This window comes from Bos indicus x Bos taurus, chromosome 4 (genome assembly GCF_003369695.1).
Source record: "Bos indicus x Bos taurus breed Angus x Brahman F1 hybrid chromosome 4, Bos_hybrid_MaternalHap_v2.0, whole genome shotgun sequence".
NCBI classification, from domain to species: Eukaryota; Metazoa; Chordata; class Mammalia; order Artiodactyla; family Bovidae; genus Bos; species Bos indicus x Bos taurus.
The window spans coordinates 94337244-94459139 of NC_040079.1; the positions used below are offsets into that span (position 1 = coordinate 94337244).

Here is a 121896-nt window from a genome sequence, read left to right on the forward strand (position 1 = left end):
GTTTTATATCTAATCTCAAGCCTCACTGACCTTTCATCGAGAACAATAGTGTGCACACAGTTCCGACATTCAGACCAGTTCCTCCCCGCTCGCCACCCCCCCCCCCACTCCTTTTCCTGGTGCTGAGCTCTAGCCAAACATTAAATTACGCTGGGAAGTAAAAGGTAGATGAAAAAAAAAGTACAAAGGTGGCATTTGGCCTCATTCTATCAGGACACTCAATCTCAATTTAGAGAAAGAAAGAAGACACTTTCTTTCTTAGTGTGAGAGCATGAGAACTGGAGAACTGCACAGATTTTTCAGACAAGCCCATTTTTGTAAGTTTGCAGGTGGACTGTGCTCTTGTTTCAAGGCAGGTGGGGCTCTAGATCAGGTGTGTGTGTGTCTATAAATCCACACCCATTTTTAACCAGAAACATCCAGAATACACTTCCAGCAAGAGCACTGACTATTTCAGGTAAGCAAGCAAAATTTCCAGATTATTTAATCAGTGGTCAAGCTCAGTTATATTTAAAGGATCACCTTTTCACTGCATAAAACTGAGGCCTTCAGTAAGTCAGAGGGAAGTTCAATGAAATTTTTCTTCTTTTAATAAATGACATTTTCTTTGTTGGCTTCATACTTTTGTCAGGCAAGTGTAGGCTCCTCGGTTTTTGTCTCGTCACAGCAAAAATTTGGAGTGACACTTTTATTCTCTACGTGTATTAATGTTACTATAATAAATTAACATTGATCAAAAGCGACCCTTTAAAAATTATACTGCAAGTAACAATTGTTCCTCTCTGTTTTCTTTTTTTAATTTTCTTATTGAAGTATAGTTGATATACAGTATGCAAATTTCTGCTGTACAGCAAAGTGATTCAGTCATAAAGGATATATATGTAAGGAATATAAAGAATATATACATATATATATCTATACATTTTTATTTTAAATATTCTCTAAGGGGTTCTCTTCCCCAGAAAAGAGAACAGAGGGATAGAGTGAAAGTTTGGGGTTAGCAGATGCCAACTTATATATAGGATGGAATAACAACAAGGTTCTACTGTTTAGCATAGGGAACTAGTTTTAATATCCTGTGAAAAGAATGTAAAATTTCACTCCCTCTTTTCTTTTACAGAGACTTTTTAAATATTTAAGTAAATGACATATGTTAAATTACTTTTGAAAAGTAAAGCACTGTCAGAAAATGCTTCCAGTGTTTATAACACCTAATTGTAGACATGTGGCTATTGGCCTCCAAGTGCAGAGCGAGCTGCTCCCGGCACATGACCACATCATGTTCATCTGTGTCCCCCAATTAGATTAACCCAGGCATCTGATACTGGAGGACTGTAAGTCATTCATGTTCTATTCACCAGGGAAATTACTACTCATCCAAAACAGTAATATATAAATTGATTGTCTTCATTATAGAATATATTTAATACCTCTTTTACAATTTATCAGTGTCAGACAGAAAACAAATATTTTTATTTTTTTAAGTAGAACAGTCTGACAATCATACCTAATAACTTGAAATCTGAAAATAAAAAGTCAGTTCCTATTTAAATTTGGCAGCTTTAAACCAAGCAAAAGGTGAAGTTATAACTTCTTTTGATAGAGATTCTACCTACTTATCTCTGTCTGTATCATAAAGAATTTTTTCTCATGCTTCCTCCAGATTAACTGCTTCTTAACTCCTTGCTTCTAAAGATACCTGGAAGAATCCTAAGGCACCTGGGGGCTTTCTTCCCCAGAAAAGAGAACAAAGGCTCACAAAATTTTACAGTCAAAATCAGAGATTTTGAGACTTCAGGAGCTCAATCACAGATCGTCTAGAAGCTCCCTGGACCCAAGTTAAGACCCCGCCTTAGATGGTTGCTTCCATTTCTCTACAGCCACTTCCACCCCCACAAAGCCTGCCCCCCCCCCCCACATTGGACCCTGTGTTCCAGATTCAACTGTCTTTATCCCCTACTGAAATCTACCCTTTCCTTGTTCCAGCCCTTACAGTACACGATGACATCCATAAGGTAAAAGATGGCATTCTGAAATGTTTTACAGTATTACCAAGTTATAAGAACTTAAACTGTGATACTTATCAGCATCATGATTATTGTTTAACAGGGTTTCTCAATAGAAAGAAATTTACAAGTGTGTCCTTTCCAGATTAGGAAAGAAAATACTTTAAATAGAACCAAAGCAACCATTTTCAATCCAGGAGAGAATCGAAGGGATGCACCACTGGCAAGAGAAAGATACTGAAATGAGAGGCCTGATTTTTAAATAGGGCAGGGTTGCACACAGAAGAGCAAAAGGCTGAGTAAATGATGGGAGGATAAAGATAAATGACTATCAAAGAACTGAAAAACAAGAATCTCCGTATTCCATTCCTCCTCTCATTTCCATTTTCAGCACTAATTGTTCATGCCTCATCTTACTGTCTTGGCATAAAGTTAAAATGGTGTTTTAATCAAAAGGCAAAGATTATTTATGCATGACACTTGTCACCTTCCCACTGCATTCCGCAGGGGCAAGCCCTTTAATCAACATGATTTTATCTGAGATTTAAAGCAACGCTGTAAGCACTCAAATGCTATCAGAAATAGGCTTTGGGTGCCTATTTGGGTGTCAACGTCATTGTACCGCCCCCAGGAAGCCCAAACACTGTGGCTTTTCATCAAGTGGACTTTTATTGAATTGACTGCATTTTTACAATAACTTACAAATAAAATGTGAAAGTTCTAGATGGTTGTACCATGTCAATTCACACAAGCAAAGCAATCTGTCAGCCTAAATTTGGTCTAACTCTTAACAAATGTCTTGATGACAGCCTGAGGTAACCTACTAGATTCTGACATTTTTTACCATCCAGTTCTGAAGGATTCTTGAGAAGACATGATGTCACACTCAGTTCTGGTCCTCTGCCTCTTATCCATCACCGTTTCTTCCAACCTTGCCATTGCTATCAAAAGGGAAAAGAGACCTCCTCAGACACTTTCAAGAGGTACTGAAATTTAATTTTATTTTCTAAACTCAGTCATTTTGATTGTTTTAAAGTTATTCATCTCTTGCCCACAGTCTAGTTATAAAACCAACTCAATTAACTGGAATTTTTTGTTGTGTGTCATTTGAAAACAGGGGAAAAAGAATCCCAGAAAGTATCAGTTAATTTTAAAGAGTGAGCCAAATCAAATGAAAAAAAAAAAAAAATTGCTGCATCTTCTATAGAAATAGTGGGAAACTAGTTTCATTGCCTATAACTTTGGTAACCAGAGTCCTAGAAAATTCTGGAAAATTCTATTGATTGATATGTCATATTGATATCCTAAATGCAATCAGGATTTCCATAGAATCTGTTCCAGTGCTCTGTCCAATACTTCTTCAGGCAAGAAAATAATTTGGAATGATTTTATACTGGGATCCCACAAAAATTATTTTATCTCCATCCTTCAAGAATTCTGGTTAACCAAGTGTTTGCTATGCTGACTCTGGGAAACCGCTATAGTATTTTTAGACAACATGATCTACATTTGCCACGGGCTACACTGTTTAGAAAACATCTATTTTGTACCAACTGCTTTACTTCAGCCTAAGAAACAATTATATCTTTACCTGTAAAGAAATATAAATAAGATTCACAAAATTGATTCCTACATTTCCAGTTACCAGAAGTGTAAAGAAAATCATTCATCTGCACATCAGATCAGATCAGATCAGTTGTTCAGTTGTGTCTGACTCTTTGCAACCCCATGAATCGCAGCACGCCAGGCCTCCCTGTCCATCACCAACTCCTGGAGTTCACTCAGACTCACGTCCATCGAGTCAGTGACACCATCCAGCCATCTCATCCTCTGTCATCCCCTTCTCCTCCTGCCCCCAATCCCTCCCAGCATCAGAGTCTTTTCCAATGAAACAACTCTTCCCATGAGGTGGCCAAAGTACTGGAGTTTCAGCTTTAGCATCATTCCTTCCAAAGAAATCCCACGACTGATCTCCTTCAGAATGGACTGGTTGGATCTCCTTGCAGTCCAAGGGACTCTCAAGAGTCTTTTCCAACACCACAGTTCAAAAGCATCAATTCTTCGGTGCTCAGCCTTCTTCACAGTCCAACTCTCACATCCATACATGACCACAGGAAAAACCATAACCTTGACTAGACAAGTCAAGTTGGCAAAATAATGTCTCTGCTTTTGAATATGCTATCTAGGTTGGTCATAACTTTCCTTCCAAGGAGTAAGCGTCTTTTAATTTCATGGTTGCAGTCACCATCTGCAGTGATTTTGGAGCCCCCAAAAATAAAGTCTGACACTGTTTCCACTGTTTCCCCATCGATTTCCCATGAAGTGATGGGACCAGATGCCATGATCTTCGTTTTCTGAATGTTGAGCTTTAAGCCAACTTTTTCACTCTCCACTTTCACTTTCATCAAGACGCTTTTGAGTTCCTCTTCACTTTCTGCCATAAGGGTGGTGTCATCTGCGTATCTGAGGTTATTGATATTTCTCCTGGCAATCTTGATTCCAGCTTGTGTTTCTTTAAGTCCAGCGTTTCTCATGATGTACTCTGCATATAAGTTAAATAAACAGGGTGACAATATACAGCCTTGACGTACTCCTTTTCCTATTCGGAACCAGTCTGTTGTTCCATGTCCAGTTCTAACTGTTGCTTCCTGACCTGCATACAAATTTCTCAAGAGGCAGGTCAGGTGGTCTGGTATTCCCATCTCTTGAAGAATTTTCCACAGTTTATTGTGATCCACACAGTCAAAGGCTTTGGCATAATCAATAAAGCAGAAATAGATGTTTTTCTGGAACTCTCTTGCTTTTTCCATGATCCAGCGGATGTTGGCAATTTGATCTCTGGCTCCTCTGCCTTTTCTAAAACCAGCTTGAACATCAGGAAGTTCACGGTTCACATATTGCTGAAGCCTGGCTTGGAGAATTTTGAGCATGACTTTACTAGTGTGTGAGATGAGTGCAATTGTGCGGTAGTTTGAGCATTCTTTGGCATTGCCTTTCTTTGGGATTGGAATGAAAACTGACCTTTTCCAGTCCTGTGGCCACTTCTGAGTTTTCCAAATTTGCTGGCATATTGAGTGCAGCACTTTCGTAGCATCATCTTTCAGGATTTGGAATAGTTCAACTGGAATTCCATCACCTCCACTAGCTTTGTTCGTAGTGATGCTTTCTAAGGCCCACTTGACTTCACATTCCAGGATGTCTGGCTCAGTGATCACACCATTGTGATTATCTGGGTCATGAAGATCCTTTTTGTACAGTTCTTCTGTGTATTCTTGCCATCTCTTCTTAATATCTTCTGCTTCTAATTCTAAATTAGTAGCACAACCCAAAAAAACACTTGACCACTAGTTGGAATGGCAATGTGAACTAAGTAAGAAACAAATAGAGATAACTATAGCATAATTTTAAATTTGAAAATATTGACTTTCTTTCCAAGTTAATTTATCCCTTAATAAATGTACAGGAGAAGGCAATGGCACCCCACTCCAGTACGCTTGCCTGGAAAATCCCATGGACGGAGGAACCTGGTAGGCTGCAGTCCATGGGGTCGCTAAGAGTCGGACATGACTGAGTGACTTCACTTTCACTTTTCACTTTCATGCATTGGAGAAGGAAATGGCAACCCACTCCAGTGTTCTTGCCTGGAGAATCCCAGGGATGGTGGAGCCTGATGGGCTGCCATCTATGGGGTCCACAGAGTCGGACACAACTGAAGTGACTTAGCAATAAATGTACTGGATGCCAGCCAACTGCTCACCAATATTCAGCCAAAATAATTAATTCTACATTAGTTTAAAATCACAGAAAGCCGAAAAAAATCCATAAGCTTTTGCAAAATAAAGAGGGAAATATTTTCATAAGTGTAATTTATCATGTTATCTCCATATATACACATAAATAGTCATAAAACAATGAACTCATTAGCCTTAAATTGCCAAAGACCAAACTAGTCACTGCCCTTAAAGACCCTCGAGGGCTGAATTAAACACCACGTGTAACATCAAGTAGTATATGGAGCTGCTTGGAGTGGGGAGCAGCACCAGTTAAACACAAACACTGTTAGGGAGAAGAGGGAATATTAATTGGAAAAAGTTAAGAAATGGTTCAATATAAAAGTGAACCCCAAAAGCTTAACTTTCTTTGGAATCAAAAGAACTGCTCTGCAACCAGCACCTGGCATACAGTAAGTACTCAATAAACACATATTGAAGATGAATGAAATCTCAGATGACAAGTAAACATAGCCAGTACTGAATTATGAATTATGGTAACTAAGATCAAAGTAATGCTCAAAATTCTCCAAGCCAGGCTTCAGCGATATGTGGACCATGAACTTCCTGACGTTCAAGCTGATTTTAGAAAAGGCAGAGGAACCAGAGATCAAATTGCCAACATCCTCTGGATCATCGAAAAAGCAAGATGTTCCGAAAAACATCTATTTCTGCTTTACTGACTATGCCAAAGCCTTTGACTGTGTGGATCACAATAAACTGTGGAAAATTCTGAAAGAGATGGGAATACCAGACCACCTGATCTGCCTCTTGAGAAACCTATATGCAGGTCAGGAAGCAACAGTTAGAACTGGACATGGAACAACAGACTGGTTCCAAATAGGAAAAAGAGTACATCAAGGCTATATATTGTCACCCTGCTTATTTAACTTATATGCAGAGTTCATTATGAGAAACACTGGGCTGGAAGAAGCACAAGCTGGAATCAAGATTGCCGGGAGAAATATCAATAACCTCAGATATGCAGATGATACCACCCTTTAGCAGAAAGTGAAGAACTAAACAGCCTCTTGATGAAAGTGAAAGAGGAGAGTGAAAAAGTTGGCTTAAAGATCAACATTCAGAAAATGAAGATCATGGCATCTGGTCCCATCACTTCATGGGAAATCGATGGGGAAACAGTGGAAACAGTGTCAGACTTTATTTTGGGGGGCTCCAAAATCACTGCAGATGGTGACTGCAGCCATGAAATTAAAAGACACTTACTCCTTGGACGAAAACTTATGACCAACCTAGATAGCATATTCAAAAGCAGAGACATTACTTTGCCATCAAAGGTCCGTCTAGTCATAGCTATGGTTTTTCCAGTGGTCATGTATGGATGTGAAACTTGGACTGTGAAGAATGCTGAGCACCGAAGAATTGATGCTTTTGAACTGTGGTGTTGGAAAAGACTCTTGAGAGTCCCTTGGACTGCAAAGAGATCCAACCAGTCCATTCTAAAGGAGATCAGCCCTGGGCGTCCTTTGGAAGGACTGATGCTAAAGCTGAAACTCCAGTACTTTGGCCACCTCAGGCGAAGTGTTGATTCATTGGAAAAGACTCTGATGCTGGGAGGGATTGGGGGCAGGAGGAAAAGGGGACGGCAGAGGATGAGATGGCTGGATGGCGTCACTGACTCGATGGACGTGAGTCTGAGTGAACTCCAGGAGTTGGTGATGGACAGGGAGGCCTGGCGTGCTGCGATTCATGGGGTCGCAAAGAGTTGGACACGACTGAGCGACTGAACGGAACTGAAGATCATGGCATCCAGTCCCATCACTTCATGGCAAATAGAAGGGGAAAAGTGGAAACAGTGACAGATTTTATTTCTTGGGCTCCAAAATCACCGTGGATGGCGACTGCACCATGAAATTAAGACACTTGCTCCTTGGAAGAAAAGCTATGACAAACCTAGACAGGATATTAAAAAGCAGAGATACCACTTTGCTGACAAAGGTCCATCTAGTTAAAGTTATGGTTTTTCCAGTAGTCATGTATGGATGTGAGAGTTGGACCATAAAGAAGGCTGAGTGCCAAACAATGCTTTCTAACTCTGGTGTTGGAGAAGACTCTCGAGAGTCCCTTGGACTGCAAGGAGATCAGACCAGTCAATCCTAAGGGAAATCAGACCTGAATATTCATGGGAAGGACTAATGCTGAAGCTCTAATACTTTGGCTCCCTGATGCGAAGAGCTGACTCATTGGTAAAGACCCTGATGTTGGGAAAGATTGAGCACAGGAGGAGAAGGGGGCAAAAGAGGATGAGATGGTTGGATGGCAACATCGACTCAATGGACATGCATTTGAGCAAACTCAAGGAGATGGTGAAGGACAGGGAAGCCTGGCATGCTGCTGTTCATGGGGCTGCAAAGAGTTGGACACGACTGAGTGACTAAACAACATCAATGAACAGAGACCCTGAAGACAGTTTAAATTCTGTACCACCTTTGGCCTATTGTGATTATGGGGTAAAGTGTATAAAAACAATTATAATACAATATGACTACCTTGCCAAGCTATGAACAAACTGAGAGCAGGGACTATACTCCCCCACCTTTGTACACCCAGTGCCAAGTGGAGCAAGGCATATAGCAGATGTTCCTTTAATGTTTGCAGAACTAAGTTCACCAAGGGCAGAGACCAGTAATTTTTCCCAATGCTGACATTCTGGCATTGAATGGTATTTGCAACCATTCAATAGGGAATAGGGAAATTAAGTAGGAGCCTAGTCTCACTGGCTGATTTCAAAGCAACTTTTATCAAATGCTAAACATAGCATAAAGTCACTACATATGCTCAAGCAAAGAAAATCCTTCAGGATTACTACAGACAGGAACGATTCTTGCTAAGGTGGGGGTACTAAGCTAACATAAGGTGTTCTTCCAACGCCCAGCTTCTATAATCAGGCAAAACAAACCAACAACATTCCTGGTAAGGGAGTAAAATAATGCAGTCACTTTGAAAAAAGTCTGGTAGTGCCCCCAGAATGGTAAAGGTACAGTTACCATTTGGTCCAGCAATTCCACCTCCAGGGATAAACCCAGGGAAGATGAAAACACATGTTCACACACAAGTCTTGTACCCATGCGTTCACAGCAGCAGTATTCATAAAATCCAAAATGTAGAAACAACCCAAATGGTCATCAAATGATGAATGGATAAACAAAATGTGGTATAGTGTTACAATGGAATGGCCCAAGAATGAAGTCCTAATACACGCAATGACATGGATGAACCTTGAACACTTTGTACCGAATGAAAGCATCCAGCCGTAAAACACGTCACATCTTATATGATTCCATAGACACAAACATCTGGAAGAAGCTAACCTACAGACTGAAAGTGGATTCGGTGTTTCTTAGGATTGAGGAAACGAAAGGATTAGGTGGTGATAACTGAATGGTAAAGGGTTTCTTTTTTCAGGTGATAAAGATGTTCTCTAATTATTGCAGTGATGGTTGCACACTATGTAAATAGACCCAAAAAAGTATCTACTTTCAATAGATGAATTACACTGTTATTAATTATATTTAATAGTCTCTATTAACAAACCAACTAAAACCTGACAAAAATCATACAATCATATTTATCTTGCTCCATAACTCTGCTTCATAAGTCCTGGCCATCTTCTAAGCCACGGTATCAAAACAAGAAACTCCAGTCTGACACCCAGTCTGACACACTTGAAGCATACAAAAAAATCTGAGTACAAACTAGACTGCACATATTTCTGTTTTCAAATTAATTCAATCTTTTCCATCTGTAGACTGAGACATTTCCAGAAAATACTTTGAAGTACTTTGTGCATTCTCCTCGACAGTCATTCTTCAGTCACTAGTATACATCCCCAACTCCTCCCATCGCCTTTTTAAGGACCAGTAGGTTCTCTCTCTGGAGAGGGCGATGGCACCCCACTCCAGTACTCTTGCCTGGAAAATCCCATGGACGGAGGAGCCTGGTAGGCTATAGTCCATGGGGTCGCTAAGAGTCAGACACGACTGAGCGACTTCCCTTTCACTTTTCACTTTCATGCATTGGAGAAGGAAATGGCAACCCACTCCAGTGTTCTTGCCTGGAGAATCCCAGGGACGGGGGAGCCTGGTGGGCTGCCGTCTATGGGGTCGCACAGAATCAGACATGACTGAAGCGACTTAGCAGCAGCAGCAGGTTCTCTCTCTACTCCTTGTGTTCGGTTTCCCTCTCCTCCACTTCTGGATGCTTCCAAAACAACTGTGTTTTATTAGTTTATCTCTCAACCATGAAATTTCCACAGCAGAATTTTTTACCTGTTAAAACTCAAAAGCAAAATGTGAAATTCTGTTTTTTCATGATGTATTCTGATTTTAAAGGCATCAACATCTCTCAGTACTCAAGCTTCAAGGACACTAGAGAGTACAGTCCAACACATTCCTAATAGATTTACAAAGTACGCATGGGATTCCCAGGTGGTGCTAGTGGTAAAGAACCCACCTGGCAATGCAGGAGATGCAAGAGACTTGGGTTCAATTCCTGGGTCGGAAGATTCCCCTGGAGGAGGAAAACGGCAAACCACTCCAGTATTCTTGCCTGGAGAATCCCATGGACAGAGGAGCATGGCAGGCTACGGTCCACAGGTCACAAAGAGTCAGACATGACTGAAGCAACTTAGCACCAGCACTTACAAGGCATGCAGATTAACTAGTCTTCTCCTGTACAATCTGAAAGCCAGAGTTTTTGCGTGGTCCAAAGATATCTTATCAGTCAACACTAAGCATAATAGCATCTACTGAACATTTACTAGGTTCAAGGCCATGGGTGTTGAGATGTGAAACAGAGTTACAAAACCTCAGCACTCCATCTAAAAAGATACAACCTCTTCCTATCTAGTTATAATCATGTATCCTCTATACCAAATTTCACATGCGCATTTCAGAACTCTTCAGGGGTCTTGAGTTGATACACTGATTTCCCTCTTCTGTTTTAGGGTGGGGAGATGACATCACTTGGGTGCAGACTTATGAGGAAGGTCTCTTTCATACTCAAAAAAGGTAAAATACCTCTCATTCAGCTTTGACAGATGATACACATACCTCATCATTGAGAGCCAAAAAACTAGCAAGTTAGCTTTTGAAAGGACACAGTAACAATTTTCTCTGATATTGAGTGCTGTTTAACCTAAGAGTTGCTATTAGAATTTTTTATAAACAAGAGTTCTAAATATCCTTGTATTAATTCTTTAATAACCCAACCAAGCTTTTATACTGAGGAATAACTGACTTAACATTATAGTAGGAGAAGGCAATGGCACCCCACTCCAGTACTCTTGCCTGGAAAATCCCATGAACGGAGGAGCCTGGTAGGCTGCAGTCCATGGAGTTGCTAAGAGTCAGACATGACTAAGTGACTTCCCTTTCACTTTTCACTTTCATGCATTGGAGAAGGAAATGGCAACCCACTCTGATATTCTTGCCTGGAGAATCCCAGGGACGGCAGAGCCGGTGGCTGCCGTCTATGGGGGTCGCATAGAGTTGGACACGACTGAAGCGACTTAGCAGCAGTGTCAGACATACAAAATAATGATTGGATATTTGTACATATTGCAAAATGGTACAGCAATAAGTCTAGTTTAGACTTATTAAAGACTTATTTAGACTTAAACAACATCCACCAAGTAAACTTTTGAATATAAGCTGCATATACAAAACAGCTTTACACACTGGGTATTATACAAGCTTAAAAAGAAATCTGGTTGACAGCAGTGCTTCTTAAGGCTGTCTGATTATCAGAACAATTCAGAGAGCCTTGTTTAAAATCCACATTCATGGTCAGTCAGTCCAGTACTTACTGAGTACCCACTGCCATGTGCCAGGCACTGTTCTATACTCAATGACCACGAGTGACATGCTTTTTATCCTTGACGATCTACTGACTTTGAGGGGATAGAGCTGAAGACACTTATGTTTTTAAAAGCACCCCAAATATTTATCAAATATCAAAAGAACATTCAATTCAACTCTTCAAAGAAAAAGGAAAGATGCCAAATAATTGAGCAACACACTCTCACACTGGACAAACATTACCAAAAAACACAGAAAAGTTTACAGAATAATCTTATTATCAAAGAGAAATGCAAAAAGTAAACAACATATTAGCAAAGAGCAGCCAGCAGAACACTTAAAAAATATACTCTGATAAAGTGAAATTCAGTTTGGGAATGCCAAAAGATTCAAGATTAAAAAACCTATTAAAATAATCTAATATTCATAAGGACACAAATCATACAAGTGTCTCCTATCAACATAAATGGTGAAGGGGCATTTACAATAATGCCAAATCCATACTGGAGCTTTTTAAACTTTTATTTAACAATATCAATTTATTTTTATTTATCCTAACAAAGAAATATCCATCCCAGTAAAAACAAAAAAAAACAAACCTAAAAACCCAGTATCATGCTTACTGGGAAAATCAATTAAAGTATCCCACTGATGGGATTCTTTAATCACCACAATGACTAACATTGTTCTCAAGACACCAATCAATGCAATTAGATGAGAAAAACTTAAGAAGAGTGTGAAAGTATCTTCATTTGCAGATGTTGACTGTGTACATGAGAAACTTGAGAATCAACTCTAAGTATTCAGAAGTATGAAAATTAAGTTAAATGTGAAGTCTCTCAGTCGTGTCCGACTCTTTGCGACCCCATGGACTGTAGCCTAATACCCAGAAACCAAAGGCATATATATAAATAAATAAAATTAAAGGACTTCCCAGGTGGTGCCAGTGATAAAGAACCTGCCTGCCAATTCAGGAGATGTAAGAGACATGGGTATGACCCCTGGGTCAGGAAGATCCCTTGGAGGAGGGCATGGCAACCCACTCCAGTATTCTTGCCTGGACAATCTCATGGACAGAGGAGCCTGGTGGGCTACAGTTCATCGGCTGACAAAGAGTCGGACACAACTAAAGTGACTTAGCACACATGCATATAACATTAAAATGGTTAAATAGGAAAAAAAGACAAAATATCTCAGGATAAATGACAGAAAATGCACAAAATCTATATGAACTAAATGTACTACTGAGAAAATTACAAACCTATGACACGAGTTCTGTGTTCTTATATAGGAAGACTCATTATAAAAATGTCAATTCTCTTTATACTTCAAATTTTTTAAAGACAATCACAATATATTAGTACAATTTTTGTTTAAAAAATAATTCTAAAATTGAAATGGGGACATAGACACAAATAGTTAGGAACATTCTGAAAAAGAAACCAGTGGGGACTAGCCTTTAATCAATATGTAACATTTTACCAAACTACAATAAAACAGTATGTTACTGGTAAATGAACTGAACATTCTGAAAGGAGAGAATAGAAATAAAACCAGATACAACAGAAACTGTATGTGATAAAGTAGCATTTTAAATCAGGAATAGGGGACACAGCCTATGTAAAACAATTATTAGAATTTTAGAATCATGTGGAAAATAAACTTGGATTCATACCTCATATTTTACACCAAAACAAATTACAAAGACTAATTATAAGGATGAAAGCATTAAGGTACTAGAAGATACTACTGCAAAATTTTATCTCTTTAAATTCTTGCAGTATGGAAGGGCTGATATCAACGGTGAGGCATGAGGGACGTCTAGGATGCAGAAACAAAGCACTTAATTTTTTGCCCTCGGTGCTACTGTTGCCTCACTTTTTTATTTCTTTAGGCTTGAATATCTCCCAAGTTAAAAAGGAAAAAAAAAAAAAAAGGAGATGTGAAGTTGGTAAATATTAGCTTTATATGTTATCAATTTTAAAAGTTGTAGGATTTATTTTACCTAAAATTAATGTAAATTCTAAGTTGGAGGATTAAATGAAATTATTAACAGCTCAAAGTTTGTTATTTTCTTTGAGGTGTATTTCATATAATTACCTCTGTTCTTTTAAAGATTTATGATTTATATTTTTACATTAGTCTCTTTTTGGACCCAACATTCTCTCAAAATTAAACATTAAAAAATATCTTACGTATCCAAATCATAATTCATTTATCTTTTACTATAGTCAACATTCTAACTTTTCTCTAATTCTAAACAGCAGTCAATTAACTACCATAAAAAAAATTTTTTCCAAGAGTGAAAATCAAAATGACACTGAAAAATATAAAGGAAGGGAACTCTCACTGAGATCGCTTATAGAATTATGACAAGAGTGAAAGTTGGTAAAAAATAACCAAATATTAATAGCCTTTTTGCAAACTAAAAACAGAAGAAAATAAGTAAAAACTTTATTCTCCTACAATTTTATACCACATGTTCACTGGAAATGAATGCCTTGTTCATATCCTTTCAACTTTGGAGACAGAATTGACTCTTTCTAACTGTACTACAGTATATGTAAGAATGACCTGGTCAACTTCTTAAGCTGTGATTCCTGGACCCCAGCCCCAGAGATTCTGATTGAGTGGACCTGGAGGGAGTCAGAAAATTAACATTTCTAATGAGCTACGTTTCTGGTGAGACTGATGCTTCAGTTCTGAGGTCATTTTATGAGTAACACTACTACAGATTACAATGCTGTGATGTGTCAACCTGTGAATTTTAATGTCTTACACAAAGTATGAAAACCTTAAATCTAATTTCCCTGTACAGTTTGACTCGAATGAATCACTTGACTCAATTTCACCCTCTCTCTGTTTAGTAACAAGCCACTGATGGTTATTCATCACTTGGAGGACTGTCAGTACTGCCAAGGTAATTTATGCTTTTGAGATCGTACTGTATTTTCAATATGAAGTAAGAAAGTGACCTAGTTAAAAATTAAGAAGGCACTCGAAATTAAAAAAAAAAAAAGACAACTGATGGAGTACCACCGTTTTACTAAGGAGCTTACTGACTACAACGATTGTTAGCAATCTACTGAATATATTTATATTATGTGTCCTTCAGGATTTTATATCCCTCTGCATCCTCTGCCCCCCAGAAAGGTGGGAAAACTGGCTGAAAAGATGATGCTTTAACCAATGAGTCAATGAATTAAGTAACATTATAAAACTGGTGATTTCAATGCGATTATCCCTTGATGTTCCCCCCGACCTTGGATAGACTGTGTCCCTCATTGCTTTCCAATGAGAGACAGAGTAGCAATGGGCCAATCAACTATTAACATCCAAGTTATAGAAGCAAACAAATGCAAAATGTTAGCTTTATTTTGCTACATTATTTTAAAGTAATCTTAATCCATGAAACTAACTGGCATTATATCTTTCCCCACAGCACTAAAAAAAGTGTTTGCCCAAAATAAAGAAATACAAGAAATGGCTCAGAATAATTTCATCATGCTGAATCTCATGGTACATGATCTCTACAATTTTTTTTTAATATTTCAATTCAATGGAAAAGTTTAATCTCTTTTAGTCTTTATTTCAAGGCAAAAAGAGCTATATAGTATTAGTGGACATAGAATGTTATATAGAATTGTAAGAGGCTAAAATATACAATTTACTGAAAACCTGTTTATGTAAAGTATTTTTAAATCAACTGTTAAAAACAATCCAATCCAATAACATTTTTTTTTCTTCTTTTGCTAGCATGAGACCACAGATAAGAATTTATCACCTGATGGACAGTATGTGCCTAGAATCATGTTTGTGGGTAATTGTGTAATCTCTTTCCATCAGATTTACAAAATCAGTAGCCTTCTTGCTTTTATTTACTTTCAAATGTTAGTTCATTTGAAACTATTCCTTTTAATACTATTTGAAGTACTATTCCTTTTAAAGGGGAGTCATTAGTAACCCAGCCAACAACAGCTCTTGTTCAACAATCAAACTCATTATATCTATATTTGCAACTTATAAATATTGAAGTTTTATTTTTAAATTAACTCATGCTATTAAATCAATCCCCAAAATACTTTCAGTACAGTTCTCTAAACTATGTTGATAGAGAGCTGTAGCACACTAAAATGGAAATTCTGATTAACTCACCATGAATTAACATGTATGAAAACTGATTTAGTTTGTAAATATGCTTAACGTTTGTTTCAGAGCTAGAGGCATGAATGATTTTCAGAACTCTTAAAAAAATATGTAAGTAACTTATTTTTTGTGGGCAGATCCTTCTTTAACAGTCAGAGCTGATATAACTGGAAGATACTCGAACAGATTATATACATATGAACCTCAGGATTTACCACTATGTAAGTATTTTCAAATTATCTTAAACAGTGATGCTAGCAACACTTGACAGTTAGAAGGGCGAGTGATGCCCTCCATCAGCACTTTCCCTCAAACAGTGATTCCCACCCATCACAGTTCCTGGGATTGGCAGTGGTGGTTGTGGTTAAAATGCAAACTCTTAGCTCCAATTGACATCAGAATTTCTGGGACAACTTGGAATCTATTTTTTTAATGGGGATCTCTAACAGTCCTTGTGATCACTAAATGTTAAGACCATCAAACAGGATAGAGTACACATTAAAATTACACTTTAAGAAAGCCAGTCCATTCTTCTCATATCAAAGATCATATGTGATTTCCTCAAAGTGATTAACAATTAAATCTCTTCCTCAGTCTGACTTGGGACTTTCATTCTTAACAACATTCACAATCAATCAGCTATGCTTAATAAGATAGCTATGCTTGCCATGGAGAAGGAAATGGCAACCCACTCCAGTAGTCTTGCCTGGAGAATCCCATGGACAAAGGAACCTGGCGGGCTACAGTCCATGGGGTTGCAAAGAGTGAGACACGACTGAGCGACTAACACACACAACACACACACATGCTTGTCATATCCAATGAAACGAACCCAAAATAATCAGTTAACAAAACAGATACCCCCTCAAATCCCTCTGATAAAATTCTTTAACGTAAAGTTAATTAATCAGCTCTTAAAGGTCTAATCCCTAAATTTATGTGTACACATTTATATAATAGTTTTTAATATTGCAGATAAATCCCCACATCTTTATAGTTGTTAAACAGGTTGATTTTTAAACAGTTGATTAATTCACAGTTAATTGTAAAATTTTATACTCTCATTTACTAATAATATATATTTACTTTATTACAGTGATAGAAAACATGAAGAAAGCATTAAAACTTATTCAATCTGAGTTATAATATATTACCTCTAAGCGGTTAAAAGTCATGAAGAAAAACTTCTGGTTAACTGACTAAAACTAAATGGGTGGGTACATGAATTCTGTAACATTATCATTTAGATTCTTAATGTGCTTGAATATTCTTATGAAGGTAAAATGATATTTCAATAAAAGTCAAAACCTGAGTCAATGTTGTGGTTTGCCTGCACTGGTAGCAAAGAAAGCCTTTCACGAGCTGATAGTCACAGTGGAGACCTAAGAAAAAGGCATCTACATTGGTTGTTTCTATTTTCTGATCTATCATTCCTTCCACCAAATAATCTAATCTTATTTCTGACCCTTCTATTACATAGAACATGCAAGCTTAGGTCATGCCTGATCTTCATGTCCCCAAAGCAAACAGATTCATCTCTATCCATTTATTGTTTAAACTTTTAGCAGCGCAACTCTTAGAATTAACCATTTACTTCTTTTTATCTCTAATTATAATAAATTTAAATAATATTTTAAAACTTTAAATATATTTTTTATTAGGTGGATATTTAACACAATAATTTTAAGAAGAACAAAACTGTCTCCAGAATATTAAAGAATTCCTCCAGCTAACTAGCTGAAGAGGAATCTATACACTCTGAGATTATCAAACGTTCAACCACCAACTTAATTCTTCACAGGAAGCTCCTGGAGGATCATATCCATGTCTTCTATTTTCCTTCAAATAACAGTCCCCTTAAATCCTAATTTTTTATGAACAAAATTTCCATCATCAGTTGGAGTACTTCTAATTACTGATGAAAATCTCTTAAGCAGCTGAGATTAATATTCAGAAAGGTGAGAATGTTTGAGATGGGCAAAAATTATCCTAATCCACAGGATTTTGCTGCATTTAAATAACTTGAATTATTTTATATACAAAGGTACACTATCTTATGAGATAGATATATATTTATGATATTGATATCTAACTAATTCCAATATTTCATGAGTCAGAGAAAGAAAAGTTTCTTTCAGATATTACTTGATCATTATTCAGTTCATTTTAAGCAGACTTTTAGCAACTTATCTATTTAGATATAAATAGGTTACTCTTCAGTCAGTTGCTCAGTCGTGTCCAACTCTTTGCCATGGACTGTAGCATACCAGGCTTCCCTGTCCATCACCAACTCCCAGAGCTTGCTCAAACTCATACCCATCGAGTCAGTGATGCCATCCAACCATCTCATCCTCTGTTGTCCCCTTCTCCTTCTGCCTTCAATCTTTCCCAGCATAAGGGTCTTTTCCAGTGAGTCAGTTCTTCGAATCAGGTGGCCAAAGTATTGGAGTTTCAGCTTCAGCATCAGACCTTCCAATGAATATAGAGGACTGATCTCCTTTAGGATGGATTGGTTGGATCTCCTTGCAATCCAAAAGACTCTCAAGAGTCTTCTCCAACACCACAGTTCAAAGGCATCAGTTCTGCAGTGCTCAGCTTTCTTTATAGTACAACTCTCACATCCATACATGACTACTGGAAAACCATAGCTTTGACTAGACAGACCTTAATTGGCAAAGTAATGTCTCTGCTTTTTACATAACCATCAATATTAGATATCCATGTATCCTCTTTGCAAAAGAATATTAAATATCCTATTTTTATTTTGGATCAAAGTCTGGAGTTGTTTTTTTAATGCATTCTAAGAAACCAAAGTATATGTGTATTCTCTATAATAATTTAATATATGAAGAATAATATAACGATTTCATTGTTGCATAAATAGTACAGAGGCAGAAAATGTCAGTGGTTATTTGCAGTGAACTAAGAAGGAATCAGTTGATAGTTGCAGTCTTAAGAACTAATAAAGTAGAATATTCACTTGTTTTTCTTCAAGTAGTGTAAAAATGTTACTAAATGATAAACTGATTATTCTTTACCATGAAAATATACGTGCCTTTATATGTTTTCATATATATTTAAATTATATAAGTATGCATATAATTACACATACAAGAACATTTACTATACATATAATGTAACTTGTTTTCAAATAATGTGTATAATCAATGTAATATTGCAACCAATTTAGTCTCCTTCTCTAACAATTAAAATTCTATATCCTAGCTGATATTTCTGATTTCTTCATTTTATAAACTCGGTGTTTTAGACTCCATCATTCGTGGTTGCCCCAGATTTGAAATGCAGGACTAAGCAGAGAACACATGTGTACATGTAACTTTACTTCCATAACTTTTAGCCTTGTAACCTCTAAAAAGGTATATATATATTCCATCTTTAATACACCCAATGTTAAGAATTATACTACTTATGCTAACTATCTGAAACAATATGCACAATTCCTTGTGTACAGGCATTTTCATAGAGGAGTCTGGCGAACTTTCATTTACATTTCAAAGAAATATAAGAGTTTTTAAAAGTTACATATTCAAAAAGAGATTAGGATTGTCAGTAAAGAACATCTAGTTGAATTTAAATGAGGGATTAGCAACCTTTTTTAAAAAATAAAAGTATATCCTACTCAACATGTAGGACAGTTATACTAAAAGCATATTTGTCGTTTATGTGAAATTCACATTTAACTGGGTGACCTGTACTTTCATTTCCTAACACTGGCAACCCCTGTCTAGAGTTACTGTACAAGCTGCCCCTTCTCATTTTTTGCTGAAAACAGCAACATTCCTCTTTTTTTGCAACATTTCTTTTATATTTCAAGTCAATCAATTTCTAAGTTCCAGAAAGTAACTTCAATTATTGTATAGCACTTAATCTGTCCCAATTAAGCTTCTACTCTGTGCCATACACTGTGTTTGATATTATGGATCCAAAGATAAAATAGATAAAAATAAGGCAATTCTGTTCCTGAGAGTTCCTAATCTAATGGTATGATCCATCATGAGGATGGCCCTGACTCCAAGTGGGGCTTCACACAAGATGCAGCATCCATGAATCTCTGAACAAGAATATATCCCACCATTACAGAAATCGACATGATTAAAAAATAAAGCACATTATAGGGGCTAAAGAAATTCTGGTCATTGGTTTAACTTTAAAATACAGAAGTGCCCAAGGTTTCCTTAGTAAAGTCCTTCAGAATTTTAGATTAGGTTAAGATTCTGTGCCAAGCTTCAGACAAACTTTAACATCAGATCAGATCAGATCAGATCAGTCGCTCAGTCGTGTCTGACTCTTTGCGACCCCATGAATCGCAGCACGCCAGGCCTCCCTGTCCATCACCAACTCCCGGAGCTCACTCAGACTCACGTCCATTGAGTCAGTGATGCCATCCAGCCATCTCATCCTCTATCGGCCCCTTTTCCTCTTGCCCCCAATCCCTTCCAGCATCAGAGTCTTTTCCAATGAGTCAACTCTTTGCATGAGGTGGCCAAAGTATTGGAGTTTCAGCTTTAGCATCATTCCTTCCAACGAAATCCCAGGGCTGATCTCCTTCAGAATGGACTGGTTGGATCTCCTTGCAGTCCAAGGGACTCTCAAGAGTCTTCTCCAACACCACAGTTCAAAAGCATCAATTCTTCGGCACTCAGCCTTCTTCACAGTCCATCTCTCACATCCATACATGACCACAGGAAAAACCATAGCCTTGACTAGACGAACCTTTGTTGGCAAAGTAATGTCTCTGCTTTCGAATATGCTATCTAGGTTAGTCATAACTTTCCTTCCAAGGAGTAAGCATCTTTTAATTTCACGGCTGCAATTACCATCTGCAGTGATTTTGGAGCCCAAAAAAATAAAGTCTGACACTGTTTCCACTGTTTCCCCATCTATTTGCCATGAAGTGATGGGACCAGATGCCATGATCTTCGTTTTCTGAATGTTGAGCTTTAAGCCAACTTTTTCACTCTCCACTTTCACTTTCATCAAGACGCTTTTTAGTTCCTCTTCACTTTCTGCCATAAGGGTGGTGTCATCTGCATATCTGAGGTTATTGATATTTCTCCTAGCAATCTTGATTCCAGTTTGTGTTTCTTCCAGTCCAGCGTTTCTCATGATGTACTCTGCATATAAGTTAAATAAACAGGGTGACAACATACAGCCTTGACGAACTCCTTTTCCTATTTGGAACCAGTCTGTTGTTCCATGTCCAGTTCTAACTGTTGCTTCCTGACCTGCATACAGATTTCTCAAGAGGCAGGTCAAGTGGTCTGGTATTCCCATCTCTTTCAGAATTTTCCAGTTTACTGTGATCCACACAAAGGCTTTGGCATAGTCAATAAAGCAGAAATAGATGTTTTTCTGGAACTTTCTTGCTTTTTCCATGATCCAGCGGATGTTGGCAAGTTGATCTCTGGTTCCTCTGCCTTTTCTAAAACCAACTTGAACATCAGGAAGTTCACAGTTCACATATTGCTGAAGCCTGGCTTGGAGAATTTTGAGCATGACTTTACTAGCGTGTGAGATGAGTGGAATTGTGCAGTAGTTTGAGCATTCTTTGGCATTGCCTTTCTTTGGGATTGAAATGAAAACTGACCTTTTCCAGTCCTGTGGCCACTGCTGAGTTTTCCAAATTTGCTGGCATATTGACTGCAGCATTTTCACAGCATCATCTTTCAGGATTTGGAATAGCTCAACTGGAATTCCATCACCTCCACTAGCTTTGTTCTTTGGTCATAGTGATGCTTTCTAAGGCCCACTTAACTTCACATTCCAGGATATCTGGCTCTAGGTCAGTGATCACACCATTGTGATTTTCTGGGTCGTGAAGATCTTTAACATAGAGGATCACATACTATAAAGACAGACAGATGTGCTTGAGAATCTACAGTAGCACTCCTTGAACACTACTGCACTGAAAGTCTCATAACAGGAAATCTGTGCATTCACAAACATCCTTACTGTGTAACAAAAGATAACCTCCCCTCTGCCCACCTAGGTTTTAAACATTGTTTCTAATGCAACGTTTATTTTTTCACAAAACTAAAAGCACTTGGCTGCTGAAAGGCAGCCTCTCTCACATCCATGCATGCACACACCCCCATAAAATACATCGTGACTGCTTCAGGGGGAGGCAAGACGGTGGCAGTCACCTAGAGTACGATGCCATTAAATGTGTAATTCCCCTGTGGTTACAGTGCTGAACTTTATGAACATCAGTTTATGAGCATTTGTTCTTAAAAGATGAAATGAATCCACTGCCCACAGCTTTGAAATCAGGCAATTGGATTTTTGCTGAGTAGTGACTGACTCCTGCAACTTCTTGAAGTACCTTATAGTGTTTTCAAGGACAAGATACTGTTACAGGTTGTACTGGGTTCCCCTAAAATTCAGGGGTTGCAGTCTTAAATCCCCCAGTGTTTCCAAATGTGACCTTATTTGAAAATAGAGTCACTGAAGGTATTATTGACCAAGATGAGGTAAGACTGGAGGAGCGTGGGCCCCTAAACCAGTATGGCTGACATTCTGACAAAAAAGGGGACTTTGAACACAGAGTCATGCACAGAGACAGAATATCATGTGAAGAGGAAGGCAGAGATCCTGGTGATGCTACCGAAGCCAAGGAATGCTGCAAGTTACATCAAACTGCTAGAAGCCAGATGAGAGTGAACAGATCATCCTTCACAGCAATCAGAAAGAACCAGTCTTGCCAATACCTTGATCTGGGACTCTAGTTTCATCTGTAAGAGGATAAGTTTCTGTTGTTTTAAGTTAGCCTGTGTGTGGTCAAGGTTGTCAGGACAACCCTAGCAAACCAATCCGCGTGCTGTCCCCTCCCCCACCCCCAGTCTGGGGGTAAGAAAACACCAAAGCTTCTACACCTGAAAAATCATTTCTCCCTGTAAATTTGCCTGTTACTCACCTAACCTCCCAGAGAAGGCAATGGCACCCCATTCCAGTACTCTTGCCTGGAATATCCCACGGACAGAGGAGCCTGGTGGGCTGCAGTCCATGGGGTCGAAAAGGGTCGGACATGACTTAGCGACTTCACTTTGACTTTTCACTGTCATGCATTGGAGAAGGAAATGGCAACCCACTCCAGTGTTCTTGCCTGGAGAATCCCAGGGACGGGGGAGCCTGGTGGGCTGCTGTCTATGGGGTCACACAGGGTCGGACACGACTGAAGCGACTTAGCAGCAGCAGCACCTAACCTCCAAACAAATTTCTGCCCAGCAAAATGTTACTTTAGTACACAAAGACCTTTACATAATTGGTCAAGTCAGGTTTATGAAATATGAAAACTAACGCTGCGGTTTTAATGCAGAAGCAAAAGTCACACCGAGATGGAGCTGATAAAGCAAACATACTAAACTCTCTAGTTCCGGGCACTGAGCTGAGATCTTACTCATTAATACCTCACCACAAATGTGCAATACCGTGCCCCTCACTTTACTTATGATTAGCTGGGGCCTGAAGATGTTCAATAACTTGATGGAAAAAAAAAAAAGAAAAGAAAGGTCACAAAGCTAATTAGCAGAGCCAGTGCTCAAACCCAGCAAGTTTGGCCCCAGGGTCAACACACTTAACCACCATATTATTCTGCTTTAGAGCTGTATGTTGTGAAAAACAGGATTTAATCAAAACTGACAGTGTGCAATAACGGAAAACATGTAGTGTGTATTCTTTATAAAAGAAGGGCAGTGCACATTGATTCCAATTAACATTTTATAGAAACAGTCCCGCTATTCTTGGCTTGGAGATTTCACCCCCAACAAACCAAAGAACTCGCTTCCACCAGCTCTCGGTGATTCTGCAATTCATTCCCAACGTGGTCATCTAAGGGAACCAAGAGAAATGGACAGGACGGTGTGATTTCCGGTCCCAAACACACCACCCCGTGAACAATGGCGGATATAAATGACAAGCTATTCCTCCTTTATCACACTACTGCACCGTACCCACAGGAAACTTTCCAAGAAAGCAGCTTCCTTTTGGCAGAATTCTTCATCCTTAAAGACATCCTTCCAGGCACGACTACCACCGAGAGCGCAGCTTGCGGGACCAGCTCTCCGTCAGTTCTGACGTCACCAGCGTTTTCTCCCCGCCCCGCCCCACCCCCCGCCCCCAAGACGTTTGTGGTTAGTACTCCCACCTGTCGTTTCCACCGTTAACCCTGGAACAGAGGCTGTTGAAGCATTAGTGCTTCCAGGTACTAACAATAAAGGGGTTTCAACGACTTAAGAACACCTGTCTACCTGAAACCTAGAAACTGTATTGAAGCTCTCTCTTCTGACTTCATTAGCCCTAAGAGGAACTTAAGAACTGCGTTCACATCCATCATATAACTTTCTCGTATCCTAAGAAAAAAATGCTGATTAAAGCAACACAGCCCAAAAGAGCCGATATATGTAGCTAGAGTTGATTTCATACCTAGATTTGGCAAATAACTTGTATATATCACAGAGGAGTCTTAGCCAATCATGTTTCTTAGGTCAGACCTGCTAATACCACTCTAAAACCTTCATAAAAATTACATGGCTGTTGGTTTGTTTCAAAACCTTCAACCTCTAAAATACAAAAATCAGTCATCTTTCTGTATCCATTTTGTATTAGAGTCTTTTCCAAAGGAGGACAACCTCAGAGGTAAGCCCTTCAGGGGAATACTATGCAGTGTGATCATCCTGAAACTTTTGTTTTCTGGGGCGTGGGCAGGTGGGTAGCTTTTCTTTAAGAAAGCAATGGCAATGTGCTGTACATCTGAAATTAACGTGATATTCTAAATCAATTCTATGTCAATTAAAAAGGGTATGCAAAAACGTTAAAATAAGAGTAAAAACAAAGCAATGACAGCTGCTTCAAGGAAAAACCACTCCACTACAAATTCATTTTCTAGATTCTGTAAGCTTATTGTTAAGTAGCAAGAGCAAGCTTTTCAGGAAGAACTCTTAAGGTCAAGTGTCAGCCAAATGTCTGTAGTTAAAATGAGGACTTCTGCTCATTTCAAAAGATAAACCACTATGAGTAGAGGGTCCTTTTTTGCTGTCATCCTCTCCACCAAGGATGATTTCTTTCTCTCAGCTAATGTGGGCCATCACACCTGTTGCTACTCAGAACAAGAGGTGATGTATTTGTTGATTTTATCCCTTGCACATGAATGATCTCCTGAAGAATTCACAAATGCACCCACATACCCAAAGCCGAGGGTCTTTTTTAGCCTCCGTTTGACCCCACTCCTGTAAAAACATTTCTCTAATAGAACCTGAAAGCAATCTTTATGGGTTGCAACAAACAGTACACACCCTTTGTAACTGGATCAGGCAATCCTAGCATGGGGCAGCGCAAACAAACCGGGGCTCCACAGCGTCAGCGGCCTCCACTTAGGAGCTGGAGGAACAGGATGCCAGCCTGCATCCGTCTCCTTACAGGTGGGTGTTGGCTTACTTTAGGCAGATGGTGGGTTTATGAGTCTAATGTATTATATATTTCTCAATAGACAAATATTTGCACTGGACCAGAATGAATAAGAAAAAATTCCTCAGTTTAGTTTCCAAAGTATATCCGAAGTTTTAGGACACCTCAGCATTTAAACTACTGTAGGAGGTGGGGGAGGGCTTCCCTGATGGCTCAAGCGGTAAAGAACCCGCCTGCCAGTGTAGAAGCAGGTTCGATCCCTGGGTCAGGAAGATCCCCTGGAGAAGGAACTGGCAACCCACTCCAGTATTCTTGCCTGGGAGATTCCATGGACAGAAGAGCCTGGTGGGCTACAGTCCAGGGTTGCAGAGTCAGACACAACTGAGCTACAAAACGACAGCAAGAGGGCAGGGGAACGAGTCACAAGCCCTGGCTTTCTTTTTCCTTCTGCTTAAACCTGACCCAGTCAATAAAGGAGTGGAAGGGAGCCATGTAGTGAGGTCTATTGGGGACTGACTAGATTTTTCCCATTTGGAGAGTTCTTTGATATGTAAGTACATACTAATTAATAAAAGGGTACTAATCAGGTTCCCAACTTGAATCAGAAAGTGTGGCCTATCTAGTTGTCTTTCTCTAGTAATTTATGTTGTTCCTTCCACAGTATGATAGGGTCATTTTTTATCTTAAATGTGAACTGCACTGGTGAAGAAATCTGAGTAAATGTTCAACAGGTTTAACAGAATATTAGTTTCACATTACACCTCTAGAGCAGGAGTATACGTACCTGTCTCTTCCCTATAGGCCTGTTTTTTTTTTTTTTTTTCACTTTTGTTTTTTCTATACTTACTGAGAAGATGGAGGTTAGTATTTAATTTGGCTTCCCTGCTGAACCTGAAAGAGCTGCCTCACTGCAGGGACAAGGAGACAGATGGATTTCAATGGATGATGGCATTATGGAGAACACATCACCTTCTCCAAAGCAGCAACCCAAGGAAAGCCGGAGTTGGCCACTGGAATGAAAATTAATTTCATAAATGCAGTAAATGTTTTATGTCCTCTAAATGTGGTGTTTTGACTTTTGAAAATGAGTCACAGTGGGAAAACTTATTTAAAAGAATACTCCCCCAAAAAGCAAAATAGTTTGACTCATAAACTTTTTCATATAGCATGACTGGAAAATTTGATTTAAGAAGGAAGATAATTTGATTCATCTGATTTTTCTCCACAAGGAAAAAGCAATCAGAGTAAGATAAAATTTCCAAAGAACTTCTTGCATTTACTTCCAGAAGAAAGGTTCAGAGAAATACAGTAATTGAGTTTTCCAATTATGCAAGAGTGTCCTGATATGGCTTGGAGTAGGACCACAGACGAGTATCTGGGGGATATTTAGTGAAAATATCAAGGAAGGACTATTTTTCTCTCCCTTTTTTTTTTCTCTCTCTCTCTTATAAATTTAAAATAATTAGAGGAAGACAAAAATGACTTAAAAGAAGTGTCATGACATAAATATCCATTAATGTTCTTTAAGAAGTATAAGTAAAAAATAGGAATAATTTTAAATTATTTTTGTTGGATGGAACCTATACAGCCTGAGAGTTTTCTGAGTTAGAATAATTATTTTGATCAAATACTCTGGTTAATTATGACTCATAATACATGAAATATCTTCAAAACATAGATTTTTAAAACTGTCTTAAATAAATAATAAAATTAATCTTTGACTATTGAGAGCCTTCTAGTATCTCCGATTTTCATCATACCCAAACAAATAGTTCCTTCTCTCCCTATTGCTCAACTCTCAGGAGGCTTCCACAGGCCTGAAGCCTCTCTTGAAATACTTCCCTACTTTTGTTACGTCAACCCTCTATTGTTGTTGCTCAGTCACTTAGTCGTGTCTGACTCTTTTCGACCCCGTAGACTGCAGCATTGTAGGCTTCCCCATCCTTCACTATCTCCTTCACTAACTTGCTCAAACTCATGTCCATTGAGTTCTATGCCATCCAGCTATCTCATCCTCTGTGATCCCCTTCTCCTCCCACCCTCAGTCTTTCCCCACATCAGGGTCTTTTCCAATGAGTCTGCTTTTTGCATCAGGTGACCAGAGTGTCAGAGCTTCAGCATCAGTCCTTCCAATGAGTATTCAGAGTTGACTTCCTTTAGAATTGACTGGTAACTCCATACTGCAGATTTTCTACCTGCCTTTCTAGTCAACTTTTTCTAATGTACTCCCTAAATCTCTGATCAACCTCCTACTTGGCAAGCACAAGGGCTCCATCCAAGGACCTTCTTTACTTTTTATGTATAATCTCCCCATAAGTGATCTCATCTAATTCTATTTATTTAAAACCCACAGATAAACTGATGACACACATTTTATCCTGACCTGATTTCTCCACCAGACTCCTTATTAGTAAATAGCACCATCTTAATGGTTCAAACCAAAAACTTCCCATGACTTTGGAAGACTCACCCATGACTATTCCTATTCCTCATTCCCCTCAACTAACCCTTCAACAAGTCCTATTGACTGTACTGCCGAAATATATTTCTTTGCGTATGATCTTTCTTCTGTCTCCAGTGTCACCCTCTGGTTTATTCATTATAAACCTTTCACATAGACAACTGCAGTCGCTTCTGAATGATTCTTCTTGATCCAGTTTTTTTTTTTTTTTTTTGTAAGTCAATAAATCTGCTTTCTTAACCTAGAATAACCTTTTTAAAAAAATGGAGCAAGGGCAAACCACTCCCTGGCATAAACCGACTTAATGGTTTCCCAATGGGCTATGTCTCTGCATGTTAAGATAAGAAAACCCACTTGAAATTGACGTAAATGATAAAGGGAATTTACTGACTCACACCAGGAAGATCCAGAAATAGGGCATCTCAAAAATGTCATCAAAGTTCCTCTTTCTGCTTTCTTCTGCCATCTATGGTGTTGAATCTCTCACAATAATGGCTCATAAAATGTCTGTCAGACACAATCAGGATAAGAAAATTTTTGTTCATGTCCAAAAGGAGGGAACAAGTGTCCATGATCTCCCCTAACTGGATGTCTTGGGTCACAGACACACTCCCGACAAAAATGACTACAGACAGAGGACTGGGAAATGCTGATTGGCCTGAGCCAACAAGGACCCATTCATGGAGCTGGAGATGAGGTCAGCTTCTCACTGAAGAATAAGGGCAATGCATGAAGATGTGTAAAGATTCACACATTCAGAAAAAAAGGATGTCTTAGTTTGGGTTGCTGTAACAGAATATCATAGTCTCAGTGACAATAATCATTTATTTCTCACAGTTCTGGAGGCTAGAAATGTGAGATCAGAGTATAGGCATGGTTGGGTTTTTGGTGAAGGCGCTTGTCCTGCTCTGGGCTTCCCCAGTGGTTCAGTGGTGAAGAATCTTCCTACAATGCAGGAGACCCAGGTTTGATCCCTGGATCAGGAAGATCCCCTGGAAGAGAGCATGGCAACCCACTCCAGTATTCTTGCAGTGAAAACCCCATGGACAGAGGAGCCTGGCAGGCTACAGTCCATAGGATTGGAAAGAGTCAGACACAACTGAAGCGATTAAGCATGCACACACACTCTACAGAGAGCTGTCTTCTCCTTGTATTTTCACATATGAGAGACAGACAGACAAAGAACTCTCTTGGTCTCTTCTTATAAGTGCACTAACCTACTCATGAGGATTCCACCCTCATGACCTAATTACCTCCCAGAGGCATGCATGCATGTTAAGTCACTTCAGTTGTGTCTGACCCTTTGTGACCCCATGGACCATAGTCTACCATACTCATCTTTCCATGGGATTCCCCAGGCAAGAATATTGGAGTAGGTTGCCATGCCCTCCTCCTGGGGATCTTCCTGACCCAGGGATAAAACCTGTGTTCTCTTATGTCTCCTGCATTGACAGGTGGGTTCTTTACCACTAGCGCCACCAATCTCCACATTCTAATACTATCACATTTGGGAGTTAAGATTTCAACACATGCATTTTTGGAGAGATGCAAACATTTAGTCCACAACAAGGAGAAAAGGAAAGTAGGCAAGCAACAATGTCCATGATTCATGGCCTATAAGGTGCTACTGATCCATTTCTGCTCTCCCAGCCTGTTCTCCAGCAGTCTTGTACCAGTCTTCCTTTTGTTTGCTGTGTCCACACAAACTGGCACTTATATTACTCTCTCATGCCAAGAATCTCTTTCTCATTTCAGATTATTTTAACTCATATCTCCTGCCTGAAACAGGCTTCTCACTCAGCTTTTCAATTGGTTCCTTTTAATCCCTCTGATCTTAACCCAGAGCACTACCTACTGCCTCTTCTGCTCTGGGCTGTTTAAAACCATGGCAGTTGTACACACCCCCATTCTAACTATTGAGCCTTAGATTTCACTACATCTCTGAGGGATTTCATCACAAGCAGCATAATGGCCTAAAAATTCATTTTACCTTTAATTATTACAATTTGTATGTTATGAATTAAAATAGAGGTTTCATTTAATTTAAAAATAGATACTTGTTACTTTTCCCTTTGAATCAAAAGGAAACTCTCAGAGGAGTATCAAAGAAACCAATCTGGAAACCTTGCTTCCTCAGCAGTCAAGAAATCCTATTATTTGAGAAATAGCCCCAATCAAGAAACTAGCATATCTGGAGTTCCTGAGTCAGGGATCATATCTGCAATGGCCACAGCAGGCGCACCAGTCCTGAATACACGCAGCTGTTCTGCCAACCTGGTCAGTGCATTGTCTTCCTTTGAAAGCACCTTCTCCAAGAATCCCAGCTCCTACTGCACTATGATCATTCCTCCAATGAATATGAAGCTCTTAGACTGGTTTGTTGGAGTGTATAAAATCACTAAGGCTTTAGGAACACGTCTGATCTTTGAAAATTAGATACTGTGACAATAACCAGCAATATTTAGCCCAGTTACCAAAAAAAAAGAAATATTTAGCCCAGTTACTACTACAATGAGTTCAAAAATACAAATTGACATAAAAGCTTGCAAACATACTGTGATAAATTAGAAAAGATAACTGTATGATAACTGATTTATAAAACATAAATTTGATAAGAGAAATGTCAGGATGAAGTGAGGTACTGGAGCTCTTGAATGCAAATGATGCCTTTATTTGCAGAAGAGGAAAGTATTTGGCAACACCAGCAGGTACCCTAGGAAATTTCTCTGGATTCTGGTTGTGAAAATCAAAACCAGTCGTGCGTGCAACTTAGCACGCACGTAAGGGCTGAATTTTGGTTATGAAACCTTATTCCAGCAGAGACCCAATTAAATACTGATTACCAAGTGTCTATCTGTGATGACAGTTCTCTGGGTAAAAATACATGTATTTCCAAGACAAGTATTGAAAGGCTAATGCTGGCCTCATTTCAGAGCCTGTTAGATTTTTGACAATCCTTGACTTTTCAGTTTAACACTGCATCAATCATTTAGAAGGATTCTTGGGTTATTTGTCATTTCCTGTGTGTGTATGCCCTTGTTACAACAATAATGTTTGCCAGATTCTATCATCTCATAGGTTGAAAATGTAAAATACATACAATTTACTAAAATAAAACAATCTGTTGTAAGATCATTATTTTATATAAAACACTAAAAATGATTTAAAGTGTTGCCAATTTAACTATGATACATGATCCATTGTAAAAGCATTATCATTTTTAAGCTGTTAAAATGCTGAAAAAATGTGCATCTTAGAGGAAATGTGTTTGTAAAAGACATAAGGTAATAATAAATCTTGGTTTTTAGGGTTAGATTTACTAATTCAGAGTTCCCTGAATCCCAGCAACTAGTTAAGTTACTAAAAGAATACGTAACTTCTTATATTTTCTTTAAAGTTCAAAAGGAAGTAGTCTTAAATGAATAAAATGTTTTTCGTGTGTTTGCAACCTATTATTTTCAATCTATGTACCTATGAAGTAAGCCAAGCTCTCTCTGACCTAGAATTATGATTACTACTTTCACTTGCCTCTGTAATTTTAAATGTAAAATGAGAGGTTTGGAGCCAACAATTAATAGATGTTTGACCTTGGACAAATTATATAACCTCTGGATTTTTCTCCTTTATAAATTCAGATAATAATAACAGTGGTTCTCTTATAGTATCATTGGCATTGTTACAGTATTCTCCTAGAGTATCTAAGTAAGATGAGTATTATGGCTGTTTCATGTTGTACAGCAGAAACCAACACAACATTGTAAAGCAGTTATCCTCCAATTAAACATAAATAAAACGTAATCAGGAAGAATGCTCACACACACACACACACACACGAGGTGTAAAGTGCTTGGACCCAATGGTGCCCAGCACAGTGCAAGCACTGAATAAATTATCATTTCACATCTACTCAAACATGTAAGTAATACAGAATTAAGTTCTATCGACATGCCCATGGGAAGGGGAGTAGGAAAGGAAAGTGTTCTAACTGCTACTGCTAATTTATAAATCACCTCAAAATTTAATATCTTAAAAGTACTGTTTTATTATGTGTACTGATTCTATGGGTCAGGACTTCATACAGAGCACAGATCCATAATGTTGAGAAGACTTGAAGGTAGCCAACAACTATAGCGCATGGCAACCCTCTCCAGTATTCTTGCCTGGAGAATCCCATGGACAGAGGAGCCTGGCATGCTACAGTTCACAGGGTTGCAAAGAGTCGGAGACAACTGAAGTAACTTAGCACACACCTAAGGGCTGTGATAATCATCTTAAGGTGTCTTCATCTGGAAGTTGATGCTGGGCTCTGAGCTGGTGGTCAACCAGAAAATGTGTGTGTGTATTTCTCTCATGGTCTGGAAAGGTTAGGGCATCCTACACCATGGTGGCTGGGTTCCAAAGGCAAGCATATTCAGAGACAGGCAGAAGTTGTATTGCTTTTCTGACCTAGCTTTAGAAGCCACATAACATCACACAGTATCACCAAATTGACAAAGTAACAGAACCAATGATTTAATGGGAGGAGTGTCAGAGTTACATTGAAAGAAGAGTATGTGGAATGGGAGATTTTGTTGCAAAGTATCTGGAAACAGTCCTTCAGAGAGAGTGAGAGAAAGTAAGAGAGAGAAATTTTCAAGACAACCTGAAGGATGAAAACCTCTTATGGCATAGCTTTGCAGCAAAACAATTTGGAAAGACACTTAATTTTGAAGTGCCAAATAACTACTGCCTAAATATAGAAACTCACTGAAAACTGTCAAAAGTTTATTAGGCTCATATACTTTGAAAGAGAGCAGACTATAACAAAAAAATTTTCCAAAAGTTTCTTCTTAAACTGAGCAGAGCAGAGATAATGAAAAAACATAAAGTTATTGTTAGATATATAGATACTCAGGATTCATCATAAACTAGGTGAGAGCAGAAATTCAGTAGTCAGCATATGCCTGGGAAAAAGAGTAAACAAAAACAGCTCAGTTCATAAAAATTCTGTTAATTTTTAACATTAAATTGTAGAATTCTTATGATTTAAAATTAATTGACCCTTTATTATACAGATGCTTGCTTCTTGGAAGAAAAGCTATGACCAATCTAGACAGCATATTAAAAAGCAGAGACATTACTTTGTCAACAAAGGTCCGTCTAGTCAAAGCTATGGTTTTTCCAGAGTCATGTATGGATGTAAGAGTTGGACTATAAAGAAAGCTGAGTGCTGAAGAATTGATGTTTTGAACTATAGTGCTGTTCAGAGTCTTGACAGTCCCTTGAACTGCAAGGAGATCAAACCAGTCAATCCTAAAGGAAATCAGTCCTGAATATTCATTGGAAGGACTGATGCTGAAGCTGAAACTCCAATCCTTTGGCCACCTGATGCAAAGAGCTGACTCATTTGAAAAGACCCTGATGCTGGGAAAGATTGAGAGCAGGAGGAGAAGGGGATGACAGAAGATGAGATAGTTGGATGGCGTCACCAACTCGATGGACATGAGTTTGAGCAAGCTCTGGGAGTTGGTGATGGACAGGGAAGCCTGGCGTGCTACAGTCCATGGGGTCTCAAAGAGTCAGACACCACTGAGTGATTGAACTGAACTGATGCAAAGTACCAGATTATTTACTTCATATCTGAACTTTGCAACGTTATGAAGTTGGTATAATTGCCCCCCTTTTACAGGTAAAAAAGTTGAGGCTCAGAGAGAGACTAAAAAAATTTGGCCTATTTTTTCTGATTTCTCACTGTATGCGTTTTCTACTACCACACAATGCTTTTGACTTGCTTATAAAATTAACTTCTTGAGGACATTAAGTTAAAAGAACCAGACAGACATTTCTGGCCAGAACTGGAAACAGGAGGAAATCCCAAGTATCACAGTAAGCTTTTTACTTGAAATAGACTAAAAAAAAAAAAATCCGAAGAAGAGGGCATTTAAGGTTCCCAGCCAGCCACAGACCCAACGGCTCTGCAGAGCAATGTGCTTTAACAGGAGCCCCATCACACAAGGCCTAAGTTGATTTTAAGTATTTCTGCAAAGAGTATGAACCAAGAGGAAAAAATAAACTAACTTCAAACAGGAAGAAAGTAGAAATCTTCAGGGAGATGTCTTAATGGGCCAAAACACAAATTTTGAACAAAAAATTATAAATGTTCCAAAGGTAGTTCCAGAAATCAATAGGGACAAACAAATGACAAAATACAAATCTGAAGCTGGCTGTGTTAATTAGCTAGAAAAATAAACATAGATGTTACATCAATGTTTCTGGAGCTTACTACAGCCAGTAAAAAATAGACTGACAGGAAACTGTTCTGGAAGCTTTAACGTGACAGTTCCCCTAAGCCCACTTTCCCGCTTATTCTTCGTAGGCTGTATCCTGGACTTTCCTTAGGGACATTGTTAGATTTGCATTTTTCTCACTGTCTGGACTAACATGCCCTTCCAGACTTCTCTCAGAAAATAAAGTAGTTTATTGAGCTACTGAAACTTTTTTAATTTGGAAATATTTCTTTTAAGATAGTGTGATAAAGTCATTTTATTGAGGTTTGTTACTTGAGACAAAAAGAATCCTGGGTATTTTTTTAAAATGTGTGTCACAGCACAAAACCAATTATAGGACTGAACTTTATAACTGATAATCTAATATTGATACTTTCATCTAAGCAGTACATCAAGTTCTCATATGAAGTTCGCTGTTTACCTGAAATCTCACAGAAGAAGGTAGGGGAAAATGTTCATTCTTAAATTGGAAAGTGAAAACAACTCAATGTATTGGCCCTAGCAGAAAAATGTAAAAGCAAATTAAGAGTATTCAACTACATTCTTTCCACAAATAAGGAAGTTCTAACTATTTAGAAAAACAAAGCCCTTTGTTGGAACCTCTCCCAGTAAGTTTATATATCACCATTTATAATAAAATTCATTCCAGTTATTAATTGCACATGAGTAATTTTAAATTCACACACACAGACATACATAGGCACATAGACACAGCAGAATGGATCAAGAAACAAAAAGGACTGGTATCGTCCCTGTTTAAGTGTCTTTCTATGGTACCTAAAGCTAGTTACTGGTGGTTTAATTCCTTTCCTATTCAGAAGCATCTATATCTGAAACCTGCTTTTTTAAGTGTTAAACTAAAAAGCCAGAATAAATCATTAAGACTATGTTTCCTACCACTTTACCAGAGTGAGAATTATTATTTAGAGATAATTTAGAGAAAAACTACATTTAGAATATTTCTGCAGCTCGCAAGGGATTCCAGGAGATCATCTTAGCATTCATCTCTAGATTATCTGACCCAGGATGGATGGGCTTGAACAAAGCCAGAGACTAATCCAATGTTCCCTGGCTTATGTAAATGAATTGGCTGCTGTAACCTCATCCCTAAAATGGGAGATAGTTTCAGACCCTGATATTTCATAAACATTCACCCTCCTATAAATAATGACTACTCAAAGGGCCACATTTTAGCATCTTCAACTTATCTTCACAAATAGGAAAAACACTCTCTTTGAAAATGAACATCATTATTCTTTTGCACCTAAGGATCTAGATTTAAATTCATTATTGAGTAGGATGTAATTTGAGACTTTTCCCTCAAGCTTTGATTTGGAACTATAATTAGGATCCTGAAGGAAGGTACCTAATTAGCAGAAATCCATCCTTATATACCAGGAACAGCTTCATAGAAGGCTAAGGAGTTTTTAGAAGGAACTGTATAAACTAAAAGGATATGGAAAACCCCTTTTAGAAACAATCCCATGCCTTCCAACCCATTCCCTACAAACAATATTCGATGTTGTTTTGTTACCTTCAAAATGCTCCAAGCCTCATAGAAGCCCATCAATACCATTAGAATCTAGACTGGTATAGATTGTTAAGCTGGTTAACAGAACTTCAATTCCCCCAAATGCTCAATGAATACCCCAATGAAAGAAATACAGTTTATTTTCATATTTAGACAGTAACTGGATAAGTTTCAGTGAATGGATAAAAGTGATCTGTTTTAAATATATAAGACAAACTGCATAAGAAGCATTTAGAAGCTAGTGGTAAAGAACCCTCCTGCCAGTGCTGAAGACATAAGAGACCTGGGTTTGATCCTTGGGCCGGGAAGATCCCCTGGAGGAGGGTATGGCAACCCACTCCAATATTCCTGCCAGGAAAATCCCATGGACAGAGGAGCCTGGTGGGCTACAGTCCACAGGGTCGCAAAGAGTCAGACACGATAGTAGTGACTTGGCATGTATGCATAGTAAGTTTTATGTCAAACTGATTAAGTTTTTTTATTAGCTTGTTGTCTTAAATAAGTAAATATTCCCACCTGAAATCTTATTTACACCACTTTTTGGCACAGACCCACACTTCCAAAGTCATATCAAAGTTTAACGTCAAACCAGCCGGATATCCACTATCATAAAGTCACAGTCAGTGATAACTGACAGTGAGACTCCATGCAACAAAAAAAGGCACTGTTCCAAAGTGGTACTTACCATCTACACAGTTGCATTATTAAAAATGTTGAAAGCAAAGTTAACATTCTTTTCCCTCTGCTATACCAAGAAATTCAGACTCATCAATGGCAAAGATTTGAATTAACAAAACAAGAAGGGGCTAGACAGAAATAATGTTATACAGTAATAATTCCCTCTTCTCGGGAGTCATAAGGCTACCCCTAGGGCTTTCCAGAGAGAATGAACAAACTGGGTAAACTTGGGGCAAATGTCTTTGAGTCTAAGGATCAAGACAAACCAACAGCACCCCTAAAACGGCAGACTTGAAGGGCCTACCTACACGGCTCCACTGGCAGGTTTAAGTAAAAACATAATTCGATCTTTGATTCAGATAAAGGACTATTTACAGGATGCTTCTGCTCAATTCCCTGGTGCCTCAGGCAGTAAAGCATCTGCCTACAATGCTGGAGACCTGGGTTTGATCCCTAGGTTGGGAAGATCCCCTGGAAAAGGGAATGGCAACCCACTCCAGTATTCTTGCCTGGAGAATTCCATGGACAGAGGAGCCTGGCTGGCTATAGTCCATGTGGTCACAAACAGCTGGACACGACTGAGCAACTAACACACTTCTGCTCACTTGTTCCACCCAAGCAGTCAGGTTCAGTTCAGTACTCCTTGGCTTGTGGTCAAGCACCTAGGCTTTGAGTGGTGCTGGACTCAAATCCTAATTCAGTCATTCAAACCTAGACAGCATTTTAAAAAGCAGAGACATCATTTTGCCAACAAAGGTCCATCTAGTCAAAGCTATGGTTTTTCCAGTAGTCATGTATGGATGTGAATTGGATCATAAAGAAGGCTAAACACCAAAGAATTTATGCTTTTGAATTGTGGTGCTGGAGAAGACTCTAGAGAGTCCCTTGGACAGCAAGGAGATCAAACCAGTCAATCCTAAAGGAAATCAACCCTGAATAATCACTGGAAGGACTGATGCTGAAGCTGAAGCTCTAATATTTTAGCCTAGAACCAACTCGCTGGAAAAGACCCTGATGCTGGGAAAGATTGAGGGCAAAAGGAGAAGAGGATAGCAGAGGATGAGAGGTTGGATGGCATCACCGATTCAATGGACAAGAACTTGGGTGAACTCCAAGAGATGGTGAGATACAGGAAGGCCTGGTGTGCTATAGCCCATGGGGTCACAAAGAGTTGGAGAAGACATAGCAACTGAATAACAACAACTAATCCTGGCTGCTTGAAAAACATATTTATAGATTCATTGGCTTCTGGGTTATTGCTCCATGTTCAGAAATTTTTGCGAAAGTAAACACAACTTCACAATGACCAATCTCTATCATTTTTTTCACGCTTTAGTGTTATTTCAACTGCTAGAACACACATGACTACCTCTGTTTTCTCCTAGTGTTTCTTTTTCTATTTTCAGTTCCATAGCCATTAATGTCTCTTTCCACATCAGTCAGACATCTTCCTAAGACCATTAATGGGAACCACTGCAAAGGAGGTTGTTAGATCAAGCAAAAGCAATCACCACGATGAAAAATAAAACTCAAAGCCCCAGCACTCCTAAACGATTCAACACATTTGTGGAACAAAGCAACAGCCATCAGCACAGCTCTGGGTATCTGAGGAGCTAGAGTGACTTCTACATTTTCGAGCCACATTCTTAGGTCAAGTGGAATAAGTTTAGCTGCCCTACTTTATCTCACAGCGGTTTTAAGAGGCAAATGATGTGATGTGCATAAAAGAAACTTGTGCCCACAGAAGCACGTTGCCATGGAAATGTGGAAGTAGCTCTATCTTCCTAGAAATAGGTTGTACATTATCATCTCAACTAAGCAGTGGTCTGATTTTCCATAAAATATCTACCTTGGTGAAAGATTTTTTTGAGATTTCCTAAGGTTTGTTCCATGGAATATTAATAGATATTATGCAAATGAAATGACAATGAAACCCCTTCCAAATTTTTTTGATCAGATAGTCTGAAAAAAATGCTTGGTTAAGCAAAATTAAACAGACTTCATTCCTGCAGAACTTCTGAATGCCTTTAAGATGCTAATATGCAATACTTTGTGGGTGCTGTATAATGTGATTTCTAAGCCTCTTTGACTATAAAACTGTTTTCTTAGGGAACATCTCTTGGCAATAATGCCCAGTGAGTATCATTAGGAAACAGAGCACTAATAATTTTTTTTTTCTTGTACAACTTGCTGAACGAAGCAGAACTTATTCAGCATGTATCTCAAACCTCCAATTCCAGACAGACACATAGAAAGAAGCCAAGGGAGTTAACACTGATTCCAGCTGAGTTCATCCCTTTTCTAATAACATTAAGATAAATAGGATTCTGAACATCAGATATTTTAGAAATAAGTCAGGCTTTTGCTTGCCAGGTTTCAAAGTAAAATCATTGGTAAGCGGATATCATTAGGCCTAAACTCACCCACCTGCATCACCAGAGCCGTTCTTCCACCCCACCCACCCCCACAACCATATTCTAACATTCTAGGTTCTAACTTTGTCCTTCTCTTTTCCATTCAAAACTTAAGGTCCTAAAATTTCTGGGACACAACTAGGGGTCCTAGTGAAAGAGAAGCTGGATAGCCGTAGGCAAGTTACTTCACTTTTCCCGGCCTCGGTTTCCTCTAGTATAAAGCAGATATAATAGTATAGACATCCTTGTTATTTAAATTTAGGAAGTGAAAAAATTTGAGTAAGTCCCTTGCTATGGAAACGCACTGGAGAAGGGACTGGCAACCCACTCCAGTATTCTTGCCTGGAAAATCCCATGGACCAAGGAGCCTGGAAAGTTATAATCTACGAGATTGCAAAGAATCGGACACAACTGAGCAACAAAGCACATACACACACGGAAACTCCCACTACCTGCCGTCTGAAAACCAGGAACCAAATCGTTTTAAACAGTGTAATATCCCTTGTTACCCAACTTTGCTATCCACACTTGCTAAACTAAATAGATGTGAGACTAAGGAGTATTTGTGGTACCCACATCACAGAGTCATTGTGCAGACTAAATCAGTTAATATCTGTAAGGCATTTTGAGGCTGTCTGGCAGAGTATTTGCTATTGTTATTATTTTGGCTACTATAACATAATATTCTATGAGTATTAATAATAGGCCTCTTCTAGGGAATTTATTTTTACTTAACAGAAGCTCTCAGTGTTTTAATCCAAAGTTTTAACAAAGGACTGACCCTCAAATTTTATTTATGTACTCATTTGTTTTTATCAGACGATCTTTTGAGGGGGAAAAAAGAACACAAAGATATGAATCAGGAGACCTCATTTCTGGCCAAACTAATTTCTAGCAAAGTACTAATCATAACATATTAGGTCAGGGCATAATCTGTGAGGTTTCAGTTTCTCCTTGAGAAAAGTGGGACAAATGCTTATCCTCCTTACCTCATGGAATCAAGAGAAAATGAATATAAAAGTATTCTGCAGGAACTTCCCAGGGGTGCAGGGGTTACCTTCACCTTCCAATGCAGGGGGCACAGATTCCATCCCTGAGTAGGGATCTAAGGTTCCACACGGCTCCTGGTCCAAAGACTGAAACGTGACACAGAAGCAATGCTGTAACAATAAAGACCTCAGAAATGGTCCAAATCAAAAAATATTTGTAAAAAATAAGTACTCTGCAAATGATAACATGGAGCACTCAGGAGGGGACTGCTTGCCATTCTACTTACATCCCTGCTCACCATGTTTCTGGGATGTAACCTCAGAATTCCAGTCCTCAAACCCATATGAAACTCAGAGTCATGAACAAATCTGCTGGAGAGGAAATCAGAGCATAGTTCACACCGATTAGCAGACTGTACAGCAGATTAGCAGGCTGTACATTCTGGAAACAACATTCTATCAAGCAACAAACATTCATGGAGCACCTATTAGGTTCCAGAAGGTGTTCTTAGTGCAGCTCTGGCTGAATCACGGGGTATGTGACTCTACCTACTGAAGTAGGTGCTGATGTAAGTTTCCCCTCTCTCCTGCCATATTGCTGATCCTTATCAAGTCACTTATACTACTGGCTCAAGCTTCCTTCTTTGGAAAAATGGCCTCTTGCTTCATGAGACTAGAACTATTTGCAAGCTCACATTACTAAAGTGTTTGCATTTCTTCAAAAGGAAAGTCTGACTGAAAACCAGTCTACTTATCAGGAAAGTATCAGGGGACTGATTTCCAACTGCAATGCCTGCTTTGTTATTCATTTATTTTCTTCCCTTGGAAATTTAATAAACTTTATCTAAAAGGTCATGAGTCCTTCCTGAACAGCACTCCAAAGGTATTTGTATAGCATTTAATATTTAGCCAATCCTTTACGATCAGACTGTTTATTTTCCTCCTAGCAACCTAAAGTAGTTCATTACTATCACATTCTGTATAGAAATGAAGAAGCTGAGGCCCCAAGGCATATACACTTTATTATACTTACTCTATCGGTCAAGTGAGAATCAAGTCATCAAGTTGAATAACACTTTTAATTTCTTTTTTATTTTATCTCCTAAGTATAATTGACCATACAAAGAAGATTTAATCCTAGCAGGAGGGGAAAAAAATCTGAGATAAAATACGAATCTGGTGCTATACAATAAAAAATATTACTGTGCTTTTTTCCTTTTCTCTCTTCAATAACCTTTCCCTTTATCCCAATTATCTGCTAAATTACCCATAAAATATGCTATCAGCTTATTTTAGACTAATAAAATATTGCAAAAAAAAAAAAAGAAAAACCCACAGGTGACTAAAACCTTAGGTTAAAAAGAAAGGGTAAAGTCACTGAGATTGAATTGCAACTCCAGAGCCTCTATCCTGTGAACTTCTCTAGTTCAAAAGCAATTTGTTTTTCTAAAGAAATAGCATAAACCCTGACTGTCTGAGGAAACTTCAAAGTCATGTTCTCCAACCTCAGCTGGGCCGTTACTGTCTGACGATTCTTTCATACATCTTTATTAAGACTCTTGAGAGTCCCTTGGACTGCGAGGAGATCCAACCAGTCCATCCTGAAGGAGATCAGCCCTGGGATTTCTTCAGAAGGATTGATGCTAAAGCTGAAACTCCAGTACTTTGGCCACCTTATGTGAAGAGCTGACTCATTGGAAAGACTCTGATGCTGGGAGGGATTGGGGGCAGGAGGAGAAGGGGACGACAGAGGATGAGATGGCTGGATAGCACCACTGACTCGATGGACGTGAGTCTGAGTGAACTCCGGGAGTTGGTGATAGACAGGGAGGCCTGGTGTGCTGAGATTAACGGGGTCGCAAAGAGTCGGACACGACTGAGCAACTGAACTGAACTGATTGAGTCTCAGCCCATTCACAACTTTAGCTTCATCTTCAACACATAGATTCCACAAGTTATTTTGATTTTTGGTAAATGGATCTATTACCATTTATGAATGAATGAATGAATCTTTTCCTTTTTCAATTCCCAACTTCACTTAAGCAAACAAAACTATCTTCTCCTTTAATTCTTCTCACACTTTGGGGCCCTTTTCCTGTTATCTCTAACAAGCTTAGATGGACTCCATTCTAAAGTGAACTTTCATCAGCCCTGTTATTTCCTCAAATTATCTCCTCTCTTGATCCTGATTTCTTGAGCTATCAGTATTTGGTTTTCCACAGCTTATTCTCTCCCCAACCATAACCCCAACCCCTAAAAACTGGCTTTTGCTTTCAATTACCTCCTTTTATGTCATACACAGGGCACATTTATTCACTCAGCAAATTCTTTTGGAGCATCATTATACTTGGTGCAAGAAACACGATTGTAACTTGGATTTTACAATCCAGCAGGGAAGACAATTAAGTAACAGGTGAACAAAAAATACTTGGAAATAACAAGGTATGCTACAAAGGAGATGAACAGGTAGACTGCTGGGTGAAAGCAAAGGAAGATTACCTACTGGGGTACCGTGGTCAGGAAGGCTTTTCTGACATGGTGGCAAAAAAATAGCCGGTTGTTCCATAGCCTGTAGAATGACCCTTTAGAACAGACCAATCTATAAAAATCTGAAGCAAGAAAGAACTTGGTGCCTTTAAAAATGAGTCAGTTCTACACAGTAAGTAGGATGTAAAGTAAGGGACGATGAATCCTGGAAACAGACTCACCGGGGTCAGGAGTCATTGCAGGCTCAGATTCTGAGGCTATTTCTAGTAAAACTCCAGTCTGCTAGGCAGAAAACATTACCTGGAAATGGCAGTTCAGTTTAAGCAGACACTTCCAGCAGAGAGTTCTATCATGAATGATCAGGATGCCCTAACAAATAAACAAGGCATGCAAATATCCAGAAACAGGCCACATTCAGAGATTCCAACAGCTAGCATGAGGGGATTCTCTGAGCAGAGCTCTGAGCCCCAGTTATCAAAAGCCAGTTCCAAGATGGCTCTAGAAGAGGAAGGCTAGTGCCCTATTCTGGGGGTCGGGGGAACCAAGGCAGGAGGTGAACCTTAGGCAAAGGCACTTCAGTGAAGATTCAAGGATAGACTATAACACAGAAATCCATACACCAGAATCAAGGTAACTTGCAGAATGGACGTGTTGGTGATGAAGCACGGGTCCAATCATCATGGAGGACACAAGACAAGGGACCTCAACAGCAATGTGACTTGATTCCGAGTGTCAGTGTGCTCAGCTCAAACTGTTTTCCCTCGCATTTGAGGCCAGGATTTCTCCTGGAAACCAGGGTGCGGCTGAGCTCCCCACTCTGAGTCTTTGAACTGCAGAGAGCAAATATAAGCAAGTTCCTATAAAAGAAACTGTTCTTTCAAAGATTTCCTTGCTGCCAGGTCTCATGGTCAGTTTCATCTTTTTTCCCCACCACTTCTTGGACCCAATATGTCCATCCCATATTTACTGCCTTTCTCTTAGCTTAAGGCTCAAAAATCTTTTAGTAAAATCCATCTCCTTCATTTTCACACCAAAGCAGTTGCCAATCCAGTCTACTCTACCTCTTCTGTTCCCCTTCTCTTCAATTCTACCAACATAACCCAATTGAGCTGTCATTAAAGCCTCATCTAGAATCCCAAAGTGTCTTCTCTATTTTTAAAATAATATAACTGATTATTTGTCTTGGTTAAAGCCCATCTTGAACCATACGAGCCTCCCACCAAATGGCTTGCATGCATGTTTCCATCTCCTCTTAGTCACTCACTGCATATTTATTGCATTTCTTCTGGGTGCCAGGTACTGTGCTAGGTACTGATCATTCAGTAGTGGACAAAACAGAGTAGCAATGAAAGGCTTGGCTTACACCAATGGCTTTCAAACATTTAGTCCCTAAAATCATTTTGTCCAAAAGAAATTTCTACTTGGAAGCCCAGTGTGTAAGACATACAAAATGAGAGTTGTTCTGACTGAGACAGGAACTGCCTACTTTTCTCTCACATCACAGGATCCTTCAGAGACTCTTGCAAGATATCTTAGACTTCCTTGGTTTTCACATACTATGCTTTGAAACATACACACGCCTGTGCACACACGTGCACACCCCCATACACACACATGCAAACACCTCTGGTCGGAAACCATAAGTTTCCCCAATTTTTGCTAACTGCTTTCTGTGTTTTGCCTTCTTTCAATCACAAGTCCCATTATGCAAACTCGACCACATTTTATTTGACAGTAGTTCTGCTACTGCGAAGGGTTTAATTTTTGCAAACTCAAGCATATGTTGAATCAGCTTATTCATAGACAGATGATTTAGTGATTCTCACACTACAGATGTAGTGCAAGTGGAGAAGCCTACAGTGGTAACGTAGCTTCTGAGCCAATCACACATTCTCAGCTTCCTTTTATGATGTATATTACAGATTGTAAGACAGACTCTAAAAATCCTCTACTGATGTGGGTCAGATGGAGATAAAAAATTAAGTTCTAATTTACAAATGAATCGAAGGCATGACAAATATTATTTATATACATTATAAATATATTCTTCAGGCACTCTGTCTATCAGATCTAATCCCTTGAATCTATTTGTCACTTTCCCTGCATGATTGTAAAGGATTTGATTTAGGTCATACCTGAATGGCCTAGTTGGTTTTCCCTAGTTTCTTCAATTTAAGTCTGAATTTTGCAATAAGGAGTTCATGATCTGATCCATAGTCAGCTCCCAATCTTGTTTTTGCTGACTCTATAGAGCTTCTCCATCTTCAGCTACAAAGAATATAACCAATCTGATTTCTGTATTGACTATCTGGTAATGTCCATGTGTACAGTTGTCTCTTGTGTTGTTGGAAGAGGGTGTTTCCTATGACCACTGCATTCTCTTGGCAAAATTCTGTTAGCCTTTGCCCTGCTGCATCTTGTACTCCAAGGCCAAACTTGCCTGTTACTCCAGGTATCTCTTGACATCCTGTTTTTGCATTCCAGTCCTCTGTGATGAAAAGGACATCTATTTTTTAGTGTTAGTTCTAAAAGGTCTTGTAGGTCTTCATAGAACCGTTCAGCTTCCTCAGCATTTGTGGTTGGGGCATAGACATGGATTACTGTGATATTGATTACTGGGTTAGCCTTGGAAATTAACAGAGATCATTCTGTCATTTCTGAGACTGTACCCAAGTACTGCATTTTGGACTCTTTTGTTGACTATGAGGGCTACTCCCTTTCTTCTAAGGGATTCTTGCCTGCAGTAGTAGATATAATGGTCATCTGAATTAAACTTACCCATTCCAGTCCATTTTAATTCACTGATTCCTAAAATGTAGATGTTCACTCTTGCCATCTCCTGTTTGACCACATCCAATTTACCTTGATTTGTGGACCTAACATTCCAGGTTCCTATGCAATATTATTCTTTACAGCATTGGACTTTACTTTCACTACCAGACACATCCCCAGCTGGTCACTGTTTCCACTTTGGCTCAGCCTCTTCATTCCTTCTGAAACTATTTCTCTGTTCTTCTCCAGTAGCATATTGGGTACCTACTGACCTGGGGAGTTCATATCTCAGTGTCATATCTTTTTGCTTTTTCATACTGTTCATGCCAACAAAGGTCCGTATAGTCAAAGCTATGGTTTTTCCAATAGTCATGTATGGATGTGAGAGTTGGACCATAAAGAAGGCTGTACACCAAAGAACTGATGCTTTTGAACTGTGGTGTTGGAGAAGACTCTTGAGAGTCACTTGGACCATAAGGAGATCTAGCCTGTCAATCATAAAGGAAATCAATCCTGAATATTCATTGGAAGGACTGATGCTAAAACTGAATCTCCAATAGTTTGGCTACCTGATGCAAAGAGTTGACTCATTAGAAAAGACTCTGATGCTGGGAAAGATTGAAGGCAGGAGGAGAAGGGAATGACAGAGGACGAGATGGTTGGATGGAATTCCCGACCATCATGGACATGAGTTTGAGCAAGCTCCAGGAGATGGTGAAGGACAGAGAACCTGGCATCCTGAGTCTATGGAATCACAAAGAGTTGGACACAATTGAGTGCCTGAACATCAACAATATATATTCTGACTTATAATAATTTTTCATTTACTAAAATATTTCCTATAAATAAAGACAGACTGATAGACTGTCAAATAATACCCATAGAAGTAAAATTTTAGAAGATACAGAAATCCAGACATTTCTCTTGCACTTAACCTCTGGGGAATAAGAACTTTTTTCCCAGGGCTTAGAGGTTCTCCCCATATATTATCTTTTACAGCCTCCAGATTATTCTTAAGGGGCAGGAAGTTGCGTTATTTGTTTAAGCAAGTATCATTTGTCAATAAAGATAGTGTGCCGGAGAGAAGGAATGGCTAGAAGAGCAGAATGAGTTTGCTCCTTAGGATAATATGTAACATTTGCCGAGGACTGATTGTGTTTCAGATGCTGTTCTTGGTACAAGTTAACTCATTTCTCTTAAAACACCCTGTACCATAGCTACTACTTTTTCCATAGTACACCCACTAGAAAGCAGAGCTATAAAAGATTATGAAATTTGCTTCAGGTGCTTCAACTAGTAGACAAGATTCAAAGCCAGGCACTTTGTGGTTGGCTCTTGGTGGTTCATGCTCTTAGCACTGCCCCCGACTGTTCAGCAGTGCTGCAGACTGTCCAGTGTGAGCGGAGGACTGATGGTCACAGCTCAACACCAGACTGATTTTCACAGTTGCTATAATCTTACATTTTAAAAATTACCACTCAGCTTCCCCTCCCCAACAATATCTCTTCCCTCCGCACTTTATTTAAAGTACAGACGCCCACCACCAACACCCCAGGACCCCCTCTCACTGGTTTTGTTTTCCTTTATCCTACTTACCTCCATCTAACAAACTTTATGTGTTGCTAACTTATGTGATTAACTGTCTGCCTTTCTGTCAGTTCAGTTCAGTTCAGTCGCTCAGTCATGTCCAACTCTTTGTGACCCCATGAATCACAGCACGCCAGGCCTCCCTGTCCATCACCAACTCCCGAGGTTCACCCAAACTCACGTCCATCGAGTCGGTGATGCCATCCAGCCATCTCAGCCTCTGTCGTCCCCTTCTCCTCCTGACCCCATCCCTCCCAGCATCAGGGTCTTTTCCAATGAGTCAACTCTTCGCATGAGGTGGCCAAAGTACTGGAGTTTCAGCTTTAGCATCATTCCTTCCAAAGAAATCCCAGGGCTGATCTCCTTCAGAATGGACTGGTTGGATCTCCTCGCAGTCCAAGGGATTCTCAAGAGTCTTCTCCAACACCACAGTTCAAAAGCATCAATTCTTCGGCACTCAGCTTTCTTCACAGTCCAACTCTCACATCCATACATGACTACTGGAAAAAACATAGCCTTGACTAGAAGGACCTTCATTGGCAAAGTAATGTCTCTGCTTTTGAATATGCTATCTAGGTTGTTCATAACTTTCCTTCCAAAGAGTAAGCGTCTTTTAATTTCATGGCTGCAGTCACCATCTGCAGTGATTTTGGAGCCCAGAAAAATAAAGTCTGACACTGTTTCCAGTGTTTCCCCATCTATTTCCCATGAAGTGATGGGACCAATTGCCATGATCTTCGTTTTCTGAATGTTGAGCTGTAAGCCAACGTTTTCACTCTCCTCTTTCACTTTCATCAAGAGGCTGTTTAGTTCCTCTTCACTTTCTGCCATAAGGGTGGTGTCATCTGCATATCTGAGGTTATTGATATTTCTCCCGGCAATCTTGATTCCAGCTTGTGCTTCTTCCAGCCCTGTGTTTCTCATGATGTACTCCGCATATAAGTTAAATAAGCAGGGTGACAGTATACAGCCTTGACATACTCTTTCCCTATCTGGAACCAGTCTGTTGTTTCATGTCCAGTTCTAACTGTTGCTTCCTGACCTGCATATAGGTTTCTCAAGCGGCAGGTCAGGTGGTCTGGTATTCCCATCTCTTTCAGAATTTTCCACAGTTTTTTGTGATCCACACAGTCGAAGGCTTTGGCATAGTCAGTAAAGCATAAATAGATGTTTTACTGGAACTCTCTTCCTTTTTCCATGATCCAGCAGATGTTGGCAATTTGATCTCTGGTTCCTCTGCCTTTTCTAAAACCAGCTTGAACATCTGGAAGTTTATGGTTCACATATTGCTGAAGCCTGGCTTGGAGAATTTTGAGCATTACTTTACTAGCGTGTGAGATGAGTGCAACTGTGTGGTAGTTTGAGCCTTCTTTGGCATTGCCTTTCTTTGGGATTGGAATGAAAACTGACCTTTTCCAGTCCTGTGGCCACTGCTGAGTTTTCCAAATTTGCTGGCATATTGAGTGCAGCACTTTCACAGCATCATCTTCCAGGAATTGAAATAGCTCAACTGGAATTCCATCCCCTCCACTAGCTTTGTTCGTAGTGATGCTTTCTAAGGCCCACTTGACTTCACATTCCAGGATGTCTGGCTCTAGGTGAGTGATCACACCATCGTGATTATCTGGGTCATGAAGATCTTTTTTGTACAGTTCTTCTGTGTATTCTTGTCACCTCTTCTTAATATCTTCTGCTTCTATTAGGTCCATACCATTTCTGTCCTTTATCAAGCCCATCTTTGCATGAAATGTTCCCTTGGTATCTCTAATTTGCTTGAAGAGATCTCTAGTCTTTCCCATTCTGTTGTTTTCCTCTATTTTTGCATTGATCGCTGAAGAAGGCTTTCTTATCTCTTCTTGCTATTCTTTGGAACTCTGCATTCAGATGCTTATATCTTTCCTTTTCTCCTTTGCTTTTCACTTCTCTTCTTTTCACAGCTATTTGTAAGGCCTCCTCAGACAGCCATTTTGCTTTTTTGCATTTCTTTTCCATGGGGATGGTCTTGATCCCTGTCTCCTGTACAATGTCACGAACCTCCGTCCATAGTTCATCAGGCTCTCTATCAGATCTAGTCCCTTAAATCTATTTCTCACTTCCACTGTATAATCATAAGGGATTTGATTTAGGTCATACCTGAATGATCTAGTGGTTTTCCCCACTTTCTTCAATTTAAGTCTGAATTTGGCAATAAGGAGTTCATGATCTGAGCCACAGTCAGCTCCATGTCTTGTTTTTGCTGACTGTATAGAGCTTCTCCATCTTTGGCTGCAAAGAATATAATCAATCTGATTTCAGTGTTGACCATCTGGTGATATCCATGTGTAGAGTCTTCTCTTGTGTTGTTGGAAGAGGGTGTTTGCTATGACCAGTGCGTTCTCTTGGCAAAACTCTATTAGCCTTTGCCCTGCTTCATTCCGTATTCCAAGGTCAATTTTGCCTGTTACCCCAGGTGTTTCTTGACTTCCTACTTTTGCATTCCAGTCCCCTATAAAGGCAATGGCACCCCACTCCAGTACTCTTGCCTGGAAAATCCTGTGGACAGAGGAGCCCGGTAGGCTGCAGTCCATGGGGTCGCTGAGGGTTGGGCATGACTGAGCGACTTCACTTTCACTTTTTACTTTCATGCACTGGGGAAGGAAATGGCTACCCACTCCAGTGTTCTTGCCTAGAGAATCCCAGGGACGGGGGAGCCTGGTGGGCTGCCATCTATGGGGTCACACAGAGTCGGACACAACTGAAGTGACTTAGCAGCAGCAGTAGCCCCTATAATGAAAAGGACATCTTTTTGGGGTGTTAGTTCTAAAAGGCAATGGCACCCCACTTCAGTGCTCTTGCCTGGAGAGTCCCATCGGCGGAGGATCCTGGTGGGCTGCAGTCCATAGGGTCACTAGGAGTCGGACACGACTGAGCGACTTACCTTTCACTTTTCACTTTCATGCATTGGGGAAGGAAATGGCTACCCACTCCAGTGTGCTTGCCTGGAGAATCCCAGGGCAGCGGAGCCTGGTGGGCTGCCATCTGTGGGGTCGCACACAGTCGGACACGACTGAAGCGACTTAGCAGCAGCAGCAGCAGTTCTAAAAGGTCTTGTAGGTCTTCATAGAACCGTTCAACTTCAGCTTCTTCAGCATTACTGGTTGGGGCATAGACTTGGATTACTGTGATATTGAATTGTTTGCCTTGGAAACGAACAGAGATCATTCTGTCGTTTTTGAAATTGCATCCAAGTACTGCATTTCAGACTCTTTTGTTGACCATTATGGCTACTCCATTTCTTCTAAGGGATTCCTGCCCTCCAGTCCATTTTAGTTTGCTGTTTCCTAGAATGTCGACGTTCACTCTTGCCATCTCTTGTTTGACCACTTCCAATTTGCCTTGATTCATAGACCTAATATTCCAGGTTTCTATGCAATATTGCTCTTTACAGCATTGGACCTTGCTTCTATCACCAGTCACATCAACAGCTGGGTATTGTTTTTGCTTTGGCTCCATCCATTCATTCTTTCTGGAGTTATTTCTCCACTGATCTCCAGTAGCATATTGGGCACCTACTGACTTGGGGAGTTCCTCTTTAAGTATCCTATCATTTTGCCTTTTCATACTGTTCATGGGGTTCTCAAGGCAAGAATACTGAAGTGGTTTGCCATTCCCTTCTCCAGTGGACCACATTCTGTCAGACCTCTCCACCATGACCCACCCATCTTGGGTGTCCCCACACGGCATGGCTTAGTTTCATTGAGTTAGACAAGGCTGCGGTTCGTGTGATTAGACTGACTAGTTTTCTGTGATTATGGTTTCAGTGTGTCTGCCCTCTGATGCCTCTCGCAACACCTACCATCTTACTTGGGTTTCTCTTACCTTGGACGTGGGGTATCTCTGCACGGCTGCTCCAGCAAAGCGCAGCCACTGCTCCTTACCTTGGACAAGAGGTATCTCCTCACAGCTGCCCCTCCTGACCTTGAACGTGGCACAGCTCCTCTCGGTCCTCCTGCACCCGCCTTTCTGTACTAGAATATAAATTCCAGGAAGATAGGAACCCTGGTATTTTTAGTCACTTCTGGAAATGCTAGCAAGTCACAACTATTTTTTGATTGAGTGAAGTTTCCTTCACCTTTACTAAAGGTTCATTACCACCAAAGATACTTAAACATCTCATAGTGTGTATACATACACAAACAGAGAGGTATCGATATATGTTGTTGTTGTTGTTTAGTTGCTAAGTTGTATCCGACTCTTTTATGACCCTGTGAACTGTAGCCCTCCAAGCTCCTCTGTCCATGGGATTTTCCGGGGGGGGTGGGGGGGTGGGAAGTGGGTTTCCAATTCCTTCTTCAGGGGATCTTTCCGACCCAGGAAGATCCTTCCTGAACCTGCATCTCCTGCATTGGCAGGCAGATTCTTTATCACTGAGCCACCATGGAAGCCCATACAGATATATACACATATGTGTAGATATACGTTATATATGTACACTTTCACTGTATATACATGCACATGCACACACATACACCTGGAGGGTATATTAAATATTTTAAGATCATGGTTAATAGTAAACACTGGCTGTTCTTGGAATAAACATGGCACATCCTGGGACGTTCACACTGGATCCTAACTCACCCTCTATCCCATTAGCTTATTTTCTTAGATGTTTACACTGGGGCATGTGCATCCTGAATGTTATCACTTCTCCCTGTAAGGATACATATATAGATGCAGGAAATAGAGGCCTTTTCCTATTTCTCCGGAAAGAATTAAGTGGCCCTGTCGTTCTACCCACCCCAAATCAGGCCTCTGTTGGGGCACCCATCTGCTGCCACTGCAGTTATAATCACCACCTGAACCACCCCAGGCTTGCTGCCAGCTCCCCACCTCACCAGTTTCCCTTCCCTGGTTCCCCTCTCACCAGTCAATATGAGTAAAGCCCAGGGCCGGCTCCACCAGGACCTTAAATAAAGTCACTCCCACATCTCCATGGCAATAATCACCCCTTGGACAACACTCTCTATGCTGTTTCACTGCATCCTCACTTGCAGGAGGCGAATGCTGTGTAAAAAGGAATTCCACGAGCTCGCACAAATACAAATCAACTCAGACCTGGATGCTGCAGGAGACTGGGTTGATTTTATACCCTGCTCAGCTCCCACTCACAGCTTCAGGAGCATCCAGGAGTGCCAAATGGGTTTAGGAAATGTGGTTTTGGTACAAGGAAGAGAGCTAAAAGTTGAGACTCTGCTGAAATGAGGGCCCTGGGGAAAGTGGTTCAGAAAACTCAACCCTGTGGCCAAGAAACACAGGAAAGCAACTTTTTTTTTTTTTTGCAGAGATCTGGTAGAGAAAATGCAAATAAAACAAACCTGGTCTTGTACAAAATAAAAACTCCACACCTGTCCTATGTGTGGGTGTGGAAATGAAGCTGACACATCCTCACTGCGCTGGAATCTTCCAGAGGAAAGCCAGTAACATCAAAACGGTCCCAGATCAGAGATACCACTCAGGCACCTGTCAGACACACATTCAAAAATCCTCCCTAGAAACTTGTCACCCACCCAGCACACTGGACTCCTACAGAAGAAGAATGTCTAGAAAAGATGATTTCACAAAGTGTATAGATCACTGGAAAAAAAGAATCTGCTCCCCACAAAGAGTTAGCAAGCAAACCCAGTAGGTTTGTTTAGTACTACTAATTCAAATAAGTTTAAAATTGTTAAAGAAATGGTTAAAAGGAAAGACTCAATAAGGGTGGAATGCTAGGAAAATAAATGGGTAGATCAAGAAAAATGCAGTAAAACTTCTAGAAATGCAAAACAAAACCATTAAAATTGATCAGAGCATCCTAGCTTTATGAAATCGGGCAGGAAAAGGGATGAAGCACCCCAGGGCTCTCTGAAAGGACTGGAAATGATTGCATTTACATTAAAGGGAAACGTAACCAGGATAGCACTTTGCCCTGGTTCTAGGGACAAGAAGACACAATAATTCTCTCAAAAGCCCCAGGGCATTATGCTAACCCAAGAACAACACAGAAGGATCCTAACTCTTCTGATTTACACACCTTCCTGTCATAGTGCTTCCCTGGTGGCTCAGAGGGTAAAGCGTCTGTCTGCAGTGCAGGAGACTTGGGTTCAATCCCTGGGTGGGGAAGATCCCCTGGAGAAGGAAATGGCAACCCACTCCAGTACTCTTGCCTGGAAAATCCCATGGACGGAGGAGCCTGGTAGGCTACAGCCCATGGGGTCGCAAAGAGTCAGACAAGACTGGGCGACTTCACTTTCTTTCTTGTTGTCAGAGTGCAGTGCTCTGTCTAGAGGCTCCCTGGCGGCTCAATGGTAAAGAATCTGCCTGCAATGCAGATTCTTGGTGACTAAACCACCAGCCACCACCTGATGAACACACTGGCATCCTTGGAAGAGGTGCATAGAGACAGCAGAGAGTATAAAAAGGGCAGAGGGTTTCCTGGGTCATGTCATTAGGTGGAGGACGCACTATTTTATTTCTTTTCCTCTTACATTAAGCACTGAAGATAAGTATGACCCTGAACTACCTTTTTCTTGGATTTTAGATAACAATATAGACTCAACAAGGCATTTTGAGGCCATATCTTTGGCGTTGACCTGTGGTTGGAAGTAGAATATAAAACTCTTTGTTCCTATCCAGTGCTCCAGAATTCTAGCAATTAGCGAGCACTGACTGGCCCCCTGGGCTCCACTTTCCCATCGGTAACTTCCTTCTTCTGAGCTTAATAAATCTTTGTTGCATTATTACCTAACCCGAAACATGCCTCCAGAATGCCTTGTAAAAGGAAAAATAGCCACAAAATCAGAATCTGAGAAAGGGTGCACAGAGCTCTTTCATGAAATTTATTTTAAAAAAATTATGAAATAGATCTCTCTTTAGTTCCCCTGAAACTGGTAGTGTTTCCAAGGGACAAAATCTCAAAGGGTGTACTCTTTTTTTCTGAAATTGGTTTCTGAAGTTTAATCTTTCTTGGACCACATGTGCCAGAATAAATACTCTATCATTTCATACATGATCGCTGGTTTACTCTAGCTCAGAACATGGAGTCAGTCAACAAAGGGAAGCTGCTTTGCCAAAATTCGGTAACGTATACTGTTTGCAACAGTAACAAAAGTAACACCCAAACCACCAGGAATAAATTTTTACTTGTAAAATTTTTGAGAGTGATAATTTTGTAGGGAAAAAAAGTCTCCGTTAAAATTCATGTGTTAGTTTAGAAATCGCAACGCAGCTATTTTAGGCCCTTTTATCCAGTTCTCCATCTTTCAGTAGCTCTGAAGTATCTAAATACCTCTAACAGGCAAAACTAAAGAGGAAACTGCTAAGTCACTTCAGTCGTGTCCAACTCTGTGCGACCCCACAGACGGCAGCCCACCGGGCTCCCCCATCCCTAGGACTCTCGAGGCAAGAACACTGGAGTGGGTTGCCATTTCCTTCTCCAATGCGTGAAAGTGAAAAGTGAAAGTGAAGTCGCTCAGTCGTGTCTGACTCTTACCAACCCCATGGACTGCAGCCTACCAGGCTCCTCCATCCATGGGATTTTCCAGGCAAGAGTACTGGAGTGGGGTGCCGTTGCCTTCTCTGTAAAGAGGAAAGACTTAACGATAAAAATTGACTAATGGTTTTGGAAGGAAAGTGCAATTTACTACCAATTTACTACAAGGCATAAAGAGGATATAAAACAGGAATGGCCAATTACATTTTCAGGGTATTGTGCTTGATAAATCAGCACTATAATAAAACTTCAGAAATCACAGCGAGAGTTACCAATAATAAGACATACACTGGAGTGAATGATTTTAGAAATTTTAAATACGTTCACAGTTTTATTTTCTCTCCCCATCTTTAAGAATTCATTAATCTAAGTGTTCTAAAGGAATCTGAACTATAAATGACACATATTTTGGACATGTCACATAAAACTTGTTTGAAAGCACTGTGAGGAAATGAAGATTTTCATTTAAGACCATTATAAAATGAGCCTGAGTAGGGCAGCTAGTGAGGTGAATCAGATGAGACTAATCTTTAAATTAAAATAAAATGTCCATGTACATATTAAAAAAAAAAAAATCCTATTCCTATTTTCATGCTTAAAAAACAAAAATCATCCCGGTACTAATTCTAATTCCCAAAGTGACCTGAATGATTCCATATGGAAATCTCTGTATAGAATACCTGCATTTCGTGCCCTGGATACATTCAAATATCCCTCAAACCACCTGGATAGCCTCAGGAAATTTACCAAATTCACCAACTGCTTTAACATTTATAGTAATCTATTGGTAGAATTTCTTGTATTGGGAGACTTTTATTTAGCAATGCAATATGAAATAGAAAAAATAGAAAACTGATTTAACTGTAATTAAGATACACTTCTAAAATTACATCTTAAATCTCACTGAATTGGAACATTTTTCCACATCATGCAGAGTCTAAAAGCCTATAAGTAATGAGCAAATATGATCTTTTCCTATAAGCACGGATTAGACAAAAGTGTGATATGGTGAACACAGCCACAGCTTAGTACTGAAATGATGACGAGGCCTTACAGAAATCAGGAAGAAAGTGAATGTGACAAGTTTCCTTTCTGTTTGCTTTCAGGGCTGACCTATTGCTCCGGACTAGGAGAATAATTATTACAGAATGAGTCACATAGAAAACACAGGCAAACAAAAGAACACTGAGAATGTAAGTACGTGTTATTCTTTCATTGGTACCTAACTTTAAAGCAAAGACATAAAAATTGTATAGTAAAAACTGTCCCCAAAAGATCAATTCCTGAATGTGACTGTATTTCCTTAAATAACAATCACAGAAGCTTTTGGAAAGCCCCCAAATCACTCAAACCCTGATTTTTTAAAGCAATTATTCCATTATATGGAAAAACCATATAATGGAATTAATTGGTATAAAACATATACACAAGCAGACTCAAAGTAAATTTGGAATCATACAAAGATTATTTTCATCTTCCAAGAAACACACTCAATTATATGCACAAAAAACGGAGGTCTTAGGAAGTTACTTAGTAGTATTTATCAAATGCAAAAATCATAAGCAAAACAACACTTATTTGGAGCTCAATTGCTAAATAATAAAGTATGTTTTATACTGTGGATACAAAATATTAAAATGTATACTTTTTTCTTATTAAAGAAAACAAACTTTGTAGTGTTATGTTACATAACAGAACAGTATATTGTGCATTATATTTACCAAGATGATATTAATATGTATTTGTCATTTCCACATTACTTTGGTATTCACTTACCACTGTCCTTCACAAAACAACAGCCACTTCAGTATATAGATGGCTGGATAATAAGACAGAAAACCTAGTCATGACCACAAGACAATCCTTTCCTACCCTTACATTGGGTAGGAAAAATGATGTAATAGTGTTTAAAGAAGTAAAGGTTTTCCCAAGTGCCTCAATGGTAAAGAATTCGCCTGCCAATGCAGGAGATGAAAGAGACAGAGGTTTGGTTCCTGGGTCAGGAAGATCCCCTGGAGAAGGAAATGGCAACCCACTCCAGAATTCTTGCCTAGAAAACTCCATGGACAGAGGAGCCTAGCAGACTGTAGTCCACGGGGTCACAAAGAATTGGACGTGGCTGAGTGACTGAGCACACACACATACACACAAAGAAGTAAAGGAGAAAGAATTACTAGAAGAAATTTATAGAATTTAAGTCAAAGTAAAGCTACCTCAGAAGGTAGGACTAAGCTTTTTCTTTTTAAGTCACTGGCATCCTTAAGGACAGACAAGCTTTTGACAGCATCTCTGCTTGTTCAAGGCTCCACCCCAAGGAGTGTATTTGTCATGTAACAATATTGACTCTAGGTCAGACTCCAACCGCTAAGGACACGTCTCCTTAATGCACGTGAAACCCTTCTTTCATATATAGCCAAAGTAGTTGCCAGATCCAAACATATTTGTTTAAATGACCCCTGTTTCCCACCTTCCAAATTCACTAGCAGCAAATCACTTCAATGGCAAGTTCTAAGGATTCGTGAGATTATTCCCTTCAGACTCCAAAGAATGATGTCCACGTTCCCTTTAAAAATACCCATCTTCTTTCCGGGTTTCCTGGGTGGCTCAGTGCTAAAGAATCTGCCTACCAATGGAGGAAACATGCGTTTGATCCCTGGTGTGGGAAGATCTCACATGCCACGGAGCAACTAAGTCTGTGCACCACGACTTCTGAGCCTGTGCTCTAGAGCCTGTGTTCCGCAGCAACGGAAGCCGCCGCAGGAGAGAGAGTAGCCCCCGCTCTGTGCCACGAGAGGAAAGCCCACATGGCAACGACAACCCAGCGCACTCAATAAACAAGCAAAACTTTTTTTTTAAATACCCATCTTCTAAAAGATAGAGTTCATGGGGAAATAATTTATCTACTTTGGATGTTCATATATTATAAATTACTTTTTGTATAATTCTTATGTTCTTTATTCTCATTTTCATACCCAAATTCTCTTTTTTTAACCCCCTCCCTCTAGGCTTGCATGATCTTAATTCCCCTACTGAGGATTAAACCTGGGTCCCGGCAGTGAAAGCACCAAGTCCCACCACTGGACTACCAGGGAATCCCCATCAATTACTTTTTATTCCTCCTTCCCTTTAAGCTCCACTTCCACTAAGATCTAAAAGGACTTCTGACTGACGGCCTTTATTCGGGACAACAAAAGACTTGAATGACTGTGAGACTAGGACTCTTTCCAACTTAGGCCACGGTATAATATTTCTGATGGGAAGAAATACAAGGTGCTGCTATAAAACAAGGCAGAGAGCTAAATGCTAAATTCTAAAGCTGGGGGTCCTTGAAATGGCCACACTTAGAAGCTCGAACATTCGGGCAATATTGTTTTTAACCTCAGTCTATGGGTCCCACAAAGGGGTCCTCTGATTAAGTTCAGTATATGAGTGAGACCTCTGTTAGTCACTCAGTCATGTCCAAACTCTTTGAGATCCCATGGACTGTAAACCGCCAAGCTCCTCTGTCCATGTGATTCTCCAAGCAAGAATGCTGAGTGGGTTGTCATTCCCTTCTCCAACAGATCTTCCTAACCCAGGTATCTTGCATTTCAAGCAGATTCTTTACTATCTGAGCCACCTAAAATTATATGTGTATAAGCAATTATTTTCCTACAGAGAACATTGGTAGATTTCATCATCGAGGCTATGTAATTTATTCCCCAAATCACCAGACTTTTTAAAGTAAAGGGGGATGTTCTCAGTTAATATGCTCAACAACAGGCTTAACCTGAGAATTTTCTGGGCAAACTGAGAATATAGTCACTTTACTCATGACCCAAGAAAGTAATACATAGCTGCTTAACATAAACAAAAGATAATTTGGCTTGTCATTACTTCCACCCAAGTGCCATTCATGAATTTTGATTGAAGGCAATCAAGTGTATTCTACAAGTGTCTTGGCTACATGTCAGAGAGCTCTGGAAACCATTCAGCTGCTTCTCTTCTCCAGTTCTAAGCCCTACCAACCTGCATTTGATGCTGGTTGTTACTTTGTGCTCTGCAGTTACTACTAACCCTGGATTCAGGAAATGGTGCGGTCCTGGAAATGTATGTCTTTATACAAAAAGATTCTTTCTTGTGCTTTAGAAGCACTTCTTTTCCTCATCTTCCTAAATGGATAAAAATTACCAAGGTTTGGTAATGAGTCTTCCTCTCTACACTTTCCCTTGAGATACATCTAACTGTATCTATAACATCAAACATATCAATGATTGGGTCACAGTCTTTGATCCATATCAAAGTCCCTAATCCTAGACTCAGGAAATAGGTCCAACCTAAAGGTAAATCTGCTTCCTCTTCACTAGTCCCTAGAAGGAATAGAAAAAAATGTTTCTATTGATGAAGTAATTCAAATCTGTAACTGATGAAGTAACTCAAATCTGTAGTATTAAGACTTCCAGGTGAAGCTGAAGAATAAGTTTTGAAAATACTGGAAAAACCTTTATGTGTTCGTTAGTGAAGTGCTTGTATGATATAACAGAAACCTTTTTTAGAGAAGCTGAATATTGGTCTGTGACTCTAATTAAGAATGTGACTAGAATTAGGATTTTTAATTTAGAATTATAATGTATTTGGCTGTGATAAATATGTGTAAGATTAATATAACCTGAATTGCTAATCAGTAACTTTGATTTGTGATATTTACAAGAATTGCTAAAGTGCTTAGAAAAGTTTGGGTAATTATGTTGGCAAATGTACCCTGTTAAACATTTTAAAAGTTTAAAAGAATTAGATGTACTAGTATTAACTCTGGCCTGAAAAATCCCATGGACGGAGGAGCCTGGTGGGCTGCAGTCCATGGGGTCTCGAAGAGTTGGACACGACTGAGCGACTTCACTTTCACTTTTCACTTTCATGCATTGGAGAAGGAAATGGCAACCCACTCCAGTATTCTGGTCTAGAGAATCCCAGGGACAGCGGAGCCTGGTGGGCTGCTGTCTATGGGGTCGCACAGAGTCAGACATGACTGAAGCGACTTAGCAGCAGTAGCAGCAGCAGCAGTATTAAATTTGTAAATGTAGGTTAAAAGAAGAATTTCATTAAAGAAATTTGTAAAAGGGGCTATTTCATACATCAAATTTAGCCTATTGAAATGTAATCTGTCTGATTTAGGTCAGTTTAATTTGATGGTACTTATTTTACTTAAACAGCAAGAAACAAGTTCTAGGACTTCCCTGGTGGTGCAGTAGATAAGAATCTGCCTGCCAATGCAGGGGACACGGGTTCCATCCCTCGTCCCAGACGCTTTCACCTGCCACATGAACAACTCAGCCTGTTCACCACAACTACTGAGCCTGTGCTCTAGAGCCCAGAAGCCGCAACCACTGAGCCGATGAGCACACCCCAGAGCCTGTGCTCTGCAAGAGAAGCCATGGCAATGAGAAGCCCACACACTGCAACAAAGTAACCCCTCCTCAGCGCAACTGGAGAAAGCCCACCCAGAGCAACAAAGACCCAGAGCAGCTGGCTGCTGCTGCTGCTAAGTCGCTTCAGTCATGTCCGACTCTGTGTGACCCCATAGATGGCAGCCCACCAGGCTCCCCCGTACCTGGGATTCTCCAGGCAAGAACGCTGGAGTGGGTTGCCATTCCCTTCTCCAATGCATGAAAGTGAAAAGTGAAAGTGAAGTCGCTCAGTCTGTCTGACTCTTAGCAACCCCATGGACTGCAGCCCACCAGGCTCCTCTGTCCATGGGATTTTCCAGGCAAGAGTACTGGAGTGGGTTGCCATTGCCTAAGCAAATAAAATTCTTTTAAAAAAGAAACCAGTTCTAGATATCTGATTACAGCATTATGCTTATAGTTTAAAATATCATCTTGTACACTTCGTTGATTAAGAGGATAGCTATATTTCATGTGATTTTTTTTCTCACTATAATAAAAAAGAAATTAAAATAGATTTTGAATTTTATGCCAAACTTCTCTGTGCTCAGTCGCTTCAGTCGTGTTTGACTCTTTGTAACCCCATGGACTACATAGCCTGCCAGGTTCCTGTGGCAGGAACCTTGCCTGATTCTCCAGGCAAGAATACTGGAGTGGGCCACCGTTTCCTTCTCCAGCCAAACTTCTCTATTCAAAACCAAATTATTTTTGTATACTTTATACAAAGAAACAAAATTTGTATATTTTTAAACAAACTTTTAGATCTAGGAAGAACTAGGTGTTTACATTTTACTTTTAATACAGTATCAGTTAAACCCCAAGAAATGGGAAACAATTGTATTTGTACACAAAAGCCCCCATTCAGCTAAGTGACTTTCATAGAGAAAGTCATCGATAGTGTATTCCAGTGCTTACTATACGCTATGGACCATTCTAAATATTTTTTCTCAATTATTTTATATAATGTTCCACAGATCCTATAAAGTGAGTCTTACTGTTTCCACTTCACAAGGAAGACGACTCAAGTACAGAGAGGTTAGGCAATTTGCAGGAGTTAGAAGTGTATGTAGTAATCATCACACTAAATTTGAACTCAAACCAAAGGTGAATCTACAAAATGCCCCCTTCTCCATCGCAGGACACTTCCTCTTGAGGATGAAGTCTAAACTCCTTAAAATGGTATTCAAGGTCCCAGGTAAATCAAATAGCCCCCAAACAACTTTTCAAACCTATTGTTTATGAGTTGCCCAGATGTATCTGACTCTAGCCAGGGGTGGTTCCACTAAATATCCAGCAAACATATTTTGGAAATTCTTTATCACTGTCTCCATCTGGAAACCTTGCTGTCTAGCATCAATCTGAGCATTTTCAGGACTAGCAATCTCTATTTCCTCTGAAAAATAATAACAGCTGACACCTGTACCACTTGTTGTTCAGTCGCTCACTCGTGTTGGACTCTGTGTGACCCCATGGACTGCAGCATGCTGGGCTGCCCTGTCCTTCACCATCTCCTGGAATTGCTCAAACTCATGTCCATTGAGTCGGTGATGCCATCCAATCATCTCATTCTCTGTCACCCCCTACTCCTCTTGCCCTCAATCTTTCTCAGCATCAGGGTCTTTTACCCATCCATTATGGCATGTTCTTCTCATGCAGATGATTAATTTTTAGTGTGGGTTAATCTTAACTCTTCAGTCAGATCATTAATAACCTTACAGCAGAGGTAATGTATTCAATGTCTTTGTTTTCCCACGGTATGGCTTACCATCCTGAATTGCAACTGTCCATGGAGGTGTCTGTCTACCTCCATAACTGACCATGTCTTTTTCATTTTCCTATCTTTAATGTCAGGCATAGTGTTTGCTACATAATCAGGCTCAATGAATATTTGGTGCAGTGGGTGCTCAAGTGTGTCCAACTCTTTGCAACCCCATGGACTGCAGCCTGCCAGGCTCCTTTTCCATGGGATTTTTCAGGCAAGAATACTAGAGTGGGTTGCCATTTCCTCCTCCAGGGGATCTTCCTGACCCAGGGATCCAACCCGTGTCTCCAGTGTCTCCTGCATTGGCAGGCAGATTCTCTTCCACTGAGCCACCTGGGAAGCCCATATAAAAGCCTTACTGGTTTTCAAAGTCGAGCTCAAATCATTATTTTTATTCAAATTCCTAAAGAAATTATTTCTGTGAATTAATTTCAAATGAAAACTCACCATTTTTGAAATCACTTCCTATTTTGCCCATAGAAACTCAGGCTTTATCAAAAAATTCACCTACTTGAAAATATTTTGAAATAGTATGATCTCAACTCATTTCAAATTTTATTTTTATAGGGCTTGCATCTCATTAGCTAATTTTCTGTTGTTAAAGATTTTTCTGTTCTGAACTTTTAACGATTACACATAGTTTTTACAGGATTAAATTTTTTTTACAGAAAACCCAAGTCCAGTCTTAAAATGTTGAGTGAATTATTGCATAAATTTAAATGAGAAAGTAATTGCACATCTTAGTTTATAGGTCTGAAAAATGATGGAAATAGCTTCCTGCTTTGCCTAGCAGTAAAGTTTGCCATTGAATGAGAGAATATCTGCGAAATACCTTTGAATTCTTTGGAGGGGAGTTCCTGCAAGACAATTAATAAAAACTCAGTGTTAGGATATCTTTTTTTCAATAACTTCCTTAGTTTTAATATATTATAGGAATTCTTGGTTTGGATTACTTTTGTACCTACAGTGAATACACATTTTGTTTGCCAAGAAACGGAAGTACATTGTGTGAAATAATTTATACCATAATAGAGGACAGCACCTTATATGAGTGTAGGGGTTAGAACTGTGAATCATCTCTTGTGTGTTTCTAACTAAATAGAGGCAATCTGCCCAAGAGAGAGAAAAAAAAAAAATTCTACAAACCACAAATTCCATCCAATCACATAAAGACAAATCAGCCTTCAGGCAAATCAAATGTCTTCATTTAAACCGTACCTGGATTTGGCACTCTGCCCACCTTTCTCAAATCTCTTAACAATATGCTTTCACAAAGAGTTAAAGGCATGCATACTGAACGGTACTCCCTCTGCAACATTATTTTAAAAAGTAGGGAACTCTTTAGCCCCGGGAAGACCTGGGGAAAGAAAAGTTCCTTTCAGAGTCTGCACCGTGTGAATACAGGATTAGTGGGTGGGATTGAGGTGTGCCCAGGCGCATAAATAGAGGCGTGGGCTGAGCCAGCATACTAGGAAGCTTGGACTGCATCGAGGCCGCCTGGCTCACACAGACAGGTGGGTGGGGAGATCCAGGTAAGGCTCCTGACAGCATTGTTAGACGGGCACCTGTTAGAATGAGCTTTGGCCTCTGGTTACCATGTAAAGGTGTAGGCAATCCACAGGCAGAGGAGTGTGGGGCAGTTCCAGGAGCAGCAAAATGGGATTTGGAGAGGGAATTGATGGAATTTCCACCAGAGGCTTCCTGGAACCTCTCTGTGAAGCGATGTTCCTGAGCTGATTCAAGGTAATGCTTTCTCCCCCAGAAAACAAGAGGCTTAAGAGTGAGCCAACTCCTGGAGTTTTCAAGCCTGACACACAGCCCAGGGTCTCCTGTCTTGGTTACTGAGCCCTGATCACCATCTAATGCTTCTTTCTTACTGGCAAAGCAAAGACCCGCAGGACTGTGAAACGTCAGCTCGGATTAGCTGCTGGGGATTACAGATCAGAATATTATTGCAAATCAGGAAATAGCTTTCCTTCTGTGTCTGATATAAAGATATCCTTATTGCTTATTCAGTCTTTAAATTCATAAGACAGAATGTAAAAGGAAAGATCTGGTTACTTTCCTTATGAACAAGGACACTGAAACCTCCTGCAAGGCATTCATTGATGAAGACAGAGATATAATGACCAGTGAAAAGTGCTCGTTTCATAGTGTGTGTCTCTCCAAATTATCAATGTCCTCCATGGTTAGCTTTCTGTTTTGAGGTGGTTTATGCATGCAATATGCAGATCACAGTCAATTCAGGACTAAAAATTGATGTGTTGAAAACAGTACAGTGAATCTCAGAAAATCCTGTTTGTACAGCAGGAGTTATATTCGGCTCCCTTGAGTCACCCTGCCATAAAACATGTATAAGGTATCAATAGTTCCAATCTGAAAGCTGCAAAGCTATAACAGGAGGTCCTAATGGCTACTTGCACAAGAATTGTCAGTGGCTTACATAAATACTTCACCACCTGTTTATTACTTTTTTTTGCTAATATACATTTGTTGCCATACGTAAAATATAAAGTCAAACGTTTGTCGATAAATTTCAAGTCATTACTTGCATGATATTTTCTGAATCAACCATAATCCTGAATAGTGTAATTATTCTCACATAAGGGTTCTTGGTTTTTAGTGTTGTTGACATGAAAAAGAAGTCTTTGTAACAAAAAGGCTAGAAGAATTGTAGCACAGTTGGGGTGCTTGTGCAAAATACTGGATACAAAAATTGTTACTGGCATTTCTGTATCTTTATGAATATTGAAAATGAAGACAGTGTATCCCTGTTTTTTGCTTATGTCTTTTTTGTGAGACATTGCCTGGCTACTACATACTATGACATAGACAATAATTGGTCATATTAATACAAGGCATCATCTGGATTTGGTAACTTAGCAATACCTTTTTTTTTAATTGGCTAATGCTTAACAAGGGCTTCCCCAGGTGGCTCAATGGTAAAGAATCCACCTGTCAGTGCAGGAGATGTGGGTTCAATCCCTGGGTTGGGAAGATCCCCTGAAGAAGGAAACGGCAATTCAATCCAGTATTCTTGCCTGGGAAATTCCATGGTCAGAGGAGCCTGGCAGGCTACAGTCCAAGGGGTCTAAAAAGAGTGGGACATGACATCAATGCTTAAGACAGGTTTTCCCTCAAGCTATCAGAATATGAGAAAGTTTAACCCTTAAAAACACTGAACATTGATGGTCCATCCCATTTCTCTTGCAGAGTTCATTTAATTTGAAACACACCAATATTAGAGTTAGGTGTTTCTTTTTAACCAATTTCAGTCTTTGGCTTTACTAGCATTTACAAAGCTTTTACTAACAGCTTTGCATGTCATGATCGCTGGATAGCCCTAGTGATTTGCTAGTGCAATTCACTTTGCTAGCTCGCTTACTTCCTCACTCACTCATGGACCTTACCTTGCTATTTCTCTTTCCCACTCAAAAGCATCTGCTTCAAAATAGTACAACATTTCCTGATATTTAAATTTGGAATACTGGAAAGAAAAAAAATCAACAGAGACATTCACAAGGTTGGTCTCTCTGTGTGATGAGTCCCATAGAATATTTTATGGGATAAAATAGAAATATTTTGTGTACAACCACCTACCTATACAGGCCCACACTAAGGGTCAAACAATTAGTTCACTGGAAGAAAGTTCCACTGATGTATTTTAACCAGTTCAGAACCAATATAGCTAGAGTTTGAGTAAATGTTACACTAGGGAGAGAGCTGTGTGTGTGCAAACCTTTAGATAAAAGATAAAGTTGGTAGTTTCTAAATGAAATACATCATTTCACTCGGATCTTATTTTTCAATGGCAGTGTCCCCATTTTAACAAAATGTTAAAGAAATATGTATGTTTAAGGCAACTTTTTCCAAATGGGAAGATGGGAGCCAGCACTGCAAAATGGCAAGATCCAAAAGCCTTGGTTCTATGCCCATCTCATTGGTCTTCATTTCTCTGAATTTCAGATTCTTCATATACAAAATGAGACACTGGGGAGGTGGGGAAAGAGGATATAACCCCTAAGTTGTCTTCTACTATGAAGTTTTTTAGAAAAATATAAAATTTAAAAGCAAATTCATTTAACTGTAAGAATATATACATCTATCTCCTTATTTTCTTAAAATATATCTGTATCTATTTCTACATTGTATATTTCTATGGAGATCTTCATCAGTATAATTTTTTTCTATACAGATCTTATATAGAGGTGGATAGATAGAAATTTATACTATGCATTCTTACGAAAGTTCTGTGGAAGGTATTTTTCACTCCAATTGCATGTGTTCAATCCCATCTAAGCCTCAATTCTCGTGTTCCACAGTTGTGTTGCAACGTAAAGATTTTGAAAAATTTCTAATTTCTTTTTGTTTTACTGGCTTCTTGCTAATTTGTTTTCCATATCAGATTTGCCATGGAGAAGATTCCAGTGTCAGCATTCCTGCTGCTGGTGGCCCTCTCCTACACTCTGGCCAAAGACACCACAGTCAAACCAGGAGCTAAGAAGGACACGAAGGACTCTCAACTCAAACTGCCCCAGACCCTCTCCAGAGGTAGGAGTCACATGCTCATTGGCCTCCTATTATACTTAACTGGGAAGGATTTAACTCTCAGAGCTGAGATCTGTGTGAACATATTTTTGTACGTGTCCTTTCTACATTTATCAAAGTTTACCATTATTTCTGTTTTCTCTGGAGGTTTTTGCTTTTCTTTAGTATCAAGTATATAATGATCCCCGTTTTACAACTGTTTTTCAACAGCTCTGGGTCTGAAAACATAACAGTTTTAGATACACTGGGTTTTTTTGTTCTAGGTTGGGGGGACCAACTCATCTGGACCCAGACATATGAAGAAGCTTTATATAAATCCAAGACAAGGTAAAGACAAGCTTTAGGGAACTCTCTCAAAGCTCTCAAGAGAGCCATCTAGCGATCTTTAGTGACCCACAAAATTCTACTCATTAAACATGATCCTATATCTCTTTGTCTCTTGAAGCAATAAACCCTTGATGATTATTCACCACTTGGATGAATGCCCACACAGTCAAGGTAATTTATACTTCTAAATATAATTTCTTTTATAGGTTTATAGCTTTAGGGGTGGGTCCAGATCTCTCATCTTTATACCCTTAGTACCCAGCACAGTTGAATTAAAAAGAATATTTTATGTAGTACACACATATTTTGAAGTAACTTCAAATATTTCCACATTTTGTGATAACCATTGGCTCAGAGTTTGAAAACACCAGCTCTAGAATTCATCCCTGACTTCTTGCTTTGTCTTTTATCCCACATTCAATACATCAACAAATACCACAGCTTTACCTTCACAGTATGTCCAAAGGCCAGCACCAGCCTCCTGCAAACACCACCTGTGCAATCACACAGGACACAGTGCTTCGAAGGCTCCTGTGCTTGTTGTAAAGATCAGCTGTTGTCATCTTAAAAGTCATAGTAATTTTTGAACAAAGGGCTCCATATTTTCATTTGGCACTGGTGACGGTGGTTTAGTTGCTGTCTGACTCTTGTGACCCCATGGACTGTAGCCTGCCAGGCTCCTTTGTCTGTGGGATTTCCCAGGCAAGAATACTGGAGTGGGTTGCCATTTCCTTCTTCAGGGGGATCTTTCCAACCCAGGGATCAAACCCAAGTCTCCTGCATTGCAGGTGGATTCTTTACCTCTGAGACAGGCACTGGGCCCCATATATTACATAGCTGCTTCCCAAATGCAGCCACTTCCTACTACCTTACTACTACTGCCCTGGTCCAAACCTAGATGAGATCTTGCCTAGATCTGTGACAGGCACCTACCTGGCTACCCTAGGATGCATCCCTAATATCTTTGAACGCATCTGCCTCTCACTTCAATGTCATTTCCTCAAAGAAGTCTACCCTGAACACTCTATAGCTTTTAAACCTCTTGTTTTGCTTTATTTTTCTTCAAAGTGCTTATCTCCACATAAAACTACTTGCTTATGATCTGTCTCCTACACAAGCATTTCAGTCCTATGAAGAAAGCACATTTTATTTTTTTCCCACTGCTATATTCCAGTACATGAAACAGTCTTGCCACATAGTAACCACTCAGTAGAACTGAGCAGTAGAAACAAAGCTGGTCAATAGTCTAGATATTTCTTCGTTAATCATTTGCAGAAAGGGTGGGGTTCAATACTGTATTAAAAATACAGTTCAGTTTAAAATCTAACAGAGAACAATGGTTTTACCTGGTGATGAGATGAATGCTTAACTATTTTTCTTTGCATTATAGCTTTAAAGAAGGCATTTGCTGAAAATAAAGAAATCCAGAGATTGGCAGAGCAGTTTGTCCTCCTCAATCTAGTTGTAAGTTAGCTCTTCATCCTCACTACCATTTCTCTCAGTATTTGAAGTGGATGGTTCCTTTTTCCTATGTCTTAATCATACTACTTTAACGGGGATCTGTTCCGAATACCACATCTCATAGACTACAGAGAGAAGAGATTTTCCTTTGCATCTATCTTTCATGTCTACATTTTTGTTTATATATGTGCATATATATGTGGTCACATCATGCCCAGTTGCTCAGTCATGTCCGACTCTGCCATCCCATGGACTGTAGCCTGCTAGGCTCCTCTGTCCATGGAATTTCCCAGACAAGAATACTGGAGTAGTTGCCATTTCCTTCTCCAGGCAATCCTCCAACTCAGGGATTTTGTTTAGTGACTAATAATTTTAAACTGTCTGAATAACACTCTCCTGTGGTCCGGGATTTCTTTGTTGCTGTAATAAGTGGGAAGTTTTTGTCATTTACCAATTCCTTGCTGTGCCCCTTTCCCCTGCAGTCCTGGCTGCTCTCCACCCATTCTTACTCCCTGTGCCCTCTCTCTCTCCGGAAGAGACAGCTTTCTGGGTGGCCAAATCTAATCACTTCATGAATGCTGTGGGCCAGTGCTTCCCTATCCTAATTGGCCATCACCACCTCTCTTCATGGTAAAGCTTTCTGTTTTTATAAGTTCTACTCGGTGTAGAAACAGGATCCACTTCTGTTTCAAAGGCAAGTGATCAGTAAACAACTCAGAAAACTCTTTCATAACCCTGTGTCCCCGGGGCTTCTCTCTCTCTCTCCTCTTTCTGGGTTGACAGGTGGGCTTCTTCAAGGAGCATCCACACCAGGCATTCTTCTTCACCTCCTTCCACAGGCTCCTCTTCCTCCATTTACCCCTTAGTATAAGTGACTTCCTGATCTCTATTCGACCTACTTCTCTTTTCATATTTTATATTCTCTATGGACAATTTCATCCAGACCTGCTCACTGGTAATTCTGTCTTCCTTGAATACACAACAGCTTCCAATCTGTGTCCACAACCAAATTTCAGAAATCTTGCAATCAGCTTTAACTTGGTATGTTCAACACTGAATTTATCAACATAATAGGTTTTCAAAAAGCTCTTTTTTCTCCATTCCCTACTCCGTTAGAGTGCTATTCTAGACTTGACTCTCTGGCAGTCATGAAGGCCTGCGGTTCTGACTTGGAAATAGTCTTACTATTGGTCACTTCCCTGTAAATCCAGGACCGCTGTTTTAGTGTAAGAGTTTTTCACTTTACTAGCTTACAGTAAGTGGCTCTCTGACTGCAAAGTAAATCCTGTCTGATTCCACATGATTGTCAGGGTAATTACTCTAAAAACTAAATCAGGATCACGGTTCTTCTACCATCCCTCCAGTGGTTCTCTATTTACGGGCAGATCTAAACACTGTGGTGAAGAGTGCAAGGCCACTCGCGAGCCGCCCCTGAAGGAACTTTCTAGCATCATCTCTCACTACAGCCTCAGCATCCCTATCCTTTGTATGTGTGCTCAGTCACTCAGCCCAACTTTTTTCGACCCCATGGACTGTACACCAAGCTCTTCTGTCCATGGAATTCTCCAGGCAAGAATACTGGAGTGTTTAGCCATTCCCTTCTCCAGATCTTCCCAACCCAGGGATAGAACCTGCGTCTCCTGCATTGCAGGTGGATTCTTTATCACTGAGCCATCCAAAATCCATCCCTACCCTTTAGTCTCATCCAAATACTTGATTATAGAAACTGCTAGGTCTTTCACCTGCCTTTGTATCATCGTCCCCCATCCTCTGCCCAGAATGACCTCCTTTTCTATGTAACTGACTCCTATTCATTTTCTAAGGATTTCTCTTCACCCGCTTCAGAAAGTTCTATGGAACCTGCAGACAGGGTTAAATGTCCTACTCTGGGCACTCGATGTGCCTGCATATCCTTCATCGTAACATTTCACCCACTGGATCCCCAATATTCCTTCTCCTTCTCTGTCTCCCAGTGTGTGCTAAGTCACCTCAGTCGTGTCTGACTCTTTGCAACTCCATGGGCTGTAGCCCACCAGGCTCCTCTGTCCACGGAATTCTCCAGGCAAGAATACTGGAGTGGGTTGCCATTTCCTACTCCAGTGATCTTCCCGACCCAGGGACTGAACCTGTGCCTCCTGCATTGGCAGATGGGCACCACCAGTGCCACCTGAGAAGCCCCTATCTCCCAACAGACATGCATTAATTCAAGAGAAGTGCAATATACTGCTCAATAAAGTTCTGAATTAAAAAATGATAGATGAATTCTCAAGACAATCCTGTTTGTTTTGTAGTTTCTCCAGAAATGACTTCCATTTTTTTTTTCATTGATCTATTTCCTCCTACCTCATCCAAGATGCCTTCCCCGAACACCATATGCCTCCCAAATCCTCCCTTATTGAATTCTGGGGCTCCTTATCCATCAGCTCTTTACCTCCTGTTCTGCATCACATTCTCCTCTAGCTTCTTTATTATTTCATGCATGTAACTAGCTTCTACATCTGTATCATAAACTCTCTGTGTTAGAGATGTGCCTTACAGTGTTTTAAAGTCCTTAGTCCAGGAATGGACATGTTTTTATAACAAGTTTGAAAATAACTGAAGGATAAACAAACTGAAAGTTGCTTTTTTTCATCCTTAGTATGAAACAACTGACAAACACCTCTCTCCTGATGGCCAGTATGTGCCCAGGATTTTGTTTGTTGGTAAGTAAAAGTGACGATGCGATAAAGCACACTCTGAACCCTACACAAACACTGCCACACCTTTTCCTCTGTCCTGCATACCCTCACCTGTTGTTTCCCCACAGCCAAGGAAATGACAAAGCTGGGGTGGCAGGTGGTGGGGGGTGGCGGGCCAGCTGTTAACTTTCAGTTTCACAAACTATTTTCATTAGAAAATGCAAGCTCCTACCTATTTTCATACATGACATTTTTTTCATCTGCTAATTTGAACTTCTCATTTTCTGCCATAAGAACACTTGAGATGGAAGTACCCTATTCATTGTTTAAATGTATTTCCCCGAATTATATCATGCCTGTAAATATCTAATCAGGCATCCTTCTGTTTTGTGTGCTGGATTTTTCTTTCTGATGCTTTTGATCATTAGTTTTAGGTGTGTTATGAAAAGGAGCTGAAAGAAAAAAAAAAATCAAAGGAGCCATGCTCCTTCCTGCTACTGGTACTTTACCTGTGCCATTTCCTGCCCGCCCCCACCCTGCCTCAGTATCCCCAGGCCACCTGGCTAATCACTGTCATTCGCAGACCTGCTCAAAGCCCATGATGTGTTCTTGTTAGCACCATATTCCTCTCAATGGTCACTCTTTCCTCAGTTATACTTTTGCATTTACTGGGTGATTGTTGAATAATTATTGACCCCAAGTGGCAGAGACTAGATCTTTTTCTGCTCATCATCATATTTTCAGAAAGACCCTGTGGTAGGCTTATAGTAAATATTTGTTAAATGACTGAACAAATGAATTGAGTTGGGCTTTGATCAAAGTGGCTCAGATGGTAAAGAATCTACCTGCAACGTGGGAGACCTGGGTTTGATCCCTGGGTCAGAAACATCCGCTGGAGAAGCAAATGGCCACCCACTCCAGTATTCTTGACTGGAGAATCTCATGGACAGAGGAGCCTGGCAGGCTGCAGTCCACGGGATTGCCAAGAGTCAGACACAACTAAGCAACTAACACTTTCACTTTGATCAAGGTGATACTGAAAAAAAATGGAAAAAAAAAATCCATAATTAAATTCATCATATAGCACACCTCACTCTAAGTGAGTAAGTAAGTGAAGTCGCTCAGTCGTGTCTGACTCTTTACGACCCCATGGACTGTAGTCCACCAGGCTTCTCTGTCCACGGGATTCTCCAGGCAAGAATCCTGGAATGGGTTGCCATTTCCTTCTCCAGGGGATCTTCCCGACCCAGGGATCGAACCTGGGTCTCCCGTATAGCAGAGAGACACTTTAACCTCTGAGCCAGCAGGGAAGCTGACCAAGTGTAATTTGTCCATGTTCACACTAACCTACAAAATAGAGAGAAAAAGTGAAGGGAGGAAAGGAACAAGGTTGAACCAGGGCTAATCTTACAGATTTGGTCTTGCTGGGATTTAGAAGATTTAGAATCCTTACTTTTTTTTTTTTTTTTTAATTTTACAATATTGTATTAGTTTTGCCAAATATTGAAATGAATCCGCCACAGGTATACCTGTGTTCCCCATCCTGAACCCTCCTCCCTCCTCCCTCCTCCCTCCCCATACCCTCCCTCTGGGTCGTCCCAGTGCACCAGCCCCAAGCATCCAGTATCATGCATCGAACCTGGACTGGCGACTCGTTTCATACATGATATTATACATGTTTCAATGCCATTCTCCCAAATCTCCCCACCCTCTCCCTCTCCCACAGAGTCCATAAGACTGATCTATACATCAGTGTCTCTTTTGCTGTCTCGTACACAGGGTTATTGTTACCCACTGAAAGGGCCTTTAGAGGTTATCGAGCCACACCCTGTGCAGAAATTCTCTTCATTGCTCCTCTTAAGGGCAGTTTGCTGTGCTGTGCTTAGTCGTTCAGTCATGTCCAACTCTTTGTGACCCCATGGGCTATAGCCCACGAGGCTCCTCTATCCATGGGATTCTCCAGGCAAGAATACTAGAGTGGGTTGCCATGCCCCTCTGCAGGGGATCTTCCCAACCCAGGGCTGGAACCCAAGTCTCCCAAATTGCAGGCGGATTCTTTACTGTCTGAGCCACTAGGGAAGCCCAAGGGCATTTTAAGCCCTGTCTAATTCCTCTGGTCATAAGAACCAGGTCCCAGGCAGCTTGCTCTTCCAGCTCAGTAGTTCTCCACGAGGCCTGTGTGTTAGAATTGCCTGGAAGATCTGAAAAATCAAGTTGCCCAGGCTACATCTCAAACCAGTTAAATTAGAATCTCACAGGGTGGGACGCTGGTGGCAGTCTTTGAACGCTCTGCAGGTGACTTCCCTGGGCAGCCAGGGATTGTGAGCCAATGGTTGGGAGACTTAAAAGCTTTTCTTACGTTAATAGATTATGAAGGTGAGACCCTGTGTGTACACCAGGCAGAAGTAAGAGTAGATCTTAAGTCTTTCTTGAGCAAACACATGTCAGTTTCCTGTAATTTACGTCTGCTGGTCCCAGTCCAACATTCTGAAATGACAGGGATTGTCCATCGAGTACCAGTGACAGACCTGGCATGCAAGAGGCTGGGTTTCATGTGTCCTCTTCATCTAATTCTCAGGTAATGGGCCACAGGCTCCTTTAACCACTCTCTTAAGGAAAGGCTGCTAGGCCTCTGTATATCTTAATACCTGCCTTTTGGATGTATCTTGTTTATACCTTTTTTTCCTCACTAATTGATAACTTCAAGTTAAATGTAAAACATGAAAAATAGAAAGAGTTAAATCTAGAGGAATATATACATAAGGGACTCTCAAATCTCTATTTTTAACATGTAGCTTGTTAACAATAAAGCAAAAAAAAAAATCATAGAGGACAATACACAATTATTTTACCTTGGCTGCTCTTAAGACCTTGCATTCTTCTATTCATTAAAAAAAAAAAAAAAAAACTTTGGTTTGGAAAACTATCATTTGATGTGTGTTTCTAATTAGTTAGGCTGCTCTTGGTAACATATTTCAATTATAACATAATCATTTCAAAAGTTTAAAATAATTCTTTAGTAGAGAATGCCATTGCTTTCACCAAAAACAAAACACCACTTCAACAATGTATATTACCCTGCTTTCAGGCTGCTATAGACAGAACAACAGAGTTTGTAACCTTTTCCACAAATACCACTGCCAGGCTACTGAATGCTCCCAGTTTGGTTCTGGGTACCAGTTGCGGCAGCTGGGTTGCAGACTGGATGGAGGAGAATCCCATACAGCAGGCCACATCATGTTCCTTTCATGGGATGTGAATAAATATGTAGGCTTTCATGGGATGCAAATAAACACATAGGCTTCCTCTGCAAAAGAGGTTCCTTTGAAACACAATACTTCACTCCTTTTGGCTTTTTCTTTGTAGACCCATCCCTGACCGTTAGAGCTGACATCACTGGAAGATACTCAAACCGTCTCTATGCTTATGAACCTTCAGACACAGCTCTATGTAAGTGTTACCTCCTTGGAATATCCATAGAATTGCTGTTGTGATGGGTAGAGAATCTACATTGGGAAGGGAAAAAAGCCGTGCTCAGAGACTCCAGAGAAACAGTCTGACCATGTCCAGTCTTGTGTTCTCCATCAAATCACATTCATTTTGATCTCATTTTTTAAAACCTCAAAGAAGAATTATTTACATTAGGTGTCTTTCCCTCCAGGAGGATCCTAGGACCATATTACCTGCTTTTCACATTTCTCTTCAGCACAAATAACTCCTTCTACCACAAAACTGAGTACAATAGTACCAGGGTAATAGTAATAATCTGCATGCTTTGTTAATTTTTTTTCCCAAACAACAAAAGTAAAATCATTTAGTCCAGCTTATTAAAGCTGAATTTGAGTTCAATTTTAAAGATCAGTAAGAAAGATGGTTCCAAATAGTTGCCAAGATACTGAATTCCCCTGGGGTTGCCATAAAATGGAAAAAAAAAAAAAAGTTTGAGACTCAAGGCAGAAGAACCTCAATGGGAGACTGTACCTAGCTGTGACATGTAATTAGTCCTTCTGGGAAGAAAACTGGGCTTGTCCTAAGGATCAATTTGCTCAATGACTAATGACTGTATAGACTGGCATTGTCCAATTTGTCAGCCATTAGCCACATGGAGCTGTTTAATAGTAACTTTAATGAAAATTAAACAAAATTCACCAAAAGAAAACTGTATTTCAAAAAGACACATGTACCACAATGTTCATCGTAGTACTATTTACAATAGCTAGGACCTGGATGCAACCTACATGCCCATCAACAGATGAATGGATAAAGAAGTTGTGGTACAAATATATGATGGTATATTACTCAGCCATAAAAAGGAATGAATTTGAGTCAGTTCTAGTGAGCTGAATGAATGTATAGCCTGTTACACACAGTGAAGTACGTTAGAAAGAGAAAAACAAATACAGCATATTAACACAAATATATGGAATCTAGAAGAATGGTACTGGTGAACCTATTTGCAGGGCAGGAATAGAGGACTCGGTCACAGAGAACAGACTTGTGGACACAGTGGTGAAGGAGAGGGCGGGATGAATGGAGACAGAAGCCTGGAAACATAAACATTCCCATGCGTAAAACAGATAGCTATTGGGAAGTTGCTGCATAACACAGGGAGCTCAACTCGGTGTTCTGTGACAACCGAGAGGGGTGGGCTGGGGTGGGGGTTGAAACAAGGCTCAAGAGGGAGGGGACACATGTATACTTATGGCTGATTCACCCTGTTGTGTGGCAGAAACCAACACAACATTATAAAGCAATTATCCCACAGTTAAAAATGAAAATTAAAAAAAATTTCAATCTACAGACACAGTGACCACATTTAAAGTACTTAATGAACAAGCACTGAATATTTTCCATCATCACAGAACTTTCTATTGGGTGGCATCGACCTAGAACGTTATTTTGAGAAGGATTGTGAGGTCGTGTCCAGCAGCAGGAAAGACGTCCCAGTCCATTAGCAATGCCTCCAATGAGTGCTGAGAGAACCAGGGGATGCACATCCCAAGTGTATTGAACATTCTTGAGATAATAGTATAAAGCTTAATCTGCTAAGTCACTTCAGTCGTGTCCGACCCTGTGCAACCCCATAGGCGGCAGCCCACTAGGCTCCTCTGTCCCTGGGATTCTCCAGGCAAGAACACTGGAGTGGGTTGCCATTTCCTTCTCCAATGCATGAAAGTGAAAAGTGAAAGTAAAGTCACTCAGTCGTGCCCGACTCTTAGCGACCCCATGGACTGCAGCCCACCAGGCTCCTCTGCCCATGGGATTTTCCAGGCAAGAGTACTGGAGTGGGTTGCCATCGCCTTCTCCAAAGCTTAACCTATTAAGTCTTAACTTTGGGCTCCTTAAAGGCAGATATTCTGCACAGGTAATATCACCATGCCTTGTAGAAAAGGAATTTAATAAACATTGGAAGAGATCTGGATTATAATGAAAGCCATTTCACGTACTTTTAGAAAAAATTTACAAGATTACCAACTATTCACCCTATGATAAAACAGCACCTATTAAAATAAGAAATAGAATACTAGAGTTTAGGGATAAACTATAACTATTAATATAATTCTGATGATGTGTTGACTCTTGTAACTTTTTCCTCTATTAGTGCTTGACAACATGAAGAAAGCTCTCAAGTTGCTGAAGACTGAACTCTAGAGAAAACACAAAATCTACAAGATCCTCCCTCTGTGTTGGGCCTCGAGACTGAGAACCAGAGGAGGTTTTGAAAAACTTTGGAGAAGGCTGAAGCACTGGTGAACCTACTGATTAGATGATGGTTTCATGTTACAACAGCTTTTTTTTTAAATTGGTTTTACATATACATGTATGAAAATAATATCATATGCTTCCATAGTGAGCTGTGATTTTTAAAAAAAATAAATCCTTTTAGGGGGTGTTTAAACTGTTCATTTTTTTCCCAACCTGGTCTTTCACGAAAAGCTATTTGGTTTACTCACCAAATAGGATTTTTAAACACAAAATGTTCAAAAAGGGGACAAGACAAACCCAGTTCAAGCAACAAAGATAGTTTCTCACTGGGTGACAAAAGTAGACGTGAGCTTGAACAACAGAAGTATCAAACAATATGCTCTAGGGTGACAGAGTATCTAGAAAGGCATCCCGAGCAAATCAGTATCTAACTGAAGATGTTCTCTGGTGGCTCAGTGGTAAAGAGCCTGCCTGCAATGCAGGAGACACAAGAGATGTGAGTTCGATCCCTGGGGCTGAAAGATCCCCTGGAGAAGAAAATGGCAACCCACGCCAGTATTCTTCCCTGGAGAATCCCATGGACAGAGGAGCCTGGCAGGCTACCGTCAATGGGTCATAAAGACTCGGACATGAGTTAGCAACTGAGCATTACACTAATTGAAGACCACCTTGCCTCACTCTGGCCAGAAACTCCTATGGACACACTGGAATTTAGCAATTCATTTTTACCTCTGACAGGTAGCTTTCTCCTTCAGAAGGCTAATTTTGTGAAAAGGTCATTCAGAGAACATCTGTATCCTTGAACACACTCCAACCACATCCTGAGAATTCAGCCTCATACTATATTTGGTTTCTTAAGATTTTAGAGTACTGGTGTGAAATAAATTCAGTAAGAGCAAAGGGCAGTGACATCACCTCTATGGGGTAAAGATCAGAGGTCACTATCTCTCTTTGGATGGTTAAGGGGGAAGGTGGCATCAGAAATAGGAGAGCAGCTTTACCTATTTTTAACTCTGTATTCTGCCTGACAAAAACTGTTGTTGTGTTGTTCAGTCGCTCAGTTGTGTCCGACTCTTTGCAACCCCATGGACTGCAGCATGCCAGGCTTCCCTGTCCTTCACCATCTCCCAGAGTTTGCTCAAACTTCACGTCCATTAAGTCAGAGATGCCATCCAACCATCTCATCCTGTCGCCCTCTTCTCCTTCTGCCCTCAATCTTTCCCAGCATTAGGGCCTTTTCCAATGAACACAATGAAAAGACAAAAATTAGCAATGTGTATTCCTATGTACTTACTAATTAATACTAAGTATCACTAACGTACTTAGTATATGTGTGCTCAGTTATATGCAATTCTTTGCAACCCCATGGACTGCAGCCTGCCAGGCTCCTCTGTCCATGGGATTCCCAGGCAAGAACACTGGAGTCGGTTGCCATTTCCTTCTCCTGGGAATCTTCCTGACCCAGGGATCCAGGGATCGAACCCGCATGCCCTGCATTGGCAGGCATATTCTTTACCACTGAGCCATCTGGAAAGCCCATTAATGACTTCAATACATATTTAATCTCACATTCATTATTATACAAAGTTCCTTTATCATCCAACCTCCACTGCCTTCCTTAGCCCCGAAATGGTTGTGGTGGTCTGTGCCATGCTTTGTATATTGGTTATCTATTGCTTGTCTTAATTAACTTTTTGTTTGTTTGGATAGAGCCCTCCTTCTGAGTAGGTCCTTCGGCATTAGTAACTTTCCCAGTTAGTACTTTCTAAAATACTTTCTCTCACACAGTACTGTCAAAGAGCTCTGCATTAATCTGTTCTAAGCCTATGCTGATGATTTAAATCCTTAACAAAACTGTCACCAGAGGGACTGGGTGCCCTTCTTGTAAGTAGGTAACCTACTGTGCTTAAAAAGGTAAAACGTTCCATTTAGAAATGTCTCTGAAGGTTAGCTGGAGGAAAAAAAAGAATTTCTACTTGAATAAACAAACATTTTGAGTAACAACTTCTAAGCTATTCAGGTTTCCCTTATTGTACAATAAAGTGGTTGTTGTTTTTTTTCAGTTGGGCTGATATGAAATATGATTAAGTCCTTAAAATTTATTGAATGTTATTTTAGCAACCCATATAATTTATAAAATACAAATACATCTCTAAGAAGTCTAATGTTAAGGTTGCAGGGAAAATAAGTCTCCTATAGAAAAATGACAGAGCAATAGTCATTTAAAAAAACTGATCAACTTTGACCCAGTTTCCTCTACTTCCAAGAATTTGTCCCAATGAAATCATTCAAGAGAAATTGTTCTGTGAAGATGCCTATGGCAACATTATTTAAACGCCACCTCCAAATCTAATGATTACTTAGTTCACTAACACAAAATGCACTGTATTGTCATCACTAAGTTATAAACATCATATAGAGAAGCAAAAAAGACAAGTGAAAGAGAATTTTTAAGAGTTTCTATGCTATAACTGCAAGTACAGGAAATGTGTCTGTACACAGGTTAGAAAGAGAAGTTGCAAACATAAAATCCGTTGTTTTAGCTCATGGTAATGTTAAGAGTGCCTGCTCTTTCTACCAAGTCCTTTACTATCATCTCACAATCTTTCCTTTGTGTTTAAATAAACTTATGTGAACATACCTTTGGGGAGAAACGGAAGACTGCTTTAAGACTAGAGTCTTATTTCAAAGAGCTGAATAAAACTGTAAGCTAGACAGGATATAAAATGGTGCAGCTACTATGGAAAAACATATGACCATTCCTCAAACAATACAGAATTATCATACATCGGTAAGTCCACTTCTGAGTAGGTACCCCAAAGATATCTATATACTCACATTCATAGCACCACTGTTCACAACACCTTGGAGGTGGAAGCAAACCAAATATCCATCGATGAATAAACGGGTAAACAAAATGTGTGATATACATATAGAATGGAGCATTATGTAGCCTTTAAAGGAAGGAAATTCTGACATAGGCTATAACATAGATGAATATGGAGGACATTATGCTAAGTGAAATAAACCAGCCACAAATTCTGCCCCATTTCAATATGAGGCACGTGTATTAGTTAAATCCCTAGAGTCAAAGTAGAATGGTGGTTGCCAGCTGCTGAAGGCAAGGAGGAATGAGGGGTTATTATATAACAGAGTTTCAGTTTGGGAAGATGAAAAAAATTCTAGAAATGAGTGGTGGTGATGGTTGTGCAACAATGTGAATGTACTTAGTAACACCAAACTACACACCTGAGGGTTAAAATCATAGATTTTATGCTATGTATATTTTACCACCTTTAGTTTTTTTAATCAGTTTTATCTGAGGCCCCACAGCATGCAGGGGAGAGGGCAGGGACAAATGCTGGAAAAAAATTAGTAACAAAAAGCATCTGTAAAAGTCATTTATGTAGACGATGAACATACCTGACTACACCCGTTTTAGAACTGTGGTCTTCAAAGGACCATCTAGGACCAGCTAACTCTGCTCTGGTTTTCTGCTTGTCTTATGCCTTCAGTAATCCTAGGTAGCTACCGAGGTCCCATATTTAGATAGAAGCTGAGGGGGAGAAGAAAGAGAGCTCAAAGGCAAGAACGGAACTTCCCAGGGCCCCACCAACGAGCAGACTTCAAAGGCCAGACAAATTCAGCCGACTGACTAAAAGGCCACTTGTCAAGCTGTGACCTCACCGACCTGTCAAAAGCAAGATCCCCAAAGTAAGCAGAGTGGTTTCACCCTCCAGGTGGTGGCAAAGCCCATTCTTCGACATATATTTTAACTCACAGGCAACTCCCTGAAGCCCTTCTCTGCAAAAGAACTCCAAAAGCTGAGTTTCCTGAGGGGAGGGGAGAGAAAAGAGAGAGGAGGGGAGGAGCAGGGAGTGGGGAGGAGAGGGGAGGGCCGGGGAGAAGCAGCTGGCACTTGGAGGGGGAAAGAGGGTCTGCTTTTCCCCTTTTCCACTGTCTCAAGAGTCATTTCAAAGACTACAACTGTCATTGACTACAATTGTGATAGTGACATTCCAGAAACATTTCAACATGAAAAGCTTTGTCTGGTCTCTATTTTTTCTTTCTCCCTCTCCCTCTGGGGTCAGGTGGAAGTGTGGGGCGAAGGGTGCTGCCCCTTTAAAATTATCCAGAAAACATTCTCTGAAAATTAATTGCACCTGGCATAGAGAGCCTGGTGTAGAAATCAACTGCTAGCCTCAAACATACTGAGGGCACAACAGCTTTAGACAAACCCCTTTTCTGATCCAGACACCTGGACAACTTGGTCTTCCACCTTATTGTCGTCTCCAATAAAACAACTGACGTGTGAATGCCCCTATCTGCATAACCATGACGTCTGAAAGTGTTTTTCCCCTAGAAAATACTATGTAGAAACATGATTCTACCTTTCTCACTACCAGGTAAATGCTGCTGCTGCTGCTGAGTCGCTTCAGTCGTGTCTGACTCTGTGCGACCCCAGAGATGGCAACCCACCAGGCTCCCCCATCCCTGGGATTCTCCAGGCAAGAACACTGGAGTGGGTTGCCATTTCCTTCTCCAGTGCATGAAAGTGAAAAGTGAAAGTGAAGTTGTTCAGTCGTGTCCGACTCAGTGACCCCATGGACTTCAGCCTTCCAGGCTCCTCCATCCATGGGATTTTCCAGGCAAGAGTATTGGAGTGGGTCACCATTGCCTTCTCCGGTAAATGGTGAAACAGTTTCATATATTCACACAGTGCATTTTCAGAAGGATGAATAAACTTAAACAGGGCTAAACAAATATTTAGAAAAACAGCGTGAGGTTGTTTCCGGCTGAAGGAAATGAAGAACTAAAAGCCTCTCTTCTGGTTTCTTTTTCCTCTGAAAAGTTCCATTCAGCAACATATTCCTGAGGTTGAAAATGTATAACTGGTTTTCACACCAAAATCACAGTGGCTCAGACACAGGAGCTGAGAGGAATTTAAGCTGTATGAGCTGAGATTTCTAGAATGTATAGCCTCAAAATTTTCCATTTGTAGTTGCATTACATTTTTCTAAAACATTTCTCTACATGAAATACATATACAGAGAACGAGAGAATTTTTTAAAGCCGAGTTTCTGTTTGTCTTTTTTAATAAGTGCTAGGTTTTTGAAGAAAGAAGCTCTAGAGTCTTTAGTCTTCAGTCTGTTGTCGGTCAAGACAGACCCTGATTTGACTCGCACCTTCCTCTGAATTCACAAAATGTTTTTGTGGCAAAATTTCTCTGCACACAGGCAGCGGCCCTCCTGTCATCCTAGGATCAGCCAGACCTCAGCAGGTTCAGCAACAGCCATCTGGGACTCAGAGGTTAGTGGGCCTAAAGAGTCATGCTTCTCAATCCCCGGGCTGTAACTGAGTTGACCTAAATAATGCTGTTGCAATTAGAGCACAAACCAAAGCTATGGGTTGCTTTCCTCTGGAATAGCCCCTTTCCACAAAGAATCATTTGTACCAAGAAAAACTATTCTATTAGGAGATTCCAGAACCTCATGGAAACTTCAAGAGGCAACAAAGCAAATGGGGAAAATACAAAATGCTCTAAAGGAAGACAGCGTCCAAAAAATCTCACTTCCTTCACGTGTCACAATATCATGGTACAAGTGGGAACATTTTTAGGGTTGCCCTGAGCCCTGTATGACATTGAGGGAGAACAGAACAGGTCACCCCAGAAAGTGCCTCTTTGGCATAAAGATCATTGTGAGCTGATTATGTGAGGGGAATCACTGACTGAAACCGCCCACCCTGCTCAGGCAATCACAGAAACCATCTGCATGAGTTATTTTATAACAGGAGATCCTGGTAAGGAACACGGAACTAACAGGTCACCACCAACCAGAAGAATTCGGGTCGAAAGGTTGGAAGGCGACAGGAGATGCGAGTCCATATGTCGTCCCAGAATCCTCCTCGCTGGAATCCATCTTGACTGAGCGACGTGTCAGCCACTGGGAAGGACCTTGAGTCAGAAAGATCGGCCAGAGACAGCCCGGAAACTAATCGCATCACCACAAAACCCAAGACAGTGAGCCGCACGGCAGAAGAGTCCTCTTGGGCTCCCTTACCCTGCTGCTCTCCACCCAGGTGGCCCTTCTCAACAAAATCTCTTGCTTTGTCAGCGTGTCTCTTTGGACAATTCACTTCTGAGTGTTAGACAACCGTCCAACTCTCGAGACCTGGAAGGGGTCCCCTTTCTTGCAACAATTATTTTGGAGAAACAATAGACAGGAGAAGCTCTGAAAAAAAGAGTAGAAACTTACTCTTCTGTAAGATAAACTTACATTTAAATCTCCATCTGTAAATACATCTCCTTCTCTGTACCAGGATGAGAAGCATGATTCCAAATCACCAAAACTCGTATCAATGGCGCTGGCTTAAAACTGCTGTCAAACCTCATCCTTGTTTACGGTGCCTTTCCTGGTAACTTTCCATAACTAGCTTCCTCACACACACACACACACACATACACACACATACCTGGTAACTTCCCATAACTGGCTTCCTGACCAACACACACACACAACACACACACACAGGCTTCCTGACCACCACCACCACCACCACCACACACACACACACACACACCTCGTAACTTCCCATAACTGGCTTCCTGACCAACACACACACATACACACACAAACACAGGCTTCCTGACCACCACCACCACCACCACCACCACCACACACACACACACACACACACACTTGGTAACTTCCCATAACTGGCTTCCTGACCAACACACACACACACACACACACACACAGGCTTCCTGACCACCACCACCACACACACGCACACACACACGCACACACACATACACACACACGCGTGCTTCCTGACCACCACCACCCCCTCTCACTCACACACACACCTTTCTTTTGCCCTTAGCTAAAGATGGTATTAAGACAATGTCTGGAGCCATCTCAAAGAGTTAATCGTTTTTCTGGATATTTCCTATATGTACATGAGGTATACATGTTAATAAACGTCTGTTGTTTCTCTTGTTATCTGTCATTTGTTAAGTAGGGTCTCAGTTGAGAACTCAGGAGAATAGAGGGAAAATGGTTTTTCTTCATCTACAATAGCATGGGAATTGCACCTAGAGAATTTAGCTTTCTTAAAAGATGAGCCAGTCTGTCAGAGGCATGTAAGTACCCACCAACAAAATGCTTTAAAATTCTATATATAGGTCAGCCATTTCTCCTCTTTCTTGGTCTAAAAGCATCAGAACAATTACTAATGAAATATCATATACTACATAAAATATGACAGAAAATTAGTAATTTTTAGTGATAGGAAAGAACTTCTATATTTCCCCCCACCAAGATAAGCAACTTCTCTTTTAAAAAACAATTTTCATGTGGAGAAAATATTAGACACTGAAACATTTCAAGAAAAGATTCTGGCATGACTACTGGTGCGGGAAGTTAATTCCATGGTTGGATTACAGACTGAAATAGCAACTCAGTTCTACGAACCCAAAGCAAAAAAGAGAAATCCACTTCACTTAATTCATTTATCAACCCTTCCATTACTTTCTTTTAATTCAAACATCCAAAGACAAAGAAAGGTTTCCATACTTTAATTTTTTAACATAATATACAGAACCACAATACTATTTAAATTTCAAATTATAGGAGATCACATTTAAATATGCTTGGATTTGACAAGCTGCTGTGACAATACTGAGAAATTTCATAAGAAGGGTATTTAGAATTTGTAAGATAATCAAATATCATTTTACTATAAGGGCCAATGCATTAATAGTAACTTCTTTAAAAAGGCAATCTTTGGGACTTCAAATTATTATAAAACAATACCAAGATTATATATAGATATGCTTTCTGAATTTCTCAAACTCATTTCATTTCGAAGGCTGAAGGTAAATGTTACACATTAGGACATTCAGGAAATCATTTCTCCTTTGCACTTACCTGTAAAAATCAAAACCTAAACCATACTTTCCTAAAGACATGACTATTTCTAGACTACATTAGTGTGATCAGAAAGACTACTAGAACTAACATCACTTTTATATTAACAATATTCACCACATCACTTCTTTCCTAAAAGGACAAAAAACTGGGGAGTTCAGATTTCCCATGTTGGACTTATAATAATCTCATACTTTCTGGCTTTAATAAACTTCAACTCTTTTTTCCAGTGAGAACTAGCTATACAGCACAGTGCCACATAACAATTATTCCAGTGAGATGTACATTAAGAGTCACAATATGATCAACACAACAGTGCCTTACAAAGTTTTTCTGCAGGTAAAAATGCTAAGAAAGGCCACAGTAGACAGTGCCAGACACTGTGAAAACCAGTAGATTACAGCTACCACTGAGGTTCAGAGGAGACCACAAGTTTCAGATTTGTTTCAGCAATGGAAAAAGAAAAACATTTAGAGAAACATAAAAATATATAATTCCACTGTCAATAATGTAATTTTTCAGGTACTGTTTCCTTAAACAGGCAAATGAGCTTAACTTAGAGGAAATGTACAAGATCAGCATAGGAAAGATGTTCCTTGTTTTCTCATCAAAGGAATGCGCTGGGATTAGCACGAGGGTCTTTCTGGTTCCTGTATCTGTAGGTCAGCCAAACACCCAGGATCTAGAACGGGAAGGAAGAAAGAAGAAAGAGAAAGTAACAGTTGTGCGTGTTTACTCAGTTGATCCATAAAATAATCTGAACTCTCTGAAGCACTTGGTATTGTGTGTTCAAAGAGGAAGAGATTTCTTTTTAAAATGTAGTAAGTAACCCAAATTAGATGCCCTAAGAAAAACCGAACATTAGGGCAGGCCTACTAATGACGCTCGTCCACACCATAATCCTCAGAACCTGTGAACATGTTCTCTTACACCGTAATAGGGACACTGCAGACGGGACTGCGTTAAAGCTCGTGAGATAAAGAGATCACAAGAGTGAACTCTGTGATGTAATCACAAGGGCCCTTGAAAGAGGGAAGCAGGAAGGACAAAAACCAGAGATAGAGCTCAAAGGCAATGTGACAACAGAGGCATTAGCAAGGAGAGTCAGAAGAGGCCATGCTGCTAGCTTTGAAGACGGAAAAATGTCGAGTTGGAAGCGAGCCAAGGAGCGCAGGCAGCCTCTAGAAGGCAGAAAAGGCAAGGAAACAGGTCTCTCCTAGAGCTTCCAGAAACAGTCTCCAGTTTAAGCTCCTGACCTCCAGAAGTTTAAGACGGTAAATCTGTGTTGCTTTAAGCTACTACAAGTATGATTACTTATTAGAGCGCAAAAGGAAACAAATACAAACACTAACTTGTCTTAACAGCTAATATATTGTATGTTTTCCTAATTCAAACAGAGTTCAGTGAAAATTAAGCAATAACAAAAACCCTGCAATAAATACATTTTCCAATACAGATCATAAAAAATGTAATTCCTACCTCTCCAAAGGTGGAGGGATGTATACTTTCAGAAAAGTAATTAAATAGTGATTGTCACATTTCCCACACTATGTTCACTAATGAGATAACCAATAGAACCTATTATTTTTTAAATTAAGAAATGTGTTCATTCTGGTGGTCCTGCTACCTCAAAGCTGATTTATTTAAAATACTCAAAAATTCTTAGACAAAATTTAATGGGACAAAATGAAATTCAAATTATATTTCCATATTTCAGACCTAGGCCAACTTTTAATCTAAATTTTGTTCGTTCGACTTCATAACTACTCATTAGCTGTTGAAACTCAGAGAAGGCAATGGCAACGCACTCCAGTACTCTCGGCTGGAAAAGTCCCATGGACAGAGGAGCCTAGTGGGCTGCAGTCCATGGGGTCGCGAAGAGTTGGACACGACTGAGCGACTTCACTTTCACTTTTCACTTTCATGCATTGGAGAAGGAAATGGCAACCCACTCCAGTGTTCTTGCCTGGAGAATCCCAGGGACGGCGGAGCCTGGTGGGCTGCCGTCTATGGGGTCGCACAGAGTCAGACACGACTGAAGCGACTTAGCAGCAGCAGCTGTTGAAACTACCTCTAGACAACAGTGGTAAATCCAAAATTTTCTCCATTTACCACAGTAATAATTCCCAAGTTACTGTAAAACTCATGACTGGCGGAGGAGTTCCCTGGTGGCCTAGTGGTGAGGATTCTGGGCTTTCACTGTCACGGCCTGGGTTCAATACTTGGTCAGAGAACTGAGATCCCACAAGCTGTAAGCATGGCCGAGAACAAAAAGGAAGTTCATGACTGGCAATGTTTATATAGTTGTTACAACATCTAAGGATATAGGGGCTGCTGGTTTGTGAGTTGAATCAAGGAAAGATAAGTCTAATTTAAGGAAGTAGAAAGTCTGGTTTGCAGTCTGTATAACGAGGCTGGGATGGGGGGAATTTACTTAAACATACAAAGAGTACTTTGTGTCTAGCTCTGTTCTTCACACTTCACAAATTCATACCATTTGATCAAAAACTCTATATGATAGGAATTGCCATTATCCTCATTTTACCAATGAGGGAACTGAGGCATGGAGAGGTTAAACAACTGGATAACAATCACCCAGGTCATGAGCGCTAGACCCAGGGTTCAAATCTGGGGTCCATGCGTCTAATTATTTTGTTGCTTGGGAGAAGAATCTGATGTGCCATTCTCAGGCTAACAACATTCCATCTGCCATTTCAGCCGCATTCATATTACAGGACTGAAATCCTTTCACACGGAGTTAACTTCTCTACCACCCCTCAACCTGCCCGACCATCATTTCCCTGCCCGTGCCTCAGAAACACGGGCACACAGGGAACTTCTGGTTAGAAGTTTTGAGATTGCTAAATACTTTTATTATCAACCCAGGATACAAGCTGATAGTGCAAGTTACAGTCCTTAGGGGAAACAGGGCCATCGAGTAAATTAAATACTTGTAACCTGGAGCCATATTCTATCAAAGTTTAATTCCTCCAATTCAACTGTGACAAAACAAGACCTCTGTGTCCCACTGCCAAACCACCATCTCCTTGCAACCAGGGAGGGCGTGACAGGGAGGTCATGTCCAAAATACAGAAAGATCCAAGTTGGATAATTATGTATACTGGATTTTTAGACTACAAAGGTGCTCATGATTTAAAGATTTTCAATGGCAACTTTGACTAGACCTGATCATGAACTCTGCTGATTCTAGAACCTATACCCAGGACATGGTAGGTCTCCAAAGTACAGTTTTATAAAATGTCTATGTAGAGTGTGCAACAAGTGTGTCCTTTGCTATTTATTTTTATATTTATTAAATGTAGAAAGATGTAACATAATATGCCAAATTATTAATGTTGATGATTTGAGTAGGTAACTTCAGTTAGTAGATCCAGTCTTTCAGCTTCACAATTTTCTGTATTTTCCACAAGTTTCTAAAAGGATATGCACTAACTTTTAAAACTTCTTTTTTTTTATTTTAAATCAATGTTTCTTTGATGGCTTAAATTTATTTTCATGTGTTACAAATAGTTCAAATGAATTCTATTTCTTCTACGACAAGAAATCATCAGCTAGTTAAGACTCATCCCTTCAAGTTCTGAGAATTGCTGATTCTGTGAAATACTGAATAAAAATTTAAAACGTGAGACAGTGGATACATCCAAAAAATATCAGATTGGATAAAATGTTATTAAACTCTCTAGTTAGGTTTCAAAAGGAATTGGTGTATAAAATATAAAGAAGGACTCCATGAAAGAATACTTGTGAAATCTAAGACACATGAGTTTATACTGTTAAATAATTAGTATTTTAAAAAACAGTTGGGGCTGGCAGAAATGAACAGAGCACAGAGGACTTTTAGGGCAGTGAACATACTCTGTATAATACCACAATGACGGATGTATTTGTCTGAACTCATAGATTGTACAACGCCAAAAGTCAACCCTGACGGAGTTATGCACTCTGTGTGCCTGTGGTGTGCCAGTGTGGGTGAAGTGTGACAAATGCACCATCTGGTGAGCAGTCGTGATAGTTGGGGAGGCTGTGCATGGGCGGGAGGGGGCAGGGGGATCCTGGAAATCTTTGTTCCGTCCTCTCAGTATCATTGTGAACTGAAAACCACTCTAAAAATACAATCCTCTTTAAAAAAATATGCATAGCTAAAGGCAGTGTGATCTGATGAGAAGAAAATGGAGCTGCTCAAAAGGACTAAATTCTCAAAATATATCCCAGATATAAAAAAGAAATCATGTGGCAATATTCTCATAATCGTTGACTCTGGCTAATGAAGCATATTCAGACTGGTCATTTTGATTTTTTTCCCATCTATATTTTCAAGTTTTTATGACAAAAATCCAATTTTCTTTTAAAGGAAAGAGGAAACAGAATTGTTTTCAAGTAGCATATGAATTTTCTTGGATCAATGCCATGACCAACCCAGAAGTAAGATGGCTCTTTCCTCAGAAAAAGTAAAATGAAAAAATGCTTAGATTAGAAAGGGATGTCAGGGGAAATTTTCTTAAAAAAGTGAATACTCAGCTTGGTCTTTATCTCCACTTTGATCATTATAGCTGAGTGGACTTTTCATTCTTGAAGGAAACAAAAATTGAATTAGAATAAAATATGTAAAATACACACATACATGTATATAATGTGCTATCTATATTAATTATACATTTTATACATATGTATGTATACATCATATACATAAATGCAATACATGTCACACACAATTAAAATGAAACCTAATATGTATCATGGCGACTGTAGTTGAAAGCACCATATTGTACAATTGAAATTTGCTGATACAGTAGAATTTAAATGTTCTCACCAAAAAAAATAGGTAAATATGGAAGGTAATGGGTGTGTTAATTAAATTGATGGGGGAATCTTTTCACATGTATAGTGTAGCGTAGTAACATTAAGTCGCTCAGTTGTGTCCGACTCTGTGATTCCAGGATTGTAGCCCACCAGGTTCCTCTGTCCCAGGGATCAAACTCGGGTCTCCTGCATTGCAGGCAGATTCTTTTACCAGCTGAGCTACAAGGAAGACCTTCCACATGTACACATACGTCAAATCACCGTGATGTACACTTTAAATACCTTACAATTTTGTCAATTATACCTCAATAAAACTGAGATATATGTATTTTTATATTTAGTTGTACAGAGAGAAATAAACTTCTAGGCCCAAGATGAAGCTGCTATAATATTATCCAGGGTGCCACATCAGCGAGTAAAAGTACTTGGGGAACTTCTGTGTCCCTGTAAATGCTCCGCTTCACCAGAAGTGCAGTATATTCGGCCAGCCAGTCCCCAAAGGCCAAGTGAGCTCTAGACCTTCTCCTCCCAAACAAGACTGACTCTGTGACCCCAGCTAACCAGACATTTTTTATTAATCTCTTCCTTATTCCTTATCCTATAAAAGCTCCTTGCCTTCTGCCTTATTCTGCAGTTCTCCAAAAGGAGACTTTCCACGAAGTGCTGAAGTTTGTTCATATCATCTATAGTATCTACTTTAATCATTTTTAACATATATAATCAAAATGAGAAAGGCCTTTCTAAACATACAAGTCAACTGGGTAAACCATACAGGTAAAAGCAATAAACCTAACTACATAAAAGTAACATCTATAAATTTTATTTAACAGTCATAAAAAAGTGAAGTCAATGCCCAAGAAACTGCAAGCAGAACAAGCAGAACTGCAAGCAGAGTGACAGACAAGAGGAAGAGGGGATGGGAGGGAAGGGAGGAAAGAAAAGCAGAACCGCCACCTTCTGTGTGGCTGCTGAGCCCCCAGCCCTGGGCGCTCCTTTCTAGACACTTTCTGGGCCCTGTGGCCCACTCTCCTCATCTTTTAAAAAAATTTCCCCTTTTTGGCATAGACTGGGTCACAGGGGATCCAAAGGGCCTTGACCAAGACAGAATTTAGGTGGGGAACTGACAAAAGAAGAAATGCCAGTGGTCCCAAAACACATGAACTTATTTTCAGATTCACTAGTCACATTTCCAAAAGAGCAAACAGAACTGTAATACTATTTATACCTATTAAACTGGCAAGCATCTTTTAAGATAAAAATATCAAGAATTAGTGCTTGAATCAAAAGTTGGTAGAATCTCCCCCAAATGGCCATTTGGCAATATTTAGCAAACTCTTTTAAAATGCCCACATACTGAATGTGTCATAGTTTACTTTTGGAGGTGTACTCAAAGAAAAAAGCTAGAGAATATAGATAAAAAATTACATACAAGGAAGTTAACCATGGAATTACTTATTATAGGGACATACTGAAGGGGAAATTGAATATCCAAGAAATTAAATGACAGAGTGAACTTCAAACATACAAAACATTTAATATTTTTCTGATTTTCTTTTAAAGATAAATGCTTATTCCTACAATAGCCTATCATATGTTTCTATAGTTACGTGCACAATCTCACCTAATAGCATGACTATACACGCCACTCTATTATATGTCTAAAATAGGGGAGTAACATGAGCAATTAACACAACAGTCATAGGGGTCCCAGCATCTTTTTTTAAGCGGGCATAACATGTATAATTTACTCATGTCTACAAACCAGTAGCTAAACACACAGCACCTGCCATATATCAGGCATTATTCTAAATATTGCAAGCTTTATTCATATATATACTAGCTCCTTTAAGTATCACAACAACTCTATGAAATAGAGGCTTTCCGTTATTATGCCTGTTTGAAAAGATGAAGAAACAGAAGCACAGGAAGAGAAAGTAACTTGCCCAAGGTCAAATAGTTAGTAAGCAGGGTAAGTAGGTTTCTAACCACACAGTGCATTTTTTAACTATTGGCTCTTGTCTAGTAAACTCAAATTTAACCAGCTCCTTATTGGAAAACACAAGCTGGCCCAAAGGTCCACTGTTAGAAACAATAAACATTTTTGTGTATCCATTTTAGAGAGTTATATTAACGTCTCCATGAAATAAAGCACTGCAGGCAGAATTTATGAATTAAAGAAAAAATTTAATTTTAATACATATTGACAGTTCAGATGCATCAAAAATGTCCACGGTTATCAAGCATTCAACATAGATAATGAGGAATTCTGCATTCCTCAAAAATTACCAAAATAATATGTATGTGGTTTTGCTTAAACGTATGTCAATATAATAATATACTAACATAATATAAATATTATATAGATAAGAAATTAATAACAGTGGTTACTTACAGATTTTAGAAGGCTAGGAACAAAGGGGAGTGAGGGATGGATTTGGAAGGTAATTTTCCAAAGTAAACTTTTATGTAAACGCATGTGTATATACTACACATTAACAGATATATTAAACAATGTGAAGGTGCTACCTATGCCGAAATTATATTTAAAATTATAATTTATCATACAACTCTAGAAATAGAAGAGACCCTAGAGCTGACTCAGTCTAGTCTCTTCATTTCATCTGTTTATTTTATTTTACATAATTTAATGATCAAGCATTTCCTTACAAAGGAAGCTCTAAATTCTGATTTCAAGCCAGGGGTCCTCCTACTGCAATATTAGTTCTCAGGGAAAACATCCATCAATACGTTCCAAAAGTTCAATGCCATGCTAAGGCAAAATGCCATGCCCTCGTGCCCTAGAAAACAGAAATCCCTGTTTGTCCCTGTGACAAAGGTGTGAAGATACTGAGTTAAGCGCACATACCTCTGTAAAACTGAAGAAGAGGCCAATGCCACCGACAAATCTCAAAACCTCTCCCGCGTATCTTCCTATTATCGGAGCACAGGGTGAGCATGGGTGGCTGCTTTTCACACAGCTCTGTATCAATTAAAAAAAAAAAAAAAAAAAGAACTTGTATTGAAAAGTACATTTATAATGAGCAAGTTTAAAAAAAAAAAAAAACACCCACATAAAAATTAGTATCTGGAATATCATATCCAACTGAGGACCACTCTTCTTTAGCAGTGTCCAAAATCCTAAGCTGGCTCCCAAAATCCCCATCCCTGAATAATCACCCCTTGGAGGCTGGATGGGTCCTCTCTCCCACGTTTATGTGGCATTACATAAGTCACTGTCTTCATAAAATGAAGCTGTGTTGTGAGATGGCTGTATAGTTAAGACCTGACCACAGCTTCCAGGAGCTGGGAGACACCAGCAAGAAAATGGAACTTCAGTCCTACAACCATTAGAAGCTGAATTTGACCCACGATAGCTTCGTAGGAGACCCCAAACCTCAGATGAGACTGTAGCCCTGGCTGACACTTCATTCCGGTGAGATCCTGAGCACAGGACCCAGTCAAGCCAAGCCCAGACTCCTGACTTAGGAAAAGTCAAGTAATAAATGGATGTTGTTTTAACCACTAAAATTGTGATAATGTAATACACAGCAGTAGAAAACTAAGAATCCCACAAAGGAGGCCTCAATGAGGGGATATCCAGCTCAGGGCTCAGCAAGGAGGTAACAGAAGTTTCCCCAAAACATAAACACATCTGAACTACCAGGAGAGCCAAGCTCCAAGTCTATCCCCATAAGGGACTGGGTTGGACCTGCAAGGTCAGGAGTAAGGCATGATCAACAGGATGGCTCTAACTGGTCCATTGCTAGCTTAGCTTTAGACAGAAAGGGCATGACGTTGTGATGGGGAGGAAGGGAGAGAGGAAAGAGGATGGTTATAGGTGTCCTCCACCCTGGGCTGTATAGCTGGTTGACAAGCCCAATTTAATACAGACCACTCTCTTCTTCCCACCCTGATAGGCTTCCAAATGAAGATATTTACTCGCTAACCTACTATTACTTCCCTTTCACAGCTTGTTCTGGGAGGAGCTGAATGGGAAGGAATTAGAGGCAAAGAACCCAAATCATCTTTGGTATCTGTCTGGGCCCTGGGATATTCAGGACCCTCAGGAATGGATACTTGAGAACAGACAATCGATACAATAGTGTACATAGAATGGAACACTGGTATATTAAAAAAGTTTTTTTAAGTACAATTCAGCATCAGAAGTCCATGTCTTCCACATTAACCATTATTTATCTGTATGTGCTAGTGTGAAAGTCGCTCAGTAATGTCCGACTCTTTGAGACCCCACGGATAGTCTATGGAATTCTCCAGGCCAGAATATTGGAGTGGGTAATGGTTCCCTTCTCCAGGGGATCCTCCCAACCCAGGGATTGAACCCAGGTCTCCCACATTGCAGGCAGATTCTTCACCAGCTGAGCCATCAGGGAAGCCCAAGAATATTGGAGTGGGTAGTCTATCCCTTCTTCAGGGGATCTTCCTGACCTAGGAATCGAACCGGGGTCTCTTGCATTGCAGACAGATTCTTTACCAGGTGAGCTACCAGGGAAGCCCATCTGTATGCAATATGTCTCCAAAAATATTTTATACTTTGTACTTACTGCCAGACAGGTATCATTCGGGTTAAAACTTCGGAACCCACAGCAGTTTAAATTTCTCTGGATGTCATCCCGAGCACTTGCTGTATTGTTCCAACCAACTTCCAGGAGCTGAGCCTAGAAAAACGCATTTAACATATACATCAAAATATGGGACTTCCCTGGCGGACCAGTGGTTAAGACTCTGTGCTTCCACTGCAAGGGGTACATGTTTAATCCCTGGCTGGGGAAGATCCCACATGCCACACAGTGTGGCCATCAATAAATAAATAAAATGTGTTACCCCTGTATAAAGTGTATAAAGCTGGGGCCTGCAACTCTTAATACTGTGTGTACCTAAAACAAATACTCTTTATAAAACCATCAAAACTTTTCAAAGGGTTATACCTCAATCTGCAACAAAAAGAAGGCACCATTTCTAACTCAAGAATAAAAATTGATGTTCACATGCAGTGTCAAAGAAGCACTTGGTTCAAAGTGCTTAGTTCCCAGAATGTAGCAAGACAAATTTTCCATTGCCCCAAAACTGAGACTCATATTCTTCAAACAAATTAAAGCTTAAAAAGAATAATTGCCAGAATGAAACTGCAAACATTCTGGAGTGCATGTTTCATTGCATATTGGCAGGGGAAGACTGGGTGAACACCCATTAGCAAGAGCACTTTTTGACCCTGCGAGGGCAAAATTCTACTCCAAAGATGCAAAAAATAGCAACATCTGATGTTGTAGGGCTCAAATCAGCCCCAAGAAAGCAATCAGGCACAAGAGACTTTGGCTATATAGAGGGAAATGGCATTCTGAATAAGAAGAAATTACTTTATATTCCAATCATTCCTCCCGCCTCCCTCTTTTTCCCATACTATGTGGTATAATAAAGCAGCAAGAAAAAAAAAAAAAAACCTTGCTTACCTGTTGCTCCTGGTTCAGGGCTAAACAAGCACATGATACTGAAAACTGGACAATGAATACAAGCAAGAGAATAATCATGTACTGAGAATCAAAGTTAAGTATATTTCTGGAAATATTTAGAATAACATCAAACAGAGGTACTGACAACTTCACATGCACCAAAAGGAAGCCACCTAGAACACAGAATAAGGGCACTTGGAGAAACTTCAAAAAGAAAACATGTAATTTTTATTTTGATAAAACACTGCAGGTATAATTACCTAGAAAAAGACTAACTTCAATAATTACTTAAATGCTTTCTGTCATAGAGAACAGACTTGTGCTGCCAAGGGGAAGGGGAGTACAAAGGGATGGCTTTGGAGTTTGGGATTAGCAGATGCAAGCTGTTACCTACATAAGAATGAATAAACAACAAGGTCCTATTGTATAGTACAGGGAGTTATATTCGATATCTTGTGATAAGCCATAATGGAAAAGAATGTGAAAAAAAATACGTATGATATGTGTATAACTGAGTCACTTTGCTGTACAGCAGAAATTAAACACAACATTTAAATCAACTATACTTCAATAACATTAAAAATAAATAATAGCTGATCCATTGTAATTTCATTTAGATTAAAATAAAAATTGTTACATAGAAAAAGCAGGAAGTAAGTATAGATAAATGTATGCAAGCTTTCTGAATATCGAGTCTTAAAAAAATCACTGAGAAATTCTCAACCTAATATTAAAGACTTGGAAAGGACCTAGAGGCCCCTGAATCAGTTAAATGTAATGCTGAATTTGCAACATACACGTAGGACGATACTGAACTTGCAGGATACATTCTTCACAATGTGAAAAGAAGAGAGCATATGTAAACATACAGTAACTTAACTAAGAAACGTTCCTAATATTGGTTGAGCAAATACACATAATGCTTGCCAGGAGCTGCTGTCTGACAATTCGTCTCCTGATGGTAATTTTAAGTTAGGGTTACAAAAACAGTAATCGACAAGGTAAGAACAAACCCAGTGCCGGTAAAACTCCCAGTTGTAAAAAAGGATACAAAAAAAAGCAACACCTGATGGTGTTTCACAGCTCCGATCAGCCCCACTAACGCGATCAGGAACAAGAAGATGCCAACTGCGATGACCACGCCGACCACACGGAGACTGGAAATCAACCCGAAGCCGATGCCCCATGCGGCAATTCCAATCAGAAGCAGGCTAACCAACTGCAAAAATCACCACAAAGGGCAGTGAGGAGGGAGAGGAAGGGGCAGGAAAAAGAAAGAGGAGAAGTGCCAACTTATATATTAACATCAAGGACATCCTTCAGGCATCTGCTTAGTATCTTACGAATGACTGCTAACACTCGATACTGGAATACACATGTGATCTCATTATAGTGCTGTTTTAACAAGTATTAATCCTCAGACATGCTTTTAAAAAACAATCATCTATATAGTGTGGGCCTCAGAGGCCATCTGGTTTACTAAACCTAAATGATTTCTACTTAAGCTTTTGAACTAATAGCATATTTAAAACTGCTAGACACCAACATATCTCTGTCTGACACACTTGTTTCCTCATGTGGAAATCACGTATCTTTCCTTCAAAGCCCAGAACAAGTGAACTTCTCTGGGGTGTCTTCCTAAGTTCCCAACAAACCAAATTCATTTCTCAATTCTCTGAGCAATCTCTGTTCTTCCAATGTGGTTCTACTCTCTTCATCACAGTAACACTCTGATTCCAAGCTTGTTTCTCATAGGGGTCTGTGAACAGCTTAGAGACCCCATCTTTTCACCTCTCTGTATTGCCCACACCTATCACAGAACTTGACCCTTGGAACAGTCAAAAATATCTTGCAGAACTGTCGCTGAAATGAACTGCTTTAGATATCATTAGCATTCAAATATAGAGAGAAACTTCTAAAACTTTTAGGACGAAAAGAGTGTTAAGAGATTTTAGCTACATTACTTAAACATGGCATTCTGAGTAAGAAGAAATTATTTGACATCCCAACCACTTAATTTGTATTATAAAACAAAGTCAAGTGTAAGAGGTAAACACATGCCTCAATCGGTCATTACCATTCAAAGTTACAGCTACTTCTTTAAAATAACACTTAAATAGCATGTCATATTAAGATTATAATCAATTGATAGAAGACACAGCTTCAGTAGGTATGTGGGAAGGGTGGGGATGGGGGTGGAGCAGGAAAGAGAGAGGATCTTCAAGTCACTCAAGTGCTAACCATTTCCTGGAGCAACTTGACAGTTTTTAATACCTTGCTGGGAGAAATAGAAGTATGTAAAATAAACTTTCTAGCACCACTTTGAGGCCTAATAAACTTTGTCTTGAAATACAAAATAAGTCAATACTCATTCAAATGATTCTTTACTGAAACGTATAATTTTTTATACATGTAGTCGTTTATCAGACACACATTTTAAATGTCTTGGTACATAAAAATTCTTAACATGTGTAGACATATGAGTAAAATGGCTAAATAACAGCAGCTGTTTGTATTTTTATCCACTTATGATAAAGCAGCAAAACTTGGGAACAAAAGCAACCATCTGTAGTACCACAGGACTGAGTTACGGAGTTACATGGACCTGGTGGTCTCCATCATGTACACACAGGAAGCTTTGTTTTCAGAAGGAGAAAAAGAGGAAAAACTTCTCACAAACACTCATTGTCTCAACTGCTGCTTCTCAGCAGATCCATCTGCATCTGACTCTCTTATCACCTCATTCGCAGCCTTCTCAAACTTCAGACTCTCTTGGATGGACAAAAAGTCCTCGGCCCCATCACAAGTGAGCTTATTTCTGACTTTGTTGTATCCAAATATAACACATTTCCTTTCACGAGGTGTGAAAGGCAGAAGCCTGGAGGAGGTGTCAAGGAAGGAGAGGGCGATGCTGCTGGAGGGGCCTCGCCTCCATGAGGGGAGAGGGTGACGCTTAGCATCCACATCGCATGGTGGGAAGAAACACTGAAGATGGTCCACATGCTCAACACATCAGACTGACCTGCTGCATCGGTCGGGGTTCTCCAGAGAAACAGAACCAAGAAGATACATATCGAGAGAGAAACAGAGGAGATTTATTACAAGGAACGGGCTTATGTAACTGTACGGGCTAGAAAGTCCGCAATGTGCAGAGCAGGATGACAGGTTGGAAATTCTGGCAGGATTTCTAAGATGCCATTTTGAGACAAAATCCCTTCTCCTTTAGGAAACCCAGTTCTTGTTCTTAATGCTTTCATATTTCATATCATACATGAGGCCCACAATTACTGAAAGTCAACTGAGTGTAAATGTTAATCACCTCTTAAAAATACCTTCAGAGCAACATCTAGACGGATGTCTGAAAAAAACACCTTGCAATCACAGCACAGCCAAGTTTTCTGTAAAATTAACCAGCACTCGCCAGCTTCAAGTCCTGTGTGTGATGCCTGTTTATTCAATTAAATTCAGGGGCAGGACATTTACTCTGTATTTCTTTGAGTTTTAGGGCCAAAAAGATCAGAATCATGAATAATATGATACATAAAATTCTTCTAATCCATAGTTTTGAAGAATCCTTTTGGGAATCATCCCAAATCCTTAATGATATTAATGAAATTCTTGCCACAAGTTAAATATTCATCAACAAATGCTTGGTGCCCACTATATACCGGAAGCCAGAGACAAGATGCCCCTACAAAAACAAAGGTTGGCAAGCTTACTCTGTAAAGAGCCAGAGAATTGCCATCTGGCTTTATGGAACACACAGGCTCTGCCATAATTATTCAATCATAACACAAAAGCAGCAACTGATAATACATAAATGAAACAGCAGGGTTATGTTCCAATGACACTTCATTTACAGATACTGAGACTTAAATTCATATTATTTTCATGTGGAACAAAATATTCTTCTCTTGATTTTTCTCAACCATTTAAAAATGTAAAAACTTAACTTTATTGAGGCTTTCAAGGTCTAAGTCAAAGATGTCTCTTGGTAAATGTCACATAGCACTTGAAAATATGTGGGTTATTTTCAAACATCTTTTGATATTGATTTCTAACATAATTACACAGTGATAAGAGAATAGACTCTGTATGAGTTCAAAACCTTTAGGCCATGAAGTCTTTGCACCTTGTTTTATGGCCCTGGATATGTTCCAGTGTCTCTTGGCTTATAGTCTATGGGAACTTAAAATAGAATCTGTATCCTGCTGTTGTGTGAAAAATCTTAATTATGTTGAATTGGGTCATAGAGCTTTTCAAGTCTAGTATATCCTTCTATGTTTCTGTCTATTCACTCTTAGTTTTTGAGAGTTTGATATTGAAACTCCAACTAAAACAATCTTAATTTATCTACTTAAACTGTAATATATAATGGAACTATATGTTACATTGTTCTGTATTTTCCAAGTCTCCTGTAAATGTGTTATCATACTTTCATAATTTAAAAAATAAAAAGAAAGAAAAAAAATTGTTTTAATAAAATAAAAATGTACAATCATTCTTATTTGGCAGATTGCACAATTACAAGCACTGTAATGGATGTGACTCACGGGCTGCAGTTTCCTGACTTTCATTCTAGAATTCAACATAGGAGAGAATGAAAAAAATCACAGTGGTACAGACCATTGCTATGTCAGAGATAGTTTACAAGGTGGGCCAGAATATAGAATAATCAACAAACAACAAAAAAATCCAGATAGATAGAATAAGCCAAAGATTGCAAAGAAAGAGTAAGGCAGCAGATAGTAGGCCAAAAAAAATGACCCCAACTGAATACTACCATATGAAGCAAAAGAATGAATATTATATCGTATGGCAAAAGATGTCACTAAGTTAAGGGTCTAAAAAGGAGAACCTTATCTTGGATTATCAGGTGGTGTCTAAACGTCATAACAAGCGTCTTTGTAAGAGAGAGGCATATATGTATAATTATGGCTGATTCACACTGTTGTATGGCAGAAACCAGCACAGCACTGCAAAGCAATATTCCTCCAATTAAAAAATAACGCCCCCCCCCCAAAAAAAAAAGAGTTGCAGAGGGAGATTACAGAGACACAGAAAGGAGACAGCAATACAAAGAGGCAAAGGGTGATGAGCCCACAAGCCAAGGAATGCTGGCCTCCACCAGAAAATAGAAGAGGCAAGAAGGCAAGTAATGGATTCTCCCCTGGGGCTTCAGAGGGCGTGCAATCCTGTTGACTTTAAATATCTGGCCTCTCGAACTGTTAGAATAAATCTTTTGTTTTTAAGCCACCATGTTTGTTGTCGTTTGTCACAGCAACCCACACAGCACACACAAAACAATTCACACATTTGGAAACAATAAGTCAGGAACATCTGTTAAAGAAATCTGCCTGATATTTTATCACTAACATAATCCCCACCATAGAGCTGGAGTGAAGTATTTAGCTATTCCTGTCAGGACCCTCCCAACAAACCAAATCCTTTATTTAAAACACCAGCATTTTAGCAATAGGAGAAAACTGTTCTCTGCTCTCTCAGCTAGCCAACTTACAAGCTCATTAACAATGAGAATCTTTTGCCCTTTGGAAAATAAAACCTGCAACTAAAAGGGGGTGGGGGTGGGGTGGGTAGAGCACTTTATCACTTCCATAAGAAGTTCTAACTCCCAGACTAGGCATTATGTGGTTACTGAATATATTATCTAGAACATTCACAAGCATCTCTGCTCTGGTTTTTTTCCTTTAGATGTGTGCTCAGTCATGTCTGACTCTTTGCAACCCTATGGACTGTAGCCCGTCAAGCTCCTCTGTCTATGGCTTTCTCCAGGCAATAATACTGGAGTGGGTAACCATTCCCTTCTCCAGGGTATCTTTCCAACCCAGGGATCGAACCTGTGTCTCCTACGTCTCCTGCATTGGCAGGTGGATTCTTTACCACTGCACCACCTCAGAAGCCTTCTATGAACCTCTCTGTCAAGAATAATCCTCACCAAGTTCACTCTGCTGTATCTTTAATATAGTTTTAGTCTATCTTCATCACTGACACTAGGCACCTCTCCTTCAAAAACATTTGAGAGGGTATATCAGTTTCCTATTATTGCTTTAACAAATTAGCACAAGCTTAGTGGCTTAAAACACCACAAAAGCACACTCTTATAATTCTAGAGGTCAGAAGTCCAACATGGGTCTTACTAAGCTAAAATACTGGTGTCAGTAACACTTCATGCCTTCTGAAATCTCTAGGGAAGAACCTGTTTCTTTGCCTTTTTCAGATTTTTTTTCAGTGACATCTTTTATTTCACTGTTGCTTCAAAATTGTCTTTAAAACTAAGCACACAGAGAAACAAAGCCTAGAAATGAATGGGCTGTGTGTTCACAGAAATAAAAACACCGCACGGTATGTGCTAGTAGGTTTGCTCGGAAGACAAAGAATGGAAGTCACAAGATCAAGTAGCTATCTTATGGAGTTCTAAGAAAAAAAGATTATTCTATATTCAAATGCAAGTTTAAATATTTCCTCTTCAGTTGTCGTTCTAGCAAAACCAATGCAGCAGCACAAAAGAAGAAAAAGAGAGAAAAAAGAAAAAACAAAGAAAGAAACAAAACAGAAAAACACACATTAGCATCAAAGGTCAACACAAGGTCAAAGGTGAGAGTTCAAGCATCAGAGAAGCTGAAGAGACAGGGATTCTAGAAGCCACCTGAACTCCCTGGCCTATATATTCTCTTCCTCCATCTTCAAAGCCAGCTGTGCTGTATCTTCAAATTTCTCAGACTGCAACTTGCTTCTCTAAGTATATCACCTTCTTTGAGTATAAGCCACCTATATCCCTCTTATACAGACCTTTGTGATTACATAGGGCTCCCCCAGGTAATCTAGAATAATCACTCCATCTCAATATGCTTAATTTAATCACATCTTCAAAGCCTCTTTTGTTATACAAGGTCACATAGTCACAGCTTCTAAGGATGAGGATGTGTATCTTGAGAGGAGAGGAGTATCAGCCTTCCACAGAGGGTTCTGGGAACAGGGGCAACTGAGTCACCCACATAACTGAATCCTTCCTGCTACACATAATTTAAAATATCAAAAAGAGACGTCACATTTTATTTAAATATATAGCTGACTGCTGAGAAACTATGGGAAATTCCCACAGGCCAGAAAGAAAAGGAGAACTGAAAAGCAGAATAGCAAGCATACAACTGGCACCATGGGGCCATGAGAAAGTGGAAAGGAATTCCCAGATCAGAACATCACTGAAGGGGAAGGACCTGGGTTTTAAACCAGGCAGACATGAGAAGTGGAACCAAGACCCAGGTTTGTCTAGACCTCCAGAGCACTGTATTTTCAGTATAAAAGGTCACAGAAAAATTACACCACCACCCTCAGGAACACAGTAAAAATTTTTGAACCTCTTCAAAATCTGCAAGAAAGAGAAACTCCAAGGCTAAATGTACATTCTCTAGGAAGGCAGGAATCTTCAAGCCCAGCCATTCACATGAAAGCAGATCACAGGCAGTGATGGCATTTAGAGGAGGAAAGTCAAGAAAGCAAATTCAAAATGACTCAGGAGGGATGCTTTGAATCTCAGCCCTCACACCATTCCCCAAAAAATAAATAAATGAAAACTTTGTTGTCAATCTAAAACTCACAAAACATGTAACGAAAAAAAAATCTATCACGAGAGATGCAGCAAACACAGCAAAAGGCAAAGAATTAGAGCTCCAAAGAACTTGGGGTAATAGGACCAACTGAATGAGATTAAAATTCATATGTTTAAACTACATAAATAAATAAAAGAAGGAATAAAAACAATATGGGAAAAGCAAAGCTCTATTTAAAAATGCAGACTTAAAAAAGAGCCAGACAGAGCCAATCTAAAGAAAGCAGAAAGAAGTGAAACATACCATACAAAGGATAAGTAAAACTTCATTTGTTGACATGCCTTCAACAAATTGTTTTTTAAGAAAAAGAACAAGAGTAAGTTCCTCCAAATTTCCTTAACTGAAAAGAACAGCTATCAAGAAAGCAAAGTAAAAATCATACTCAATGGAAAAACCTGAGAAACATTTCTTTCAAAATTCAGGAGACAAGGGTGCCAGCCATCGCCACTTCTATTAAGCACTGGGGTAGAGGTCTTAGGAGGATTCATTTCAATGTTTGGCAAAACTAATACAATATTGTAAAGTTTAAAAATAAAATAAAATTAAAAAGAAAAAAAAAAAGAAAACAGAGCTAAACAGAAAAAAAAAGAGTGAAAATGGCACAAAGATGAAGGATAAACACAGCTGTGGTTATTAAAATTAATGAGAATATCTATACAGGAAATCCAAAAGACTGTAAATACTATTAAAATTAGTAAGAACCAGAAAAGCTGCTAGAACTAGGATCACCATCACAAAAATCAACAGCATGCTGATGCACCTCCAAATCTTTTAATGTATTTCTTTAAATGCAATTTCTAATAGGTTCCTAAAATATAAGGTGCATACAAACAAACAGGGAAACCTAGGGTGTTGCAATTCATGGGGTCACAAAGAGTCAGACATGATCTGGTGACTAAAGAACAACAACGACAACATAAACAAATCTAACAGAAGTATTAAAAGACGTCCATGGAGAAAACCGTGAAATGAAGAACATGAAAAAGACCTAAATTAAATGAAGAGATGTATGTTCACGGTTGGGAACACTCATTACAATAAGGCATCAATTCACCTCCTATTTAGCCTACAAATTTCATGTATTTCTAGTCAAAGTCTCACTAGGTTTTAGATCATTTATACCATGATCCATCAAGTTACATGGAAGAATAAATGTCATCAAAGAGCTAGGAACATTTTTAAGATTAAGGACCAAGCCTGTGGCTGCTGCATTTTTTCTCAGCCCAGCTACAGTATCACTAGCACAGTGCATAAGAAATGCTTCTAGTGGCAAACCAACCTTTGTCAATGGCTACATTTAACTGTCCCAAATTTTACCTTTGTTATTGCTTTTACCATGCTCTGCAAAACCTGAGCCTGGCTCTACAGTTTTTGGATCTATTTTAATTAGTAAATTTAAATATATAAACAAAACTAAAAGGACTAAAGAAGTTAAAAATAATCCAAACAAATATCAGAATTTATTATAGTAGTTTGGTAATCAAAATCAAGTAACTAAACAAACAACAATGCAGACTTGAAGAGATATGGAATTCTAAATCAATATGGAAATAGTCGTTAATTAACAGCTTTTTCACAATTACTTTCCCATTTTGAAAAATAGTAGTAGGAATCCCTACCTCACACCATAGCTTTAAAGCCCAAATCTAAAAAGCAAAACTTAAACTTTGTGGGGGAAAGTACAGAATAATGTTTTGCCTTTGTGGTTAAAGACAATTCTTAAACAAGACTGCCCAAAAGCACATATAATACAAATATGGCATTTACTATATACAAGAAGTATTCAAAATGTTTTACATTTACTAACTAATGGGCTTCCCTGGTGGCTCAGATGGTAAAGAATCTGCCTGGAATGCAGGAGACCTGAATTCAATCCCTGGGTTTGGAAGATCTGGAGAAGGGAATGGCAACCCATTCCAGTATTCTTGCCTGGAGAATCCCATGGACAGAGGAGCCTGATGAGCCATAGTCCATGGCGTTGCCAAGAGTCAGATATGAGTGAGTGACTAACACACACACACACAATCTTCACAACAACACTAAGAGGTATGCAGTACTACTGCCTCGCTTTTCCAAGTGGGGAAAGTTGTGCACAGAGATGTTAAGAAAGTAGCCCAAGGTTACACAGCAAGGAAGACACAGAACTAGGATATGAATCCTTGTTCTTACCTACCAAACTAGAAATCACATTAAAATTGTAAATTCTATATAATAAAAAAACACCAGACAAATGTAGGATATGCCTAGGACTAGAGGATATTTCCAGCACACACATATATATTAAAGAACACCTACAAATCAATTTAAAAAAAAAACAATAAACACATTGAAAAATGGTCAAAGATAATAAGAGGCAGTTCACTGTAGAAGAATCCAAAAGGCCAATCAACAAATGAAAGATGTTAAATCTCATTATATATCAGGAAAACAAAAATTAGAACAATGAGGTACTCACTAGTGAACTTCATAGCAGATCTCACATTCACTAGGTTGGTAAAAATTAAGCCTGATGACATCACAATGCAGAGACCCTAGAACTTACATTCAAGCAGAAGTGAAAAAAAAAAAAAAAAGAAGTGTAAATTATTGCAGTCACTTTACAGAACAACTTTGTGGTACCTCAAAAGGTTACACAGCCTTGACGTACTCCTTTTCCTATTTGGAACCAGTCTGTTGCTCCATGTCCAGTTCTAACTGTGGCTTCCTGACCTGCATACAGATTTCTCAAGAGGCAGATCAGGTGGTCTGGTATTCCCATCTCTTTCAGAATTTTCCACAGTTTATTCTGATCCACACAGTCAAAGGCTTTGGCATAGTCAATAAAGCAGAAATAGATGTTTTTCTGGAACTCTCTTGCTTTTTCCATGATCCAGCGGATGTTGGCAATTTGATCTCTGGTTCCTCTGCCTTTTCTAAAACCAGCTTGAACATCAGGAAGTTCACAGTTCACGTATTGCTGAAGCCTGGCTTGGAGAATTTTGAGCATTACTTTACTAGCATGTGAGATGAGTGCAATTGTGTGGTAGTTTGAGCATTCTTTGGCATTGCCTTTCTTTGGGATAGGAATGAAAACTGACCTTTTCCAGTCCTGTGGCATGGAACAACAGACTGGTTCCAAATAGGAAAAGGAGTACATCAAGGCTGTATATTGTCCCCCTGCTTATTTAACTTATATGCAGAGTACATCATGAGAAAGAAACGCTGGACTGGAAGAAACACAAGCTGGAATCAAGATTGCCGAGAGAAATATCAATAACCTCAGATATGCAGATGATACCACCCTTATGGCAGAAAATGAAGAGGAACTAAAAAGCCTCTTGATGAAAGTGAAAGAGGAGAGTGAAAAAGTTGGCTTAAAGCTCAACATTCAGAAAACGAAGATCATGGCATCCGGTTCCATCACTTCATGGCAAATAGATGGGGAAACAGTGGAAACAGTTTCAGACTTCATTTTTTTGGGCTCCAAAATCACTGCAGATGGTGACCGCAGCCATGAAATTCAAAGACGCTTACTCCTTGGAAGGAAAGTTATGACCAACCTAGATAGCATGTTCAAAAGCAGAGACATTACTTTGCCAACAAAGGTCTGTCTAGTCAAGGCTATGGTTTTTCCAGTGGTCATGTATGGATGTGAGAGTTGGACTGTGAAGAAGGCTGAGCACCGAAGAATTGATGCTTTTGAACTGTGTTGTTGGAGAAGACTCTTGAGAGTCCCTTGGACTGCAAAGGAGATCCAACCAGTCCATTCTGAAGGAGATCAGCCCTGGGTGTTCTTTGGAAGGAATGATGCTAAAGCTGAAACTCCAGTACTTTGGCCACCTCATGCGAAGAGTTGTTTCATTGGAAAAGACTCTGATGCTGGGAGGGATTGGGGGTAGGAGGAGAAGGGGACAACAGAGGTTGAGATGGCTGGATGGCATCACTGACTCGATGGATGTGAGTCTGAGTGAACTCCGGGAGTTGGTGATGGACAGGGAGGCCTGGCGTGCTGATTCATGGGGTCAGAAAGAGTCGGACACGACTGAGCGACTGAACTGAACTGATGTGTCTCTTACTAAACTAGCAATTCTGCTTTTAGGCTAATATCCAAGAAAAATGCCCCTGTCCCCAGCCATACATATATGTATCAGGATTTTGCTGCAGCCTTGTTTGAAATAGTAAAAAATTTTAAAAAATCTCAAACACCATAACTAAGGATTTCACAAACTCTAGTGTGATCACACAGTAGAATACAAGTGTTAATCTATTTCTAGTAAATCTAGAAATGCCAAACATAAAAATGGAACAAATTGAATATAGATAAAACAGATCATTTATAAAAATTTTCAAACACAGAAACAACACTATATAGTCTTTGTGGTTGATTAACAGATCAAATGGTCATATAGTTATATAAACGTGTGTAGAAATGACATATGTAGATTTTAGGGTAGTAAGTACTTTTGGTGAGGGCTGGGAAAGGAAATGGACAGTGGGCCTTTAACTGTACTATAGCTTTTAGCCTTTTAAAAAGAGAGAGGGAATTCCTTGGGGCTCCAGTGGTTAAGACTTCATTTTCCAATGCAGCGAGTACAGGTTTGATCTTGGTGGTCAGGGAGCTCAGCTCACACATGCCTCATGGCCAAAAACCCAAAACATAAAGTGGAAGCAATACTGCAACAAATTCAAAGAAGACTTTAAAAAGGAGAGAGAGAGACAGAGCAAAATACTAAGTTTGTAAAATCAGTCTGTTGGGCTCAGGAGAGTATACCATATTATTTTCTGTGCATATGAAACATTTCCTAATTAAAAGTAGCTTGAAGATGTAACAGCCCCCTTCTTGCTGCTGCTACTGCTGCTAAGTCGCTTCAGTCGTGTCCGACTCTGTGTGACCCCACAGATGGCAGCCCACCAGGCTCCTCTGTCTCCGAGATTCTCCAGGCAAGAACACTGGAATGGGTTGCCATTTCCTTCTCCAGTGCATGAAAGTGAAGTCGCTCAGTCGTGCCCGACTCAGTGACCCCATGGACTGCAGCCCACCAGGCTCCTCCGTCCATGGGATTTTCCAGGCAAGAGTACTGGAGTGGGTGCCGTTGCCTTCTCCGGCCCCCTTCTTACTGTGACACTAAAACTAAATTCTTCTGCTTTGCTTTCTTCTGTCAATTGGTCCAATTTGCCTCATGCAGCCTTCATTCACACTATTCCCCAAACACAGCTACTTATATCAAGGTAGTCTCATTTGTCTCAAATATTTCACATCAGTTCCCATCTGCGCATCTCCAGGTACTGTCCACATCCTCCCCTACAAAGTGCTGCCATTTAGGAAAATGGAAGCCTTGCAAGTGAAGGTGGTACAGAAGTCAAGGCAGCAGGCAGCCTCTTGTTGAATCTTTACTTGTCTATCACACTTTGGTAGACGCACATGTGAAACTTGATACCACCTATCATTTCCCTTAGGTACCCATATCCTAAACGCACACACATGCACACACACACACACACACACAAATATACACTCTCATTTGTAACATGGAAGAGCACTTAGATTTAACTATCCAACCTAAAACAAGTCTGGGATTTATTACTACAAAGGTAAAACTGTCCAAACATAAACTTATTTAAGTGACTCAATTTTCTGATAAATCCCCAAAGTATGTGTTTTTTTAATTAAAAAATTGAGAACAACATAAATGTTTTCTTGTGTGTGTGACTGTAGTTTCCAATACATTATAGCAAAAATCCCTCAAGTCCTCATAATTAACTGTTTAAATTAGAAATAACATCTAAAAGTTATGATATGCTTCTAATTAGATTTGATTACCAGTGTGTCTTTAACTTTTAAAGATAATAAAGAAGCAATTTATTTCTGAGTAGTAGTAATTGCATGTTATGGTTGGTTTGTAATTTTGAAGAGAATGGGATTATGTAAAAGTCTACCGAATGAGTGATATAAAAATTATTGATTCCCATAAAACTACTTCTAAGTGTATAATTAAAAAGCCTATTTGTCACTAGAACCTGGTAGACAAAGGAACTGCAAGAATTTTTTGTTTAACAACAACAACAGTTTCCTTATGAGATCAATTGTAATAGAAAGTAAATTTAGACCTATGACAAATAGTTTCCTTCCTTTGGGAGACAGAAAGCTGATAAAAACAAATTACAGATCTGTTAACTTGTTGATAGTGATTTTTTTATGAGCAGGAAGCGCCAACCTTTCCTGTTTTCTCTTTAAAACAAAGAAAACTGAATACACAAGAAAAGCTTTTAAGAGAGTGCAAAGGCTAAAATGAAAGGCCATACCAAGGCAAGATTATAAAAGTGTCTACAACTGGCATTGCTTTCTGAAGCAAATGCTTAAAAGAGGAGGTCGTGGCAAAACTTCTAGCGCACACATGGACAGATTTTGATGAAGGAGGGTGTCAGTGGCACAAAGTTATCTGGCCAGTGACCTTAACCAAGTCTGTTCATTTTACAGCTGAATAATCCGAGTAGCAAAATGACAGGCTTGGGGACAGAGGCAGAACTGGGGCACACTTCTGTTTGGTGCATTTTTTTATCCCGGTAAGACAATATCATAGTGCCTACCGGACATAGTAGGCATTATGACATAGTGCCTAGGTCATCATAGCAACACAGGTCATTTTTAACTCTGAGATATAACGGCAAAGACAATATTATAATGCATAAGAAATTGTAGGTCTTGCTTCACAGCCAGATCAATATGGGTTTGATTAGCATGTCCTTAACTTACTCCCTAGCAGACCTGGTTGCACAGTTATAAACCAATAGTAAGGTCCTCACTCATACAGCTTTGCTATTAGTTAATTACCAAATCCCGGCTTACTAATTTTGTGATTATTTTTCTTTTACCCAACCTGGAGAATTTGTCATGTATGCTGACATTCATATACAAGTTCACAGTGCATTGCCTGGAGTAGGGGAGCAAAAAATTCTACCCAGCATAAAGAGTTCTCATCTCTGAGATCATTCTAGCAAATAAAATTGCTTAAAACTAATAAACATGCATTTATGCACTTTTTTGGATCAATAACATACAATGCCACTCCAGTAGAAATGTCATGCATAATGTTCTTTATAATCTAGTTTAAGTAGGTATTGAGGCATTAAACCACTGAAACTGAAACTGTTAGTCGCTCAGCTGCATCCGACTCCTTGCAATACTTTGGACCGTGGCCCACTAGGCTCCTCTGTCCATGGGATTCTCCAGGCAAGAACACTGCAGTGGGTTACCATTTACTTCTAGAGTAAGCTTTTCGAATGATGAAGAAGTTGCTAGAACATTCTAGAATTAAGAAGATTCAGGCAAATTTCTGCTCAGAGGACAAAGGATCTTGGTAGAGGACATATGAGGTTTTTACAACCAGCACATATATTTCTTATGAAACTCTTAATCCTGGCGTCTCACTGGCCCTCTCCAGCCAATTCTAGTAGCAGTCATGGTTACTCAGACTCCTGCTCACAGTAGTTGGTCCATGGATTGGGCCCATAAACCCACATGGTTAACTAGTATGTCCCATATGATGATACAGGGATATTGAAAGAGCAAAATAAGGACAATTAAAATTGATTCTGCCAATGGCTTGTCTTATACATGGAAAGTTCCAGCCTTAAAAAGAACCTATGCAGAGGCAAGCTGGGCTGAGAAGTGGACAGAAGGAGCAAGAATTCTGACCTTTTTTGAGCCCCTTGATCCAGCCATACTTGATGATATAATCACTGAATCTCCCAATTATATCTTTTAGGAGTTTGTGCTATCTTCAGTTCAGTTCAGTTCAGTTGCTCAGTCGTGCTCGACTCTTTGCGACCCCATGAATCACAGCATGTCAGGCCTCCCTGTCCATCACCAACTCCCGGAGTTCACTCAGACTCACATCCATCAAGTCAGTGATGCCATCCAGCCATCTCATCCTCTGTCGTCCCCTTCTCCTCCTGCTCCCAATCCTTCCCAGTATCAGAGTCTTTTCCAATGGGTCAACTCTTTGCATGAGGTGGCCAAAGTACTGGAGTTTTAGCTTTAGCATCATTCCTTCCAAAGAACACCCAGGGCTGATCTCCTTTAGAATGGACTGGTTGGATCTCCTTGCAGTCCAAGGGACTCTCAAGAGTCAGAAACACATTAAGTTCATTTATAACTTATAGAGAATTCAGCCTAATACAAGCTTCATCTTGCAAGTGTTTATCATAACTTTTTAATACTTGCAAACTTGCAGTGACTGTCTACCTTCCCTACTATGACCATCTTCCCCACCTAAACTAACTCTAAATCCTTCACTTTGTCAATAGGCTTTAAAAAAAAAAAAATTAGTACTCCCTTTAAGCCTAAAAGACCTCTCTGAAACTGGTCCTCTTGGGACCAAACAAGAAGGGAATCAGTGAGCCAGAGAAATGTCCTAGGCCATCATCCTCCTGCTCACACCCTCCCCAGGCCTGAACTCCAGCCTCAACTTTACTGCTGAGCAGGTCAGTGGTTGCCTATAAACTGGGACCAAAGGCTATGTGACAGAAAAGAGGGATCACAAAGGAGGATAAAGAAATCTGAGGGGCTATGTGCAAAGTTTTGAATATGATGAAGGGTTGACAGGTCACGTGTGTGTCACAACTTTATCTCATTTGTACTTTAAATACATGCAGCTTATTGTATTCCATTAATACCGCAATAGAACTGTTCTCTCTCTCACACACACAGCTTTATAAGGAAAAGCATTTTACAGCATCATCCTTTTTCCAGCATGGAACAAAACCTTATACCGAAAGCTGCAAATGTAATTGGGTGACAAGGAAGAAAGCCACACACCAAGGATGGTAGAGCAGGATGACAGAGGAAGACTGGGATGTTGATAACATGCTCACACTGTACACTGGCTCCAGACTACCTCCTTCTAGAGATCTTGCTCCATGAAGACAATAAAGCTTAATTATTATATGAAGCAGAGCAGCTGGGTTTCTGTTAGCTGCCTCTGGACTCTACTCCTAATATGGTGGTCTTTAAAGCCAATAAGATCAGGTCATTCCCATGCTAACTATTTTTTGTTTCTAATCTCAAAATAAAGTCCAAATCCCAGGCTACCTGGGGGCTTCCTCAGGGGCTCAGAGATAGAGAATCTGCCTGCAATGCAGGAGACACAGGAGACGGGGGTTCAATTCCTGGGTTGAGAAGAACCCCTGGAGTCAGACATGGCAACCCACTCCAGTATTCTTGCCTGGAGAATCCCATGGACAAAGAAGCCTGGCAGGCTACAGTCCATGGGGTCACAAAGAGTCAGACACGACTGAAGCAACTGAGCACGCACACCCAGACTGACAAATACAAGGGTGTGAAGGGTCTGGATGTCTAGAGGTAATTCATTAGCAACCACTCCCCACCTCCAGCCATACTTTGCATTCTTCTAATGAGTCCTCTCCACTTTGAGTGCCACACAGGCATAGCACATGGTGCCCTGATACTCCTAGCACCTGGCTAAGCGCCTGGTACAGAAGAGGTACTCAAAATATTCTGCGGTCCTAAAGAGCTCATGATCTCACTTATTATACATTAGAGATGCTTATTGCCAAATCTAATCAACAGTTGAGAGGAAGAAATCCAGCTTAGTGATCTTCCAGATTATTCTATCTCTATACAATCTATAAAAGAGTTTCATTCTTTCATCAAATATCTACCACATTGTAGAAACAAGATGCAAAGAGAGACCTGAATCATTTCTAGAGCCCCTACATCTTTTTGAGCTTCCAAATTCTATCAGGGTAAGTGAACTGCTCTGAGGATGAAAGAGGAATGTAGGACCTTTGAAAAAACTGGATGTAACTCTGTAGTTAAATTATTCAAAAATGTTCTGTCAGCACTAGAGCAAGAGAGAGGTTGTGATGATAGTGGAGGGTAAGAAACTTAAAGTGCTAATAAGATTTAAAGGGACTATACCACCAAAATGTAACATGGCATCCACAGATACATGGAAACTAAGGCCCCAGAACCCTCCCTCTCCATGCTCCAACAGTCAGAATGAGGAATTACACTTGACACTGAACTCTCCCTCTGAACTTCTGCCTAACGTGGACAACTGAAGAACAATTTTGTGATGACTGAGCATGTATTTCTCTGATGCCAAACATCTGGAGACAGATTTGAAAATTCTATAAAAAGTCTGCATATTGCAAAACGCTTAGCTAAATGTTAAGTATTTTGCAATATCCAGACACTTAGTGCTGAAGCCAAGACCTCAATTCTTTGTTTCATTTTCATTCCTCAAATGACACAACGAAGGCTGACGTGCTTTTTGTAACGTTTTTCTTCTCTATGTTCTCCTTGGTGCCGAGCACACTGCTTTATACTTACAGGGCACAAAACAGATAGCATATATGTTATCTGCTGGGGAGAAATTACATAAAGAATTCTAAAGTACGGGATACTGACTTGCCATCTTCCAAGGATAACTAGTTTAAAGTAGCTCTCACAGCCACCAACAAATTTCCACCACAACTTATATCCTCCTCCTTCAGAATGGTTCTGGGAGACAAGAAGCAGAGTTTTGGGCGAAACAGCCCTTTACTGACTCCTCCATTCAATATACTAGATACCAACCATATGCCAAGGTGGTGCTGTGCATTCAGGAAGGCAGAAGTGATTGGGACATGGTCCTTATTGTTGAGGGGCATACAGTCTAACAAGACAAAATAAAAGGGCAATTGCTTTTTTCAATGACTTCTTCATTGATCAACTTAAGAATCATGTCTGAGCAGCATCTGACACAGATGCTCAACTCTGCCTCTTTAAAACAGCATGCACTTGGCTTCTAAGACACCTGCCTCAACAAGGTTTTCTTCCTACCTGACCAACCATTCCTTCTTAGGCTCCTTTGCTGGCTGCTCATCTCCTAAAACTGTTACCATAACAGAGTCCTTGGTTCAGTTCATGAATCACTACCCTTCTTTACCTCTCCTCCCTAACTGGTTGATTTCATCCAGAAGCAATGCTAAATACTACTCTCTACAATGATGACTTGCTGAATATAAACCTCCAGCTATTCCTCTCCCCTGAACTCCATCATTATTAGTCTACCTGCTATCTGATATCTCTACCTGGGTATCTAATTGGCATCACATCCAATACTGAACCCCTTACTTGCCTTCCAAAGCCCATCCAACTGCAGTCTCCCCATTCCTGTTAATAGCAGATTCAGCCAGCCAGTTGTTTGGCCTCTCTCTCACCTCAAGCTCATCCATCAGGAAATTATATTGGCACCACCTTCAAAATCTGACTCTCTCTCTTACTTCCATTGCTGTCTTATTGGTCCAAACCTCCGTCATCTTTGCTTAAATTACTGCAATAGCCTCACGTGTGGTCTCACAGCTTCCACATTTATCATCTATAATCTGTTCTCGATTCAGGAGCCAGACAAACTTTTAAATGAAAACCAGACCTGAAGCCACCAATGAATGGCTCCCCATTTCCCTTGGTGTAAAAGCTCAAATCCTTCAAACTCTCTGACTCAACTTGAACCACTCTACCCGCCCCTTGCTCGCTCTGTCCCAGTGCTAGTAGACTCTTCTCTGTCCCTTGCATACACGAGAAATATTCCTTCAGGATCTTTTCAAAGTCATTCCTTCAGCCAACTTTTTCCAGATGTCTGTTCATCTCCTTCAAGTTTCTGTTCCACTGCTGTCTTCCAGAGAAGGCGAATTCTGACCACCATATATAAAAATATGCCTTCATCCTCCCCTACCCACCACACTCCCCTCCAATCCGTGCTTCATCCTTCTTACTCTGTTTCTCTATTTTTCTCCATAGCACTTGTCTTTTTGTTTTTTGTTTGTTTTTTTTTTTACCTTCTTTTCCCAGGTGGCATTAATAGTAAATGCCAATACAGGATACATAAGACATGAGGGTTTGATCCCTGGGTCAGGAAGATCCCTTGGAGGAGGGCATGGCAAGCCACTCCAGTATTCTTGCCTGGAGAATCCCATGGACAGAGGAGCCTAGTGAGCTACAGCCCATGGGTTCGAAAAGAGTCAGACACGACTGAGCGACTAACACTTTGACTTTGATGATGTATAACATTTACTTCTTTGCTTATCATCTATCTTCCCCTTCAAATGTAAGATCCATGAAGGTAGGACATTTTGGTTTGTTTTGCTCACTGTTGCCAATGCTCAATTAATATTATTGGAATAAATAAAATAAAAATTAGTTGGGTTTATCTAATAATACATTTATACTAGATTAATAATAAACTGTATTAGACTAATAATGAGCCCTAGACAACTATGACTACAACGTAATTTTACAGGAAGTTTGTTTGTTCAGGGGAAATGAGACAGGAAAAACCTCAGACATATAGATTTTGACCAACAATGGGAGAAGAAAATAGTATTTCAAGAAACAGATTCTATAGTAGACTGATAAAAGCAATTCATATTTATTATTTTTAACTATATTTTAATGCTAATTTTCATGTCTTAAAATATTTGCTTGTCTTCTAGATTTGATTTTGATCAAATTGCCATGTTTATGCAAGTTTTCATTAGGTATGTTTTACCTCTGGTGAATAGGGAGCAGCCAGTTCTGCAAATTCAATTCAAGAAGTTATTTAGAGTATAAGCTCTCTGTTACAAGAAAACAATGTCAGGAACTGCAGGATGCAATATAGAGAACGCTGTGATCTCCGCCAACTACAGGTGGGAAAAAACAAACACAAATTGTCTACAATATGGAGCATTAGTATGGTTCAGCAGAAAGGACAAAGTAAAATAAAACCTTACAACACTAACTCTCAGCCCTCACTGTAATTTAGAATTAGCTAGAAAGCTTTAAAACAGGGTTTTCTAACCAAAAAAATGACATGCCTCCTCCCTCGCTCTGAATCCTGATTGAATCATTCTGGGGTAGCACTCAAGTGTTACAACTCCCAAGTGAAAATTTAAGGAAACAGTTCCTTCAGACTAAAGAAACAGGAGGCTTTGGGGAACTTTACAAAGACAGAGCAAGGTATGCTCGGCCAAGAACAGAGGATCAGCTATGACAGGCAACAAAGCACGAAACGTCTGGGAAAACCTCTGTGGCTGAAACACATGAAGAGACGCACATGGTGAAAGATGCTGAACAACATGCTAAGGAATGTGGGTTTATTATCTAAGAGTTTTCATCCATTATTACAAGTAGGTTTGGATTATTCATTCTTCAGTGACAAGAGAATATGGAGGATCAATTCAGATGAAATGGGATATGAAGGAAGGTGAACTAGCCCTAGCCTGTCTTCACCAGTAATTCAAATGTGTTTGAGGTGTTGATGGCCCACTTTTAAACTACCTAAAACTGTATGAAAATTAAACCACTGAGATGTTGAAAACTCACTTTTCAAAAGTAGGCTGAAATACAACTATTCCCTAAATAAATTTTCTTTGTTTGTAAAAGCCTCTTAATTACCTTGTTAAACTTGGTGAAAGAAAATAACCTCATTTCAAGTGAGAAAGGACATACATGGCACATTCTGGTCACTCTATTTTAAAATCAAAACTTGGGAAATTTCATAGACATATTTGGCACAAAGGCCAATTATAAATGCCAGCTCAACAGCATCATGTGAAAATTTCAGGTTCTGTAAACGATGAATCATTTTAAATTCAAAATCCAAGTAAATATTCAGCAACCACTTACATATTTTAAATTCACTCAGTAGTTTGAACAAGTGCCAGGAAATAACATAAATCTAACTACATGTTAAAATATTAAATAAGAATAATTTGAAAAATAATGAGAATTTTGAAAAATAGCAAATACAGTAATTTGAAGGCAATTACAGTAAGTAGATTTTTTTTCTTTGGATGAAGTGCTAGTCTGTTTTCATTTATTTTAGAGCACAGACTGAAAAAAATTATACTTTTCCAGCCCTCCATTGACCAGAATAGGACTCAAAATAATGTCCAGGTAAGTCATTCCATGTTTATACTCACCATACCTCAGCCATTTTTTTTCTTACAACTGAAGGATTAGTATTACTATTTTGAGGGTAGGACCTCTTGTCTCTGTAGGCCTGCTTGAGTTAATATCAGCCTGTAAGTGTTAGAAACCCCAAAAGCTTGAAAACCTTTTCATTATAACATATAGATTTGTAATTCTGAAATTTAAAATAATTCAACTTTTTACATGAAGCTGTAACAACTTTTTTTTTTTCCTATAGTGCATCCAAAGCATTTCTCCACATCTCTCCTTTTATCCTAAAAACTCCTTGAAGCAAAAATGAAAAATATCATCCACCAGTCTATAAATGAAAAACTCATGGAGACATTTGCCTGAAGTTAAATTCCAAGCAAGCTGTAAAGGTGAAATTCAAACTTAGGTTCTCTTCCTGAATCTAGTTCTTCTCTCCATAGACTGTCCAAATATATGTATTTTATCTGCTATGTTTTATCTGTTTTAAGACAATTTCAATTTCAGAGACACTTAAAATGCAAATAAACATATATCTTGGGATGGATGTAAACAGGTATAATTTTTGACTGCACAGAGGTTTTTTTTCCCCAAAGCAACCCAAGGTATTAGGGAAAAAAAAAAAAATACTGCAAAAAATATCAGTAGAAACAAACTTAGAAAGATTTTAGGAGAACAAATTTAGAATAAGAAACAAAACTGAAACTTCTGAAATGACCCTTCTCCTTTAAAGACTACAAGTTATTTTCTGTTCTTACATTCTTAATTAAAACTATTCACACACACATACACACATACACACACATTATAACCAGCAGTCCAGTTCCTAGAAGTTTTTTCTTTTTTGCTTGAGAAGCAGGAGATATAAATCTTCAAAATGTTACATATTTTAAGATAACGCTTACCTCACACTTCCTAAAATTCCCCATCAAAAAACTAGGAATAATTTTTAAAAGCTGTTTTTCACTTTTTTATCAAAATATTTTCAATCAAAATTATTTTAAAATAAACTATTAAAAATAAAATAGACCATTTTCCTGAAGCAGTTTTCACTTTATCTATATCCTGAACAGTATTAAAAAGACCTGAGCTATCTCCACACTTCCCCAATTCATCATACTTTCTGTACCCAACAAGGATCTCCCTTAGTCCTAAATTTTATGGCTCCTAAAGTCAGTCCTTCCTTTACATAGCATTCATTTTCCCACCTCATAAATCCTAACTAGATCTTGTCTTCACTGAGTAGGTATTTGCCTTTGTGTGTGTTTATTATTTCCTACAGTTCTCAGCAGAATACACACAATGGGAAAACATTTACTGACTGAAGAAAACTCTTGAGATCATACGTAGAGAAGATAGTGAACGAAAAAGAGGCTTTATAAGGCATGCTTATTTCAAAGCCATTCAGCTCATTGCTGTATTCCCAGATTGAGAACAATGCCCTGCACACAGTAGACACTCAATAAGTATCTGGTGAGTGAAGAAACATTGCTTCTTCAAATGGAGAAAGTTCTAGAGCAAGTCACTCATATGACATCATGAAGGTACATGAAGAAACCATAGCTTCTGCCTTTCCTCCTGTATCTATAAACTTGATATTCACTCAGTTCAGTTCAGTTCAGTTCAGCCGCTCAGTTGTGTCCGACTCTTTGCAACCCCATGAACTATAGCACACCAGGCCTCCCTGTCCATCACCAATTCCTGGAGTTCACTCAAACTCACATCCATCGAGTCGGTGACGCCATCCAGCCATCTCATCCTCTGTCGTCCCCTTCTCCTCCTGCCCCCAATCCCTCCCAGCATCAGGGTTTTTTCCAGTGAGTCAGCTCTTCGCATCAGGTGGCCAAAGTACTGGAGTTTCAGCTTCAGCATCAGTCCTTCCAATGAATACCCTGGACTGATCTCCTTTAAGATGGACTGGTTGGATCTCCTTGCAGTCCAAGGGACTCTCAAGAGTCTTCTCCAACACCACAGTTCAAAAGCATCAATTCTTCGGTGCTCAGCTTTCTTCACAGTCCAATTCTCACATCCATACATGACTACTGGAAAAACCATAGCCTTGACTAGACGGACCTTTGTTGGCAAAGTAATGTCTCTGCTTTTTAATATGCTGTCTAGGTTGGTCATAACTTTCCTTCCAAGGAGTAAGCGTCTTTTAATTTCATGGCTGCAATCACCAGCTGCAGTGATTTTGGAGCCCAAAAAAATAGTCTGACACTTTTATTCACTGTACTAATATAAAATTGTTCAGTACAAGCATGTGTGTAGATGCACTTAGTCGTAAGTAGTAGTCATAACTTTTGCCACCGCATGGACTGTAGCCAGCCAGGCTCCTCTATCCAAGGGATTTCCTAGGCAAGAATACTGGAGTGGATTGCCATTCCCTTCTCCAGGGGATCTTCCCGACCCAGGGATCGATCCTGAGTCTCTTGTGTCTCCTGCGTTGGCAGGCAGATTCTTTACCACTGGAGCCACCTGGGAAGTGCAGTACAAGGGATTCTATTAATTGAAACAACCAAACCATAAACAACAACAAAAATCAACCACACCTTTGGCTAGTGATCAAAAGTCCATGACAAGTTAGGAGGATGTTCCATCCAACCAATTTAATGACAGGCTTTTCAGACTGATCACCAGTTCTGCTCTAGTCTCAAAGCCATTAGCAGGCCACCTGCACATGTAAACTGCACTGGGCAAGTAAACAGCCTGCTGCTGCTAAGTCGCTTCAGTCGTGTCCAACTCTGTGCGATCCCATAGATGGCGGCCCACCTGGCTCCCCCATCCCTGGGATTCTCTAGGCAAGAACACTGGAGTGGGTTGCCATTTCCTTCTCCAATGCAGGAAAGTGAAAAGTGAAAGTGAAGTCGCTCAGTCATGCCCAACTCTTAGTGACTCCATGGACTGCAGCCTACCAGGCTCCTCCGTCCATGGGATTCTCCATGCAAGAGTACTGGAGTGGGTCGCCATTGCCTTTTTCGTAAATAGGCTGATTGAGTCCTAAGTTCCTGAAGAAAATACTTCAAGAAATAGAGTGATAACTCTCAAAGCAGGCTGTGGCCTTTCACTTGCCACTTCCACATTCAATGTAGGCTTCAACAACACTTTTAGAAATGATCTCAGATCTAATCCCACAACTTTGAGTTTATTCCAGAAGCAGTAATCCAGGTGGAACTGAAACCTATAAAGGGTCCTCCTCTTTACGTCTTAAAAAGAAATGTCTCCCAAGTCTTCAGCCTTTACCCTGTCCCCAACCACTTAACATGCCCCATCTTAAAATGATGAGGAGAGACCAAGAAAGATACAGAACCTAAATAATAGCAGCGGTACATTTTCAGCATCTATTTAAGACTTTGTTCAAGGTTAACCTTTCATTTGTTTCCAATTTAAATTGCTGAACTCATCTAAACTTGTTCACAGTTTATAAGCAGTAGACATTAATTCAAGAAATATCCTTTCTCTAAAAAGCCTTAGATTTAAAAAGCTAACCATTTGTACAGTCCTGTGAATTCCCAATTAATTATGTTTTACCATATAGCTATTAAAAAACAGTAGAATGCCCTTTGAAGGTCAATCCACTTTGAAGGTTGGACAGATAACAAAAGTCTTACAGCTTCCCTCGTGGCTCAGTTGGTGAAGAATCCACCTGCAATGTGGGAGACTTGGGTTCGATCCCTGGGTTGGGAAGATCCCCTGGAGGAGGGCATGGAAACCCACTCCAGTATTCTTGCCTAGAGAGTCCCCATGGAGACTGGCAGGCTGCAGCCCATGGGGTCGCAAAGAGTCAGACGTGACTGAGAGCCTAAGCACACATACACATGAAAGTCTTAGTATGTTCCTTCAGAATCACCTTTCTCCTTGCTCTCCTGATACCACAGTAGATACAGCTAGAAATGACGTATCTGGAAAGCAAGAGAACTAGACTTAATAATAATTTGCCTTTGGAGAAGCATATATATATGGCACATTAATCTATATAGACCCCTCAATCAATTAAGTATGTAGCTATTCTACTGTAAGTAAGCAGATACTATAAGGTTAAATGTCTGGTAAACAGGTGACTAAATCATGAGGGGGAGGGGTAGAAGTCAGAGCATAACGTGGGGAATATGAAGTTCTAAGCAGGCCATTCAGGCTAATAAAAGAAAATACCTGGAGAACTGGTCAGAATTTATTTACTTAATAAACAATCAAAGTGATAGGCATGCTTCAGGGAACACAAAGGTGAATTCTGATCTGAAATTTGACATGGACCTCCAATTACAAGCAGCTGAATCGCCAGGTGTTCAGAATTTTCCCAAGTGTATCATTAGTGACATGTTGATTAAATTCCTACTAAGACACACACAAACTAGCCAGAAAAACATACTTTACACCATTTATGTTTCTTTAACATATGCTTCTTTATGTCTTGTTTTCAAAGCTTTGCAATTACATTCACATACACAGGAACAGTAATAGTCAAATGACCCAGCTCTCTCTCCTGTTGGTGACCACAAGGCAGTCTCCCCACTCTGAGGATGTAACCTAAGCTTACACAGATGGCCTAGCTCTCAACTAACTAAGAGGAGCTGGGTTTGTTTTCAGGGTGGGTGCTGCAAAAAATGCCAGGTGTATTTATAGAAAGGAGCAAGACTATGATAGAGGCATGACGACAGAAGTCTGTTTCTCTCACCTGGTAAAGAAGCCTGCAGAAAGATCTGGATCCCATAGCCCGGTTTCCACTCCTGACTCTCCAACTACCATCTCTGTAAACTTAATTAAAGCCCTTTCTGGTCTATCACCTTATGTACAAAATTTACACAAGGCCCCTTGCCTCGGATGATTGTCAGAAAAAGGAACGAAATCGGGTATGTAACATCTGGGACGTGGGAGTCACTCGATAAATGGCAACCTCCTCCTCTCCCATCCTCCTGTTCACCCAGAATTGCCCCTCAAAAATTACAAAGATACGGACGGCGGGGTTAAAACTAAAAAGCTGGTTGGCAGGGAAAGAACAATTTGGGTGGAGGCTCGCTTATTTACCGGAGGCTTTCGTTTAAAATGGAGTTAGGATATTGCTAACAGGGGGACACATGGAAAAAGCATCAGGTATAAGCAGAACTACCCCCTCCCCGCCCCACACCTCCCCCAAAGACATTCCTTTAAGTAAGCACGAAACAAACTTCGGAAGCTGCGGATATCCTGTGAACCTACTCGGTGGCCTCAGTGAAAATCACAGGCACACGTAGAGCTGAACACGACGTACACCATCCATAAGCCGCCTTGTCAGTTTCTGATCACGCTATTTTTGCAAAACTGTCCTCAAATCCGAGGCTGCTCTCTCGCCTCCAAATTCGCTCCAGAGGCGGCTGGGAGCCAAGAGCGAGTGGCGGAACGGATAATGAGGATGGCAAAGTGGAGATGTCTGGTCAAATGACTGAAAAACAGGGCGGTGGATGAGGGGGTGGGGTAGAGCAGTGGGGCAGGGACGCGTGGCCACCGAGCCAGAAAGACGGCGGCTTCACAATGAAAGGAAGAGACTGCGACAGTCGCCGGCTCCTGGTCCCCGGCGGATACCGATGGCGAGGCCGCGGGCGCACAGCAGAGCGTGGGAAGACGGGAAGAGGGGGCCGGAGGAAGCGGCCACGGAGCACCCGAGCAGGTGCAAAGCCCCCAGGCGAAGAGAAACGGGCTCGGGATACTCACTGTGTAGAGTAGGTTGAGTGCGCACAGGCAGTTCTTGGAACACGCGAAGCCCCCGCAAACCATCTTGAAGCCTGTGATTCCAACTGCAGGTAAAATCTGGCTCCGGCGGAGCCTCCAGACAGCCTCTTTGTCCTTGCCTTCAGGGCCTAGCCAAGGCGAGGCCGCAGCCGGGCTGCGAGTGTGGAGCCCAAGGCTTGGGCTGGGGCTGCAGTGCGCGGCGCGCCCGCGGCGGCTCCAACCCGCTCTGGAACCTGCGGCCGCAGCACTAGGAGCCTGAGCCCGAGCCCCGCCCAGCACCCCCGTCCACCGCCTCGCCCTACGCCCTGATTGGCCGCCGGCGGGGAACAAAGGTAGAAATATGCAAATAAATGCGCTCAGCTAGCTGGGATCCAGAAGGGGAGGGGCGAGGCGGCCCCTGGGAGAGTTGGGCAAGGGGCGGAGGCCGTGGGGGAGGGTGCCGGAGGCCAGAGTGTGACAACGACCTCGCCTCGGTTCCTGGGGAGCAGGTGAGGAGGAGAGGGCGGGGCTCCGCGGAGATCCACGCTGGCAGGGAGGAAGATGACAGCACCTCCTGGTTCTTGGCCCCAGCGGGTGACGTGGCACCATTATAAATGAGATTTTAAAATTAAGCACCTGGCCTTGTTTGAATGAAGAAAGAAAGGAAGGAAGGAA

At 40.0% G+C, this 121896-nt stretch overlaps 3 protein-coding genes across 7 annotated transcripts; 2 read left to right on the forward strand and 1 right to left on the reverse strand.

Moving 5' to 3' along the window:
• The first annotated feature begins 273 nt into the window (after positions 1–273).
• AGR3 (anterior gradient 3, protein disulphide isomerase family member) lies at positions 274–17058 on the forward strand. Its single transcript, XM_027540346.1, has 8 exons — positions 274–457; positions 2858–2989; positions 10743–10806; positions 14463–14515; positions 15038–15114; positions 15352–15415; positions 15879–15962; positions 16838–17058. The coding sequence occupies exons 2-8, from the start codon at positions 2881–2883 to the stop codon at positions 16885–16887; spliced, it is 501 nt and encodes a 166-aa protein (XP_027396147.1). The 5' UTR covers positions 274–457; positions 2858–2880; the 3' UTR covers positions 16888–17058.
• Positions 17059–62457: 45399 nt separating this feature from the next.
• On the forward strand, positions 62458–75964 carry AGR2 (anterior gradient 2, protein disulphide isomerase family member). 3 transcript variants are annotated; one of them, XM_027539999.1, is made up of 8 exons: positions 62458–62558; positions 65450–65595; positions 65856–65919; positions 66038–66090; positions 67310–67383; positions 70019–70082; positions 73425–73508; positions 75661–75964. In XM_027539999.1, exons 2-8 carry the CDS (start codon positions 65457–65459, stop codon positions 75708–75710), a joined length of 528 nt encoding a protein of 175 aa, XP_027395800.1. In that variant the 5' UTR covers positions 62458–62558; positions 65450–65456; the 3' UTR covers positions 75711–75964. The 3 variants fall into 3 exon arrangements, with proteins under 3 accessions (XP_027395800.1, XP_027395799.1, XP_027395801.1); XM_027539998.1 differs by having other exon boundaries at positions 62489–62576; positions 75661–75962; XM_027540000.1 differs by lacking the exon at positions 62458–62558 and adding an exon at positions 62607–62787 and having other exon boundaries at positions 75661–75962.
• Positions 75965–83327: 7363 nt separating this feature from the next.
• TSPAN13 (tetraspanin 13) lies at positions 83328–121520 on the reverse strand. 3 transcript variants are annotated; one of them, XM_027540004.1, is made up of 8 exons: positions 121225–121302; positions 104071–104152; positions 95036–95203; positions 94130–94131; positions 93985–94065; positions 93079–93192; positions 91383–91496; positions 83328–84377 (listed from the first exon to the last, which is right to left on the reverse strand). In XM_027540004.1, exons 3-8 carry the CDS (start codon positions 95169–95171, stop codon positions 84303–84305), a joined length of 522 nt encoding a protein of 173 aa, XP_027395805.1. In that variant the 5' UTR covers positions 95172–95203; positions 104071–104152; positions 121225–121302; the 3' UTR covers positions 83328–84302. The 3 variants fall into 3 exon arrangements, with proteins under 3 accessions (XP_027395805.1, XP_027395804.1, XP_027395803.1); XM_027540003.1 differs by lacking the exon at positions 104071–104152 and having other exon boundaries at positions 121225–121307; XM_027540002.1 differs by lacking the exons at positions 94130–94131; positions 104071–104152 and having other exon boundaries at positions 121225–121520.
• Between the last annotated feature and the right edge of the window lie 376 nt (positions 121521–121896).

Bases quoted from the DNA above. Each gene is read 5' to 3' on its own strand.
- TSPAN13 (XM_027540002.1), bottom strand. From the start codon at position 121,287: ATGGTTTGCGGGGGCTTCGCGTGTTCCAAGAACTGCCTGTGCGCACTC. The intron at 93,193-93,984 runs GTAAGCAAGGTT...GCGTTTTTCTAG, and splicing joins CCCTGAACCAGGAGCAACAG to GCTCAGCTCCTGGAAGTTGG. The intron at 91,497-93,078 runs GTAAGTACAAAG...TAATTGATACAG, and splicing joins CGAATGATACCTGTCTGGCA to AGCTGTGTGAAAAGCAGCCA.
- AGR2 (XM_027539999.1), top strand. From the start codon at position 65,457: ATGGAGAAGATTCCAGTGTCAGCATTCCTGCTGCTGGTGGCCCTCTCC. The intron at 67,384-70,018 runs GTAAGTTAGCTC...TTTCATCCTTAG, and splicing joins TTGTCCTCCTCAATCTAGTT to TATGAAACAACTGACAAACA. The intron at 73,509-75,660 runs GTAAGTGTTACC...TTCCTCTATTAG, and splicing joins ACCTTCAGACACAGCTCTAT to TGCTTGACAACATGAAGAAA.
- AGR3 (XM_027540346.1), top strand. From the start codon at position 2,881: ATGATGTCACACTCAGTTCTGGTCCTCTGCCTCTTATCCATCACCGTT. The intron at 14,516-15,037 runs GTAATTTATGCT...CTTTCCCCACAG, and splicing joins GGACTGTCAGTACTGCCAAG to CACTAAAAAAAGTGTTTGCC. The intron at 15,416-15,878 runs GTAATTGTGTAA...TTTTGTGGGCAG, and splicing joins GCCTAGAATCATGTTTGTGG to ATCCTTCTTTAACAGTCAGA.